The 119463-nt window shown below is 43.2% G+C and overlaps 15 protein-coding genes across 24 annotated transcripts; 10 read left to right on the top strand and 5 right to left on the bottom strand.

Annotated features, from left to right (window-relative positions):
- Nucleotides 1–9549: 9549 nt before the first annotated feature.
- Nucleotides 9550–14672, top strand: LOC112887695 (general transcription and DNA repair factor IIH helicase subunit XPD). The gene is made up of 11 exons (XM_025953947.1): nucleotides 9550–10503; nucleotides 10642–10724; nucleotides 10823–11226; nucleotides 11311–11504; nucleotides 11724–11904; nucleotides 12601–12725; nucleotides 12896–12985; nucleotides 13192–13270; nucleotides 13381–13457; nucleotides 13959–14067; nucleotides 14418–14672. Exons 1-11 carry the CDS (start codon nucleotides 9680–9682, stop codon nucleotides 14526–14528), a joined length of 2277 nt encoding a protein of 758 aa, XP_025809732.1. The 5' UTR covers nucleotides 9550–9679; the 3' UTR covers nucleotides 14529–14672.
- Nucleotides 14673–20401: 5729 nt separating this feature from the next.
- LOC112885806 (serine/threonine-protein phosphatase BSL1 homolog) lies at nucleotides 20402–28681 on the bottom strand. The gene is made up of 21 exons (XM_025951452.1): nucleotides 28468–28681; nucleotides 28298–28358; nucleotides 27839–27917; nucleotides 27681–27760; nucleotides 27475–27569; nucleotides 26683–26782; nucleotides 26046–26115; nucleotides 25268–25369; nucleotides 24946–25027; nucleotides 24699–24866; nucleotides 23998–24157; nucleotides 23665–23890; nucleotides 23201–23371; nucleotides 22894–23132; nucleotides 22484–22568; nucleotides 22299–22397; nucleotides 22022–22221; nucleotides 21865–21940; nucleotides 21557–21692; nucleotides 21344–21480; nucleotides 20402–21127 (listed from the first exon to the last, which is right to left on the bottom strand). Exons 1-21 carry the CDS (start codon nucleotides 28679–28681, stop codon nucleotides 21044–21046), a joined length of 2664 nt encoding a protein of 887 aa, XP_025807237.1. The 3' UTR covers nucleotides 20402–21043.
- Nucleotides 28682–32373: 3692 nt separating this feature from the next.
- Nucleotides 32374–41433, top strand: LOC112884975 (probable ATP-dependent DNA helicase CHR12). The gene is made up of 12 exons (XM_025950631.1): nucleotides 32374–32898; nucleotides 34050–34185; nucleotides 35374–35438; nucleotides 35999–36193; nucleotides 36283–36432; nucleotides 36749–37138; nucleotides 37876–38135; nucleotides 38236–38460; nucleotides 39260–39461; nucleotides 39664–39817; nucleotides 40075–40674; nucleotides 40760–41433. Exons 1-12 carry the CDS (start codon nucleotides 32596–32598, stop codon nucleotides 41431–41433), a joined length of 3354 nt encoding a protein of 1117 aa, XP_025806416.1. The 5' UTR covers nucleotides 32374–32595.
- A 1214-nt stretch (nucleotides 41434–42647) lies between these two features.
- LOC112887408 (ribosome biogenesis protein NOP53) lies at nucleotides 42648–48203 on the top strand. 2 transcript variants are annotated; one of them, XM_025953571.1, is made up of 11 exons: nucleotides 42648–42983; nucleotides 43444–43622; nucleotides 43704–43775; nucleotides 43964–44044; nucleotides 44225–44335; nucleotides 44934–45019; nucleotides 45674–45793; nucleotides 45880–46002; nucleotides 46250–46316; nucleotides 46385–46461; nucleotides 47642–48203. In XM_025953571.1, the coding sequence occupies exons 1-11, from the start codon at nucleotides 42770–42772 to the stop codon at nucleotides 47712–47714; spliced, it is 1203 nt and encodes a 400-aa protein (XP_025809356.1). In that variant the 5' UTR covers nucleotides 42648–42769; the 3' UTR covers nucleotides 47715–48203. The 2 variants fall into 2 exon arrangements, with proteins under 2 accessions (XP_025809356.1, XP_025809357.1); XM_025953572.1 differs by lacking the exon at nucleotides 47642–48203 and adding an exon at nucleotides 46910–47267 and having other exon boundaries at nucleotides 42651–42983.
- On the bottom strand, nucleotides 47451–53626 carry LOC112887406 (LEC14B homolog). 2 transcript variants are annotated; one of them, XM_025953569.1, is made up of 10 exons: nucleotides 53501–53626; nucleotides 52786–53296; nucleotides 52574–52693; nucleotides 51389–51466; nucleotides 51071–51247; nucleotides 50068–50145; nucleotides 49529–49701; nucleotides 49293–49448; nucleotides 48252–48312; nucleotides 47451–47902 (listed from the first exon to the last, which is right to left on the bottom strand). In XM_025953569.1, the coding sequence occupies exons 2-10, from the start codon at nucleotides 53140–53142 to the stop codon at nucleotides 47684–47686; spliced, it is 1419 nt and encodes a 472-aa protein (XP_025809354.1). In that variant the 5' UTR covers nucleotides 53143–53296; nucleotides 53501–53626; the 3' UTR covers nucleotides 47451–47683. The 2 variants fall into 2 exon arrangements, with proteins under 2 accessions (XP_025809354.1, XP_025809355.1); XM_025953570.1 differs by lacking the exon at nucleotides 53501–53626 and having other exon boundaries at nucleotides 47658–47902; nucleotides 52574–52688; nucleotides 52786–52915.
- Nucleotides 53627–53949: 323 nt separating this feature from the next.
- Nucleotides 53950–57978, top strand: LOC112887409 (glutathionyl-hydroquinone reductase YqjG-like). 2 transcript variants are annotated; one of them, XM_025953573.1, is made up of 7 exons: nucleotides 53950–54103; nucleotides 54212–54424; nucleotides 54512–54688; nucleotides 54783–55007; nucleotides 55101–55229; nucleotides 56280–56494; nucleotides 57703–57978. In XM_025953573.1, the coding sequence occupies exons 2-7, from the start codon at nucleotides 54212–54214 to the stop codon at nucleotides 57926–57928; spliced, it is 1185 nt and encodes a 394-aa protein (XP_025809358.1). In that variant the 5' UTR covers nucleotides 53950–54103; the 3' UTR covers nucleotides 57929–57978. The 2 variants fall into 2 exon arrangements, with proteins under 2 accessions (XP_025809358.1, XP_025809359.1); XM_025953574.1 differs by lacking the exon at nucleotides 57703–57978 and adding an exon at nucleotides 56608–57048.
- On the top strand, nucleotides 57950–64054 carry LOC112887405 (putative membrane-bound O-acyltransferase C24H6.01c). 3 transcript variants are annotated; one of them, XM_025953565.1, is made up of 19 exons: nucleotides 57950–58052; nucleotides 58135–58190; nucleotides 58282–58463; nucleotides 58541–58589; nucleotides 59054–59157; nucleotides 59259–59323; nucleotides 59966–60036; nucleotides 60380–60439; nucleotides 60972–61085; nucleotides 61178–61302; nucleotides 61402–61453; nucleotides 61824–61886; nucleotides 62070–62179; nucleotides 62403–62495; nucleotides 62590–62671; nucleotides 63042–63119; nucleotides 63405–63480; nucleotides 63582–63631; nucleotides 63710–64054. In XM_025953565.1, exons 1-19 carry the CDS (start codon nucleotides 57950–57952, stop codon nucleotides 63749–63751), a joined length of 1575 nt encoding a protein of 524 aa, XP_025809350.1. In that variant the 3' UTR covers nucleotides 63752–64054. The 3 variants fall into 3 exon arrangements, with proteins under 3 accessions (XP_025809350.1, XP_025809353.1, XP_025809352.1); XM_025953568.1 differs by having other exon boundaries at nucleotides 57972–58052; nucleotides 58269–58463; nucleotides 63710–63818; XM_025953567.1 differs by having other exon boundaries at nucleotides 57980–58052; nucleotides 58135–58194; nucleotides 63710–63818.
- A 2295-nt stretch (nucleotides 64055–66349) lies between these two features.
- LOC112885102 (transcription factor SRM1-like) lies at nucleotides 66350–67534 on the top strand. Its single transcript, XM_025950775.1, has 3 exons — nucleotides 66350–66636; nucleotides 66748–66798; nucleotides 67042–67534. Exons 1-3 carry the CDS (start codon nucleotides 66350–66352, stop codon nucleotides 67532–67534), a joined length of 831 nt encoding a protein of 276 aa, XP_025806560.1.
- Nucleotides 67535–69679: 2145 nt separating this feature from the next.
- On the top strand, nucleotides 69680–70371 carry LOC112883957 (salt stress-induced protein-like). The gene is made up of 2 exons (XM_025949232.1): nucleotides 69680–69889; nucleotides 70063–70371. The coding sequence occupies exons 1-2, from the start codon at nucleotides 69680–69682 to the stop codon at nucleotides 70303–70305; spliced, it is 453 nt and encodes a 150-aa protein (XP_025805017.1). The 3' UTR covers nucleotides 70306–70371.
- Nucleotides 70372–75750: 5379 nt separating this feature from the next.
- Nucleotides 75751–76625, top strand: LOC112885101 (myb-like protein I). The gene is made up of 2 exons (XM_025950774.1): nucleotides 75751–75983; nucleotides 76241–76625. Exons 1-2 carry the CDS (start codon nucleotides 75751–75753, stop codon nucleotides 76623–76625), a joined length of 618 nt encoding a protein of 205 aa, XP_025806559.1.
- Nucleotides 76626–79339: 2714 nt separating this feature from the next.
- LOC112885100 lies at nucleotides 79340–81328 on the top strand. The gene is made up of 2 exons (XM_025950773.1): nucleotides 79340–79458; nucleotides 80851–81328. The coding sequence occupies exons 1-2, from the start codon at nucleotides 79340–79342 to the stop codon at nucleotides 81326–81328; spliced, it is 597 nt and encodes a 198-aa protein (XP_025806558.1).
- Nucleotides 81329–83595: 2267 nt separating this feature from the next.
- LOC112884820 (mitogen-activated protein kinase 14) lies at nucleotides 83596–90162 on the bottom strand. Of its 4 annotated transcripts, none has more exons than XM_025950407.1 (11): nucleotides 89912–90161; nucleotides 89759–89820; nucleotides 88239–88647; nucleotides 86931–87058; nucleotides 86783–86842; nucleotides 85980–86129; nucleotides 85740–85895; nucleotides 85426–85637; nucleotides 84920–85021; nucleotides 84663–84814; nucleotides 83596–84418 (listed from the first exon to the last, which is right to left on the bottom strand). In XM_025950407.1, the coding sequence occupies exons 2-11, from the start codon at nucleotides 89780–89782 to the stop codon at nucleotides 84138–84140; spliced, it is 1674 nt and encodes a 557-aa protein (XP_025806192.1). In that variant the 5' UTR covers nucleotides 89783–89820; nucleotides 89912–90161; the 3' UTR covers nucleotides 83596–84137. The 4 variants fall into 4 exon arrangements, with proteins under 4 accessions (XP_025806192.1, XP_025806194.1, XP_025806195.1 ...); XM_025950409.1 differs by having other exon boundaries at nucleotides 89759–89794; XM_025950410.1 differs by lacking the exon at nucleotides 89759–89820 and having other exon boundaries at nucleotides 89912–90162.
- A 1810-nt stretch (nucleotides 90163–91972) lies between these two features.
- Nucleotides 91973–94602, bottom strand: LOC112886712 (DNA replication complex GINS protein SLD5). The gene is made up of 6 exons (XM_025952688.1): nucleotides 94289–94602; nucleotides 94075–94197; nucleotides 93899–93981; nucleotides 93681–93790; nucleotides 92493–92568; nucleotides 91973–92413 (listed from the first exon to the last, which is right to left on the bottom strand). The coding sequence occupies exons 1-6, from the start codon at nucleotides 94454–94456 to the stop codon at nucleotides 92314–92316; spliced, it is 660 nt and encodes a 219-aa protein (XP_025808473.1). The 5' UTR covers nucleotides 94457–94602; the 3' UTR covers nucleotides 91973–92313.
- Nucleotides 94603–96281: 1679 nt separating this feature from the next.
- Nucleotides 96282–100300, top strand: LOC112884931. The gene is made up of 5 exons (XM_025950579.1): nucleotides 96282–96479; nucleotides 96625–96829; nucleotides 97337–97787; nucleotides 98733–98807; nucleotides 99507–100300. The coding sequence occupies exons 1-5, from the start codon at nucleotides 96414–96416 to the stop codon at nucleotides 100003–100005; spliced, it is 1296 nt and encodes a 431-aa protein (XP_025806364.1). The 5' UTR covers nucleotides 96282–96413; the 3' UTR covers nucleotides 100006–100300.
- Nucleotides 100301–100501: 201 nt separating this feature from the next.
- On the bottom strand, nucleotides 100502–104678 carry LOC112884932 (putative uncharacterized protein DDB_G0277003). Of its 2 annotated transcripts, none has more exons than XM_025950580.1 (10): nucleotides 104468–104678; nucleotides 103867–103936; nucleotides 103592–103723; nucleotides 103447–103510; nucleotides 103275–103353; nucleotides 103100–103184; nucleotides 102542–102598; nucleotides 102169–102285; nucleotides 101952–102022; nucleotides 100502–100976 (listed from the first exon to the last, which is right to left on the bottom strand). In XM_025950580.1, exons 1-10 carry the CDS (start codon nucleotides 104566–104568, stop codon nucleotides 100655–100657), a joined length of 1098 nt encoding a protein of 365 aa, XP_025806365.1. In that variant the 5' UTR covers nucleotides 104569–104678; the 3' UTR covers nucleotides 100502–100654. The 2 variants fall into 2 exon arrangements, with proteins under 2 accessions (XP_025806365.1, XP_025806366.1); XM_025950581.1 differs by having other exon boundaries at nucleotides 103867–104127; nucleotides 104468–104606.
- Between the last annotated feature and the right edge of the window lie 14785 nt (nucleotides 104679–119463).

The following is a 119463-nucleotide window of genomic DNA, read 5'->3' as shown; positions in this document are numbered from 1 at the left end:
GATGATGGAGGAGCGGAAGCATTTAATACCTTGGTCCCTTGAGCCATAAGGCAAATGGGAAATTCATCATCACTTTCGGAGTAGTTGTTGAAGAGTCTTTGAGTTGGTGTAGGGGCTTGAATAGCAAGAGTTGCTATTTCTTCTTTGTCGGAGTCATCACTTGACTCCCAACCTTCACCAACATGGGCATTACCATGTTTATTCTTGTATTCCTTGCTCTTCTCCTTGTACTTCTTCTCTTTATCATTGTACTTGTCCTTTGATTTATTGTCCTCCTTGTCATTTTTCTTGTGAGGACAATCGACGATGTAGTGACCTTTCTCGCCGCACTCATAACATCTTCTTTGGTGAACCGGCTTCTTGTCACCTCTTCTCTTCATGAATTTCTTGAAGTTCTTCACCATCATGGCAGTCTCTTCGTCGGTGCTATCATTGTCACTTGAGTCTTCCTTCTTCTTAGACTTTGAGGTCTTCTCTTTTGACTCATTCTTCTTGCTTGGTTCGTCCTTTATAGCAATTGCTTTGACTTCACTTTGTTCAATAGACTTGGACACATCCAAGTTGTTCATCTCATGGAATTGCAACTTGTTGAACAACTCCATAGGTAGCATATGCTTAAACTTTCTTTTGTCTCTAATCATGGTTGCAAGCATTGGATTCTTGGGAGCATATGCTCTAAGCATTTTCTTGGTAACTTTGTGCTCATCCCAATCCTTACTACCAAGCATCCTTATCTCGGTCACAAGAAGCTTCAAGCGATCATGCATTTCTTTAAGACTTTCATCCTTCTTCATGACAAAGGATTCAAGTTCCCCTTGAAGAACATCCATCTTTCCTTCCTTGACCACATCCGTTCCTTCATGAGACAATTGAAGTGTATCCCAAATGTCCTTTGCAATTTCAAGCCCTCTTATCTTGTTGTACTCATATGAGCTTAGGGAGCTTCGAAGAACCATCACGGCTTGAGCATTTCGGAAAAAGTCATGTTCTTGCTCTTTTGTGTGAGGGGGCTTAGCGTTAATGTCCACACCTACAACCATAATAGTCCAAAGAGAGGGATGAAGACCATATAAGTACATTTTCATATCATCACTCCAACGAGCATAGTCACTCCTATCAAAGTGAGGAACTTTTCCTATTGGAACTGACGTAAAAGAAAGGTTAGCGGGATCAAGAGTTCTATGAGAGGAAGAAGTCTCATATGAACGAGACACCGCATGAAGTCCTGCAAGAATTTCTTTCTCCTTCAACTTCTTCTTGAGAAGCTTTTTGCTTTCTTCTCGGCTTGTTCGGCAATCTTCTTTCTTATCTTTTCACTTCGTTTTTTCTTCTTCTCCGCTTCCTCCAAGCTCTCATCAACATCGCTTATAGCAAAGTCCTCATCATCATCTGAGCATGATTCCACTACCACATGTTCTTTCTCGGAGGATGCACCAATACTGGAGTTATCACCGATCCCGGCCATAGTGTGTTTCCCTTAGCGGTTAAGCCTTAATCAAGGGATTAGGCTATGATACCAATTGAAAGGACCAACACTAGGCCTAGAGGGGGGGTGAATAGGCCTTGTTCAAATTTTCCTGAAAAACTTGATAGAAAAACGTCAGCGGCCGGATGATCTGGCACAACGTCGGATCTTCCGGGGGTCGGATGATTCGGCCTATGGTCGGATCTTCCAGCCAGGAGAAAATGACCAACAACTAAATTCAAAATATAATTAACTTTTGATAATTCCCTTTGAATACAAAGTTGATAAAAGGTATTACAAAGCCTATGCAGGTATCCAATGTAAGAGATCTACACCTATCTAGTAGATCGGGTCAAAACAAGCTCAAGAACGATATGAACAACAATAAGTAAATGGAGACACAAGATTTAATCCGAAGTTCACTCCACAAAGGAGCTACGTCTCCATTGAGATGCTCACAAAGAGCCGGGCTGTCACTAGCCCCAAGTCTCTCACAATCAACTACAAAGGAGGATTGAGTTACTTACTATTGATCTCACAAAGAGATGGGTAATACAAACTTCCGAGAGCTCAAACCACAAAGGAATGGGAGCTTACCGGCACCTCTAACCATCTAGGAGCAATGCTCCAAGAGTAACAAACGCAAATCGACGAATCAAAGGATGCTTCGAGTGCTTCTTGAGATGAACAAGTAAAAGCCCACGAAGAGCTCTCTTCCCACACCCCAAACCTCACTTCCTCTCAATCCCTAGGTGAATCTTTGCAAGAATCAAGCTCTTGGATGGAGGAGAGAGTTGAAATCAATGCTATGGAGGGGTGTTAGGTCATGGGAAGCAGCAGCCACGAATGAGGGGGGTGAGAGGGTATAAATACCCCACCCTCCTCAAGTGACCGTTATGTGTAAACTGAGGGGTACCAGATCATCCGGCCTATAGCCGGATCATCCGACCCAGCACCGACTTTAAGCACGAAAAGCTCTCCAGAATTCCCAGGACCGGATCATCCGGCAAGGGGGTCGGATCATCCGGCCAGCAACAGAGGGTTCCAGGTGTATAGGCCGGATCATCCGACCCAGGGCAGAGGGGATCAGCCAGGCATGCCGGATCATCCGGCCTGGGGCAGAGGTTATAGGTTGGCAGGCCGGATCATCCGGTCTAGGGCCGGATCATCCGACCCAGATGAACTTGGAAGGAAGGTTTTCTCAAAAGAGGTATTTCATCTCAAATTTGAAGCATTTTGACAACCTAGATCAATCGACAGCATCCCCCTTTATAGTACGGTGGTCCTATACTCAAATTCAAAATGAAAATATTTTGAAGTAAATCACCAGTGAACTCCACCACCATACATATTCAAATTGGGGACCTTCTTTTCATCTTCTTCTCAAATCTTTTCATTTTATTCCTGCACACAACTTCATCAAAGCATCATATCCCAAATTGTGATCGTCAAGAATCACCAAAATCAATTAGGGGCCTAGATGCACTTTCAGCTCCCCGCACCTCGTCGTCTCTTCGGGCCGGGGTGGCGCCCACACTTTGCTTGTGGCGGCGCTCCGGCTCCGATTCTTTCCCTTTCCCTTTCCCAGCGGGGGTCGGACCTCCGTGGCTGGACCCGCCGGGAGCCTCGTTGGGGCATTGCTGGCGGTCGGGCGAGGTGCCGGGGATATGGATCCCACGATTGGGGTCACCTCCTACCTGCCGGACCTCCAGGCCACCCTCGTTGAGGGTCAGCATCGACGCCAGGACTGCCGACCGCATCGCCTGGTCCACGCACAGGGCCTTGACCCCTCTCGGGGAGGACCAGTGACTCCAGGGAGAACGCCTCGCCGGTCATCGCTCGGATCGAGGCCTCCAGCTCCGCCCTGGTCAAATCGGTGCCGGGCCCACGCACGATCCTGCAGCAGTCGTTTGGCCTCGTGTACATGCAGGCCATCCTGGGCCGCTGCTGCAGGGGGACGATGCGGCACCTCAGGAAGTCGCACAGCACCATCAAGGACGTCAGGCCACCCTTCGCCAGATTCTTGACCCGGTTCAGGACCGGGTCGATCTCCGCCGGCAACGACGGTTTGGCCTTCCAGGTGCTCCGGTCGCTAAGTGGCCCTTCCGTCGGGAGCTCCAGGCAGTCGTTGGCGTCGGTCGCGGCGATGACCCAGCCGTCACGCCAGTCCTCCCACTTGGCACTGGAGAAGGCGCTAATGTAGGAGCTGGTCGACCCTTGCCGGAGCTGGAAGTAGTAGGCGTCGATCTCGCGCTTGCTCCTCCCTAACCTGACCAGGGCGTAGAAGTGCCTGAAGATGGTGGTGCAGGGACGGACCCCCACGAACATCTCCATGAAGTGGGCGAAGACCGCCACAAGGAGGACGGAGTGGGAGGTAAGGTGCTGAAGCTGAAGGCCGAACTCCTCCAGGAGCAGGAGGAAGAAGGAGGAGATCGGCGGCACCAACCCGCACATGGCGTACAAGTTGAAGAGGACGAACTCCTCCGTGGCCAGGTTGTTGAGGGGGATTTTGCCGGCCCGGATCCTCCCGACGAGCTCCGGTGTGGTCGATCCTAGAAGGCGGCGCACCGAGTCGAGCTGGATCTCGCGCTGGAAGCGGTGGGGATGACGAAGAGAAGACATCGCGATGGTCGCTACGATTACGGGGGGTGGATTGCAAGGGAGCAGGAAGGAGAAGAAATGCCGAGCGCAAGAAAGCAGATCACAAATGTGCGAGCGGAGACGAAGGGGCGCTGCAGCGTCTGTTGAAGGCAAGAGCGAAAAGGTAGCCGATCTCTGCGGTGCCTGCCTTTTAAGTAAAGCTGCTCGCCCTCTCGAACTCCGCAGCGACAGAGGAGAAGCCGAACGGTTGCCTACACCAGGCCTCCTCCTCTCACACTCTATGACCGGTGGGCCCAGGCCCGCCAGTCAATATAGTGGCCACTGAAGGTGGGGGGAAAAGGCGGAATCCGAACCGCTAGAGCCGCAGGGCGGGCTCAAATAAGAAAAGAATCTGGACCGTCTGGCGCGCGGAGCACGGGCGGAGGCCGGGTCCCTCGGGGATCCCGCCAAGGGGGAAAGCTCCTACTTGCCCCTTCTCGACAGGCGCAAACCGTCCACCCGACGCAACGCTGGGATATGGCCGCACCTGCGGGTTCGTTCCTCACCCGAGGTAGGCCCGGGGGCCTCTGTGGGTACATACGGACAGGGGGTACCTCCTGCTAGGGTGTCCAACCAGATGGGCACAAGGTTATCCGTGACCTCGCTCTTGTCCTATGGGTGACGGGGCATACATCCCGGGCCTGACAGCTGGGATCATGGTCACCGGACCAACCCCCCCCCCCCCCCCCCCCCCCCCCGTGCTCATATAGGTCTGGCGCCTCCACGTGCCCACGAGGACAGGGCGCTCGGGAATAGCCTCCACAGGCCCGGACCCCCCAGGGGGTCCGGTGCCACAATATGTGGGGGCCAGACCCCTCTGGGCCTGTCCATCTGGACCGGCCTCGGGGGCCCGGACCTCCCATTCCCCCGGGAAGGGGTCCCGCGCCGCCACGTGCCGCCTCAAGCTGCCAGGGAGGCGGCTGCAGAGCCAACCCTGCCACGTGTCTGTGGCAGAAGACCTCTCGTGGGGCGCCAGCCCAGCTACCGCATTAAATGCGGGTAGGTGGGCTGCGCGTGCCCAAGATAGGGCATGGCCTGCCAACTGACACACGGGGTAAGTATGCTGACACCACGGTAAGTCCGTCTGTTTCCAAGGCGGCGCGTCATATCATCGCGCACTGTGCGCGGGCAAGCGGCGTACAGTCAACTCACGGCGCCGCGCACGTGGGTAATGATGGTCTGCTACCGGAGAGCCGAGGTGTGCACTGCTACAGTATGCGCGGAGGCGACGGCGCAGCGGGTCAGCGCAGCTCTTTCGCCTGTCAGAAGGGTTGTAGCCCAACATTGACAGCACGTCTTCCTCTATGCGTAGTCACTGACAGCAGGTACTGTGCCGGTAAGGTGGCACATGACTGATTCCTGGCTGTAGATACGCACATCAACTTCCCGATCGAGAGGACTACAGAGAGGAGCTGGAGAGGAAGATCTCCATATCTCTCATATTACAGGCTTCTGTAGGCCGGGCCCACCTATCGGGGCCACGCACAGTGTATGCACTCCCCTTGGTCTATAAAAGGGAGAGTGCACTCGTTAGAACAAAAGCTCTAGCTCATACACAAGGTTCCAAGTTCCATGCTTTTCACAAGCAATCCAACACTCAAGTGGACGTAGGGTATTACGCTCCGGCGGCCCGAACCACTCTAAATCCTCCACTGATCAAGCGCTCCTAAGTCTCCCCCAAACTCTTCCTAACTAGGATTAGGCGGGTGCATTCCGCCACCCGGCTGGAGATTTCCTCCGACAGTATGCATGACAAACCGGCCGTGAGCTTAGCTTGGGTGTGCAAGACAAAACTGGGAGCTTGGTTCTCATATTCTTGTTGCAGAGCCACTTGTGAACTGTTAGCATTTTGTAGCAAGGGGATCTATTGGCTTGTAGCCTATGAATGCTTATTGCCGCAGCGCACAGATTTATGAACTAAGTTTAGCTAAGCCATCCTTTTCTTGTATGATGTTCTGGACACACTTGTTAAGTGGTTCTATACAATCACCGTGGTGCTTGGACCCTTGCATAAGATTAAAATATATATATATATATGGTAACTCCGTATTGAATTGGGTTGAATACCAAATCAGTCATGATATTGAAATGGACCACAATTTCAATTCTAGATTACACGAAATTAGCTTTTGGAATCTTATGAACCAAGCCAATTCAATTTTAATTTCCATTTGGAAGACAAAGGGTGGAATTGAAATTTTTCCAGTGACAAAGAGGAGATGGGAATGCCGGCCGGGGGGAAGAAAGAGCAGCCGCCGCCGTAAGGGGCCGGACCCGCACCGCCGCCGCTGTCGGGAGGGGCCCCGACGCGCGTGCTGGGCCTGTGCAGTTGCCACATGCGTGCCAACCCATGCCATCGCTGGGAAGGGAATGAGGGAGGAAGGGGCCAGCGGGTAGGGTGATGCAGCCTCAGGGAGGGAGGGAGGGAACCGGCGTGTGGGGAGAAGGTTCGGTCTCGTGCGACCAATTCAGTGCAAAACCGAGAGGTTAGGCTCGGTGAGGAGAATACCGATTGGTATCGGGGTAAGATTTCAATTCCGAATTCCAATCCTCCCAAATAACTGTAATTAAGGTTAGCAAATGCTAATTCCAGAATCTAAAGCTGAATATCTATCTCCAAACGGGGGAGTTTGATGTTTTAAACTCGGCACTTTTTTTTACTGTCAACCTCTTCTACAATTATTGCGAGCACCGGCGTGGTTGGGGGGGCGGGGGGTTTCTCTGATGAGGTTACCATGACGAGGGCAGGATACACTGCGGACCTCCAGCGGATGAGGTCGGATGAACACTTGTAGAGTTGTAGTGGAGAAACAGGGCAAGAGGGGCAGATCGAGACTTAAAAAAAAAGGGTTTTAAAAAAATAAAATTCGGAAAAGGGGTGCCGGTTGGGAAAAATTCGAAAAATGGGTACCTCCCGCCCATTGATCGGGCGGGAAGCGTGGGGCTGGGGACCTCCTGCCCATCCAACGGGCGGGAGGTACCCCGAGGGCCTCTTCGCGAATAAGAAACTTTTCTTATTCGCGAAGAGATCCCCGCGAGGGCGTCCCGCCCATCCAACGGGCGGGAGGTAGTGCCGAGGGGCATCCCGCCCGTTGGGCGAGCGGGAGGTCCACCACCCCTCCCCCCCCCCCCCCCCGCGCTATATAAGCCCCCACCTGCCCCTAAATTTCTATTTTATTCAGCAAAAACCAGGAAAAAAAGAAAGGGAGGAGAGGAAGAGAGAAGAGGAAGCGGCGAAGCCCTGTTCACACGTCGATTTGGAGGTATATTCTCATTCTAGTCGTATAATTACTTGAAAATAACTATAATCTAGGAAATATTTCTTAGGGTAGTTATGTTTTGAATAGTTTTTAGTATTTTCAATTGTTTTTAGTATAATTTATATTCTGAATAGTTTAGAATCTGGAAAATATAATCTGGAAATCGCTGAAACTTAGGGTCATTGTGTATTAATATGTAGTATAACTAGTTTATTAATGATTGACAGATATGTCTTCCGAGAAGGGTATTTTTAGTATATATTACGGAGAAGGAAATGTGATTTATGGGCCGAATAGGGTAGATTTATGTCCTTTGCCAACAGATACTGCACAGGATGAAGCAGAGGCTTTGTGTCCTTTGCCAACAGATACTGCACATACTCGCAGAAGGTCCGGGTCAGTGGTGAAAACCTTTTCTAAATGGATTGAGAATGAACCGAAGGAGAAGTGGGCGTTGCTTTACGATACCGATGGTGCAAGGTACAACATAATGACCACCAACTTCGCCGAGGTTTACAATTGGGTGCTGCGAGGTGTTCGTGGGCTTCCACTGGTTGCAATTGTGGAATTCATCGTCTGCGGGTGTACCGATTACTTTAAGGATCGGTTCACTAAAAATCAGGCATACATGCAAGATCCTGACAGATATTTTAGGAGATTGATGATAAAATATATGACTAAGAAGGCAGCTAGCGCCCAGCTACATCACGTACAACAATGTGGTACACAGGAGCTCAAGTTTGAGGTAGCTCCCAAAGACAGAGCACGACGTGGCATGAGACGTCAAACTCCTGTAAAGGAGTGCATCCTCAAATTTGATGGAACTTGTTGTTGCTCATGCATGAGGCCAAAGTTGCTGCACATATACCTTGTTCTCATGTAATGGCTACTTGTGCGGATATTCGACATCCTGTCGATATATATGTTTCCCATTACTTCAGAAAGGAGACAATTGCCAGCACCTGAAAATATGAGATCTATGGGTTCCGTATGGTTGGATCGTTCACTGAGATAGCGAATCTTGTGATATATATTCCAGATCCGAGAACAGCTCGGGTTAAGAGAGGGCACCGTAAGACATGGTGTATTCGTAATGACATGGATGAGTCAGAGCTCCGTCCGAGGATACAACGCTGCAGTGCATGTAATCAGAGTGGACACACGTATAAACGTTGTCCAAACAATGATGCTGGGCCCAATTCTGCTGAAGCTGGCCCTACAGGTGATGCTACAGATGGAAGACCTCCGGTTGCATCAAGGAGTGGGAGACGTCGCCGATCGAGTGCTACTACGATATCAGGCATCGTTTAGTTGTAATTTTATTTGAACATTGTTTACTCATGTGTAATATTTGCCGCGTTGAGTTTGTATCAGACTTGGATGTGTATTTGTAATTTTAATAGACCATTATGTGTATTTGTAATATTTGCCGCATTGACTTTTAACAGATCATTATGTGTGTTTGTAATTATAACTGTGACTTGGCATTTATATATTTAAACTTGTTTGTTATCATACTATTTTATTTTTAATAGCTTTATGTATCGTACTATCGTAATATTTGGATTCTACGTTGCAAAACGTTATCGCTTAACCATCTTCATATGAGTTTTAGATACCGTAATCTTCTTCGTAAAATTGAACTAAATTTTTTTACGTATACAAAAAGTATGGCGAATAAATCTTATATTTGAAAAAAGTATGAATTTTAAATAGTTTGTAAAATATAAATTCCAATAAAAAATAATAAAAAAATAAGTAGGTGGGCACCTCCCGCCCGTTGGGCGGGCGGGACGCCTCCCGCCCACTGGCCGGGCGGGATGCCTCAGGGGCCTCTTCGTGAATAAGAAACTTTTCTTATTCACGAAGAGGCCCTCGGGAGGGGCCTGGAAATAGTTTTGGAACCTCCCGCCCGCTGGATGGGCGGGAGGTCCCCGGCCCCACGCCTCCCGCCCGATCAACGGACGGGAGGTAACCATTTTTCGAATTTTTCCCAGCCCTCCTTTTTAAAATTTTATTTTTTTAAGCCCTTTTTTTTAAAAAAAAAAACTCGGCAGATCGAGGCTGCCCAGGCCCACAACAAGAGAAGAATACCAGGAGAAGGTATTGCAGTCGGCCCGGCCCAAGCATCTACTTATCACGAAGCCCACCGTATCTTCGCCTCCCTCGGCTCGTCTCCACACACCCGGCCCGCGGGCATTCCACCACCATCCCGTGCTCTCCTCCCCGCGGCGGCGGCGTGGGCACCGGCTCCGGCTACTCCTATCCTCCCAATCCCTGCTGCCCGCGCGCTCGCCCTCTCCTCGCCGCCACGATGCGGTTTGACCTGGATGGCATGCCGGTGCACTTCCCGTACGCCGCGATCTACCCGGAGCAGCACGCGTACATGGGGGAGCTCAAGCGCGCCCTCGACGCGCGGGGGCACGCGCTGCTCGAGATGCCCACGGGCACCGGCAAGACGGCGGCGCTGATCTCCCTCATCACCTCCTACTCCCTCGCCAACCCGTCCCGCCCGCTCCGCCTCATCTACTGCACGCGCACCGTGCACGAGATGGAGAAGACCCTCGCCGAGCTCCGCCTCCTCTTCGGCCACCTGCCCCCTGCCGCCTCCCGCTCCCTCCTCGCACTCGGCCTCTCCTCCCGCAAGAACCTCTGCGTCCACCCGCAGGCGTCCGCCGCCGCTGCCCGGGACTCCGTCGACACCGCGTGCCGCCGCCTCACGGCATCCTGGGTCCGCGAGAAGGCTGCGTCCGACCCGGAGTCCACGCCGCTGTGCGAGTTCTACGAGACGTTCGACCGCGCCGCCGCCGGCGGAGACCTCGCCTCCCTCATGCCGCCCGGGGTGTACACCCTCGCTGACCTTCGCGCGCTGGGTAGGCAGCGGCGGGTCTGCCCCTACTTCCTCGCCAGGCAGATGGTCAAGTACGCCAATGTTGTGGTGTATAGCTACCAGTACCTGCTCGATCCCAAGGTGGCCAGCATTGTGTCAAGGGAGATGCAGAAGGAGTGCGTCATCGTGTTCGATGAGGCTCACAACATCGACAATGTCTGCATCGAGGCACTCAGTGTCAGCATCCGCAAGCAGACGCTAGAAGGTGCTGAGCGGAATCTGCGGCGTATCTCACAAGAGATTGACAGGTACTATTCTCAATTGTTGGAGAAGCTTCAGTTCAGCCAATAGTAGTTACTGAACAATAGATACTGTGTCTTCAAAAGGATCCAACTTTGTGATGGGTAATTGAAGCTTGCTTGCTAACTGCTATATTTGGTAGGAAGGTTCAAGGCCACTGATGCCAATAGGCTTCGTGCTGAGTACAACAGACTGGTGGATGGGCTGGCACAGAGGGGGAATCTACCAAGTGAGTATTCCTTCTTCTCACTGCTATTCCTGCATTTAACACTGTCAGTTGTGGCCATCTACAGATAACTCACACTATATATGCTTCTTGTGATAAAGTATCGGATGCTTGGCTTGCCAATCCGGCTCTGCCTGATGACATTCTGAAGGAAGCTGTTCCTGGAAACATAAGGAGGGCTGAGCATTTCCTTGCTGTATTGCGGCGGCTTGTGAGGTTCCTTGATGGACGGCTGGAAACAGAAAACGTTGAGAATGAAATGCCTGTTTCCTTTGTTGCATCAATCCATTCCCAGGCTGGAATCGACCAGAAAATGCTCAGGTTTTGTTATGACCGGCTACACTCCCTAATGATGACATTAGAGATAACCGATACAGATGAGTTCATGCACATTCAGACCATCTGCGACTTTGCCACATTGATTGGAACTTACACACGAGGCTTTTCCATAATAATAGAACCATATGATGAAAGAATGCCTGACATTCGTGATCCTGTGATTCAGGTATCCATCCTAATCTTCGTGATCATAATGCCATTGTAACCACACTGCTTCATTAATGTGCTAATGAGTTTGTATGTGTTGCAGCTGAGCTGCCATGATGCTTCACTCGCAATAAGACCTGTTTTTGATCGCTTTGAAACAGTGGTGATCACTTCTGGAACTCTCAGCCCAATTGATCTTTATCCTCGTCTCTTGAATTTTAATCCTGTTATAAGCAGAAGTTTCACAATGTCCTTAACAAGGGATTGTATTTGTCCCATGGTCTTGACTCGAGGAAGGTATGAATTGGTCCCACTTGAACTTCATAGTTCATATATCAGAATGTTATGTAGCATGTCTGATTGTTTATATGCTAGTATTGTCAGCATTTTCCAACTTTTGTAAATGATACTTTTCATTTCTGAGAATCATATGACGCTTATAGGACCCCTTCAGTTGTTTCTAAAATTTCATTTTACTAAACCTCTGTGTGAACTTTAATCATTACATCATTTCAGTGATCAGCTACCTGTGAGTACAAAGTTTGATATGCGTAGTGATCCTGGTGTGGTGAGGAATTATGGCCGCCTCTTGCTGGAAATGGCTTCTGCTGTTCCAGATGGTATAGTTTGCTTTTTTGTCAGTTACTCCTATATGGATGGTATTGTCAACAGCTGGCACGAAATGGGAATTCTGCAGGTTATTTCTTTCACCTGACATTATTCTTTTATAGAGTTGCTACAATTCAGATAAAAAGTGTACTATAGCTAACTGGCAATGACCCTAATTGTATAACCATATGCAGTTCTGCAAGTTTATGAATTGACTATCTCGCAGTTCCTCTAGAACACCATCAATTATAGTAAAATATCTTATGGTTATAAGCATCTGATGCCATATTTCCAAAACATGTTTGGATTTTCCATGCAACTATGTATTGATACAAGAGTTGAGTCAACCGTTGACCTGGGTTCATATTAAGACCTAAGTATTTGGCCTGTATAGCACTCATATAGACACCATCTAATTATTTACTGCACCAGCAATGTGCATATGGAACTGGATATTGTTGCTTTAGGTATTACCTTTGGTGCTAGATATTTAATATGTAGAATATCTTAACATATGTGCAACTTTGTATCTAAAAAAGATATACTAGTCACTTGTGTTACATCTTGTTATCCACAAAGATATGGTAGTCATTTGTTTTATAACTTATAAGGGATGACATGAAATTATATAGCTTCCACATGGTGTATTTCTCAATGGCATCTCAATTCCTTTACTTTTTTTATTTTATTCTCAAGGATGATTTTACAATTTCCTATTTTATCCCAGTTAAGATATATGTGTGAGAGTTCCCAAGAACTAAAACCTGTTGTTACAATGTCGCAGGACATCATGCAACATAAATTAGTATTCATCGAAACTCCAGATGTTGTTGAGACAACTTTGGCTCTTGATAACTACAGAAAGGCGTGCGACTGTGGAAGAGGTGCTGTTTTCTTCTCTGTTGCCAGGTTGGTTCGCACTGTATTAATTTCCAATCAGAAAAATCTTCAAAATTCGCTGTTTGTTCATGTTTAATATCAGTTCGGTGACTATATAAGAGGTGACAGAGATAAAAAAAATGTTATCACCACCATTTTAGGCTATAGATGCACTCTTGCTAAAACTTTATTCAATGCAGGGGCAAAGTTGCTGAAGGTATCGATTTTGACCGACACTATGGCAGACTTGTTATCATGTTTGGTGTTCCTTTCCAGTACACACTTAGCCGGTGAGTTTTGTTACATCTAATTTCAGTCTTCTGTACCCCTTGATTTTGGTGCCAAGCTACCATCAGTTCATGCCTACAAGTGGTTTAGATGCATGTGCACACTTTCAAAATGTTAACAGAACTCAACATTGTCGCTATGTTGCAATCTGTGGTAGCTTTTATCATTTCATAGCAATTGCCTTCGTTTGTCTTTATATGATTTGCAGGATATTGCTTGCTAGATTGGAGTACCTAAGAGAGACTTTTCAGATAAAAGAGGGCGACTTCCTGACGTTTGATGCTTTGGTAATAGCATTGTTTCTGTCAGTACCACGAGCACCTTTTGATTGGCACCTTTTATTTTTTTTATTTTTGTAACAAAATTTCTTGAAATTTTGAAATCTCGGTAATGTTAGAGGCAAGCGGCCCAATGTGTTGGCCGTGTGATTCGCTCTAAAGCAGACTATGGGATGATGATATTTGCTGACAAGAGGTACTTGATTACTGCCTTGACGTTTATAGTTGCTTTATGTTGATGAACTGGCAGCAATCTTGTGGTATCAGTTATGCACCGAATTATCAATTTACATGTTGATAAAAATGGTTTCCCATTTTCTTGCATTTGAACATGTAGTGGTCCAGTCGAAACGGTCCATTTTGGTTCAAAATTCTTTACTAAAATGTCAACAAAATGGTAGCATCCTTGGGAAGCATATGATGCATGAAGGTGGAGTTTCCAACTAAGAATTGTACATTTGATCATTGTGTTTTTGTAAACAATTTTACTTAATAATCATTGGTTAGTTAAATACTTGGGTCCTATGGAATTTTTGGCGACTAATAAGTGCATGTCTGGTCTGAGGTCCATCAAAATTGCATCTATACTTCCATGACACATGCTCTGCCCAATTCCCTGCATTATTAATCACCTGGATATAGTAATGGTTTATGTGAAATTTCACGTTTGCTAATTCCATGGTATTTTTACTTACAGGTACAGTCGACATGATAAACGGTCTAAATTGCCTGGGTGGATACTGTCACACTTGCATGATGCTCACCTAAACCTGAGCACTGATATGGCTCTGCATATAGCTCGGGAGGTATGTTTTTGGCTCTGGTTTCCATGACTGGTGCTTTGAAGCTTGAATTGCATCGGGCAATTGTAAATTAGAAGTTTTAAAGAACAAATTAGCCGGTAAAGATATGTTATTGCCAATGGCGCACTCCAGAAACTAGACTGCATGTGCACTTACTTGATTCCTTTCTCCCCTACACATGAAATTTTCATAAAGTAACTTCCGTGGTTCTCACATGCTTGAATGTAACATGTCAGACTTGCATCACCTTGCTAGCATTGTGGGGTGTCTCTTTTCCCTTGCGTCGACAAAATCTGGTCTGTTGCTTGTCACATTTAGTTTCTAGTGATCCTACAACACTTGCTCTGCAACAGTTTCTCCGGAGGATGGCACAGCCATACGACAAGACGGGGAGCGGCGGGAAGAAGACGCTCCTGACCGAGGAGGACCTGCAGAATATGGCAGAGGACGCCATGGAGATGTGAAACCATGGATGATGGTTGATGGATGAGAGCCGAGAGGGTTATATGTGGTAGATAACTTACCTGAAGCCACTGTTGTACAAAAATTTTGTAGCCAAAAATCTTTTTGTGGTTGATAGCTTAATTGAAGTACGGATTCAAACGTCACGACGCATGCTACTAATTACTATTACTTGAGTTCACATGGATTTGGTCGTTCAAACAACACCAAGACAGAATGATAGAGCTCGCTGCACCATGATTCCTTACAGTAAAATGCGAGGAGCGCATGGTGGATTGTTCCAAAAGAGCGCCGGTCGTTAGACCACAACGAGGTGGCGGCGTCGTTTCCGACTTGAACTGATGTGATGGCTGGGCATAGCGAAATTAGCTTGACGATAACTGAAAGGTTGGTATTGTTGGAATGAATTTAAGCAGAAATTTTGCAGCTCGGGGATCCTTCTTTTCGGCAAATCTTGTGAGAGATCCTAGTGCGATTCTGAGATTGGATTCAGAATCGGTAGGGAATACGTAAGCACCAAGAGGCAAGAGGTGCGAGAAAGAAAGGGGAGGCACGGTGGCGGACATTGCCCACTGCCATTGGCCACCGAGCGTCCATTGGCGCCCCCGAAATGGATTTAAGTTTCCAATCGATTCACACAGGATTTCAGTTGCACCGCCCACTCGTATCAACCAGTAGCAACGGGCGTCGGCGGTCATGGTGCACTGCAGGGAAGGGCGGAAGGCCGAGGCGCCTGGATGCTGCCGCGGCGGCCGAACCGCGCGGAGGAGGTAGGTAGGACCGCGAGCGGATCGCGACGGGATTCCGGTGGCAGCGGAGAGGCAGGTGGGATCCGGAGGGTAGCGTGGTATTCATCCCGACGGTGCGGACGGAGGGCGGCGGCGGCGCGCGGGCTCATCGGCTTCTCCGGCGACGGCGAGGGATATTTGCACAAGACCCCCTGGTTTGTAAATCCCGGGATTGGCTATTGTTATGAAACCCCCTGTTTTGGATCTCGCGATCCGATCTAGGGGTCTGGATGTAAAAGTTTGGATCGTAGTTTTCCAGAAAAAACCTGGTTTGGATCGCGATTATTAATCGCGATCCAAACTGAGGGTCCGTTTGTGAAATATCTGAATGTATATTTGCACAAAGCGCCCTGCTCCGGTCGGCTCCGCCTCGGGCGCCTCCGGCACCGACGGCTGCCGCCGCCGCCATCACCATTGAGATTCCGTTCCAACCGGAAGCGCAAGGTCGGCTCAGGTCCCGCCCTACCACGAGAGCTCCTCTCCTCCGCTCTGAGGCCGCGCAGGCATCGAAGACGCACGCTTGCGCTCACGCGGCCGGGGATGACGGCCTCGTCTCTTAGAAAACGGCAGCCTACAGTTACAGTGGCCATCGCTCTCCGCTTGTTCGAGTCGCGCGATTCCGATTCCGAGGCCGCGGTGGTGGCTGCTAGTTCTCCCATGGGAATGGGAGGCGAAACAGAGCATTCCTCGTGTGCGGCGAGAAATTTTGAGTTAAAACATGATCTCTTGGTATGCAGGGTCGTGAATTCCAAGCAGTTTTCTCCGTAAAGAAAAATAAACCTAAATTGAAGTTCCAATTCCTGCCTATAGCAGCCGAAACAGAGGGTATTTAGTAAGGCGTTGTTCATACCAATATACCATCACAGCGGACCACTGTCACATCGTGAGATCAAGCCATTGTTCAAGCTGATGAACATGCCCCACCTCTTGAAATGCGGCTTGCTCTGAAGCCGCTGTCATGGAGGCCAAGCAAAGTTGGAGGTTCCTGGCGAGGGGATGTATCAACAGAAGACCAATGGCTCTATTGGTAGGACCATCGTGTGTAGTAGTAGTTCCTGAAAGTGATTGCATGACTTCAGATGTTGAAAAGACTTCAGCACGAGCAAACCATATTGATATGTCAAGTGCAGTGTCTAAGGCTTGGTGACTGTCAAATGGCAACCAGGGTAGATTTAGCGGTTCATAGCTTGGATGTAGACAGCTGGATCAAAGACAAATGCAGAGTCACTAGGGAATAGCTTGTTCAGCATCTCTAAAGAAGGATAAGAGGTATCTATGTCCAGATGCAGGCCAGGATGATTTCTGACAGCGCATATCTTGTTATCAGCCTGCAAAAGTTCTTCAATTGAAATGCATCCTGACCCTACCGTCAGATGCAAATTCTGCATGTTAGGTAATTCCTGAATTTGATGCACAGATGCATAGCTATCCAATGGCTTTCTTTACGAACGTGCCTGAACATGTATTTCTATCCAATGGCTTCTTTATAGGACTTTTGCTTGACCACTTCACTTCAGTGAATTTGAGTGCTTTGTAGTTGTAGTCACGCTGTTGCTCTTCAGACTTCAGGTTGACAATGGCTAAGTAAAGGCTCCAGTGTGAACTTTGTTTCAAACACGGCAAGCAACTCCAGGTAATCAGAAATCCTGATATCAAGCTGAAACTCATTAACATCATTTCTCTGACCCAACCACTTGCCAACTGCTCTTCCAAATCTTCCCACATATATGGCTCAAGAACAACCTTAACATGCTGATATATGAGCCGAGTCCCTCTGAGAGCTCTAGAAAAACAGTCAACATGCCTATTTTTCATTAGTTGAGCTAAGATCTGAAGGAAAAATGATGTTCCTGCCCCAATGCACAAAATGACAAAACCATGAACCTCTTGCATAATCCCACTTGGTTCATGAAGACTTCTTACACCTGAGACATGGATGATGTTCCTCAAATGCCTTGCAGACATCGTGATCAGTCTCATGGTTAAGGAAAACCCATGCTTGCTCGTTCATATCACTGTCAATGCCACGCATACTAGCCCGATTGAAGGTGAATGAAACTGATGATAAGCATAGGTACTTGCAGAGCAAAATGGCCCAGCAGAGAAACAAGCGGCAACAAGCCCTTCATTTGTGCCCCGAAACGAATCTCGCTCAATTCCTCACGGGCTGTGCAGCCTGTGCTGCTGCTTCTCTTCTCCGCGAAATGGATTTCATTCCCTAGTCGATTCAGTTTCACCGCCACGGTCTCAGGACAAGGTATATCATCTATCTGTCAGTAGCAACGGCAATGGCGGAAGGCCAAGGTGCCTAGATTCCGCCGCCGCGGCCGAACCGCGCGGAGGAGCTAGGACCGTGAGCGCAGCGCGAGGAAAGCCGCAGGCAGCGGATAGGCAGGTGGGATCCGGAGACTAGCGCGGTATTCATCGCGGCGGTGCGAGCGGAGCTTGCCGGTGACAGCGGGCTCGTCGGCTTCTCCGGCGCCGGCCCAGGATATTTGCAGAACACCCCCTGATTTGGATCGCGACTACTAATCGCGATCCGGATTAGGGGTCATTTTGTAAATTTTGGGATTAGTAATTTTCACTTCACCCCCTAATTCGGATCGCGATCAATAATCGTGATCCAAACCAGGGATTCAGTTGTAAAAACCGGATAACATATTTTCACATAACCCCTTGGTTTGGAACGCGATCATTAATCGCGATCCAAACTGGGGGTCCTTTTGTAAATTATCCAAATGTATATTTTCATAAAACACTCTGGACCGGTCGGCTCCGCCTCCGGCCTCGACGGCGGCGGCGGCCGCCGCCACCGCCGTAACCGTCCGCCCTAGGTTCCGTTCCAGCCGAAGCGTAGGGTCCCATCCTTGGCTCATGCCCTGCCCTACAACAAGAGCTCCACTCGTCTGCTCTGGTCCGCACAGGCATTGAAGCCGCACCCGCTTGAGCTTACGCGCCGGGCATGGCAGCCTCATCTCCTCCAAGAAAACGGCAGCCTACGCGACCATCACTCTCTTTTTGTTGGAGGCGCGCGATTTACCGTGGTGATGGCTGCTAGTTCTGCAATGAGTGGCGAGACGGAGCTTTCCCCATGTGAGGCGAGAAATTTTTAGCTAAAACTTGGATTTTTTTTTCTATGCAAGGTTGTGAATTCCATGTACAATCGAGCGATTTTCTCCGTAAAGAATAAGAAACAGTCCAGATCTCTCGGTTTTGACAACCAGCTCCAATTCCTGTAATTAGCAGCCGAATGGTGCCTTGTTGATGGCCTACGGTATTTACATGGCATTCAGGGGCATTGTTCGTGCTATCACGGCGGATCAGCATCTCCGTGATGCTCTGAAGTCTGAACCCACTTATGTCGTACGTTGTCCCATCGTGATATCAAGGCATTGTTCAAGCTGATGAACAGCCCCAACTCTTGAAATGAGGCTTGCCCTCGAGCCACTGCCATGGAGGCCAAGCAAAGTTGGAGATTGTTGGCGAGGGGATGTATTTTTTTTTTAGGGTCAACGGGAGGGTAGAGAATCCCCTACCTGAATATATTGAAGGGCTACTTGCTAGCCAAAAGCTTACATCTTAGAGTTTTAAGCAAAATGAAAAAAAGGGTTCTGGATTCAGCAACTAGGTGTAACTGGTCTATCTGTTACTTGCAAGTGATGACTCAAGATCAATGGTTCTATTGCTAGCACCATCATGTGTGTGTAGTAGTTCCAGAAAGTGATTGCATGACTTCAGTAGTTGGAAAGACTTCAGCACGAGCGAGCAAACCATATTGATATGTCGAGTGCAGTGTTTTTCTGACTGTCAAATGGCAACCAGGGTAGTTTGGCTGTTCATCAGCTTGGATGCACACAGCTGGATACCCGCCAGGATCAAAGACAAATGCAGAGCCACTAAACAATACTTTGTTCAGTATCTCTGAAGAAGAGATGATATCTATGTCCTTACAACCTTGTTACAGAGGCCTGGTCGGCATCTATTCACCCTGGCTCACCAGTTCGAGGATTGGTAACTTGTTAACGTTCTTGTTTTCCTTTCGCCGCATCTTTCAGGAGGGTGCCGGCTGGGTCCAATTTGTTCACCCCTCTTTACCTGTAATGCCTTTCGACTTGTTTTGAGATACTTCGCCCTTCACGTCTGTGCAGCTTTCTGTTCCAGGCACCTCTTACTATTTCAGACATACTCCGTAACAGCTGTGTTTTGATGCGCGATTTGCTATATACTGTTTCGGTGTTCCAGCAAGAGTCTTTATCTGGTACTGGTAGTGTATAAACTGTATTCATGACCTGAATTTCCATACTGCTGGCGAAACTTCGGAGGCCGACACGTAGTAGTAGCCATGCTGCGAGATAGCACAGAGCTGTTGCAGAGGTGAATCGAAGGGGACAACTGAGTGGAGAATCTGAATCTCTGAAATGCGGCTTCAGTGTGATGCTCTCGGGTTTTGATCCCCAGGAAGGCAAATGTGAAGCGTATTTGGTCGTGTTTTGTTTTCAGCATTCTAGCACGGATGATCAGTTTGTGCACGCAACTCAGCCTACGTCCAATGAAATGAATTCTGCTTGCCATCTACAATTGTTCTTGCTCCTTTGGCTCCTCTCCGATTTGTCCATGTTCGCCGCTTTCCGAGCGTAATCAACTAATCATGCTATCTGAAGCACTTGCGCCGTTCGCAGGGTGTGCAGAATTAACAGCCTGTTAGAGTACGTTATAGGGCAAGCCGCCTAACAAAAGCTGGAATAGTTCAGTTGGCCAGAGCGTGTGGCTGTCAACCACAAGGTCGGAGGTGTTCCGAGCCCTCCTTCTAGCGATTTATTTTTTTTACTTCTTGTTTGCTCTTTTCATGAACTTTTTTATTTTCTTTTTTTAAACATGAATATTTTCTCCTTGTTTCCTTTTCCATGAACATTTTTCTTTTTATTTCCTTTTTACATGAACATTCTGAGAGGAGATTTGAAGATAATAGTGTTATCTTTTGTTCGTTTTGGTCTCTGGATGGAAAATCAAGTCCGTCCCCAACACGCACTCGCGCTCCCACACCGTGCACAGAGGCGAAATCACCAGTTCAGCACCTTTCATCTGGGTCACTCCAAGCAGTCACTGAATTTGAGCACAACTTAATTAGTTTATTACATTGACACCTATGTAAATTCAATCATTAAATTACAACATTCATGCTCCTCAGAGAGCAGATGAAGAGCCTCAAATCCCAGGCCAATCTAAACTCAGAATCTGATAAGTTGTATAGCTGTTGCGTTTAAACAGCGCCCTGACACTGGGCATGGTATACAAACACATTGAAAAAGCCTTCTTATACTCTGCAATAACAACAATCTAGCCATGTACACTACAATTACAGGTGAGCTATTACAGCAAACTACATCAGACTTGATTATTATCCATCATATCACTATCACATTCTTCCCATCCAAACAATGTAGTACAGAGAGACCGATTCAGGTTGGGAAGCATATAATGTCACTTGCTGATCTGAACTGTTATTATGTAGCTTCCCAATGAGGAGATCAAATCATGGTACCACATCAACTACAGTTAACACCGATGCATCACAATGGACTATCAGGAAACTTTTCACAATTGTATTCATGATGTCCTGTTGATTGGTTGATTGTTCTTCTGGAGTATACCATATGTACCTTGAAACTGCCAACAAATTTCTGATTACAAACAACAGATCCAGAAGCTTGAGGTGGCTCTGTCATGTATCATATGTAAGCGAGAGAATTCCTGTCGCCAGCAGCTTGTGGCCGCCCTCTGGTTGGAGTAGGTGGCCGCTGAATGTTAAGTTCCTACAGAAAATCAGAATTCCAAGTCTATTGTAAGTCAACCTATTATTAGACCCAACCCGCAACAGAAGACAAGAATAGCTCATGACGATTTATACAGTGCCAGGACAGGAATGTAGAGCCTAGTGTTGTTGGTAAAAATATTCTTACTGGCAATCATGTCAATCCTCATATTCCCTCACAAAATATGAAGTAAAGGAGAAATGGATTAATCCTGACCTGCATCCATGTGGCATCCCCACGTTCAGGGGAGGACTCAGGTGAATTAACAGGCGGTGGAAGTGGATGAATTAACTTTGGTACAACAACTAAGCCCCTGCCAACCACAAGTATGGCCCCGGCATTGTTCGCAGTACCTGTTGCAGTAAAGATTTCAGAAAAAAGATACATGCTTTTAAAATGGAGCAAGGTGCAAGAATGCAAGATACATACCACAGTAATTAGTTGCTGAAAACAAAGTGATCAATTGCCCATGAGCAAAACGCTCAAACCCATCCATAACACACTCGTGGGCTCTTATGATCAATTGCAATTTGTTTCGCTTACAGAACTCTGTTACTCGATCAGGCTGAAAATTTAACAGGAAACAAGTTTGATCAACAGAGCCAGCGATAAGATTGATTGTTTAAAAAAGAAGAGCCAACATAATATTTAATCTGGAATGGCAAGCACTTGATAAAGTAATAAGAAAAGGCAAACATCAGGAATTCTACAGCAACAGAATAATCATGAAGTCATACCCCAAATGTCACTAAGCCAGGTCCTCGTGCATTTGGTCTCAAACCCTCAACGCTATCATTTTCTGTAGGATCAGACCTGCACTTACACAAGAAAAAAGTGTTCGTAGTCGTGCTATAGATAAATGTGAAGAACACCATAAAAAGGGCCACCAAGTACCATAGGAGGTCCATGAGGATAATGGACCCAACATCCATTGTAATAGGCCTTTCAAGTTTCTCAATTTGCTCCACGGTGTTTATTGACCTTCCAATGCCACCATGCATGCAAATTATTTTCTTTTCTATCATGGCAGCAAGTGGGAGATAATTGAACAGTTGATTGAATCTTGTCCAAGCCCATATCCCGTCACTTTCACCCTACATCAAAGGGTTCATTCAACTAATGCATCCAATATTTTCATTCAAATAAATACACGTAGCACCGTTATGCCTACCATTCTCTCAATGCATTCAAGACGGAAGCCAAAAAGAGCGTTGATGTCAGCAGCTTCATGATTTCCCCTGATTAAGTGCACATTTTCCGGGTACTCAATCTGCAATGTTTCTCAAAAGATCAGAACTAAATTTTATACATAACGGTTCCAGCAATGGCAAAGACATTTCAGGAATCGGTACTAACTTTAAGAGCAAGAAGCAAAGTTATTGTTTCCAAGCTGTGCTGGCCTCGGTCAACATAGTCTCCCAAGAAGAGATAATCAATGTACCTAACAAGGCAAATTTATTACATAAGAAAAGGACAAGTTACATGGCAGAACACGGCCACAATATACAACACAAAGCCTTTTAGTCCCAAGGAAGTAAAGGACTTAGGGTAGGCTAGGAAACCCAACATGAGCCACCAATAAAAAAGGAAAAGAAAGAGACAGAGAAAATGTAAATATACAAGGCCTCAATAATAGTGATAATATTAACGGATGACCAGAAGCCCACACTGTTCAATACAAAAACAAAGATAGTGCGCAGAAAAATCATAGTTCACTAGCTTCGAATGTACGTTCAAAAGGGATATGAACTTCAGGTGCTACTTACGTTATGTCACCAGCAGTTGATGGGAAACCATATTCATCGAAAAGGCGCATTAGGTCGCCAAACTGCCCATGAAGATCACCAAATACTTTAATTGGTGCTTTTAATTGTAAAACAGTTGGCTCTTGCATAAAAATCTGCTCAGCAGCATAGCATAGCTCGCCAACTTCGTAAGAGTCAAGGAAAAAGGTTCTATCAGCAGGAGCTCTCCAATTCCTTGGCTTAAGTAAGAACGAAATAATCTGCAACAAAAGAGAGTATGAACACATAGTTCCCCCCATACTTGAGAGAAATCAAAATCAGTATATACCTTCTTATGCAAACCTTGTGGCGATCGTTGTCTATTTAATGCTCTCCTGCCTGGATAAGATTGGTCATTGCTTGAAGGGTGCATTCGTCTGCTTTCATTCTCAAATTGATCGAGTGAAAGCTGTCTGACCAAGCATCCTAAATCTCCTACTGCTTCTTTAGCAACTACAACCTTCAAAAACGAAGATCAGGAGTTCAGGGTCACCAAATTGTATTGACCAGAAATTAAGAAAGCAAAAAGCTTATATGAAGAAAACAACTGTATTTGCAAGGAAATCATACAGAAACCTTTGGGTAAAACAGTCAAGCATGAATGGAATCTCATTCAAATATTGCTAAAGCCTAGAAAATTGCAGAGGACTATTATATTAGACTGAATTAGTTCCTAATTGGGTAATTGGCTATTATAATTGAACACATTTGTATTGGCAAAGTTGTGGAAAGAATTTTCATCAGAATACGTACTGCTCTAGAATGTAGTTTCACATCAGGTTCTAGGGAGCCCCCATCATCAAAATCTTCAGGCATTGGCGAAGTTTCACTCAGTGGGGACTCAGATCCTATTCCCTCTGAAAGACTGTCTTCTGAAGATGCTGCAGATGCTTCCTTAGCAGCTCGCCATACAGCGCTTACAGCTTCAGCTTCCGCAGTTGAGGCCTCTATCAACATGTCAATTGACTTTTTGTCCGTGCTGAAATCAGTGTGAACTCACTTAGCTTTCACAAAGTCAAAAACACGAAACCTCTACAAGCACCAAAGATGTGAGTCAGAAACTTAAAACCAGAATCTGCGTCTTGCCTGTTATTTGAAGATTGTTGAACAGATGAATCCGAGTAATAATTATGATTTCTATTTGGAGATTCCCCCCGTGGGACTCTATCAGCATTGTACATAGATGAAGTGAGTTCTGATTGGAAAGGTGCATTCTCAGCAACAAGGAAATCATCAAGGAGGATATCTGTCAGAGAATAATGTTATTAGATTTGAGAGGCACAAAGTTGATGGTAAATTGACCATCACATCAAAAGTTGCATTAGGGATGATCTAGACTTGGTCACTGAAACCTAACAGCACAATTGATTGAAACAACAAGCAGATCAATTACTCATCTGCTCAACCATTTGCTAATAAAATATCAGTGGCTTGCTAAACATAGGAGGTCCTATGATTACCTGATATCAGATATTCAGAAGTTTGCTACAATAATGCTGCAGTAATTTAAATGAAATCTGGCAGGTGCTGTAAGAATCTACCATACTACGAATCTAAGCATCCAAATACTTGTTGGCTGGCTACACTAAGTCACTAAACACAACAAAGTGACAAACCACTCCATTGAAAAACAAACATCAGTACGCTAACTCCATCTTCTGATAACAAAAGGAAAAGGAAACTACAGATCAGACACAATTTCCATGGTGTCAATAGAAAAAGTTCCTCTGAATTTCCGATGAACCAATACAAAACAAGGCAGAGCACAACCAAAAATGGCTAGTTACCTCCCCTCAGTCCACCATAAATGTATATCTGAGTACCGACAGAGGCAGCTGCATGACGACATCGACGAAGTAGATCCGAAGAAGCATCATGCTCATTAGATGATTTTGAAGTGCGAGAGGTCACAATGCCATTTCTATCCAACCAAACTCCAGCAGCGGTGTCGAGGACTTCAGAAAGTGAGGTTTAGTCAGACCAAGAGATAAATAGATATATATGGAGGTAGAAGGAGCAAAAGCATAAGCTCACCAGCTATTGCGCCCTCTCCTTCAATAGCTCTCCCTCCTCTAAGGACACCTCCAGTAACATGCAACCGAGCACCAACAAAAACCTAGAGCTTAAGACGATCAGAAGCAAAGCATACTAACATGCCAGAATTAAGTGGAGCAAGAAGGAAGGAATCATTGTCAAGAACAAATAAATACACTTTTGAAATGAACAGGTTCTATCAGGATAAAATTCTCCAGATCAGCTGGGCATGGATTGTCATATACAAAACAAGTTATTGAGCTTGCACTTTTTTTAACAAAAAAGCTTGCACATATGATATAGGTAATAAGTAATAACTTACAGCTGCATGCTGATATCTTGGAGATGGAGATACCCCTGGAGCAAGAGTCCACTCCCACTGGCCATTGGTATGCATCAGTAGTCCATAAGCATCAGAAAGTGGCTGCAAATGCATTGCAATTATCATCAAATAAATCTCAACAGATTTTTTTTTTTGAATGAAAAATGAAGGAAGTAGCTAATTTGATTAACAAGGTAAAGCCTTCTTAACCCAAGCGTGAATCCACTGCATTGATGTGCTACCGCGTCCCATTTGAACAGCATGAACAGCATAGACTACACCTAAACCATCATGCACTAGAAAACTCACTGCAGGCCAAGTTCCACGACAAGCAGCGCAAAACCATTGTTTTACTCACAATTATTTTCCATTAAAAGAGCAATGATGGCGATGTAATTTAGCAATTGAACTACCTTGCAATGGTATTTCTCTAATTTCAATTCGTTGGCATGTAACTCAGCAAATTTTGCATTCAGTTTCCAAGTGCTTTCCCATCCAAACTCCAATGATATACCATTACAACAGAAGACTTTACAACTAATGTAATTTGAAAATATGCAGGAAAACTACTGAAGGGATAATTCCTTTTTTTATCATATAAAAGCATTGCGTAAGCCTTTGTTGGGGATCTTCGTTTTTACTGTATAAACATATAACCTTCTCAGGTCAGCAGAGGCTGAGGTAAATATTGGCAGTTAATATCATAACAAATAAAATAGCCTAAATAAGTAAATAACACAATCTTGCAGAAACAGTAACAAAAGAACAAGGAACGTACCGTTCCAGAAGTATCCCTTCCACCACAAAGTAAAAGCATGCCATCGGAACGTGAACTGGCAGTAGCATACCTGTAGTGATTTAGAAGCAGCTAAAAGTAAGACATTGCATACTTTTTTAGAATTCAATGCAGACATAATGCCTAAAAGGGTAAGACACTGAGTGCCAACTTAACGTCACATTTACAGCATAGAACAATCATCTATTGCACTGAGCATATGATCCATAGCAATTATTTAGTGCAGATATGACTTTCCTCAACAAGTACCATACAATTCTTTTAGAACGAAATAAGTATCACACTGCCCACATATACAATTTTCTTTCCTTCCCTTTTTTTACTAGGAGAGGATTCATCTATAATGTTAGAAGTACAGAAAATATTCAACAATCTCCAAAAGGTAGGGGCTGGAAGGTAGATAAGTTTGCACAGGTTAAAGTATAAAATCTGCAATAAGCCAATAACTTGTCCGGTGCAATCTAACTCTACCAATCATTTAACATTTTGGATGGATAGACTCAAAAGATGTGGCAAAAATGTCAACAAACATTCTAAGAAGAATTCAAAGGAGATAATATGCATAACAAAGAACATGGAGATCATCATCCATCTCCCTGAAGTACATGGATCAACTTACATTCTTGCTGAAGGTCTATCGCCCTCAGGGTTAAGTTTCTGCCACCTATATGGTTTCTGTGCCGTATCCAAAGCCCAAGCATCTGATAAGACCCGCTTTCCTGCACAAGATGTGACATGGATCAGAAAATTATATAAAAAACGCTGACCTCGAGACCTAGAAGCAAGAAATAAGCATTTTAGGATTGTTCAGGATTTCAGGCTACATGATAAGTAAAACAGATAACAGAGTAACACTGCTAAGCTGAATTATAAATTTAAAATCATGAGTAGCAAGTAGATCATAGTTTTATTACTGGCAACCAGAATACAGAAATATCATGTATCTATTTTTTAAGCACCTTCATCCAAAAACATATTACTTAACGTTTCTTGATTTTTTTCGATTTCAACCATACATTAGTGAAATTTCCATAGCTAATTTTACATTCTTAGTGCAATTTTGTTCAAAACTGTTGTTATATTGGGAAAATGATGCATGTATTCACATACCCTGGAGAGCAGTAACTGACCAACAGAGCTTAACGCTACAAAAGAGCATTGCTTGAGATTGGTTGTCTTAGTTTACAACACCAGATCTTTTGAAGTATTTTCAACAATAATATGGAAAATGTTGTAGTTCCGCAATATTACTCTACTTATCTCTTAATGCAATCCAGAAAAAGACGTATTGGAAAAGGAAAGTTAAAATGAGTTACTAATCAAATAAAAGGGCCTTAGGAAAATATTAAGTGTAATGCGTCATAATTATTGCAGAAATATAGTTAAGGGTGATTTGCATGAAAGAGCTAACCATCATTTCCCGAAACGGTGACAAGATAACGTTGAGCTACCAAATCCATGCAATGACCATAGCGAGGACCAGGACCAGCCCCCTGAACCACAACCCTGCAGTGAGTGCCAGAAATGGAAAAATTAGACCGCAATCCGACAAAAAAGCAAAAAAGGAAAGCACATAGAAAAACAAGCAAAATATAGTATATTTGGCTTTAACCTAACCTGTGCCATTTAAACTTGTCGTTTGTGAGGTCAAGGACATAGAGATCATCCGTCGAATGCCCTGCTGGTCCAATGCCACCCTGTACCAACACTGCATCAGTCACACTTGAACTAAGTTGGCGCCAAAACGGAACTCGAAGACCCCAAGTTTCTTATACCTGGAAAACAACCATGGTGCCCACAGCGGCTGCAGAATGTGCGGCCCTAGGTGATGGAGGTTCTCCAGCGGGATGCAACCTGCAGAATGTAGAATTTAACCAAAGTATTTGAATCCATTTCATCCATTTCAAAAAGAAAATTATGTTAAGCAAAATAATAACATGTTGGTGGTTGCAACTGGGCTGCATTCCAGACAACCAAGCAATAACAAGCACCAAACATGGATGCAAAGCATACAATTCTATGCAATCGCGAGCAGGATCGAAAATAGCATGGAGATTTCACTGCACTTAACACAAAAACTAATGCATTATTGTCAGAACCCGTACATACATACAGAACCTACGAAACTGTCCACCAGGAAGCTCCGAACTAGGAGTAGAACTCGAAATTGAGCTGAATTTCCGCCTTCTATGAAACAAGAAGCATAAATTCTAACACGCAGCAGCCGCGCGTACCTTGTCCACCTCCGCTTATCCACATCGTACGAGTGCACCGAGTTCGTCACCCCCGCGAGTCCTTCAGTTACAGTCCCAAACAGCGCCGCCATCAGATCACACGCACAAGACCAGCACAACCAGAATTTGAAACTCAAAGCTTAGCTGATGCGAGGAAGGGAGCACCGAACTGATGCCGGGGAGGCCCGAGGACGCGCCGGCCTCGATGGCGGTGGCGCCGCCGAAGAGGATGAGCCGCGGGCCGTGGCCCTTGGTGGGCGCGATGGCGGTGAGCGAGTGGCCGCACCTGAAGCCCGGGGCGTCCTCCCCCACGCCATCCCAGCCCTCCACCTCCCTGTACGCCGGCGCTGGCACCACCCACGCGCCCTTCCCCGCCGTCCCCATCCGCTCCTCCTCCCACCAAAACCCTAGCTCCTCCCCGCGCTAAACCCTAAGCCCAAGCCTCCGCCACCGCCGCCGCAGCAGCAGCAGCCGCGTGGGATCCGAGGGAGAGCGAGCAGGGACAGGGAGGAGAGAGAGGGGGGCCAGCGCAGGCAGTGGAATTCGGAATTGGACGGGGGAGACGACGGCCGCGGGGGGGACAGAGCAGAGTAGGATGGGAAACGCGGCGGGGCCCAGGTGGCAGTGGCAGGGGGTTAATATGGTGGGTCCCGGGTGTCGGGGGCGCGCGGGTAAGCGCGGCTGTGGGTGTCGGGAGTCAATGGGGTTGGCTGTCATCGACAGCTCAGGAGTTGGGGGAGGAGTACGTCGGAGCGGAGTAAATGGCGGGCGCGGCCGCCGCCGTGTGGGAACTGGGGCGTGGGCCCCGCTGGGCCGGCTTCGGCCTTCACTGGCTGCCGGCTTTGATAGGCGCAGTTCCAAACTTCCAGAAGAGGTTTCGTTTTCCTTATTTTATTTCTCTCTTTCGATTTCGATCCACACGGCTTTCCCGTTTTAAAGAAAAGGGAAAAAATATAAATTACTCCTCTCAGTTAAAGCCAAAGTCTGGATAACCATCTAAACTATACGTTTCGATCCACACGGCTTTGATTCAAATTACCCACTAATACAATTTGTGTTTTTTATTTCTCCATGCATAGGTGGAATTTTAAGTTGAAATTTTACAACATGATAGTGCACATTATAAATATGTTAGAAAAAATACATCATAATTTTTGTCATTATTTTGATAGGTTAGGACATTAATAATAAATTAATCATTGGAGTTCGAATTATATGAAAAATAACAATGAAAAAATTATAATAATTTTTCAAATATGCATTGTGATGTCCACTACTACCCTGCAAAATTAAAATTAAAATTCAACTTGTATATGGAGAAAAAAAGATAAATTGTATTATGGGGTAAAATAAACTAAATAGCATAGTTTAGGGGTAAATTTAACCAAGTTATAGTTTAGGGGGTCATTCAGATTTTGGCTATACTCGAGAGTAAATTGAACTTTTTCCTAAAGAAAACACATTGCGTCGTACTCTTCAAAACCTCATATGATAGTCATCTTATGACACTGTTGTTGTTATTGACCCATTATTGCTCGTCGACAATTCATTATGAATTTTCCGTAACAACAAGATGAACAAGTGATTTGAATTTCAAGAAAGGTCGCAAGATTAGGAGAAACTTCCACACAAATGCATGAAAAAAGAGCTCTCATAGGCATCGCTCCTATATGGGATGGTAATTCAAAGTTCATTTCGTTCATTAGTACAAGTTTGAGGCATGTTTTAAGTCTCGCCATTAGCGCATCACACAAAAAGAAAGCCATACAATTTATATCATCCGATGAGACACCACCCATTATCTTGACCATTAATATATTAGGCATGAAAAAGCACTCATTTACCTCAAAAGGTTTCTCCAATCATGATGACATTTGATACTTCCTTTTCATGCTCTCATGCAACACTAGCATACCTAAAAAAGATCCAGTGTCACACTCATCGACTACCAGAGGTTGCTTTTGATCTCTAATGTGCGCCAGCTATCTCCACTTTTCTGGCCTTGTGGACAAGGCAATCACTTTCTCGATCTTCCATTGCCCACAGCTCTATCACGCACACAAAAAAAGGTGGAAATTTAAAATGATGATAATCCTATAAACTCCAATGTCGAACTATTCGTGCTTCTGTGTTTTCTTTTTACATTTGATTTTGGTATCTGGGGTTTACAATTGTTTTCGTTATAAACAAGCTTCTTGGAAGTCAGAACGGTTATTGAGATCAAAACGCATAGCTACTAGGCCTAATGTAGACTTAAACATGCTGGTATGTTTTGAATTCCGTAGACCAAAACGGTCGAGCAAATTAGTCACTTTTTGTCTAATTTGAAAGTTTGTCGACTAATTAAACCGTTCCACTCAATTTCATTGGTCTTCTTTTATAAGAAAATGGCAGAGATTTAATTGTTGCAGCCAAGAGAAGGTTAGTAAGAAATGGCACTAAAAATAAGAGTACGAATCCCGTCAAGAAGAATGGAATTGTGAAAATTAGCCAAGACAATCACCGTCACGGGATAGAGGTTGGCTTCTCATTCATCAAAAGTTAAACATTACATCTACATGTGGACGTTTAACGTTGATGCTCAAACAAAGTTTTTAGCTTTGTGACGGTTCATTCCTCGGTTGGCAATGTCAAGTATTCATCACGGGTCCACCGGAGGGGGTATCTAAATGGTATGGGAGCCTTCTTAAAGTGAGGAGAAGGTAGATGTATACACGTATCGGTCTTGGTAGGATCATCTGGGTAGGAACTAGGTTCGTGGCCGGGTGTTGCTACGGGCAAAACAAATATCAATCTCATAATACCATGGAAAGGACCTCAATGAGATAATGTATAAAGAAAATGAATATATTTCGAAGAATGTACTTTGTACTTGGCGTGAGATCATTCAAACAGCTGATTTAAAATGTAATATCAACTAAACTTATCATGATTCTAAACTGACAATCAATAGGAAGACCAACATAATTAGCAATGCACTCCTTAAACAACAGCCTTTTATAACTGATAATCAATTATTCAGTTCCAAAGATAGAAAAATATACAGATATCACACATAATATTTGAATCATTTAGGCATCAATTATCGTGTTTTATAGGCAATGCTAAGTCACCACCGTATCATCTTACTTATAAAACCAACATAATGAACCAAGCCACTTAGGTATGCCTGGTAAATGTAAGAATATTCAACCTTTGCTTAACAATATATGAAAACTTAAAAATTAGCGTGAATCTGCAAAAGCCAACTATATTATACAAGAATGGCTGGTGGGGGAAGGGAACGGTGATCGTGGGGGCAGGGGGGAGACGTGCCTTTTTTGAACCGATCGGGAGGGGCGACGTACGAGGGAGTATGACTAACTAAAAAAATCTTACTTAGCCTCTTTTTAGTAGCAGAGATAGTCCTAGGAGGTCGCAAGTTTGGGCCTCTATGCAAGTGCCTTTTCGGTGTGGAGCACATCATTGATGCTGGATGGATTCTCAATTCTCATGACGTGTTTGTGCAAACAATGCCAAATGAGAGGAGTGGCCCTATAGGGCTAGGATTAGGGGTTGAGCATGACAACCTTGATGTCTTTTTTTTTAAAAAAAAGTCGTTGACAACCTTGATGCTGATAGAAACATGCATAAGCGGCGAATTCCATAATGCTTGAAAAGTTTTATTTTAGAGTTATCCTTATGCATGTACTCCTCCCGTCCAAGATCCGAGAATCGAACATTTCTTAAATATGATTTGTATTTTTACTTGCAACTTGATTCGGCCATGAGAAAGTCATAGATTGCATATTTCTAAATTATAAATGCATTTTTGAAGCTGAAGTTGGTCACTATTCTTGATTAATTTTGCATAAACCAAGCAAAATGCATTTAGAATTTAAAAATATGCCAAGCCCTCTCTTGCAGGCTGAGTACGGTCAAGTTCATATACAGGCTGGCCTGCTCGGCCCAGGGCCCAGGCCCACCCCATACAACACCAACGCACACCAACCGCGAAATCGGATCCCACCCGCCCACGCCCAGCCCGATCCAATATATACACCCCGAGCCCGAACGCAGTTAAAAAAAGAAAAAAACCACCAAAATTCCCCATCCGCTGCCCAGCCATCCGCACGGCGCCCGCCTCCCCCCCGATCGATCGAAGCTTCGGCTTCCCCTGACACAGGCCGGCGCGAAAACACCCCATCAAACCCCGCTCAAAACCCAGCAGACCGTTGCCGCGCGCCGATTCGAACCCGCCGGGGGAGGAGCCGGCGCCGTCTCGCCCCGCGGAGGCGTCGCGGGGCGAAACCCTAGCGATGGCGGCGTCCGTGGACGCGGCGGTGGCGGTGGCGCCACCCGCGTCGTCCTCCGCCGTAGACGAGGCCGGGGGCGCGGTGGAGCAGGCCAGGACGCTCATCGGCGCGCTCAACCTGCTCTCCCGTAACCTCCCGCTTCCCCCCGACGTCCTGCGCGCCGTCTCGTCCATCTACCACGACGGGGGTGCCGGTGACGGGGAGGGGGAGGTGGGGGAGGCGGAGAAGGAAGGGGATGAGGAGATGGCGGCTGCGGATGCCGCGGAGGAGGGCTGCGCGGAGGGCGCCGATGACGGTGCTGCCGAGGTGCGTTCCGGTGGTTCTTCGGTTTGTACGGCGATTTCCCCTCTGGCGAGTGCTCCCGGGACTGCGTGTTGGATTCGTGCCGAGGTGTTGGGGGCCTGCTTGTTACGAGATTCGCTTAGGGTCTGTGGAATTCGACGTGATTTAGCTTGACTTTCGCTAGTCTTCCTAGATTGGAGCGTGCTTCCTGCTGGGGATTATGGGCTGCACTTGCAGTGATGTTTTTGCGTGCAATTGGCTGTTTCCCTTTGAGTATTATAATGCTTTCATGGTTTGTGTTGTGGCCAGATGTCTCTGTTGGGTGCAGTACTGGTATTCATTAGGTGAAAATGTGAAATAGTTTGTCAGGACATATTTGCTTGTTTATGCTGGAGCGAACAAAGCTGCTGATAGATTTGGCTGTTTTGAACCCAGATGGGATGACTATGTTGGATAATTATGAGTACGATTGAGCATTTAAATTTTCCTGTTGAAATTCTACTGACCTCTGATGCTCTGTTAGGATCAGCAATGTATTGCTTGCTCCAGAAAATACAGAATTTTTCTAGAGCCTTTGTCATATATTTAATTTTTCTTCTTTGCTAAGATGATATGGTTTGTTTTGTGTATGCATGCTAAAGTAAGCGCGATATGTGATTTTTTGTTCTCTTGGGTGGTGTGATACGTACTCAAGCAGGGCAGGTTTCTCTTTCATTTTTTCCCCTTTTGGCACAGATTTATGAAATGCATAAATTACACAACTGTATGCAAACTGAGTGGCTAGGGTGTGATTTGTAATGACCCTATGCTTTCGATGAAGTTTGTCTAGGGCTGTTTGTTGAGTGCATTAAGCACTGGTTTGCCTTGGTAATTTGGTTTGATTCATCCAGTTTCCAGCAGAGCAAAATTTTGTGTGATAAAAAAAATATTCTTTGAAATTTGACTATCCACTGAAACAATTATAAAAGTTTCTTATCTTTGTTATGTGTTGAGGTGCTTGCTAATAATATACTGTTTGTGATTTAGTTGTAAATCATTATATTGTTATCATGATAATTTGGTGAAGTGCTCATTTCTTTACCTCCTTTTGATTTTGTTTGTTGTGAAGTACTTGCTATTTAGCTGTTGAATGATCTTCTCTTATTTTTTGACTGAGTAAAGCTGTTACCTTACAGGGTGCTACCTTGATTGAAGAGCTTGAAGATGCGATATTTAAGAATCAAAGAATGCCCGTATCCTACTCAGAATTGGCTGCTCTGAAGGAAGGACGGTTCAATGCATCCATCCAGCATCGGCTAGCTGAACTCGAAGGTCTTCTTAGAGGGACTCATTTTTTGTACTTCATTTGCTGACTGGTTCCTTGGTTTGCATTGTTTTGAACAAGTTTTTGATTTTTCCCTTCCCGGTTTAGTTTTCATGGTCTTACAAATCTGGTTGTGTTGACTGGATAATTTTGTGGGTCAAAAAGCATGTAAGCATTCCCAAACCTGATCTGCAAATGTACCACTCCCAAAGCCTTAATTACTATTTAGCACTCATTTCATCCCCATTTTTGCGCTGTGTAGCACTCCATCATCTCCAGTAAACTCCTTGTTTGTCTCCAATGATAGCGGAGGCGGCCATCTCTGGCCACTGATGATCATGTGCCTGCAGTCCACCTCATCACGGTCACCGCCAAATCCCTTCCAGTTCTGAGCAGCATAAATAAGACAGGGATAGCAAGAACACGCTTATGGCGGGGGCCTTGAGTGTCAGGCAGGGAGGGAGGTAGGTAGAGAGGGAGGGAGGGAGGGAGGGAGGGAGTTGACGGCAACTAACAGTAGGAGAGTCCATGTATGATCTGAACCGTCCATGTTATCTGATGGAACAATGGTAGATGAGGGAGGGAGTTGATGGCAGCTAACTGTAGAAGAATCCAACTAACGGTAAGAGAATCTGTATGATCTGAGCCATCCATGTTCAATCTAATGGATCAGACAGGAGTCCAGGACATAACCTAGTGCTAAAGAAGTAATAAGTGCTTGGGGAGTGGAATCTCTGCAAAACAATTCGCGCGGAGTTTTATACAGGCAATTTGGCCATTTATGTTTCTGGCCTCCTGTGTCAACTGCACCTCTAGTCTTATGGATGTCTTTGGTCTGGCATTGGTCCCAGGCCTTCTTTCGGTTATTTAACCTGTCCTGATCTGAGCCCAGGCTTTCTTTTGGCTCTACTGCGCAGTTTGATTTATGGTGGAAATATTTAATGCGGAATTGAAAGGTGGAAAAAGCAGCAAATTTGGAATGACTTTTTTGTGTTTGATTGTGCAACAGATTCACTTGTTACCGAATGTTGAGCATTCGCCAGATATAGTTTGCATGTGCTTGCATTTAATTTCCTGGCAGCTGCCACTAGAGCTTCGTTACTGCTTGACTTATTTAAAGAGTTGCTTAGTTGTTTGATCATTGTTATTTTTACCCGTTACAGCATCATCACTTATTTCTTTTTTTTTTGTGCCAGGGTTACCTTCTACTAGGGGTGAAGACTTGCAAATGAAGTGTTTGCTTGAATTGTACGGGCTAAAGGTAACCGTCTTATCTAGAAGACTAGAAGCATAGGCTACTTCGCTGTCCTTACTCTCTCCTCGGTGGTTGCTCATTTGATATGGTTTCCTTTTAGCCTCTTTGTGCAGATATTGGTTACCACTGTGCTTCCATTATTCATTTTCTATCATACAATTTTATAATATAATTAATATTGCATGTTCATAGATTTTTCCTGCATACATACAAAATCCTTGATTAGATGTTCTACGGTCCAAATTGCTGGCTTCTTAAAGGCGACATGTCCCAGCACTTAAGTATTGCTGAGATGTGTGTGTGTGTGTGTGTGCGTTGCTAATTGCGATGGATTTGTGGTCAAGATAGCATAGAGTGCGAAATTACGATATATGTTATATGTAGGGGCAGCACAAATTGTACAAAAGCTTGTCCAGCAGCGGTTGAGATATTAGCTATTATCTATTTGTTACACACCATATCTATTTGAAACTACCACATATGACTTTCATGTGTCTATATTTAGAAGTATAGTCAGCAGTGATTTGTCGTAGCAATCCTTGCTGATTGTTCATATACTTGTGCAGTTGTTAGACTTACAGAAGAAAGTGCGGTCCGATATCAGCGCAGAATATTGGCTACACAAGAAATGTGCATATCCTGAAAGGCAACTGTTTGACTGGGGGATGATGCGGATACGATATCCTTTTGCCATGTATGGGATAGGAGATAGCTTTTTAATGGATGCTGATGATGTTCACCGCAAAAAGAGATTCACAGAGGTTTGTGTCATATATCTTCTGATAATTAGGTTTGCTAGTTTATATACAGCTCAAATCATGATTACAATGTTGGTACTTTCAAACTTTAGAGGATGTCAAGACTCGAAGAGGAAGAAAAAATTCAGGCAGATATAAGGAAGAGGAAGTTTTTTACAGAAATTCTCAATGCTTCTAGGGAACACCAGGTGCAATTAGCAACTACATTCAAACAAAGAAAGCAGCGGAATGATGGAGTTCAGGTATGATTTAGGACCCTATCTGTTCATCCATCTGAAATGGTGGCAGAGTAAACTATGATTGCATTTCAACAATATTTTTATGCTCCTTGAGATTACGAAAGGTGAAGATTTTGATGCAACATATATTCCAATTTGGAGAAGAGAAGTGAAGTATTTAGAAAATAGTGCACTGTTTTTTTTTCTATTTGTTAGCACATGATTGCATTTCCTTTCAGAGTAAATGCCATTACTATTTTGTAATATGATTTTATCCTAGAGATACTCATGTTCTAGATGTGCAATAGCACTTAAGAGCCCTTTTACTTGCTAAATGTAGGCATGGCATGTTCGGGCACGTCAACGTATCTCACGGCAGGAGAAAAATAGATTGAATCTTCTGAAAATCGGTGATCAGGAAGCATATATGAGGATGGTTGAGGAGAGCAAGAATGAACGCCTGAAAATGCTCCTTGACAAAACAAATGAACTTCTTGAAGGAATTGGGAAAGCTGTACAGCGACAAAAAGATGCGGAGCACGTTAGTCAGCCAGAAGGAAATGAAGTACCAAAAGAGTCCGAATCTGATTCACAAATCTCAGACATCAAGAATGAATCACCTGAGGAGTCTCCTTCAGATGATGATGCAGAACTTCCTGGTTCTGCAGATGAAAATAAATTCAATGCAGGGCGTAGACTTGATTTTACTGTCCATTCAATTGAAGAGAAGGTAGAACAAAGTTTCACTATCCATTTATTGAACTTTTTCTGTGCCATGCTGGGTGTATTGGCACCCAAAGTTTACGATGCACGCAGATTTATTGATCATCATATTCATAGCCATAATTATTAAGAAAAAAAAAAACTCGACCAGGGGGAGAGACGTCCCCCTGATTTTCATCTTAAGAAGCTTGTGCTGTGACTCGAACCCAGGCTGGCTCAGCGAATCGCTTCTCTGGCGTGTTCGGCTGACCAGTTGCACCGTGAGAGTGTTGGCCATAATTATTAAACAACTTATGTGTTCGCTGGCAATGTACTTAATTTGGATCTTAAATGATGGTAGGTACTGTTATTTTGGGAAAATAGCAAGGGAGAGCATTGCTACTAGTAGTAGATAATGCGCGGATTTAAATAAATTATACGGGGAACTATTACCTCCTTATTCAATCTCTTGTAATTGTGGTATATTATATGGGGGACTAATATTTTTGTTTTGCATTAAATGATTTTGACTGTTTCTTTCTAGTTGTAAAACTAATATAATACTTTCAAAGGTATAAAAATAAAAAACGACAATTGCTAATTGATTCCAGATATGTTTTTCATTGGAATTCAGACTAATGTTGTGGCTAATCTTGTATTCGTTAATTTGACATCGTCCTTTTATTTTGCAAACCCATAGTACAATATGTGATTCTGGGTAATTCTAGTAAATCTAATGTTTCTCTCTGTTCTTTGCATTTACAGGTAACAGAACAACCATCAGCTCTCGAAGGTGGGGAATTAAGGCCATATCAACTAGAGGGTCTCCAATGGATGCTTTCTTTATTTAACAACAATTTGAATGGGATTCTGGCTGATGAAATGGGTCTGGGAAAGACAATTCAGACCATAGCTTTGATTGCTTATCTGTTGGAAAAGAAAGAGGTCCCAGGGCCACACTTAATAATTGCTCCAAAAGCAGTATTACCAAATTGGTCGAATGAATTCAAAACTTGGGCTCCCAGGTATTGTTTCATTGGAGTCTGTATCATCAAAATTCGTGATGCATTTTCCATTCTACTTTGTATCAAAGCCACCCTAATGCAACATGCTTGTCTGTTGCAGCATTGCGACAATTCTGTATGATGGTCGTCCAGATGAGCGGAGGGCTCTAAGGGATAAGAATTTTGATGTACATGGACTGCAATTTAATGTTTTGCTCACGCATTATGATTTGATACTGAAAGATAAGAAGTTCCTAAAGAAGGTTCACTGGCATTATTTGATAGTTGATGAAGGACATCGTCTGAAAAACCATGAATGTGCTCTTGCTCGCACACTAGTTTCCGGGTAAAATCTTTATTCATAATTTTGCTACTGTGTAGCTTTGGTTGACATGTGCCACTCAATTATTATCTGGGGATGGCTCTGGTTACCTGTAATGTCTTTTTGATCGTTGACACATTGGCCTATAAACCACTTGACATACCAGCCACTGAAAATGTGAAGAACTTCAAATTTCATATTTAGTGCCAGGTCTCGTAACCTTGCGATAACAATCATTAAACTAGTTTTCTCAGCCAGTTACACATAACTTTTTCTCATATGTCGTCATAATGGGTCTGCACCTTGTATCATTTCACAGATGGATCTCAAACATCTTGTCTTTGTGGTTTATCACATAGGCATACCTTCTGCCTTTCCTGAAGAAGGCGGTAGCTGAGTGAATAAGTCATTGTATTGATTGGATAGTGTTTAGAGCCAGCTTATAATTGATTAAATTGTTGGTCCAAAAAATGGCTAAATGGCTAAATTGATTAAATTGTTATGATACTTTATGTAAATGCAATGATTTTATCACTAGCTTTATTGCTAATCATTAAATTAGTTTGGTACTATACGAAATTTACCAAATATAACTTACAAAGTTTTTGTAGTAGTAGATTGAGACACCTGCTTTCCATCATATTTGAGTACCATTTTCTTTCCATGGATAGTTGCCTACTTCCATTTTGCCATTCATGTGTCAACCTTGTTCATTATTTAGTGATGGCCATTGACCTATTTGTTTTTTTCGTAATGATAGTAAATTAATTTATCTGGACCTTTTGAAAATTATGCTTACATATTGCTGATACTTTATTTACAGCTATCAGATCCGCCGCAGGCTACTTTTAACTGGCACTCCAATCCAAAACAGCCTACAAGAACTGTGGTCTTTGCTAAACTTTATTCTGCCCAATATTTTTAATTCATCCCAGAATTTTGAGGAATGGTTCAATGCACCATTTGCATGTGATGTCAGCCTTAATGACGAGGAACAACTACTAATCATACATCGTTTACATCAAGTGAGTAGTGCTGCCCCCTATTCATTCCCTCCAGTCATTCAGTTCTTTTAACTCCATACATGTTGCCACGTGATCCTCCACTTGCATCATCATCTTTTTGGTCAAGATCTGGTGAGGTGGCAGCACATAAAGTGTGTGAAAAATTAAATTGATATTGGGGGAACATTTAAATTTATTCATTGCATCCTTTGTTTTTACCCAGGTTTTGCGTCCATTTTTGCTGAGGAGGAAGAAAGATGAAGTGGAAAAATATCTCCCTGTGAAAACACAAGTAATTCTCAAGTGTGACATGTCTGCTTGGCAAAAAGCATACTACGAACAAGTCACAAGCAGGGAAAGGGTTGCGCTAGGATCTGGTATGCCCTTGTACTACTAATCCTTCCCCCCATGAAAATATATTTCTGAGCGAAATAAGATTTTTAATTTTTCACCTGATCTTGATGGAGCAGTGCATAAAGCAATTATAACGCTGGTGCAAATTTGGATATGTCTGTGTTGCTAGTTGATTTAGTACATAATCTTCATGTTGTATCACACTTGCAGTTCCATTTTAATTTTCCATGTGTTTTGCGTGAGTAATGTGCTCATTACTTGTTCATGCTCATGCGTGCAGGGCTCAGATCAAAGGCTCTGCAAAATCTGTCAATGCAGCTTAGGAAGTGTTGCAACCATCCTTACCTATTTGTAGAGCATTATAACATGTATCAGCGGGAGGAAATTGTTAGAGCATCAGGAAAGTTTGAATTGCTTGATCGTCTACTTCCGAAACTGCAGAGAGCTGGCCATAGGGTTCTGCTTTTCTCTCAGATGACAAAACTGCTTGACGTTTTAGAAGTGTATTTGCAAATGTACAATTTCAAGTACATGAGGCTTGATGGATCCACGAAGACTGAAGAACGAGGAAGGTTACTGGCAGATTTTAATAAGAAGGATTCAGAATATTTCATGTTCCTCCTCAGCACACGTGCCGGAGGCCTTGGATTAAACTTGCAGACTGCAGACACTGTCATTATCTTTGATAGTGACTGGAACCCTCAAATGGACCAGCAGGCTGAAGACCGTGCCCATCGTATTGGACAAAAGAATGAAGTGCGTGTATTTGTTCTTGTTAGTGTTGGTTCAATTGAAGAAGAGATCTTGGACCGCGCAAAACAGAAGATGGGTATTGATGCAAAAGTTATCCAGGCTGGCCTGTTTAACACAACTTCCACTGGTGAGTTTGAACACTCCAGTTCCTTTCTTCATGTAAACATTGTATTGTAATTTATGATATATTTTCATGTTCATTCCCACTACAGCACAGGACAGGCGAGCATTGTTGCAGGAGATCCTCAGGAGAGGCACAAGTTCACTGGGAACTGATATCCCCAGTGAGCGTGAGATAAATCGTTTGGCTGCTCGAAATGATGAAGAGTTCTGGTTGTTCGAGAAGATGGATGAGGAAAGGAGGCAAAGAGAAAACTACAAATCTAGACTTATGGACGGAAATGAGGTTCCAGATTGGGTGTTTGCCAATAATGAAACCACAACCAAGAGGACCGTGGCAGATGAATTCCAGAATATTTCAGTTGGTTCAAAGAGGCGAAGGAAGGAGGTTGTCTATTCAGACTCTTTTGGTGATCAGTGGATGAAATCTGATGAAGGATTTGAGGATATTCCAAAGATTACTCCAAGAGCGAAGAGGACCTCTATTTTACCTGACATACCAGAAGTGGATTTTAGTGAAAGGAGGAAGAGGCCTAGATCTCTGGAGAACAGCGCAGATGGTGCAAGCAACCCGTCGTGGACACCTGACAAAGGAAGGGCTGGAGTGTCATCATACAGCAAAGAGGAGACTGAAGATGATGGGGAAGATGAAGTCATCACCAGTGGTTTACAGAAGGGAAACAGTTTCACATGGAAGACCCTTGGAAGAAAAAGGTCAAGCCACTTCAATTCGTCGTCGGACTCAAAAGGGCGTCCGTCGTTCTAATGCCCTTGATGGGTTTGTCTGATTAACTCCATTGAGAATGGAACATCCCTGTAGACTAGATAGCAGGGTTACGTTCTAGAAGTACCATCAGGCTTCTGAAGTCTAGGATTAGTACTATACTGTATGAACATGTTGGCAAGAATTTGTAACTCCGTCAAACTTAAATTTCGTTATTTTTTAAACTTAAAGTGCGGGTTACGATTATGGATATACACGTGGTGGTTCTTTCCTTAATTCTATTATCGTGCCTACATTTTTTTTTGTTATCAAACTTTGGGAAACGCTTATCCAGGTTCTACTGGTGCACATGATGTACAAAGCCGTCTATGCCTTTCCATGGTTATTTTAGAAGCAATTTAGATTGGCCACACGAATGCATGATAACCTGAGGCAGTTTAATCTTTTACGGCCACTTTAATTTTAACTTACTGCTACCTTTTTATTAGAATATAGTTATTATTATACCTAACATGTATGATATACTTCGTTACAAGAGAAATTTACACCTGCAGTTTTCATTTTTTTCAAATTATATATTTCAAAACTATTAATGGCTACAGTTCAAATGTTTGACCAAATTTAGTAATCAAGTACAAATATTTGTGCACGGAAGGAGTAATACGACATTAGAAATTTATGGTCAAATCTGTGTTTGCTTTGAATATCCAAGCGCCAAAAGGAGCTCTCTTCAAAAAAGTTATGTCATCATCTACTCCCTCCGTAAAAAAAATGCAACTCTTGCTTTCCAAGAAGTTCAAATAATTTCAAGTTTGACCAAATTTATATTAAATAGTATTAATATTTATATTACAAAATAAATATAATTATATATTACGAAATAAGTATTATTATATTAATCGTGTAATATATTTTAATACTAAATTTATTTGGAGACATAAATGTTAGTATTTTTTATGAATCTGATCAAACTGAAATTATTTGACTTCTCAGGAAGTGAGAGTTGCATTTCTTTGTGGACGGAGGAAGTACTTAAAATGAGTGTAAATGGTTTTTTAAAACATAAAAAACCAACAAAACTTCTTAAAACCCAAGAAAACTTGAGTGCTTATGGATACAATTTTCAGTTTTTTTCTCTCTTAGGGATGCAATTCTGTTGCTCTGCCGCCTCTGCGGATGGAACATTTGCACCGACCCATCGTCAATGGATAAATGGGCCCCCAACATTTAGGCCCACCTGCCAGTGACCCCGCCGAGACCAGCAGAAACCCTAGCTCCCCACCAGAACTCCCTCATCTCCCCAAACCTCCCCCGCCCTCCTCTACCGGCGGCTTCCTTTCCCTCCACAGCGTGCGAGTGAACGAGAGCGGCGGCGGCGATGGGGAAAGCGTCGAAGGGATCGCGGAAGGGGAAGAAGGCGTGGCGCGCCAACATCAGCACTGATGACATCGACGACTTCTTCGAGAAGCAGACGCACGACGCCCACGCCGGCGCCGGCGCCATCCCCTCGCTCCCCTCTGATTCCCTTTTCTACGTCGACAAGCCCGCCGCCTCCAATTCGGCAGCCAGCGCCACCGACACAACAATCAAAGGTCACCCCGTCCCCTTACGCCGCCACTGACTTCTCCTCCCGTTCGGTTTCAGGTTCAGGATTATCGTGTTAATTTCTGATGGAGAGCTAAATTTCTTTTGGGATGCAACACCGTTAAAGTTTGCTTGCTAAAAAAACAGTGTAACGCACCGGAATAATTCATGACGTCGGATTTTAAATCGCTCAGTAGATGTTTACGATATGATGACTTGCCAATCTTCAAATTTGAGACCCGCGTGTGTAATACTTAATAACCAGGCCCCTTTAATCTTCATGACCAGGTGGTTCATATCAGTAATGGGATTGATACAATAGCTTAGGATTGGAGTTTAAAGCATATCTACTTGATTACATGTGTCTAAAGTTAGCGTTATTTGCTGTTTCTGTTGCCACATGTGTAACTTAGTGCTTTTCCTGCTAATGCATTCCTGGCATAGCTGAAATTTGATTACTGCTTTCAGATATTCCTGCCAAAAGGAAGATCGAGAAGAAGAGAGAGAAGGTTCTTTACCATGAGAGTTTGTTGAAGCGGAACCCATTTGTACAGCCAATCCCATCTTCTGTGGTGAGCAAGAAGGATAAGAAGAAGGCAAAGAAGAAGGAATTGCAGGAGACACATGGAGAGAAAAGTGTCCCCATGGTATTGACCATTTGAAATGAGTGTGACTTGTTTTCTGTTTTTCTGTCCAGCTTGCTAATGGTGGGATTGTCTTTTCCACAGGAAGATGATTCTGCTGAAAAGAACCTTGACATATGGGCTGGGGATGGTAATGGAGATACCAAGGCCAAAAAGGTGATGAAAGGCTCCTTAATGCCCACTAATGTTTGCATCTGAAAGCATGTGAAATTGCATGTGCAAACTATATGATGTTTTATTATGCATACAGAAATCTGTTTTTGGAATGCTGAACTTGGTGGCTTCAGCACATTTTTTGTGGCCCAACTAAGTGTTTGTTTTTCTATTTGTATTTCTACTTACAGAGGTCTACTACATCAGTGATTCCTGCTGTTGAAGTTGAGGCCCCAGGATGCTCATTTAATCCTCCATTCGAAGCACATCAAGTATGTGTTATATTTTTTTTGTGAAATTGCAGATGCCTTTTCAATGTATCCTATTCCTCAGTAGTTTCTAATTCCCAGTTGATATTTTTTACAATGGTGACAGTATAAGAGGACCCTCCACCTTTTACTTAAAGTGATGAAAAGTAATTTGTCTCATGCAGTTTATGTTGGTATTTGTAGGATGCTCTTGCTCAAGCAGTTGCGGATGAAAGGCACAAAATGCTCATGAAAGAGTTGGGGCCCACACCTGTACCACTCATAGTTCCTGGTGAAGCTATAACTGAAGAAGATGTAAGTTCTATAGTTGAGGCTTATGCAGCTTCGTTATGATATGTTGCAATTTAGTCATTGCCCTATCCTAATAGAGGCCCCCTATCCATTCTTTTAACTGCACATGTATTATGATTGGATCTGTTGCTTTTTTAAATTGATATGCAGCAATCCATATTTATATAAATATTTAAAGAGAGACCTTAAGGAGTGGAATATCGCTAAGGAATTAGCTATGGATAGGAGCGCTTGGAGATTAGCAATTAACGTACCTGAACCGTGACCTTTGTTACTTTTTGTTTAACCCCTAACTCTTCCTTTGGCTTGTGCGCTTTTTGTGTTTCTTATTCTTGTTTTCTGTGGGTTTCATCTCTAGCCTATCCCAACTTGCTTGGGACAAAAGGCTAAGTTGTTGTTGTTGTTGTTGTTGTTGTTGTTGATTCACCAGGGTCAAAAAAGCACGTCTATTTGGCATGTAAATGTGTAAGGTCTTCACCTTCAGGGTGCTTCTGTTGCTAGTCTTTTGAAAGGCAACTGATATTACATCTCATTAATTGCCCGCTTTATATACTTCCTCTGCATAGTGTTTTACCATTACAACCTTTTGTGTGGCTTGCAGAAATTCTTTCTTGATGCTGATGATGGAGATGAAGATGTCGCAGACGATGATGGAGATCAGGATGCTGATACTTCGGTTGGACAAAGGTTAGACCTGACAATGTATAGTACTTATTTAACAACTAAGTGTTGTTTTGGAATTTTGATATTGATAGATGAAAATGCTGCACACAAGACATCTTGGAACACCGGTTACATTTTAATATGTTTACCAAAAGCTTGTAAAGTTGTAATACTATGAAAATCCTTTTCCTGACAAATCAGCTCAAATCATCATGATGTTTGAAATTATTTGTAGTGTGACTGTGGACATAGCATAAAGTATTACTTATTTGGACTAATGATTATTGTAAAAAGTTAATATCAGTTTTCTTTTGCGTACTTTTTATATATTCTGCAAAGTGAATTATTATATTAGAATATTGGAGATGTTACATATTATACCTCGATTCCTGCCATTTAAAGCTAACAAAGCAAGGCATGCACTTTTGCTAATTAACTAAATTATACTAGAAATGATGTTTAAAGTTTCTGAAAATGACCATGAAGGCCACATGCCTTTATTTTGGAATCAGATCTGGGAGGGATCATCTGTTTCCTGGATAAACATTCTGTCATAATTATTTAAATTTCAAAAAGATATTTCATGATGAAATATATTGGACTCATGTTTATTGTTATTCTGATTTGTGTTTGAAGATATTAATGCGTTTTCAATTTTTTTGATTTATTCTTTATCAGGAAGAACAAAACAAAAAAAGTCACAAGAGTAGAAATGAACAAAAGAGCTCGTCGTAAGGAGAGGTTAAGAGCAGAGGCAGAAGCAAAGAAAATGGAAAATATTTCAAAAGAAATAGATAGGTAGTTTTTATGTTCTCAGGTTGTGAACCTTCATACGATGATTTTTTTTAGCAAAAGCGCACATATTTTATCATTACTTTTTGCAGCTTGCCAAATATAATTGATGAGATAGCTAAAGAGGATGAGGAAAAGGAAAAGAGGCGCATACGGCGAACTGTGGTTAAACAGGAGAGGCTTAAATCAGGCCCACCTCGTCTGGGCAGACACAAGTACAATTCTAGATTAACTGATTATTTTGCCTTTAGTTATGCTAGTGATTCTTATATTTTCTTTTCACGCAATTTATGATGAAAGTGGATATGGTATTCTAGGATGCTTTGCAAATCACTAATGTATTTATGTCGTACATTTAATGGCGTGACAGTAGATTACGGGGCACATTAAGGCATTATCCTTAGTCCATGTGATGGTTTTTTAGTTTTCTGATTAATAATCACAAAACTCCAAATATAACAGATTTGAACCAGCTCCTGTTCAAGTTCTATTGACTGAAGAGATTAGTGGCTCTCTTAGAAAGCTAAAGGTAACAACCACTTCTTGTTTTATTGTTTCTCGATTAGTATGCAGTAGTTAACAACAAAGTTCGTGTAGGGGTGTTGTAATCTCACGAGGGATCGCTACAAGAGCATTGAGAAGCGTGGAATACTTGCACCAAGCAAGAGAATAAGGTTTGCCTTGTTTTCCCTCCAAAAGAGTTGTTTTCAAACTCGCTTTCAGCACGTGTGCATTTCTTTCATATTGTCTTTTTTATAATACTCCACTGCTGCATACTTATATTTGTGTACGTCCTGCATGGCCACAGATTATTCTAGTGATGTCTTGCCTGTGGTTTGAAATAATATGCTTTGTGCACTTACCACTTAGGCAATCTAGCAATCGATTTTAGCTATCCTAATAGATTGATGTTCACATTACTTTGCAGTCAAATAGTATCGCTGCCACTGATTTCAAGGGACATGTCTTATGGCTTTGAAAATCTAGTCTATCGTACTAAGTCTTTCTTTTCTTGTTAAGTTTTGCTCAGATCACTTGATGTTCAACCTCGGTAGAACACTCTGGTTAATAAGATACGTAATTTTGCAAGATACCAGCGCTAACAAACCCATTCATGTGCAGCAAACGTCGGTAGGGAATCAAGGTCCAATATGATAGATGATAAGGCAATCTTAACCTTGTTTTCTCCTACAATATCGAGGGGAACGCACTGCTGATGGATTGAAGAGGCTTACAAGATTGGTGCTGATAAAAGACTTGTAGATCCTGATATAAGTGAAGAGCCTGTTACCGCATTCTTATTTCCTTTTACATGTTCAGTGTCTACTAGGCAGGCAATCTTTAGCCCTAGCAATGTTTTGTGACCCTGTGAGGCAAAATTTTGCAATTGATCTTTGGAGTTGTTAATGCTTAGCACATGCAACGTTGTGTAAGAGCATATTTGTATCAGTTCTGTTCTAGTAGATGGTAGCGATTGCTATACTATTGCCATAAACGCAAATGTCATGATTCGGAAATGGCCAAGCTGAGGTTAATTATAAACTTAAATAAATAACGCTTGGATGCATGGGAATTTACCAAACAATCTTCACAATCCTATTCCAGGATTTTTTTTTTTACCTTTAAGATCGTACCATTCCTTTCCTATGAAAGGCACCACGCCTTTACCAAGACAACATTATTGCACATTTTCTTTCCCATGAAGGGCCCCATGTATTTACCAAGCTGACATTATTGCACGACTATACTTGTCAAACGGCACTGTACAGTGTACACATTACCCAGTTGAGATCTGAATCTGAAACTACAAAGCAAACTCCATGTTCACCGCCATTTGGTCTACGCTCTGTGCAGGAAGACATCATCTTGCTTCCCAACTCTCAGCACCAAGCTTCTCTACATCATGAAGGGATCGCCGTATGGCTGAAAGTAAGGGCTTGCCCTCTGCTCATCGGCGACAAGCATTGAAGGGTCATCGTCATCGCCTGAGGCCTCCCACCGGGCAACATAACCGTCCCAGGAGGAGGTGATGAGGGTTGGGTAGCACGGATGCCAGGTGCAGTCTCTGATGACTGAGCTATGCCATGAAAGCCTCTCAACGGTCTTCCCGCTTACCTGCACGAATATTAGGTTCATAGCAAGCACTGAGAAACATTCTTTGTGCTGAAAGATCAAATGCATTGATGTATATTGGATCTGCAGCTACAACTGTTTGGGCAGAACTAAGTTTATCTGTCATCTGAGATTTTAGACCACAACATTCTGTATTGTTGCCAACCAAGGAGCCCTAAAACAAACATTTAGTGACTACATTCTAGTCGTGTGTAGGGTCACAATTGCATCAGGGAACTAGATTCTAAGTCATGCTCTTACTGTTAGCATTTGATACTCGACAGTTAACACAATGCTGATGTAACTGGATACCCAAATACTATACTTCAAGGAGAAGATGGATGCAACATACCACATCATAAATATGTACAGACTTGTCACTGGATCCTGTGTATATGTACCTCTGGCCCGTGCTGAAATGAAAAACACAATAATGGAAGAAAGAAATGAATATAGAGTTTGCAATGTTAGTACATGCCACTTATGCTAATTGAAAAGCATTAGGGAAATTAAGAACATGCTTTACCTTTTCTTATTTACGGAAACCAAATAATAATAATAAGTAAAATACTACGCAACTACAGACTACAGAAACCAAGCTTGCTACAAACCAACAGATGGCTGGACCAAATAATTAGATACGTCAAACATGTTTTTCACATTACCGTCTAAAAAAATTCTATGTGAACTAAGACATTTCTAACAACAAATTATGTTAACATATAATATTACCATTTTATTAAGTTATTTCCGAACTTCGGTTTACCTTGTTTCCCTCTTTACATGCTATTCCACATAAGCAAGGTATATTATCATCCACATGCTGGAGTTTTAAATCATAAACACAAGTTGTATACACAATGTCTAGAGAAAACCCAGCCGAATGACCTGAACAAGTTCACCCAGTGTTATAGCTTATAATTGCACATCATGAACTTACATACTGTTGAAATTCAATTTTTGTAATAAATGTGCTTCCAAAAATCTGATAATTTTGTTCGGAACATGCCAAGTTGACCTTATATCATTGGTAATAAGGTGCAAATGCAATATTAAATTACTGAACTTTCATGGGGAAAGAGGAGCCACCACCAGAAGTGGTGTTTGTTGATCCGTCCAACTCTTGCACATAAGGGAAGAGACAAACTCAGCTTATCACTGGTTTGTGTTTTTGGAAGTGTGATATCAATCTGAGTACTCTACTAGTATCCAGATTATCATTACGTCAATAGTCCAAAAGGATAATATGGTAGATCTAAGATCCCACAATCCAGACTCACTCGATGGTCAACTTTCCACTAACAAATGCAACCTTTTTAAAGCAATTACAGGAAAATTTCAATACGATGGCAACAACATCAACAATAAAAATAATCTCCTGTTCCCTCCTGACCTGTGCATAGGGGAGAAGTAGCAACGGATAAGTGTTTGCAGAACTGAATGACCTCTGTATGTGGCCAAAGACTGATCGTTTGGATGCTTAAAATGATGTGCTTCTGATGGGAATGGCATCCACCTATAGTCCCAGTCCACTATTCTCACCGGGCGACTGTGAAAATAACGGTACCAAATTAAAACGTTAGAACTTAGTCAGCATTAAATAACAAAGGCTATAAAGCAAGACCCTACACTCTCACGACAGAAGACATTTTCCTGATGTCCCAAAGTTTTATTCTCTGATCCTTGCAATTGGAGATGAAATACCGCCCATCACCACGGCTATCAATAAATGTAACTCCATCTAAGTGACCTGTCAAAATACCTGCTGATTTTTCCCCAGCAAGGCAACGCCTGTCCCACACCTGAGGGTTATAATTCACAAAATATTCTCAGCGAAGGTAAAACTCTATACATGGATGATTAATGATGAATACATGAAGGGATCCTTGGTTCCTCACAAACGAACATAAAGGGATGGTCTAACAGGAACTTTACTGAATTTACTTTTGCTGTAGTTTCTCATCATTACTTTCTAAAATCTAGATGTTAAATACTCCATCTTCCATTTTAAAGTATTAAAACTTGCTTGTTTGCTTCAAGAAGTTTCAAAGACGTACCATAAAGCAATGTGTTAGCTATAACCTATTCAGGTCTATTAGATAAAACAGACAATCCTAATGAAGCAAGAATAAGGACACAAAAAGGAAAACCATCCAAACAATACTAACCTTACAGAGACTATCATCACTTCCAGAGTACAGCACATTGCCGCTTTCATCAGCGAAGGTAACAGCATTGACATCAGCCTTACAGAAACAACAGAGAAGAAAATGGGATCACAAAAAATATTTTCTTCCTTTGGCTTGTGCCCTTTTTGTGTTTCTGATTCTTGTTTTCTGTGGGTTTCATCTCTAGCCTACCCCAACTTGCTTGGGACAAAAGGCTAAGTTGTTGTTGTTGTTGTAAGCATCTAGAACAGATAAAAATATTTATGTGCTTCTGGACATTCCAAATCTATGGTACCAAATTGTATAATGAATTTGTCCTAGCCAACTCAAGTATAGTTATGGCAGTTTCATCATCAATCAATATGAACCTTTTACTTCTCCATTTTTACAAATACCAACCGCACCATGATATTTGACAAAGCTGCCTTGTAGGAAATCTATTGAATGATTAAGCTGATGGTACAATGGACTATAGAGGATTTGGCATGCTCACCTCTGGTCTACTTTAAATCTACTCCACTTGAAACTAGTGTTGTTTCACTTTCTCCTATTATATTTCCGTCTGAAAGTGTGCCATCACTCTTGCATAAGGTACTAACATTCTATGATATAATGGGAGTACTTCCAATTGAATCCATGAAATTCTCGAGCCACTAGACACTTCTGTTGTAATATGGATAATGATCTGGTTGTTATGGTAAGTTAGGATTAGTTTCCATCTCTATCTCCAGGATTGCTTGATATCCAAGCCACCAAGTACTCTATATAAACAGGCCATGGCCCACGAGGCTCAATACAGACCATCCACAGTTCACAGTATATTCATATTCTCACATCTGTATTCTACGATGGTGCAACACAATAAAGTAGCTGTTTATATTGGCAATTTATGCATGGTTGCTAAAATTAAACACAAACAACTATTTTTTCCCCCTATCATACATGTAAAACAAACACAACAAAGTAAATCAAACTAGATAGGGTTACTCAGATGGTTCCATACAGTATGAGCACGGATGCGAACTGACACTTTATTTGCTGCAAGGTCATAAACATATATTGATCTTTCATTGTTCCCAATAACAACTTCTTTACCATCTTTTGAGAATTTAACAGAAAATATTCCAAAGTCTTCATCATCATGTTCATCGCCGGTGAAAGCCAATCCCTCATGAATTTCCTGCAGAAAAAAGAGAAGGATATAAACAGGGATTACAAGCACATCAGTGATGTTTTACGAATTCACCACGAGCATGAAGCTAAAAGTTTTTAATAGGTAACAACAAATTGAAAAGTTTGGGGATAGACGGATAGGGCATACATTAACATTAGCATGTGATTCCTTTCCAGAACTCTGCACATTCACAATGTGAACAATAGGCGACAAACTTGCATAGGCCTGCGAATTGATCAAATCCGCTTGATGAAAAAATAGGCATATCACTGAACATGAAATGCAACTTGGTAAAGTTAACAACACAGCTACCAGAAAAAAGTAACAAGTGCATATAACAATTGATTCAAAATTAAATTTTAAAATGGTAAACTTAAATAACAGTAACACGCCATGAGCAACTAAATTGCAGTCCTCATGGGTGCCTATTTTCTTAGCAACACAAAATCACCTAATTATTTTTTTTCTCGAATATCATTACATTAAACAAGAATAAATACAAAAGTAGTTCAAACGCATATTCCTTGCAACAGAAGTGCCAAGAACAAAAATCATCGTTTATTTGGTATTGTTTTTTTAAGTAACAAAACTTGATGTCCAGTAAGTGCCAGAAACAAATTGCTTCATTTATTTTAAACATGTGCACATAAAGACTACTTAGCAGCAAGCTTCACACCCTCCACGTTTTAAAATTCAAGTTATATAAATAAAATCTTCCTGGACCTGGTGAAGATCCTTAAGAAATGGACTAACTGTTGGCATAGCACATCACACCAATCGTAAATTGGCCCTCATCAGAAAGCATATGATATTGAGGATGTAGTGAATTTTGAAGAAGGAATACATACCAGGGACAAATAACCATTGACAGATCTAGAATGTAAGTTTAAAAGAAGAAAGAAAATGGAGCAATATTCAGATACACAAGTAGTCTACTATTAAGACATTTGTTTGTGATACAGGCATCCAGCTGATATGGCCATCCCAGATACACTGAACACATTGCAAGTTTGAGATCCAACTCACAGTATAAACAGATACCATTATGGATAAAATTTGTGAAAGGATGAAGCTCTGTAGTTTTGACACCAAAGTTATGCTACAGGAAAAGTAGCAGATAAAATTATTCCTTAAAATAAGGCCTGGAGAATTTAATCATGGAAAAGGACAAGATGTTGCATCAAAAGTACGTAGGTAGTAACTTGATTACTTGATACAGTATCTTCTATAAATCATGGTCTGACTGATGAAACACATCACAAAATTCCCCAAACACAGCAGTAAAAGGTCCAGGATCCAGTCTAAAAGGAATTCGATGATCAAGATACTTACAAGGAATTGTTGATCAGGTGAAAGAGCAATATCTGAAACTGTCCACTGCAGACTTCTGCAGCTTATATCCTTATGAATCCTCCACCCTCTATCGGCATTGTAAACTCTGATGCGGCTTCCCTTATCACCACAATTTTGCACAAAGAATCGTGAGGCACTAGAAAACTTTTGTATGCTCACATTATCTATCATAACCACAAAAATTCACCTACCCGAAACCCAGCGACGAGCAACGACCCATCAGCAGAGAACTGCGAGACGTAGGCCTCGCTATCCACTTCGTCGACGCCCCACGGCCCTTTCGTGGGGATGTGCCTGCTGCCAACATAGGCGCGATCGGCCGGCGAGAACCCGGCGCCGCCCGTGCGGCCAGACTCCCTCGCCGACACGAGCCCGAAAGTCGAGAAGGGCCTCCTCCGGCGGGCGGAAGCCGCACCGCGAGTCCGGTGACAGGGCTCCGACCTGGCCCTAGTGATGTGGAACACCTCGTTGGCCATGGCGAACCGGTCCAACTCGCGGTCCGCCTTCCGGGACGCCTCCCCGCGAGCACCCCGCTGTACTCCTCGCATCCCCGCTACAGCTGATGCTGCTTTGAACCAGCCGAAAATCTAGCTAACAAAGAGCCGAATTTTCCCGGAGCTTGATGGAATTCGCGGTGGCAATTACTCTCTGTGACAACAGGGAGTCCAGAGAACAGAGCAATTCATGTAAATCATGCGAATCCTGCATTGAATTGTAGGAAAAGAACAAAGGATTAGGCGGTGTTCTTGAAGCTGGCACAGCGAATGGTTTTCTTGTCCCCTGAACACACAACAAAAGAAAAAAAAATTCTAGAAACTCCAGAAACTGGCAGCAGATTTTAGTTTGCTCGTTATCAGATTACACTTGCGGAGAAAGGAATCGAGGCAAGGATTCCTGGAACCTTACCGGGAGCTGGGATTCCGCGGAGGCCGCGTCCGCTGGCGCTGGGAAGTGAGAACAGGGGGTAGCGGGTTAGAACTAGAATTTAGAAATGGTATTTGTATCCTCGCAGGCAGAAAAAAAAGGAAATGATATCGACTAAAGTTCCTGAACTAGAAATAGTGACTGAACAGAGGGGTGTTTCCGTAAAACCGCGCCCGTCCCCCGTGCTCACTGGCCTGCGGGCCCCACGGGGCTTCAGCGTTGTGCTCGTGCGGCCGGAGGCGCAGTCGCGTGACGGGAGGCCTGGGGCGGCCGTGCGGGGCACCACACACCAACACGTGGCGCGTGCCGTGATGTCACCCGGTGAACTGGGCCCGGGCCTCGCGCGAGTCGGATGGTTCATTTGAACTTGCCTGGGTGCATCTTGGGCTTGGGCCTCGTATAGATGGGCCATGCCCGAAAACGGGATGATGCGAATAGTGTTTGAGCTGTAGGATCCGTCGATGCTGACGCAGCGGAGTGACAGTGCCGACGGCCGTAGGCACTAGGCAGAGCACACGACTCCCCAGTCGCCGCTCCTCCACCTCCGCCGCCTGGACGCTCTCCACCACCTTCGTCGACGTCGAGGTGCGTGATCTTCGCAACCAGCCAGCTCGCTATCTCTTGGATTTAGATCCGTACGCGCGCGCGCGCGATGCTCAGTGCTCTGCTCTCTTGGTCGTTGGCGTGCGTCAGATGGCGCGGTCGGCGCACGACGAGGTCACCGACTCCGGGGCCTTCGACCCGTCGCCGTCCACCTTCCGGAGCTTCGTGTCCAGGGACAGCTCTGCCCGCTTCCCCGCCGCGCCGGGGAGGTACCACCTCTACGTCTCCTACTCCTGCCCCTGGGCATGCAGGTGCCTCGCCTACCTGAAGCTCAAGGGCCTCGACCACGCCATCGGCTTCACCGTGAGAAATCTTAGCTCGCTTCTCAGCCCATGTGGGGGGAATGAATCCATCGATTGATTCTTCTCTCTCTGTGCGTGGATACTGTAGTCGGTGAAGCCCATCTTTGAGAGGACCAAGGAGACCGACGACCATATGGGGTGGGTGTTTCCTGCCACCGGAGACGAGGAGCCCGGCGCCGAGCCCGATCCTTTCAACGGAGCCAAGAGCATCAGGGAGCTCTACGAGATCGCCAGCGGAAATTACGCCGGGAAACCAAGTGTCCCTGTGAGTCTCTAAGAACCCGGGGCGTCAGAGATACTCTTCCTCTTCTTATTTCCTGCTAAACAATTGGATCGATCTCCTTGTGTTTGTGTTGCAGGTTCTGTGGGACAAACAGCTCAAGACCATCGTGAACAACGAGAGCTCAGAGATCATCCGAATGCTCAACACCGAGTTCAACGAGTTCGCGGAGAATCCTGCCCTGGATCTCTACCCTGCTCATCTACAGGCCTGCATAGATGAGATCAATGAGTTGGTATACGAAGCTATAAACATTGGCGTGTACAAATGTGGCTTTGCAAAGCAACAGGGGCCATACGATGAGGTAAATTGGTTCATGGTTTCTTGGAAGCAGGCTTGTTCAAATAGGATATGTTTCCTATGTTTGACCAGCGTTTCTTTCGTTCCAAATTTGCAGGCTGTCACGAAATTATTTGAGGCTCTGGATAAATGTGAGGGTATTCTAAGCAAGCAACGGTTTCTATGCGGCGATCAACTTACAGAGGCAGATGTTCGCTTGTTTACAACTCTTATAAGATTTGATGAGGTCGGTCCTACAAATTTCTTCTTAGAAGAAAAACTACATGTATATTTTATCACTTCTAAAGTATATTTTGCTATCATAGCAGTGTTGTGCGTGTTCTTATCAGGGGTGTATCCAGGCCCTTTTTGTGGTGTCCTGTGACACCAATAGATTTTGGTAATCTCCATTGAAACATATGCTTATTAGTGCTTAAATGATTAGCATGGTACAATGGAGATGACATCAATGGTTATTTCTCCTAGATCCGCCCCTGGTTCTTATGTATATGCCACTTGCTGACCAGAATCATAGCATTAAACTAATGAACATGGAATTCTGCTATGAATCTAGCCATAATAACTCGCAACTCCATGGGAAGTTGATTTATTCTCAACTTTGTTCTTTTTTCTGAGGTCGTTGCTTCGTGTGTTTCATAGATTTCCATCCAGTTAATTAGAAACGCAAGAGGTGTCTCGTTGAAAGCATTTATGTTACATCTGGTTGAGTTCAGTTTCTGGGTGCATCCAATTTATGTTCATGCTCTCTTAACCTCTTTTAACAAGAGATAGAGATTTCTATCCAAGTATCAGAAATATGGGACTACTACTGGAGCGATTAATACTCATCCTCTGCAACTTTACTAGTCTCACCCAGTTGCTCCCCCCACCCCCTCCCCAGTTTTAGATCTTTCTTGTGATGATTCTATGATAGCAGTTATCATAAATGTTTATCTAATGTTCTCAAAGAGTCAGAGCACCAAATGAGTGAGATGCAGTTGTCGCCCTTTAAGCAATTGCAAAAAACTGTGCGCAAATAAGGGGTTTAACAATACTAGTACCATTTTAAGGTGGGCACATGCTGGGTTTTCTCTATCATCTTTTTATTTCCTTATGTATACAAAGGTGGTATTTTTTATGCAGCCGAATAATTGTGGAGTATAATACTATAATTTCAATCTGCACCTATTCTTTTTGGTTTTCATTAGAACTTTAAACTTTTGGTTTGTAATTTTCAAATATTTCCTTACAATACAGATTAACTAGTTATGAGTACTGAGTCTTCCCCCCCCTACAGGTTTACTCTGTTTACTTCAAATGCAACAAGAAGCTCATCAGGGAATACCCAAATCTGTTCAATTACACCAAGGACGTATACCAAATTCCTGGCATTAGCAGCACGGTTAACATGGGGCACATACGAAAGAGCTACTATGGAGGCTACTCACCCATAAATCCATACGGGATTATCCCTGCGGGCCCAAACATCGATTATAATGCTCCACACGACAGGTAGAAGTTTAACACCTAGCAGATTTTCTTGGTTGCCTTCTGTATATGCCATGCTTATTGTTGTGATATTGAGGATCTATTCTGCTTGGTCATTGCTAATCTGCATGTGGCAGATGTGGCTAGCAATAGTGATTCTATGGCAGTGTGGTATGTTCAGGGCCCGTTTGGGGGGCTTCGGCCGGCTCTGGCTCCTCCTAGCTCTGTGTGAGGGAGGAGAAGGAGAAGGAGAAAGGAGAGAGAAAACCGGGCTTCGATGAACAGTGCTTTGCTAGGGGGAGCCGCAGCCTTCCCAAACGGGCTCACGTCAAGTTTCTTGCATAAATCATAATATATAGTCCATCTCCTTTTAAATACGACGTTCGGAACAGGATAATAAAGCAGCTGACAGCCTCACTTTTATGTACTACTATTCTTTTAACTTTTTTTGTGAGCGTTTCTATACTATTCTGAGTGGACCGTTTATATAATCCTTTATTTCTTTTCTATATCCACTTCATAATTGTAAGATACTAAGAATGAGTAAACTGTACCAGCAATCCTTGGTACTTTTGTCCTGCGGTATTTATCCAGGCGGCGGCGTTGATTCAGGACGGCTCCTTAGGTGCTGTTTGGATCCAATGGTAAAAGGGTAAATGGTAAAATTTTTGCTCCTGTTACATCAGATGTTTGGACGCTAATTAGAAGTATTAAATATAGTTTAATTAAAAAACTAATTACATAGATGAGGACTAAATGACGAGACGAATTTATTAAGCCTAATTAATCCATAATTAACAAAATTACGGTAGCATTTGCTCTTTTACACTTTGGGATGTTTGGATCCAAAAGTGCAAAAAAAAATGCAAAAGAGCAAAAAGTTTTGCACTTCCTCTCTCTCTTTCCATTGAATCCGAACACGCCCTTACTACCATCTCGTCTTCCTCCTCGCTCATGTGATCCCCCCTCCCCCACCCACCCACCCGGACGGCTCTTGTGGATCCCATCCTTTCTCATTCTCCATCCAAATGACTCTTATGTTCGGAATATACTAGTGTGATTAATAGTATGATTAATTTTGTAATGGAACATGTCTTGGGCTGGCCCCTGTGACTTAGACCGGGCCTGCTTGTCAGGCAGTCAACGGCCAACAGGAGTACTGCTACGAAAGCGGATTGTAGGAGTACGTCTTGAATCCTTGGCTGATGAGAGGCTGTTCTGTTCCGACGCAGATCCAACGGCCAGCAGCTCTCCTCCCCTCTCAGCCTCGCCGCGGCCGCCGGCTCCGCCACCGTCCGCCTCCGTTCAGCCCCGGATCTCGGCCGCCTCGCTGCCTCTGCTCCCGGCCACAGCCGCGCATCCCCCGCCGCATCCATCGGTGAGCGGGGCCTTTCCTCTGCTGGTGTTTCCCCCCTGCCGCTCGCTGACCCCATTTCCCAGACGCGGCTAGCGAGGTGAGAGGTTTGAGGTTGGGCGGAGATGGGCGGCGTGCCCTGGAAGCGGGTGGAGCTCGTCGCGCTCGTTCTTTACGCGCTGGGCTTCTACCTCGTCGTGATCCGGAGGTCGCTTCGCCTCTCGCACGGTACGTTGGTGGCACCCAGTTCACGTCATCTCTCCGCAATTGCCGCTCTTCTCACAGGCTCACAGCTGCTTCGTGGTTGTAGATTACTCCGGGAGGCTCTACGGACTACGCGCGGGATCACTTGCCGGTCATCTGAATGTGGGTAAAATTTCGCCTGTTTTTGTCAGTCACGTGCCTTACCTGAACATTGAGGAGCCGCCCGTTTAATTTCCTTAGTCGTCTGTTGCAGGACCTGTCTGATGCACAATGGAGAAACTTCCGTGGGAACCTGCCGATTCTGACTGTTGTAATGGGGGCATTTCTGATTGTGGTCAATACATTGCGATATTGCCATGGCTTGAAGGGCCAAGGGACTGCTTTGTTATGGCTTATACTCTCCTTGAGCTATCTATATTATCTTCATGGCGCTTGGTATGCAACTCACAATGCCATGTTGTTTTGCCTCTTCATTATTTTTTAATTTTCTAACTTGTTTGTCTTCATGGCAGTGTTGTGTTCATTCTTTTAATTTCATTGATTAATTACTCCATAGTGAAGGTCAGTGCTTCCATGTTCCCTCGCAGCTGTTTTAGCTTGGAACTGTCTTGCTCTTTGTCCTTATGTTGTTTGTGTGTATACAAATAATATGGCAAATAAACATAAATGGAAGAATCTGGTCTCAGGAGCAATGAAATAATCACTTAGTGTTTTGTTTTGGAGTTTATGAACCTGTTTTGGAGAATGTATTAGTTCTGAACATTGCGTCAAAAGCATGAAATTACTCCAGGTATTGATACACATAATATTGAGTATGTTAAAGTCAAGAAAGAGAAGGAACATGCAACAGATTAAAGAAATAAGCCATCTTGCTATGTGATTGTCACCAACAAATAAGTGACATCACCAGCTAAAACCAAATTGACAGCTGTAGAGTGACTAGATAATGGATTTTCACTTTTCCTGTTGGAATTTTTATGAATGTCTGTTTCATTCTTTGTTGACCATAGCTCTATATCTTGCAGCTATTTGCTCATTATAAGTATTGCACAAGCCTCATTTGGAGCTTCAACTTATCTGTTCTTATTCTTAACCGAGTTTATGAAGGCTATTCGTTCTCATCATTTGGGTTAGATTCTTTTTGCTGCTGCACTGCATCTTGAAGTTTCTCTTATTAAGATGTCTTTTCTTATTCGTTTTTATGGGATTTTAACTTTTGTATCTATACAGGGAAAATCTGGCTTTTCTAGACAACTATCGGGGTACATTTCGATGGCACATATGCTTCAATTTTGGTATGTTTTACCTTATGTTATCTCATTTATTTATTGAAATCATGTATAAATTGTGTGCTGTTGCATATTGAAGCTTATTGTTGCTCCTCAAATTGGTTTCTCTTCGAATCCTGGGCAAGTCATCGAAAGGCTTATATTTAAAGAATTTATTGTTGTTTCTGAAACCTAAAAGAAGACTAGTGTCTTCACTTCTTTTCTAAAGATATGTTCCTAGTGTTGCTGGTCCACAAATTATCAACTGTGGATAATTATTATCCCAGTTGATATAAACATGTTCCCATTATATCAAAACCCCATTGCTGCATTAAAACTTTAAAACCACTGAGTTAATAAACTGAAGTTACTGAACGGTTTGAGGTACTCTCTTTTGTCAGTCATTGACCACTATTTCATTTTGGCTGATGCTGTGAGGTCAGATGCCATTGAACTGGACTACCTCATTTTGTCAATTATCTTGCAACATGTCCAATTATTTCAAGTTGCATCAGGCTTGATCCAATTATCACACAACTTTATTTGTATTTATTTCATCACAAACATTGCACCAATTTTATACCTTTTGTCATTGCTTGTATTTTATATATCAAGTTTTTGTAGGTTTCTTGGTTCAAATTTTTTATACCCTTCTAATTGTCCATGCAGTTGTGTTACGAATGATTAGTTTTGGATGTGATTACTGCTGGACAATTCATTCTTCTCACTTTGATCACAAGGTACTATGTTCCCTAATGATGTTTTTTTTTTGCACATGTTAGTTTTGTAGCATGAGATCTTCAATGTTTGAAAAGTCAGTCTGTCTAGTTGACATGCTTGTTTGATTGGAGTGTATTCTGATCATCTGATCACATCGGTATACAAGTCAGCTTTCAAAACAATGTTTGGAATTGGTACTATTTTCTAAATAGGTGTCACACATAGTTCTCATGGATTTCAAGAACTCTATTTTATTTTTAACTATACCTTTGATGTACTCACATGTGTTGATTTGCCAACTTTCGTATACACAGAATACTGGTTTGATACTTTAGTATAGTAACATGAGTACTCTTGGTACAGAAACATATGCAAAGATGCCAGGTTTGTTATTCTGGGAAGACATGCTACTTTGCTTTACAGGTATTTCATTTTTCCAACTTTTCTTGTAATAGTTGAATGTGGTAAGGTCGTACATGATAGACCCAATTAGTTTTAGACATGTAAGAGGTTGGTTTTAGTTTCATGAGAACTATATTTTGACATGGAAAATCAAAACTTGTATTTGTATCTAGATGGGCTAGGTCTTTTTTTTTTTTTGGTATGTGCTGAATAACTGGTGTAGAGATTTGCGTGGGGCAAGGAATTAAGCCTTCCATGAGAGGATAAGTGAAGGAAGTCTTACTAAGGAATGACTAGTGTTTTGCTGACACCAGGTTGACCTGTGGGTGAATTCATTATAGACCTTGTAGGTTTTTCGAGAAAAATATAGATCTTCTAGGTTGTCGACTGTAAAGTAGGCCTTAGCATTTTTTTATTCGTTTCCAGTATGGTATATCATTATACCATTGTTGAATTTTAGCGGTTGCAACTATTTGGCTTAAGTAATTCCTTTAGAAGCTGAATTATATTTATTTATTCTTTTTATCCGGTGATAAAGTCTTGCTCTTGGCAGGAGAGAGGGCTCAATGTTGACAGATACACATTCCTCATGTATTTATGCTACTTGACATATGCTCCACTCTACATTGCTGGTCCTATTGTTGGATACAATGCATTTGCTGCTCAGGTTGGTTTTTTCTCTAGGTATTTTTTTTATTGAAGCTGATTTTTTATTAAGTCTTCATGTACTAACCTGTTTTTGATGTAGCGATCTTGCAGTTAGAAGTACCTCAGAAAAATTATTCATTTACACAAATATCTTGGTATGGTCTGAGGTGGATCTTAAATTTCCTTCTTATGGAAGGCATGACACACTTTTTCCACTACAATTCCTTTGTAGTAAGGTACTTGTTTGTCCTCATATTATATGGCTAACTCTTTATTCCTTTCTAACGTTAATACTATATTCTGAAATTTGAATTGATTGAATATTCTGATGACAGCCGATTATGGCAGAATTTATCCCCATTTGAGGTCTTCATCATCAGTTATGGGGTAAGATTATATTGCACATTCTCACAAAAAGGATTGCATTGTATGGTACATATTATATTTCCTGTAAACGTGCTCAAGGCTTCTAGGTTGTCACTTGCGGAACTTTATCCCTCTTTAGTCAGGGTGCAGCAGTTGATATTTTCCATTGTTCCCTTTAGATTTTATTAATTGATTGCCCGCATGCCCGCATAAAAGTTTTTTTTTGCACCACCTATCCCGAAATTGCATTTTTGTTTTATAGTTATTTGGGTAGGTTTTGTGTCCTACTTTAAATTTCTGTCTCTGCTCTTAGCTAATATATTGTGGCTTATTGACTTCGTTCTTATGGTTGATAATCAATCTCATTGACTTCTCAAACTTTCCAATACAGGTGTTAAACTTTATGTGGTTGAAATTCTTTCTTATTTGGCGCTACTTCCGGTTTTGGTCACTGGTAATTCAATATTTAAATTTTGTATCAGCACACGCTTTAATGTAGTGTATTGTATGTTTTATCTTGTCTTGGACAATCATTTTATATAATAGAGAGCATCAGTATGAACACAACTTTGTTCTGATCTCAGCATCTGTTTCATATATTCAAGAATATGTTTTAAAGCTAAGCACTTCATTGCAGGTTGGGGGAGTCGAGACACCTGAAAACATGCCTAGGTGTATAAATAATTGCCATGATCTGGAGAGTTTCTGGAAGAGCTGGCATGCTTCTTTTAACAGATGGTTGGTCAGGTCTGGTTTAAATCTCTTCTATGCTACCACACGTCTTGCTTGTTTTCTTTGCCACCTTTGATTTTATGCATATGGAAGCTGCAGCAATTTCTTGATATAGTGTTGCATCCATTTACATCATTTTTTTGTATCCCATACAGGAAACCTGCATATAGAGTTGGTACATGTCTATACTAAGTTACATCTGTCTTGCTTTCTTTGACCAGCCACATGACTATTGCAGGTACTTATACATTCCTCTTGGTGGCTCTCGAAGAAAGCTACTGAGTATCTGGGTGATATTCACGTTTGTAGCAGTGTGGCATGACCTGGAATGGTAGCTTCTTCAAAACCCTACAATCAACGGCCTTGCTTACTTGTTCCAGATCCATTGTGATGACTTGGATTCTTCTATTTGATTGTCTAAACAGGAAACTTGTTTCATGGGCATGGTTAACTTGCTTATTTTTCGTTCCAGAGATATTGGTCAAATCTCTGTCCAACAAATTTCAGGTATAGTTTTTCAGACAGCTGTGGTTCAGTAGATTTGCTGCGTTGGAAGCTTATCTGCTTTTCTTAGAAGTTAATAGAATCTGGTTTCAAAAGGTTGCAGAACAGCTATGGCAAGACACTAAATTTACTTAAAACCTATCAAATTGTCTTTATTTGAGAAACTTAATCCAATTTGTGAATTTGAGTTAAGGAAGGCATATTAATTGAGGATCCAAATAACTCCATGCCAATTTGATGTAAAGAAAAGATTGAAGATATCTGCAGGAATGAAGTTTCTAAGATGCTTAAATATTTTGGCATTCTTGCAAGATGCTTCATGGTAATTTAACAAGGCCACCATCTAATATGCATTTAAAATATTTATTGGCAGGCAAGTAGCTCCCTTGGGATGCTTGTTCACCGAGAATTTAAAGCGATTGCCGGTGCTATGACCATCAGCTGTCTTATGGTATGTTCTATATATATTTCTGAATGCACTGCTAAAGAATGCAGTTATTTTCTCCTGATAATGGATCGGTAAAAGTATCAATGATATTGAACAATTGATATCCAAGAAAAGTACTAAGAGACTACATGAAACCATTTGTCTAGCTATATTCAACGGAAAATTCAGATGGTCTTGAATGTGCCATGATCATTTGCTCAATTGTGGACATAAAGGAATTTCAACGGTACATTAGATTGGTCATTCATAAGTTGTGAATGCTATTTCTGAGATGTTTCATTCACACAGGTGGCAAACCTTGTCGGTTACGTCGTGGGACCATCCGGGATTAAAGTTTTGATCTCAAAAATGGCTGGGAAGGAAGGTGAGTTGCGAAACCACACCCATCACGTGTGACGGATTTTATTCAGTCAGGCATAAATGGTCTGATGTTATCTATAGCTAATACATGTTCTCATTTTGCAGCCTTGCCTGCCCTTGCTTTCATATTTACTACATTCTATGTGGGCGTTAAGGTGATTGATTGTTTGCTATACAATTTCGCTCAACTTTTGTGCTCTTCTTCTCATAGCTGGTGACATTGTGCCCTGCAGCTGATGTTCCATATACGCGAAGCTAGCAGCAGCCAGGGGTGATGGAGCTGGAGATCATGTATCCAGTTTTGACTCACATGTAGGACACACTCAAGGAAACTATTCTTTGTTTTCCTTTTCCTTTTTATTTGTTGTATTTGCTCTAGACACATCACGCATTCGAGAGGCAATTTAGTTCTTGTGATTTTGCTTTAGAATAGAGGCAAGGGCTTACTGATTAGCCTGCTGGCAACTTGCATATGCCAAGTTCTGATTATGATTTCTGTTTGAAAATATATTCACGGTGTGACCCGCTTGGATGATTTGTGAATTTGGTAATGAATGTGTTGTTAAACCAACTCAAAACGAACGTTCCGTGGCTGGAACTTGTGTTGGAACTTGGGTGGAATGTACTTGACAGTAAAAATATAAGCTAGAGCTGGAACCAAGTTTCAATTTGGTTCCAGATTCTGAAATGTTGCTTTGGTGCGTGGCATGGAGATATTCATACATCATGTGATCAGTTCCTGATCATTATGTAGTAGCAACACACTAACATTTGGTTGTATCATGTGATTAATAGGCCTTGCAGACATGAAACCTCGTTACCAAGGAGCCAAGGATGGAGTCAACTGATAGTAGCCAGTCAAGACATGGTTTCGTACCATCCCGTGTGCTAGAGAAGTGACTGATTTGCCCTATTATTTCTTGGATTATCTAGAATAACCTCTCAAGAAAAGAGGTCCAAAACCATCAAGCAGGAATATCACGAAACGTTAACATTATGTGAAGACCTTTTAGAAGAAACCCGAAAGCATTATACAAAGAAGTTTTAAGAAAACTTATTTGAAAATATTATTTAAAGTTCTCCAAAAGTACTTTCTAGAAATCTCCTCAAAAGTTCTCCTTAAAATATATACTAATTGGAAAGTTTACATCAAAAGCTATATTTAAGGATTCTTAGAAAAAAGGTATCCCAAATTGTAGCCTAAAAGTTTTTCCAAAATAGCTTTGAAAAAGTTTCTAAAAATGGAATGCTACATTGAAGAAAAGTAACAAAAAGAAAGCCTAGGACAAGCACGGAGATAGCATGAGGGAACTTTGTCGCTTCTGGCCACAGATCACGTTCCACCGCTTGTTCTCTAAAAGGAAAACCGGAAAAGGCCAGTCTAGGATAAAAGAATTATTTTGTTTCTCATATCCCGACACAGGTTATTCGTTCTATTAAAAGGAAAGTATAAAAAGGCTGAATCTAGTATGAGAGAATCCTGTCGCTTCTGGTCAGGGGTCGTACTCCTAAAAGAAAAGTTGGAAAAGGTCCAAGCTATTTGAGAGAATTTTGTCATTCTGATTGGAGATCATGCTTTGCCGCTCATTCTGTGAAAAGGCACGTGCTAGCGCAGGGGACTAATTAAAGATCAGTTAGCTCGTTTTCCCAAAGTCTAAAGCTAGTTGGAGGGATCGAGCTTTATTGCTTCCAGTCGAAGATTATCCACCACATAGAATTAACTATTGAGAAACAAGAATACCAACACCTTCTGGCAAGAATTATATTTACACAATAAATATAACACTCTTAACAACCGATTATCAGAAGCTGACACTCAAGCTCATAGTATACATGTACATGAGACAAATGAATAAGTGTCATATCAGAGGCGGTATGCATATATTAGATTACAAAGATATATATATATATATATATATATATATATATATATCATGTGATTAATAAACCTTGTAGATATGAAACCTCATCACCAAGGATAGAGTTAACTGATAGTAGGCAATCCATACATGGTTTTCTACCATCCTGTGTGCTAGAGAACAAGCCGATTTATTTGTGCCGTTACTAAGGATCACCTAGAACAACCTCTCAAGAGAGAGAATAACAAAACCATCAAATAGAAATATCTGGACCATAGTATATATAGTTCTAACTACCCATATTATGAAAAGATAATTTACTTCACCCTCAAACTACATAATATAAATAAGACAAAACTAATAAGTGTCAAATCACAAGAAAAGATTTGCACATATATATAGATTTGAATAGTGCATGATCATTTATGTAGCATCAACAATTAAACTAACAATACTTTCTATTAGAAAGAGATATATATCATATGGTTGTACATGCATATTCAAATAGCCAAACCAGTTTTTGCTATCCTATGTGCTCAAGTACGTTGGCAAGTGGTGGTATATAATCCATGTACATCCATATATTTAACCTTGCAGATAGACATGCATCCACATGACTCTAGAAACAAAATTGGCTAGACTGCACTTTTTTAAAATATTTATGTAAGTAATACTACTTACATATACGTATCCATTACGGCCTGCGAGAGTAGTCTTTGTGGTGCCAAGTTTATAATATGCATGTGTGTTATCACACGTGTGAGAGATGTGCTAGATATATACAATATCTTTGATATATGAATATGCATGATTTGATATCTTCAACTTATCATTAAAAAATTATTGTCTGACTATTAAAGTTACTCATACAATTAATTGAGAGCAGCACAAATAGATTCACTATAAGGCCTATAAATACATGGCCTTATGCTTGCCATTCTCCCCATTCCAACAGCCCTATTCATAGTTCTTACTATCAATTATTCTGCAGTGGGCACACAACCTCCGGAACCTATGGACCCCAAGTTCAATGGTGAATGGAGTGCCTCTGAGATCGGGATGGTCAAATCACTCATTGCTAGCCACAATACTAGCAACAACTATACCAATGACATAAACAAGAAACACAATGACATTGTGAATCAACTCCAGGCATGGTTTCCCTTAAAAGAGAAATGTCAGGTAATTAAATTATATGTTGAGCTCGTGGTGGAGATGATGCAGTCAGGACAGAGTGGATACCAATCTATGGTGGCAATCAACAGCCTTGTGAACGACAACTATGGAATTCCAGTAGAGGATCCAACCATGGACAACATGAACATAAAAATGCCGCTTGCCTCTCTAATAGGTAAGAAACCTGAGGCCACAAGAATGGTGGAGGAAGCACCTCAGAGGCAAGTAATCATTCCTCAGCAAGAGAGGCGGCAAAAGGGGAGGTTTTGGACCAAACATGAGCACAGGTTAATATTTTTTTAATATAAGTTGATGCTCACTCACACATATTATTTTAATTATTTTTTAAAATTCATGGCACATTTTTTTGTGAATTAGAACAATTATTAAGCATGTGGTGTGGGGGTATAGGTTATGATCAAGTGCTAAGATCTGATTTTTGTTTTCACCGATCTGGAGATTATGATGAGATAGATCTAAATTATTATATAACTGGTTTAACCTAACCTCACCTATATTTGTTGCTACAGGCAATTCCTTCGTGGTCTGTGCGTGTATGGCCGCGGTGATTGGAAGAACATCTCCAGGCACTTTGTCACCACCAGGACACCGGTGCAGGTCTCCAGCCATGCGCAGAAGTACTTTCGTAGGCTGGAGCGCACCAACGAAAAACAACGCTACAGTATTAATGATATTGGCCTCTATGATGATGAACCTCAGGCCCTGAATAACTCTTCCAGTTGGGAGCCACTCACCTTTGCTGGTGCGAATAATCCAAATGTCTATGGATCCAGCAGCGAGCTTCCCACCATGAACAACCTTGCACATGTTTGGTCATCACCCTTCCTGTATAGTGACGGCCAAGCAAGCAGCAGCCAGGCAACCACTTGGACTGGCCAGCAGATGGGGGCTAGTTCTTCTACAACTCTAGAACCAGAGGGGGCTGGAAGTCAGATGGCCTGGATTGGTGATCAGCAGGGAGATTTTATTCATGAGCAGTGGATGGACATCGATGATATGTAGTAGTGAGTAGTTGTTATCTATGGTTATGCAGGTTAAGTGTTGTTGGCTTGCTACTGTCCTATACAAGGTATCAATAATTCATTGCGATATGCACAATGCAGTGAACGAGTATCCGATGTTTTCCGAATATATGTATGACAGTTTGTGTTAGTTATGTTGTGTTTTCTCATCATGTATGTCGTTCATATATCGACCATGTCTGTATCAATACTATAACTAATATATTTACTGTTATATAATCTTATGTATTTTCATTCCTGGACATGTTATTTTTTCTGATCTGTGTATGTTTGGCTGTAAGGCATGCTTGATTAATTCATGAGAGGGCTACATTACCAAAGAAACCAACAAAGATGAGAACTACAAGATCATAACGTCACTAACATATGTTTTACTCCTAATTGCTACTTCAATTATTTCCAGTTGGGGATCACAGTTTGAAATGTGTTTCTCTTCTGTTCCTGAGTTGTGTGTGCATCTAAAAGAATGTGATGAATAAACGCCGTCGCGGTGAATGTGTAGAGCTAGGATTTGTCCTCGATCAGAGTTCAGATGAGGACAGTGGGGCTTCATCAGTTGACAACGATAGATGCTGCATGTGGAACTACTGGGCGAAACTAAAGCCAGCAGCAACTGCCGCTCCAAGCTAATACTCCTCCAACAGCGGCGTGGCGGCTGGGCTGCCATGGCTGATGGTGGGAGAAAGCAGTAGAGAGTTGAGGGATCGGCAGCAGGCGGTCGGCGGTAAGAGCACGCTCTACTACCAGTTCACCGGGAACGAGGTGGGAGCCGTCGAGGTTGTTGAGCCCTTCAATCGCGAGTCAATCCGTTACACTCCTGACAGCATGTTTAGCTAATTATCCTTTTGCGTGTCACTGGAGGATCGGAGGTGGAAGCAAATTGTACAATATTTTTTATCTGATGCACAAAAAATCGAAGAATAACTCCTGACGAAGGGACTCTAGCGTGAAACGGAGCAAATAATAGTGTAGAGGGAGTTCCTGTTTGGCTACATAGATCAAAGCTTCCGTGTAGCTGATATGAATTTGTTGTTGGCGTCTGAGAGGCTTCCTTATAGAGACTATTCGCTGCAAAAAGGTCCGTTCGTTCCAAATAAAACTCCCCCTAATACGGCCCTAGATATGGATGGTGTGCTTGTAAACGTGTGATCTGGTTTGGTCCAACTTCTCTGATTGAGAGGCGCCGGGTCTGACTTATATTGGATGTTCTTCAGTCCATCCGAGAGTGAGTCTCCATTTCGCCCAACCCAAGATGTTTCCCCTTTCTGCTCCATCTCCAGTTTTGACACGCACGTAGGACACATCACACATTCGAGGGGGGCAAGCAGCTCCTGTAAGCGTTGATATGTAATTTTGCTTTAGATTAGAGTGCTTGCCTGCTGAGTGGCAACTTGCATATATACGTCAAGTTCTGATCGTGATTTCTGTTTGAAAATATATTGGCGATGTGTCTCATCACTTGGATGATTTGTGAATTTGGAAATGAATGTGTTGTTAAACCAACTTGAAACGAATGTTCTGTAGCAGGAACTTTAGCAGGAACTCGGGTGGAATGGACTTGACAACGGTAAAAGTATAAGCTAGAGCTGGAAACACGTTCGAATTTTGTTCCAGATCGATTCCGAAAGGTTGCTTTGGTGCGTGGCATGGAATTCTTGTAGACTCAAAAAGCCACGGATCTGTACACATTCTGGCGAAGGCACTCGCCATCTTCGAAGGAGTATCTCCTTTTGCTCTTCGTCTTCTTCTTGTAGTATGTGTAGACTGTAGAATCTGTTGACCTGACCCTTTGGCATTCGTGCACAACATTTACAGCACCGCCTTGAGTTCACATGAACCAACCATAGGAAGGAAGCCTTGCGAGTTCCAAGTTCCAACACGAGGCCTCAACGGATCAGTGACCTGGAGCGTCGAAACGCCAAAGGCCGGCCGACGAAGGAGATCAGGAGCTCCACTTAGGCTTATATAGCGCTCTCGATCGTGCTCGTCGGACGATCAAGGCACCACACCCCACGGTCGTCTGGTCCTGCACAAAGCACAGAACAGATCGAGGAGTTGAGCACCTGTCTCATCGAACTCTCGATCGGTCACCTCTCGCCTTAGCTTGCAGCGCGCGGCAGCGAATATGGAGGGGCTCGTCAAGATCGGGCCGTGGGGCGGCAGCGGCGGCGACCCGCGGGACATCGTCGCCTCCGGTGTCGCGCCACACCGCCTCGAGAGCGTCGTCATCCTATGCCAGGAAGCCGTCGACGCCATCTCCTTCACCTACGCCGGCGTCGATGGGGCGCCGCGCAAGGCGGGGCCGTGGGGCGGCTCCGGCGGCCAGAAGCACAAGGTACGTATCACTACAGTTCTTCATCAAGCCATGTCACGACGTATTACGCATCTTGCAGTTCTTCAGTTCAAAAAACACGCTATGCGTTGCTCATCCACACGCTTCATGTCTGAGATTGAAATTTCCTCCTGATGAGCAAGTATTTTTTTTCTTTCTTTCTTGGTGGCAAGCAGGTCATGTTCGGCGCGACGGAGGTGGTCAAGGAGGTCTCCGGGACGTACGGTCCGTTCCGCGACTACGACGGCATCGTCAGGTCGCTCACGTTCGTCACCAACCTCGGCAAGCACGGGCCGTTCGGCCAGCCGGGGGAGGGCACGCCCTTCAGCATCCCAGTGCAGTACGGCGGCCGCGTCGTCGGGTTCTTCGCGAGGTCCGGTTGGCTGGTGGATGCTGTCGGTGTCTACGTGCACCCGTAACGATCGACTAGTGGCATAGTGACAAACCATTACCTAGCCTCCAGGGAAAAGCCTTCGAAGCCGAGTTGCTACCTCGATCATTTTGATTTCCAGTTGGGGATAATATTAGTCTGTAACGTGATTCTCTCTGGTTCGGTTGTTCCTGAATTGTGCATCTGAAAGACTGAAAGAACCTGACGGATGAACGCTGTCGCAGGGAATGTGTAGAGCTAGCTAGGTTTCATCCTCGATCAGACGGCCGCATGTCAAACGCTGGCATCAGAAACTTCGTGCTCGTACGGAGACCGGTGATCTCAACCCGCCTCCAGGAGCCTTGGCATCAGAAGCGTTCTCGACCGGTCTTTGGGAGCCTTGGTCATGAAAGCATCGTGCCCGTACCGAAGCCGGCCTTGTGCGCGTAGGCGAGGGGCTGGTCATGACCTCGACCTGACTTCAGGAGCCTTAGCTCCGGAAGGTTTGTGTGCATGCTGGGAGCGAGTGATCTCAGCCGCCTTTGGGAGCCTTGGCTCTGGAAGCGTCATGTGCACGAGGGGTGCCGGTGACCTCGGCCTGTATTCGGGAACCTTGGCTCCGGAAGCGTTGTGCCTAAGGGTCCTTTGATTCCGATTCCCGCAACCGATTTGCGTCCAAGAAATCATATTCGCAACCAAAGGGGTGGGGGACGGCCGACGCGATTCCGAGAAATCTGCTGATTCCCGCAGTTCATTTCCAAATCGGTCGCAACCTCAGATTTTCACCGCTTCTTCCCTATATTTACCCGCCTGCCATTGGTTACCAACATACCGCTTCCTTCTTTTTCTTTTTCCTCCGACCGCGCGTGCTCATAGAAGAAGACAGGGCTCGGGCGGCGCGCCGGCCCCTCCATGACCTGCCTCCGGTGCCTCCACCCCCAGCCTTCGGTGCCTCCACGGCAGGCCGGGCTCCTGTCCAGCGCCGCTCTTGCTCCTGCCTCCTGCCCCCACTCTGAAGCACGGCGCGCGATGGAGGCTGCAGGTCACAGCCGACCAAAGTTCACGGAGCTCACTCGTCCAGTCGTCCCTCAGCAGTCCTGCTCCCTCAGTCCCTCTGCTCCCTGTACTGAAGGTCAAGCTTCTCTGTAGGAGTGGTTACAGGTTGGGGATGCGAGCAAAACATGGCTTCGGATCCACGAGCAGTACCTCTCAGTTCCATCGGGTGAAAGAAGCATTTGGAAGAAGATAAGGATTTGAGGAAGAAGATAAGGCCCCTTTGTGTGACGAGTGGGCCCTATAGATGAAAATGTTAAAGAAAAAAGAAAAGAATGGAAAAGGATGTATAGAGCTGGATTTTAGAACACATGGTTGTAATATTTAGAATTTAATTATTTAATGTATGTTCAAATTTATTTAAATTCTAGTTCAAATATATTTTTTATTTATTATATGAGATCATTTTCTATTTCTATAAGCTATATTTATATAGAACATCAAAAGAAATGATTTTTTCTCAAAACCGCCATCTATACGTTTATCTGATCAGTTTACATATAAACAGCGTCTTAGGGGCATAAGTGATATTTCTTACATAAATTCACAGCTGACAGCTGTTTTTAGCCAAACAGCTTTCAGCTTTCCTACAGCTGTCAACTCACAGCAGCTTTCCCAAAGCTCACAGCAGAAATCAGATTTTCAGGAATCCACGGCTGAACCAAACACTCCCTAAGTGAGGGGCTGGTGACCTCGATTTCAAGTGCCCAGTGATCTTGATTCGTCTACCGGAGCCTTGGCCTCGGAAGTGTCATGCGTCACTATAATAAAAAAAACATTTGTAGGACATCCTATTTTTTCTTGGAGGCACGTCAAAAGGTAACCCGCTTCTATAAATGGAGCGTGGTTACTGTAGCATCCGGTCCGCCTCTAGAAAAGTATGTTTAGGGACGGATAACGCCATCACCTGCCCCTGCAAATGGGCATGAAGGGTGGATGATGCCATCATCCGACCCTAAAAATAGTATTTCTAGTAGTAGGTGATGCCACCACCCGTCTCAAAAAATGGTAGCATTTCTAGGAGCGGGTGATGGCATCATCCGTCCCTAAAATTGCATTTTTAGGGGCAGTGATGGCATGACCCACCCCTAAAAATGATTCCACATAAAAAATTATAATTTTTTTATATGATCTCAGATGAAGTCAAACTTTATATCAAAATTATAGAAAATGATGAGATCTAAAAATTTATAGTTGATAAATTTTTTATTTAATATCATTTAATGGTCTAAAAAATTATTACAAATCTACATATGGCTATGACTATACAGTATCTCATACAACTCAAGTCATACTTTGAGGTTTCAACAATCTTATCCTTTATATACACTGAAATATACTTAACATATTTTTCTTTCTATAGTTCACAACAACCATTGTGTAGAAGTTTTACTTTTACTTTTTAATTTGTTTTGCTATATGAAAAGATTTAAATGAATTTTTTAGAATAAAATTGAAAAATAATTTTAGGGACGGGTGGTGGCATCACCCGCCCCTAGAAACGGATTTCTAGGGATTTACGATGGTGTCACCCGCTCTTACAAATTAATTTCAGAGTTAATATAAAAGAATAGCATACCCTATAGAGTCACAAGTGACTGTGTAGTGTGGTGGAGAGTAAGGTATACGCGAGGCTTGAGGCATGCAGTTCGAATCCTAGGTAATGGAAGTGTGCATATTTTGTCATAAAAATTTTAACTCGATAGTACAGGGGCTTGTGGTGGCTGGTTGGCTGCAATATTTTTTTCTTTTTTATTTTGCTATTTTCAGTTTTTTATTTTTTATTTTCTGGAAATCGATTTCTTGGTCCTACAAATTATTTTTAGGGACGGGCGCGTTATTCGCACCTAAAAATCGTATTTTTACCTACGAGAACTAGGGGCGGATATCGTACCCGTCTCTAAAATTATATTTTTACCCCCTCTAAAAACCATTTTTTAGTAGTGCATGTACAGGGAGTCACGGACCTCAACCGAGCCATAAAGCCTTTATATGAGTAAACTCGGTAGTACAGGGGTTTGTGGGGGTGGTTGGTTGGCTACAATATTTTTTTATTTTTCTATTTTCAGTATTTTTATTTTTTTTATTTTCTAGAAATCGATTTCTAGGCTCTACTTCAGGAGCGGGTGCGTTACTCGTCCTTAAAAATTATATTTTTATCTGTGAAAATTAGAGACAGATACCGTACCCGCCCCTAAAAATATATTTTTACCTGCTTCTAAAAATCCTTTCTGTAGTAGTGCGTGTACAGGGAGTCACGGATCTAGACCTAGCCATGAAGCCTTTACATGAGTAATGCATGTTAATGCATAAATAAACAAGTACTCTAGCGCATTGTGCCGGTGCATCCCAAAAGCCCAAGATAGATCAAATGCACATAGTAAACATGCATGTGTAAATAAACTTGAGCTGTTTATGATAAGTTTTCCGTAGTTAGGGGTTGACCCATTTAGCACTATTCAATTCGGCAGCCATATTGAAGAGTTCTTAAAAAAATTGTAGCAAAACAGTTATCCGAAATGCTCTTGAAAAGTTAATAAAAATGGAATGGTGCATTGGAGAAAAGTGACAAAAAAGAAGGACAGAAAAAAGTCGCAGCTAGCATGAGGGAACTTTGTCACTTTGGCCACAAATCATGCGCCACCGCTTGTGCCCCTAAAAGAAAAATCGAAAAAGGCTGGATCTAGGATAAAACAATTATGTTGCTTCTCATGTGCTGATGCCATCGTTCGTGCTACTAAAAGGGAAGTAAAACAAAGGCTAAAGCTAGCATGAGGGAATAATCTTGCCGCTTCTTGTTAGGAATCGTACTCCAAAAAAAAGTTGGAAAAAGTCTGGAGGCTCGGAGCTACCATGAGAGAATTTTGTAAATTACGCCCCAGTTCCAAATATAGCTCAGTTCTATTCGCACGTTGAGTAAAACACGCACTCGCACCAACCCCGCTTACGCTTTCGTCCTCACTTCGCGTAAAAGGGTTAACCCGGGGGTTGAAATGCACTTGGCACTTGGGTTTATATGTTGGTGAGACTCACCCTCAACTAGCAAGGTGGGACAATTCCCCACACATGTCATGCCACTCACACTTGGGCCACTGGTGGGCTCAAATTCATCCTTGTTGGGCCGGGATGTCACAATTTTTCAGAATTCATTTTCCTAATAGTCCAAAGCTAGTTGGATGGAGTTTTGTCGCTTCTGACCGAAGATCATCCGCCACCTAAAATTAACTGTTGAGAAATAAGAATACCAACACCTTCTTTTTATATTATAAATATATACAGTTTTAACTACTCATTATCAGAAGCTGGTATTTACTCTCAGTCTCATAGTATACATGTACATGAGACATAAGTGCCATGTCACAGAGGAGATTTGCATACATGATCTGATTAGTTCTCAATCATTTATGGATTAGCAAAACACCAACATCATGTGATTAATAAGCCTTATAGTTATGTAACCTCATTTCTAAGGATAGAGTCAACTGATAGTAGCCAACCCAGATATGGTTTTTTACCATCCAGTGTACGTGCTCGAGAACTGGCTGATTTCTGCCATTATTTCTAGGATTACCAAGAACAACCTCTCAAGAAGAGAGAGAATAACAAAACCATCAAATAGAAATACCTGGACCATAGTATATATAGTTCTAACTACCCATATTATGAAAAATTAATTAACTTCACTCTAAAGCTACATATTATGAATAAGACAAAACTAATAAGTGCCATATCACATGAAAATATTTGCATATGTATATAGATTTGAATATAGTGCATGATCATTTATGTAAGCATCAACAAATAAACTAACAATACTTTCTTTTAGAAAGAGATTTATATCATGTGGCTAAACATTTTAGTCGTGAAACTGCACCACTAAAGATTGATTCAACAACCCAAACCAGTTTTTGCAAATCCTGTGTGCTCAATTATGGTGGCAACTAGTGGTTATCCATTTAGATCCATATATTGACCTTGCAGATGGACATTCATCCACGTGTCCCTAGACACAAAACTGGCTAGATACAATATCATTGAGATATGATGCATGGATCGATATCTTTATCTTATCATTAAAAATATTTTTTCTTACTATCAAATTTACTCATACAATTAATTGAGGCTAGCACAAGTAGATTCACCACAAGGCCTATAAATGCCCGTCCTATGGTTGCCATTCTCCCCATTGCAATAGCCCTATTAATAGTTCTTTGTAGTAGGTACTCAATCCTCGCAACCTATGGACCCCAAGTTCAATGGTGAGTGGAGTACCTTCGAGATCAGTACGGTGAAATCACTAATTGCTAGTCATAATGCCAACAACGACTAGGCCAATGACACAAACCAGAAACAAAATAACATTGTGAATCAACTCCAGGCATGGTTTCCCATGAAAGAGAAACATCAGGAAATTAAATTGTATGTTGAGCTCGTGGTGGAGATGACGATGCTGAGAAACCAATCTATGGTGGCAATCAACAACCTTGTGAATGACAACTATGGAATTCCAATGGAGGATCCAACCATGGACAACGTGGATATGTCACTTGCCTCTCTGACATATAAGAAACCGGAGGCCATAAGGGTGGTGGAGGAAGCGCCTCAGCAACAAGTAATCATTCCTCAGCAAGAGAGGCGGCACAAGAGATTGTTTTGGATCACAGAAGAGCACATGTTAATAATTTCTAGATATAAATTTATCCTTGCACATACATTATTTTCAATTTTTTAAAAATTCATGACACATATTTTTTGTGGACTAGAACACTTATTAAGAATGTGGTGCGGGGTATTTATTACGATCAGATGCAGAGATCTGATTATTGTTTTCACTTATCTTAAAATTATGATGAGATAGATATAAATTATTATTAGATATAATTTTTTGTCTATCATGTTCATCCTAACCTCCTCAATATTTTTGACTACAGGCAGTTCCTCCGTGGTTTGCACATGTATGGCCGCGGTGACTGGAAGAACATCTCTAGGCACTTCGTCACCACTAAGACGCCGGTGCAAGTCTCCGACCATGCGCAGAAGTACTTCCATAGGATAGAGCGCACCACCGAAAAGCAATGCTACAGTATTAATGATATCGGCCTCAATGATGCTAAATCTTGGGTGCATAACAACTCTACCAGCCGGGAGGCGCTCGCCTTTGCCGGTGGTACATATAATCCAAATGGTCATGGACCCAGCAGCGAGCTTGCCACCATGAATAACTTTGCACAGGCTTGGTCACCCTTCCTGTATAGTGCTGGCCAGGCGAGCAGCAGCCAGCCAACCTCTTGGATTGGCCAACAGATGGGGGGCTAGTTCTTCTGCAGCTCTAACACTAGAGGGGGCTGGAAGCCAGATGGACTGGACTGGCGATCAGCAGGGAGATTTTCTTCCTGAGCAGTCAATGGACATAGATAACATGTACTAGTGACTAGTTTTTATCTATGGTTCAGTTTCCTAAGATATATGGCGACCTGGCTCGCTCCTTGAAGATGATATATGAAGGGTTAAATTTCGCTAGTACTTTTCTATACAGGGGTATGAATGATTCATTGCGATACACAATGCAATGAGAAAGTTGGAACTCAGAAATGTGCAGTTTACAAAAATGGATTTATATTCAGAAAGTGTACATTTCTTTGCAGCTCCTAGATTCACAAAACTAACAACATTCTGCACCTGACGTGTAGATTATTAACAGCTAGTAGCTCTCCAGTTCGTCTTTAGATCTGAAGGGGTTGAAGAACAAGTTCATGAACCACTTCAAGTCAAGAAAAATTCTTCACGGGGACCCAATTGTTGCCAGTGAGTATGGCGAATCTTATGCATCAGATTTCGTAGTGATTGGTTTTTCATAAAAAAAGATTTCGTAATGATTTAATAGAGAGAAGAACTGGAAATCCAGCAACTTTGAGTACAGTTTTGCAGTCATGACTAGACTGGATAACTAAAACACAGTATTATTTCAAAATCACTTTGTTCCTTCAACTAAACACCTGGGGATGCAAGTTATATTTATTTTAGATCATTAGATCGACCTAAAATTTTGATAAAATGAATTAGGATGGCATTATGCGTAATTAATTTAGGAGGAGAAATGAACTAGGATGGCATGTCATCATATTTATCTGGTTGACCCATACAAAATACCGTTGGGTACCCACTTGCTTTCCTAAAACACCTATTAATTAAAGATGCGGCTAAGTATGACCGCAGAGTGCAGACCAAGTGAAACTATTCTAGTTGCAATTCAAATAGAAAATATTATATATCTTGAAAAACCAATGTAACATCCAGCAGGACCAAACTTTATTACGAAAGAAACTACATCGATGGCGAATTCGACAACGGAAATTACAAAAAAGAAAGGTACCTAAACTCGCATCCTAAAAATAAAGAAAACTAGAAAACGATGAGCAACGTAGCAAAAGGCAATTCATCATATATGGCACTCCAATTAGGCATGTCGAATTGTCACTGCTATAAAAACGATTTGCAGTGACGTCCTATTCTTTTCTAGGGGTGGCTCAAAAGATAATCCGTTTCTACAAATGGAGCGGAGTTAATGTAGCAATTCACCCACGCTGGAAATGCATTTTTAGGGGCGGGTGATGGCGTCATCCGTCCCTGGAAATGACCACCATTTTTAGGGACGGGTGACACCATCACCCGCCCCTAGAAATGCATTTCTAGAGGCGGGTGGTGGCGTTACCCGTCTAAAAATGCATTTCTAGAAGCGGGTGATAGCATGACATTTTTATATGATCTCGGATGAAGTCAAACTTTATATCAAAATTGTAGAGATTGACGAGACCTACAATTTGTATTTGATAACTTTTCCATTTAAGATCATTTAATAGTCCAAAAAATTATTATAAGTTGTCTAATAGCTATGACTGTACAGTATCTCGTACAACTCAAGTCATACTTTGAGGTTTCCACAATTTTAACCTTTATATATACTGAAATATACTTGGGATATTTTTTCTATCTACAGTTCACAGTTTTATTTTTTTATTTGTTTTGTTATATGTAAAGATTTAAATAAATTTTTGGAATAAAGTAGAAAAATATTTTTAGGGGCGGGTGACGCCATCACCCGCCCCTAAAATCAATTTCAGAGTTCATATAAAAGAATAGCATACCTAATAGAGTCACAAGTGACTGTGTAGTATGATGAAGAGGAAGGAACGCACGAGGCTTGAGGTACGTGATTCGAACCCCGAATAATGCAAGTGTGCATATTTCATCAAAAAAATTGTACCTCGATAGTACAGGGGGCTTGTGGTGGTGGCTGGTTGGCTGCAATATTTTTTTTATTTTGCTGTTTCGATTTTTTTCTAGAAATTAATTTGTAGGGGCGGGTCACGCCATGATCCGTCCTTAAAATAGTATTTCTAGCTGCAAGAAGTAGGGACGAGTACGGCACCCGTCCCTAAAATCCTTTCTTAGTAGTGTGTGCTACCGGGTCGTCGTGCATTTGTAATATTTCTTCTCTAGGTAACATCCAAAATTGCAGACGCAGTGGTTCCATGAAATCTTTTGAAGGGCCGTGCAATTCTTCAGTCCTCTCCATACATGTCTATGACATGCAGAAAGTTCTCGCTGGTTACAATTGATTCACAAACTAAGCAACTGCCACTCAGCCCATGTTCATTGCCGATGAGAAGAACACATTTCAAAACCCCAATCTGACTGCCGGTAGTTGGGAAGCGAGCAAGGAGCACGTAGGCCAGAGCCGGACTGTTTATCTTAGCATCGTTCGGGTTTCGATCGAAACGCATACGCATCCTTGAATAATCAGGAAGACTCGCCGATGCTGCAACACTGAAACCTATAGAGGTCGCAAGGCAAAGCGGGGTAAGTGATAGGTATACCAGTTGTACTTGATGGCTAAGCTGAAATTACCCATTTGTTCGCGTGAAACAATTTTTTGGGTCTTAGGTATGAAGGACGACCATGACGAGGTCTTGCTCGCTGACGCCGTTTCGTCGGACTGAGAGGGAGGCACCACGGGCACTAGGCTGCCGATGGCCAACATGGAGCGCCTCAAGTTTGTTGGCTTCAAGTCCTCATTCCGAACGCCCGGGTTTGAAAACTACGTCGCTGGGGCAGAGCTAAGGCTTGTCATCAGGGTCCGCCGCCGACCGTGATGAATTTTGAAGAAATCAGTGACAAATTACTGTATCTATTTCTTAATGGTTTATTATGAGCCGTCCTCTTATGCATAATACGTATCTGATGCTCTTTTGGCCTGGCTTCGCCCCTGCTACATCGAGCCCATGAGCACGTACATCTGTCGCTACCATGGTTACCACAATGCTGATGGCTATGGTGACTACGTTGCGAACCCTAGCTTATCCTCCCTCAGCGGTGGCGGCCATCATGGCCCCACGTACATTGGCCATGATTTTATGAGAAGATATGCAGTACTACTACTACTATCTAATGTGGATGGTCCCTCCCAACATGTAGAATATGATGATGTGGGAAGATCGTTCGGCATGCGCTGACGCCTACCGGCCGGCATGGCAATGGTTATATATACTGGACACATGTGACCACTCTACTAGCGGTTGCATCATGCATTGTTATCCAGTGTATTTTGAACATTTTATTAGAAAGAGATACATATATCATGTGGTTAAACATTTTAGTCGTAAAACTCACTAACGATGGATTCATCTCTAGCCAAACACGTTCTTGCAGTCCAATGGTGGTAAATGGTGTTATATCTATGTATATTGTATATCCACATATTTGACCCTGTAGACAGACATGCAGTCACGTGTCCATAGACACAAAAATGGCTAGGCTACAGTGGTGTGAGTATATATGTAAGTAATACTGCTTACATGTACGTGTCCATTGTGGCCTGCGAGAGAGCAGTCTTTGTGCTGCCAAGTATACAATATGCATGTGCTGCCAAGATATGTGCTTGAACTATATATATCTTTAAGATATGAATATACATGACTTGATATCTTTAATTGTTTATTATAAAAAAAATTGTTGTCTGAGTATCAAAGTCATTCATACAATTAATTGGGGACTCAACAAATAGATACACTACAAGGCCTATAAATACCGGCCTTATGGTTGCCATTCTCCCCCATTCAAACAGCTCTACCATAGTTCTTACTATCAATTGTTGTGTAGTGAACATTCCCAACAGCCCCTTTGAGGATGGTGGAGGAACCGTCTCAGAGGCAAAGGCAAGTAATCATTCCTCAGCAAGAGAGGCTGCACAGGAGGTTACTTTGGACCACAGAAGAGCACAGGTTAATAATTTTTATATATATGTTTATCCTCATGCTCACACATTATTTTTCAACTTTTAAAAAAATTCATGGCACATATTTTTTTGGATTAGAACACTTATAAAGAATGTGGTGCAGGGTACTGATTATGATTGGGTGCAGAGATCTAATTTTTGTTTTCATTGGCCTTGAGATTATGATGAAATAGATATAAATTATTACTAGTTATAAATATTTATCTAATTGGTTACTCCTAACCTCCCTAGTATTTCTCACTATAGGCAGTTCCTCCGTGGTTTGCATATGTACGGCCGCGGCGACTGGAAAAATATCTCTAGGCACTTCGTCACCACTAAGACGCCAGTGCAGGTCTCCAGCCATACGCAGAAGTACTTCCGCAGGGTAGAGCGCACCACCGAGAAGCAACGCTGCAGTATTAATGATGTTGGCCTCTATGATGCTGAACCTTTAGCACGGAGCAACTCTTTCAGCTTGGAGGCGCTCGCCTTTGTTGGTGGTGCAAATAAGCAAAACGGCTATGGATCCGGCAGCCAGCTTGCCACCATGAACAACCTTGCACAGATTTGGTCACCCTTCTCGTACATGACTGACCAGGCGAGCAATAGCCAGGCGACCACTTGGATTGTCCAGCAGACGGGGTTTAGTTCTTCTGCAACTCTAGCACCAGAGGGGCCTAAAATCCAGATGGCCTGGATTGGTGATCAGCCAGGAGATTTTCTTCCTGAGCAGAAGATGTAGTAGTAAATGGTTTTCATCTATGGTTTAGTTTCCTAAGATGCATGGCGACCTAGCTCGCTCGTTGATCACAATATATGCAGGTTAAGTGGTATTGACCTAGTATTGTCCTATACAAGATATCAATAATTCATTGCGACGTACAATGCAATGAACTAGTATCGATGTGTTCCTAATATATGTATGATAGTTCATGTTGATTATATTATGGTTTCTCATCATGTAAGTCGTTCATATATTGACAATGTCTATGTAAACATTACAACTACCAATTTGCTGTTATACAGTTATGTATTTTTTATTGTTGGACGTGTTATGTTCTTCTGAACTGGGTATATTTTGCTATAAGACATGTTTAATTAATTCATGAGAGGGCTACATTACCAAAGAAATGAACAAAGATGAGAAGTACAAGACAATAACTTCAATGACATGTGTTTTATGCCGTAAGCCATTACTAGGAAATGTGTTTATGTAGGATACACTAATTAGGTCCTAAATTTGTTTCAATCCATGCCTGGATATAAGATTCAGAATTATTTAAGAATATGCCTAAATATATTCTATTGTAATTAACTTTTCTTATATAATTGTGCTTAGACAGGACTTAGGGCTATTATTCTGCTGGTATCTGAACCTACATAAATCTTCGTGTCCTTTTATATGACCAAATATCCCTATTTTTACATAATCATTGACCGCAACTATCTTCATGAGCCTCTTGGCTTCGAGGTAAGGGTCGTCCACCAGGGAATTAGGGTTTGTTTGGTTGGGGAGCCAACTTGGATGGAACGGCTCCATTCCAATTTCTAAGAACGGAACCGTTTTGTTCTACGTTTGGCAAGCAGAACGGAGCCACTCCATTTTTTGTTTGGTTGGAGAGTGCAGTAGAGCAGAGCCATTCCATCCCGTGCTTGGTTGGAGAACCATTCCGCTCAATCTGGCAGGGGGGGGGTGGAATCGCCGGCGGGCGCCAGCGCCTGGGCTCTGTTCCCGCCCGCGCCTGGGCATCGGGCATCCTCCTCCGGGGCGGGCGGGCGGCCTCCAGCGGGCGCTGCATCCTCGGTGGGGGCGGGGGGACGGGGGGGGGGGGGGGAGGGGGTGGAGCTGCCGGCGGGCTCTGTTCCGCCCGCGCCTGGGCACCGGGCATCCTCCTCCGGGGCGGGCGCTGCATCCTCGGGGGGGGGGGGTGGAATCCTGCGCTCTGTTCCGCCCGCGCTTGGGCATCCTGCCGCGGGGGGGGGGGGGGGGGGGGCATCCTCCGGCGGCAGCGCCCCGCAGGGGGGGTGGGGGGTGGGGGGGGGGCGGGGCGGACGCAGGAACGGGAGCGCTCGCGTCCGGCCGATTTGGGCGAGCGGTCCCATTTCGCATCTCGCAGGAATATTCCCATCTTGAGCCACTCCGCTCCTAGCCAGTTGCAACCAAACACGCGGAAAAGGGGAGCGGAGCGGCTCCGTTCCGATCCGCTCCCCAACCAAACACACGGTTACTTTCTGCCCAACTGCGTGTAGGTCTTAGTTGCAATCCAATCCGCCAACCCTTTCTAGATGCACCAGGTGTAACTACAGCCTCTATGGAAAGTTGAGGAAAGTTGTTTCCAGTTCCAGCTCCCTTCATCAAAGCGGGTGAATATCGTTATTCGGCCAACCTCTCGCATATAATCTATGTATACGCTAATATTTAAAGAGTGCAGTACAAAAAAATGTAAATCTGTACTTTTTCTAAAAAATGCACTTACAAGAAAACGTATGTGCCCTTCTTGGCATATTGGAACGCCCGGGAAAAACTCGCAAGAAGAAAATATCAAAAATATTCATTGACTAGGCATACTTAGACCATACCTATATACAATTGCAAAATCCATTGTCAAAAGTTAACTTCTCTCAGGTTATGCGTTGCATGCAACAATAAAATACAACAGTAAAAGAGTGATCACATAGTACTGAATTTTAAATTATAGTTGTACTAAAATTATGCTGCGGTCGCCTTGTGAAACGACCACCTTATTGCCACTCCACGTCAAAAAAAGATCTTACATAGAATTAATTCTGCATTTGTATATGCCCTGAGCTAGAGCTTGCAAGAGACCATCTCTCAACCAGGCTTCGTGAGCTAACAAGCACAAGCAGCTTTCACGAGGGCAAGAACCCCTAGTCAAAATAATTCTGAAGGCAGGTTCCACACTTCCACTATATCACATATCCTCCAATCAAACAGGCATGTAACCTTCACATAATAGGATTTTTCACGTTATTATAAGCGTAAAAAAATTGTCGATATTACAGTTAATTAATAAATTAAAATATAATGGTCACACTCTGATGTTAGAACTCAGAAACGTGCAGATTACAATGACATGATATTAAGAAAGTGTACATAGTTGCAGTTCATGGCTCCGATCCACAAATGAACATTCTGCACCTGACGTGTACATGATTAACAGCAACTACTAGCTTTTCAGTTTGGCTCCAGAGCTACCAGGTTGAAGTTCATGAACAGCTTCAATCTCGAACTCTGCAGCCAGGTCCATCTGCTGGCAGTGAGTTTCCACCATACATCAGTCTGACAAATCTTTACCAGATTTTAGTGATTGAACGGCGACAAGTTGAAACCCAGGAACTTCAAGTACAAAGAATCCGGAATTTAGAGGATCTTTGAGTTTTACGATCTTTCAGAATTTAGGCATCAGGACAAAGAATACAAATCTGTACAGGACTACATTTCTGAATTTGTCAGAATGATGTAGCACTTAGCATAAGTAACTGATGCTGATAGCATGTCAGGAAATAGTTTGCTGGTGCACAGCGGAAATCTACCAGTGGCCACCACGACCATCCACGGTAGCAGGTAACTTGTTTGCTGCATATGGCTTTGGCTGTCCAGCTTGGTTCACGTCCATCCTTTCTGCATCACCTGTCTCGCTCTTGCAGGTCTGATTTCTTCTAGGGTATGAGCTTCCAGAAGGGATATTGTTTGGGGCAATTGCTGGGTGCCTAGCGACCCTTCGTTGGTCATACTGTTCAGTAGCAGATGCTGTACCGGGGTTGTACTGCAGCACTGAACCAACTGCTTTACCAGGTCTCGTGGCAGCACCTGTAAGATGTAAGAGATAAGTAGAGATAGTACTTAGTTACCAGTTAAACAGATGCAGGTAAAGTAGATAGGAACATGGGATATTAAACCAGAAACATGCAACATAACTGATATTTATTATATGGATGCATGTTTTTCAGTAAATCAAACAGAAGTATTTGTGTAACTAGATTGAGGTACAGTAACAACATATTTGTTTTATACAGTTAACCACCGTGTCCTCTTTGGAGTTGCAGGTGTTTACCATGAGGAACATGGAGTGGAAATTTATTTGCAGCAACTGAAGCAGAATGTTGCTGTGTCTTTTGTGTATTTTCTCTGATTAAACACTTGGAAAGATCCTCCGTGATGTTGGCTGTGCTTTGTTGTCGGTTATCCGAATAGACAACAGAAGGCCTATTATAATACACGAGATAGTCAGGAACAAGATATTCCGTCATGGCTAAAACTGTGGTCAGTTAATTTGAGACAGAATCACAGGAAGAAAGATTGATATCTTACCGTGGCAATGAGTTATGTTGCCTCTCAGGTGGGGTTCCTGTAGAACCCTTGGCATAATGTTCCTCAAGAAACGCGAACTGCTTTTTAAAATGATCTACTGCACTGAAAACATACAGAGCAACTCATTTCAGTTCTACGAAAAATTTAGTCTCAATTTATTTAGTGACTGGCCAGTTATGCTAATCAAAATTAATTCTTGTTCAACTAAACAAGGAAACACTACTCAATACCAATCTAACAAAACCATTTAAATCATGCTTCATATATCACTAATCAATATTAATAGAGCAGAAAAAATGACAAGACATGTTATCATGCAAAAAAAAAATTGTATTATTTGATTCACAAACCTAGGCACGTAATCAAGCAAGAACTATAAACAAACAAACATATAGAGTAGCCAGGTTACTAACAATAGAATCACAAACTTATCTCAAGAACTAAATTAGGAACATTTCAGTCAAAAGATTGTAAAGAATGAAAGTAGCCTTTGCATAGGTACACACCTTGGGTACATGAAACCACTTGACTCAGTTCCCTCAAGAAATTCTCTCAACATCTTTGGATGATACTCAAGAATCTCTCTATATATGAGTTCCCTTATGTCATCCTTTGTAACTCTCCGCCTCTCAAACTCAAATTCAAGCTTTGTGACAGCCTGTGCAGAAGGTTCTCTATCCACATTGGCTATATTCTTGAAATAAGGATCAGCAAGAGCCTGCAATGTGTATGAGACATTAGTTGGCACTTCAGGTTACTAGCATCAAAAGTTGATAACACTCTATAATACAGTACTAAAAATTGTGTTCAGTAAAATCACCTCTTCAGCACTTGGCCTGTCTTTTGGCTCAAAAGCTAGCATTCGCTCCAGCAAATTTAGTGCAAGTGGATCTGCATTTGGGAACTTCTGTGTGAACGGTACAGGCTTTTTCCGCCTCATACTGCTCAAGTAGCGCCTAGCCTTCTCATTTCGAATCTAAAACGTGATTACATGTAGCTAGAAGCATTAGACAATATTTGTTAAAATGTAATGAACATTTTGATGCCAAACTGTACCTACCCTAGATATTGCTTCTGGAGAAGGTGTTCCCAGGAGATCTGTAATTATATCGAGTTGATGTACCACATTTTTCCCAGGGAAAAGAGGTTTTCCAGTTAATAGTTCTGCAAATATACAGCCAATACTCCATATATCTATCGCTGGTGTATACTGCAAAAAACAAAGTTTCAACAATGCTCCATATACTGCACAAACTATATCTATCACTAACAATGAATTTTTTGTTTCTCTTTTCTAGGAAATATTTGTATTGCAAAGTGGTTGCACAAGGTGTTTATGTTCCAAGTTAAACTGTGGTGAATTAATATGTTGAACTTAAACATCCTAGGCATGAGGAGATTCTATTTTTTTTATTCCTGTGACTGTTTAATCATGACGTTCATCAAACTCAACTATTGTTTCAGCCAAGTAGAGTTTTATCTTGCAGTCATGTAATGAAATAAATAGGTACCATGAGCACAGCTGGGTAGTCCTTGCAGTAATCACATTGAACAGTCTATGATCCAAAGCAAGTGTAGCAGACTCAATAACTATAAATCGTGCAAGAACTTGCCTTTAGTTGTCAGACTAGCACTCATTGACACAAAACTAATTACGTCCCTAAATATAAAGCTACTATAATTGAACTACTAAGGAAATGACATGAATGTTTGTTTCCTGATCCAGAACTGCAGCATTATTGGAAAGTAATTACTAATCACATTAAATTAGATTATACGAATAAAAAAGAGCAAAATAGATAATGAATACTTTTGCTGGTATCATGGTTGACATCAAATCAAACGCATGTTTAGAAGACCAACCTTGGAGAAAAAAGATCCACACAGCTCAGGTGCTCGGTACCACCTAGTTGCAACATAATCCTAAAAAAAGAGTAAAAAAATTAACTGATGCTAGAAAACTAGAATAGCCACAAGAATTGAACAGCATATTGGAGAAAAGATGGTATACCGTCCAAAAGATGGCAGTTGGAGTATCATTGAAAGCTACTCTGGCCAGGCCGAAGTCGCATATTTTGAGCTTGCAATCAGCATTTGCCAGAATATTTTTTGGTTTCAGATCTCGATGAAATACATTTGCTGCAATAAGCTATTGAAAGATGCATCAGTCATATCAGGCATGTTAGTGACTTACATAAGAATCACAAAAAAAGAAATACAAAGCACCTAATCAAGACCAAAAACATTAATGTTTATCAAAGGCAAAACTATTGAAAGTTGCATCAGTCATATCATGCATGTTTATAATTTCCCCTATAACTTACTGTTTAACCCTTACTTCCATATTTGTATTTTCAGCCTTCTTCTATACCAAAAACATTGCTATGTGTTTGCTCAAATAGAATTGACCATTTCATTAAATACAAAATAATTTGATATATAATTGTCACTAGATATATCATAGATGACAACCAGCCTTCCTATCAGTAAAGAAAAATATTCATATCTTTTAGCATATAAGGCGAGTTGCAAAAAATATTATTGATCACAAACATGTCCTTCATGATCATCGTAAAATGCAGAGCTATCTCTTACACATACAGCAGATTCACAGAAACAGTGTCGCTAATATTTATACTTTTAAGAATAAAAGACAAGTTGCAAAAAATATTCTTGATCACAAACATATTTTTCATGGCCATCGCCATCGTAAAATGCAGAACTATCTCTCACACATACAGCAGAATCACAAAAACAGTGTGGCTATGAAGAGCAAAGAATCTTATCTAGGCAGTAAGCAGTCGACCTTTATACTTTACTACTTTAGTATGCCAAGACAAGCAAAACAATGTTAATTTCTGAATTGACAGGTAGGCAGGGTGAGATAATGAAGCAGCAAATGCTTAGTTTCATACAACCTACACCATAGCTTGATTTGCACCAAATCAGATGCAAAGTCCCATTTCATCATTTACTTAAGATTCAGAAAATCCACAGCAAGAACTGTGCATGGGATACTTCACTACCACAAAGAAAGATCTGCCATTAAGAAAGTCGACAGATTGCTAAATGAATGGTTTTGATGTGTATCAAACTAATCCACAATCTCACGTTTCTCATGAGCAAATAGTTTTTACGTTTCAATTTTTCACACAGTTTATACTAGTGTAACAGCTACTAGCACACAGTTTGGATTGTTGTCTAGTGACATCTGCACCACTCCAGTGGTTATACATTGCCCATAGTAAATATGGAACTCCAAACAGCAAGCTACTGGCTATTAGACTATTAAAAAAACAAATGCATGTGAATCAATTACCTGTATGTATGTATTTCAATCCTCGAAGCAACTGATACAAGAAAAACTGATAGTGCTCTGGGGTCAAGTCATCATTAGCCTTTATAACTTGGTGCAAATCAGACTCCATGAGTTCAAAAACTACATATATATCCCTGAATTCTCTCCTTGACGGAGGAAGTAGAATATGTTTTATTTCCACAATATCTGGATGTCGCAGTAGTCTAAGCAACTTGATCTCACGGAGTATCCTTGTCGCATCAGACACATGCTCGAAGATGTCATTTATCTTCTTTATAGCAACCTTTTCGCCAGTATGGGTGTCCAGGGCAGAGCAAACCACACCGTAGCTCCCTTTCCCTATGACCTCTTCTATCTTGTACCTGCTGCCCTCACCATATTCCGTGAAAAAATCCATTTCTGAAGGTGCCTGCATCGCCAAAATAGTAAATGACTCAGGCTGTGGACAATGTGATGCTTAGAAGCTTTTTAATATGACAGCGATGACAACTGGTGATGCTAAAAAAGAGAGGCTAAGAATCAACATTTCGTGGGTGCCAAAGAGCATTTTGCTTTCAAGGAATTAATTTAATTATCCCCAGATCAGAAAAGGAAAAATGGCTACTCTTTTTTGATAATTCACCAGGGGTTTCCACTCATACCGGCAGAGCCAGGAATGGAGCGCGCCAATACATGGTCAGGGCACAGACCTAGAGGCTAGAGATGCAAAGCTAGGGGCGAGAGGAGAGCACACCAGGGTACAACCAAGACATAACAAAGGAGTAAGGGAGATACAACTCGCGAATAAATCAAAGACAAAGCCATGGCTTCGACGTCGAGCAGCACCGCCCTTGTGCTATCTAGGGCTCGCGCGCCTGACGAGCCTGTGACGGCGCGCACCGAGAGGGCCGGCAGATCTGGTGCAGTGGGGGCTGCGCCCACCGACGACATGCCCGCGGCGGCGCTCAGCCGAGGCCGCGCGCACCGGCGTTGGACCCCCAGCAGCTTGTCGCCGGCCCGTGGACCCAAGCAGCCTGCGGCCGTGAGGGCCGACGCCGCAGGCCTCTACGGTGGAGCCGCAACAGATCCTGCCACCATGCGCACAGATCCAGCCACCGCGCACCTAGATTGGACAGGGGAGAGAGATAGAAGGGATCTTGGAGGAGGAGGGTGGGGGCTACGAGGAGAGGGAGAGGTGAGTAGCGGACTCGCAGGGGTGAGCAACTTAGCACCACCTGCCGGCCGCCGCCGCTGTGGCCACTGTGGCCGCCGTGGCCGACGGGCAGCCGCCGCGCGCGGTCTGTGGGGAGGAGCGAAGTTCCGCGACTGGGCAGGTCGCCCTCGAGTCGGCTCGTCGCGAGGGAGACCAAAACGGCTACATCAGGCGCTAAACATCATGGAGAATTATATGCAAAACTGGTGCAATCACTAAAACATCCGAAAATCACAGCAAGGACACAGCTTGAAACAAAAATCAAACAAAAGCACCAAGATTTCGAGCCGCCAAAACCACGGAATCAAATCAGACAGAAGACCCCGACCTTCTTCTTCAGGTCGTGCTGCATCCTCTCAGCAATCTGCAAGAACCACCCAAGCGGTAGATCTTTGGCCAAGGGGGGCAGGAAAGGTCGGATCTTGTAAGCCAGATACAGCAAGAAGGGGGGCGACAAAGGCCGGGGAGGAAAGGAGCTCACTGCTCAGTGCCCCTAGGCGCACAAAAGGGGGGCGAGGTGGCGACAGCGCAGACCTCCCTGTCCCGGAGCTCGGAGCTGAAAGGAGCCGAGCCGACAAGGGACGGATCACCCAACCAACGAACACAGCTGTGATTAAGCAGAGCTCGAGGCCGCCCACATGGGAAGGGGAGGGAGAGAGAGGGAGAGAGGGAGAGGGGAAGCAGGATGGTGGTAGCTGAGGAGTCAAGTGAGAGAGACCTCCGACACCAGTGGCCCCTGGCTTCCCAATTATATCGGGGCTTCAGCTGCCACGGGCTGTTTTCCTACGGGCTTCGCTGCTTCTTTTCTCCCTTCGCATTTTCGCCAGGGATTCGCTTGGCTGGTGTGATCCTGAGGAGTCTGAGGTTGAGGCAGCAAGGCCCCCGCCGCCCCCGATGGCGAAAGGATCGGGGGCACATGGAGCCACCTGCAACTGTCGCCGTCGAGCGCAGTTGGAGCGCAGGCCGCGCCGATTTTTACGAGTTTTTAGGAGGCGAGTAAACTAATTCTGGACGGCGCGTTGGGCCTTCGTTGTGGACGGTGATCTTCCCTCGTAAAGCTGGGCGCTTTTTTTTGTGCAGGCTGTGAGTGAGCGAGCGCTTTGGATAAGTCAGGCTTTGTCGATTGGTGAACCTCGTTGTGTTGGAAGGATTTGGAGCTATTCTGGTTTGTGTTTATTACCGAACTCAAGTAGTAGTTAACTAGTGTTTGTCATCACCCAAATGTGTGACCATTGGTCTTATATTTCTGCCGAGAAAAAACAGGTCCTCTAGCGAGGTATTGAGTTGAAGAATTAGATGACTTGAGGTAAACCATGGACAGTGTCAGATGGAAACTTTCTGCTACATCATGATGAGTAAGGAGGTTGAAGAGTGAAACTTTGTCATTTTTAGCAAAGGAGAATAACTGAGGGAAAGATAACTTGAGGAAGCCATGATCCCAGATATCCTCCAAAAGAGAACAGCCAAGCAAACCGTTGGGATTGAATGGTACATCTGTTTTTGATGGAAAGATACAGATACCTAACAACACCACCCAAGTTAGCAAAAACAACTCAAGCATGACCACAAGAGGCATCTACCTCAATTATCTTCCTATTTCCTCCACTCCATGCTGGCCATGGGAATCTGGTGAAAGATTTATGGGCACAGAAGAATTGGGTACGGTTATAGTATGAGAAGTAGAAGGGTTGTTGCATTCAAGCTTATCCGGATGATAAGTTATGCCATCCTTCAATCCCACAACTGATGATGATCATGCAAGCAATGGCCTCTTCATGTGTGACCAGATGAATTTGTCCGATCACATCAATGCAAAGTGGTCCGTGCGGACTACTAACAGCTACTTCCACGCTACCAATTGGCACAAATTGACGCGCAGAGGTTACACATATGTTATGGCAAGGCAACCAACTTTTTTTAAAAAAATTACACAGTACAATTCAGAGCAAGCCAACAAACTTAGCGAAATGGAGGTAGTAGCTTTGTACGAGACACACATGTGAGGAGGTGTAAGTATGGTCATATTCATACCTCAAGTGAGTGTGCCTTCAATGTACCTTTCAAAAATCAAAACCAGAATTTTTTTTCTCGAATACGCGAGAGAGCTGCGCATCATTGCATTAAGCAGACAAAGCCAGAATTCAGCTGCAACTCTATTTTTGTTACGGCGACGCAGAGACAGATAATTTCTCAGACGAGTCAGAGACAGTTTTCTGAAGATGGCTATGGGCATACTCCCAGCCTCTTCATGTGTAATCAGGGGAATCTGTTGGATTGCATCAGGCATGATTGCAGATGGCGACCATGTGTACTGCTAACAACTACTTCCACTGTTTCACGCTACCACCGATTGACAAACCTGACATGAAAATGGCGAACTATAGGACTGATGACACATTACGGTCTGACATGGGAAACAGATTTAAGCCATTAAGGCCACACGCTTTCTTTGGTTGTTTCATTTGCTGTAGTAAGATCTCAAAAGGCAAACTGTACTGTGCAAATGTCCTTTCCTCAAGCACCTAACTGCTTGAAACTGAGGTGAACAGAACAAATTTCTTCAGCATCAACAAACATGGAGTACATGTGGAGCCATCCAGACAACGTTAAATGGGGGGACTACATGATCCTGGTTTCATTAGTAAATGCAGTAAAGAAAAAGATGGACCTTTGGCCACATGCCCATGCCACATTGACGGTATTTATCAGTTCAGGTTATCTTTGAGATGGTGACTAGGCAATTCTCGTTCCCTTCATCCCTTGATTCCCCCCTTTCCAGAAATTCAGAAGAATCTTAGGCTAAAGCGTTCATCGTATGCTCTAAGCCTTAGCTTTTACATCTCCGATGCTCACACTCTTGCAGGCATGGACTTGTTATTCACATCAGATAAGGTCGATCCGGCCACCCTCGACAAGGCCCTTGATGGACTTGTACCGAAGAACATATAAGTCGTCTGCCACCAAGTCCACAACCTCCTCTCCACTGCATGGAAATAAGCATCACAGGTAAGCAAAGTGTGTAAAGGCGCAAAGCAAGAATTGAAGTGTGCCTGGGCACTTACATGTCATCTAGCTGGAAGGCTCCAACATCACTCTTAGTCTTGCAGAAGACAAAGGTGTCAAGCTGAGGCTCTGGCACTGTACAAGGCAATTGAGAACCGAATCAGATGGTCCCTAATGGTCTATCACATAGACATGCCTAAAAGCACATCTGTTCGACATCTTAAGCAATAAGAAATCAAAAGCCTTTGCTTTTTCAGAAATAGGAAAGATGCTTTCTTTACTCTTGAACCTTGCCTGAAAGTGAAGCAAAAGGCTTCTTCTAGAATAAGTGAAGCTAAGTTCCTGCTGAAGCTCTGTGTTGGTTGTTTGTGACTGCAGATAGGTTATTTCTCCTTTTGTGAAGTTGTTAATTATTAACCCAATGCTTTTTCAAAAATAATCCGTAACCAAATGCACAGAAGTTCATTAGAGGATTTTCATCATGCAACAAGCCAACAGCTTTATAGCTAATAATCTTTGGATGCAATGGGGACACATGAGAACCTAGTTATTACGCTAGAAATATGCACTATGACATTGGTGCCCGGTTGAGTCGGCTATCGCATGCTCTATGGACACCTTAGACTAATGCAAATTACCATTTTGTGGCAGCACCACAAACTTTTAGTTCATTTCATTCCATTAGACTACTAAAATCAAAGATTATGATGCATCCAAGTTTGGTAAATCCAATAGAAATGTGTTTCTATGCAGTGATCTACATAATCAAGCATCACTTATGCATCAACAGAAGAGGATAATAAGCACACTGCTTGAAAAGCAAATTTTAACCTGATTTGGGGCAATACAGTCTAAAATTCTAATAGTAAACAAAATTGTCATGTTTCATGGCAACCTGGTGGGAGCCTATTCATAATTTGATCACGAAAGTCTAAAGATGTGGTATGGAACCAGTACCATCACATGAGGAGTGCATGAGGCATCCTTATACCAGATCTGCTTATCAATTCGATAACTAATTTTTGTTATGTAGGAACTGATCTTTTGAGTACAACTAATGATCAGATTCCCTGAAGATACATTGTACCAACTTTGTACTGAAATGAAATGGTGAGACTTTCTACCTACTATTCACATCCAGCAGCCTATGCAAATAGGTAATGACTGAAAGCAGCAAACAACAAAAGCAGTACAGCACCAAAACAGGAACTACAAAATTTGGTAGATCAAGTGAAGGGTATATATACCCATGTCATCCTCAGTGCTCGATAAGGACTGCCTGGTAACCGAGTCATAGCCGTACGGAAGCTTCGACAGCACCGACTGCTCGAGATGCTTCTCCATGATCTCAGCGCAACTTGCGACAGATCAAACACAGTAAGGTCGTGCCCATCAGAACCATCTAGTCTCACAAGGTAGCACAGAAAATTGGGGCAGATGCCACAGTCGCATACTCAGAAGATACCTCTTGGCAAACCGGCGCTCCTGCGGCGAGAGCCGGCTGCGGAGGTCGTCAGACCTGGAGATGTGCATCGTGTACTTCTCGATCTGTACCCAGCAACGCAATCAGATTGGCAACAATTCGGTAATTAAAATTGGCCCCGTTTCAGCGAACAGAGATCAGGTTTTGACGCGACCGACCTTCTGCAGGCGGAGGCGGAGGTAGGAGCGCAGGAGGAAGAGCGTGCGGTCGAGATCCATCTGGTAGAGCGAGACTACTAGGTCGTCGACGCCGGTGTCGGCGAAGTCGTCCAGCGTCTCCTCCTGGCGGCATCACGAGAGCGAATCCGCATCAGAGCCTGAGGAAGCAGCAGAGCGAGAGGAGGGGCGGCAAGGAAAGCAGCTGAAGACGCACGAGGAGCTGGATCTGCTCGCGGACGCGGGACACGAGTGGCGTGTCGAAGCGGAGGATCTCCGGCGCGGCCTTCTCGTTGCGCCAGGCCCGCCTCAGCAGCTCCACGTCCGTGGTCGCCGCCTCGGCCGCGGACGCCGCCGCGGACTCGTCGTCGTCCCAGGAAGACATCTTCCCCTCCTGCCCCTCTCGCTACCAGCTCGTGAGGGGAGAGAGCCGACTACTCGGCGGCGGCGGGGCGCGCCGCTGGAGAACTGCGCGGTTTCTGGCGGGAATTTGGGGCGCGTGGGCGGGGAAACCGCGTGAAACTGGCGAGACCTGGCTGCTTTGGGGAATCTATATGAACACAGCAGGCCAAGATGGGCTAGATTGGTATTGCTATTGGGCTTTAATGGGCCTGCTAATCTCTTTTTTCTGCAATAAAAGCGTGCTGCTATATATAGGCCGGTACACCCCGCCGCACAGCAGTTGAGCCCGATCAAACTCTCATGTGCTGGCCCCACCCCAGGCATGCTCAAGATCAGCTAAAAAGAAAAAGCTGGGCCTGTTTGGTATCCTGCCTAAGGTGCCACAGTTTGCCTAACTTTTCTGCCTAAAGTTAGCTCTTCAATTTGGACGACTAAGGTTAGGCAAGTTGTGGCGCCTTAGGCAGGATACCAAACAGGCCCTAAGTTCAACCCGCTCGCGCTGTCCACCCCCAGTAACTGTCACAATCTAGCCCCTGTGGCTCGCAGCTTGTTTCATGATCTCCGTCGTCTGATGCATGCCATGACTGGCTGTCGAATTAGTACGCGCTTGGTCGGATGCGTTTGGTTGCAATCCTATGTGGTTGGATCCAATTTGTATGGAAATATTTCCATCATATGCAGGTTGGATTGGTCCCTTCAAAACGAAGGAACTATTCAGACCTACTTGAACAGCGTCTTACTTCGTCTCATAAGGCAGGCGGAGCACGGGCGAGCGGCACGCTTGCGCAGGCGTGGGCAGGAGGAGGAGCAGCTCCGGCGCACGACCTGGGCAGCGGCGGTGGCCGAGCGCGGCGGGAGCCCGCGGCGGGCGTAGGCCGGCGTAGGGGTAGCAACGGGCGGAGGCGGGAGCAGGGGCAGCGGCGGGCGGAGGCGGGAGCGAGAGCAGGAGCAGCAGCAACGGAGAGTGGAGGCGCGGTCGTGGGCGAAGGCTGGGTGCGGGAGGAGATGATGCAGGCACGGGGGCGAGCGGGCCGAGATGGGGAAAGGAGACAAGGTATAGAGGAAAAAAATTAAAAATAACATAGGATGATACGTGGGGTTCATATTTTATTGCTGCTAATAGCGTGAAATAGATATCTATTCCATCTCTATAAATTTCTCCAATCAAATAAAAAATTAGATTAAATCCATCCCTCTGACCAAACACACTACGTGGGTTGAATCTAAATTAAACCCAACTAAAAACTAGGGATGAATTCAACGCATCTCCAAACCTCCAAACCAAACACACGCTCAGCTCGCAAAGCGCCCGATTCCTCTCGAATGGCCATCCAAAGCCATCGTTTTCGTCACGGCTGGCTACCGCCGGAGGCGCTTTGCAATTCAACAAAACAGCCCACAGAGAGGGGGGAGGTCAGGAAAAGTTATCAGACATCTGATTTGCAACGTGTGGCCGAGATGGATTGATCACCATAGCCGTGGTAGGAACTCGGAAGGAGTAAACGGCCGACCAGGGGGCCAGACGACGACGAGGGCCCGTGCCCAGCCACAGGCCAGCCGAGCCCGGCAAAAATATCACCCGCCGGGTGTGGTCCACGGCGGCCGCAGCCACGCGGGCCACCCAGTGGGCCCCGCGCTGCCGCGTGTGCTCTGACGACGACTTTTTCCCGTCGCGGCCTCCAGTTCGCGAATCTTCCTCGCGCACCACAGGGAGAGAGAACGAGCCGCGCCGCCCAGCCAAAATCCACCGCGATTCCCCACGCCACGGCCGGGCAAAATCCTGACGCCCCCGTCGTTCCACGCCGCCCCGGCGTCGCCGCCTCCACCCGTTCGCCCCGGTAAACGCCCGCTTTTATCCTCCCTACACCCCGCAGCGCGCCCGCTGCCCCGTCGCACCCCTCCTATCTCCTGTCGCCCCGCTGCTCGCGAGCAGAGCAGGGATGGTGGGGGACTTGTCCCTCCTCGCCGTCACCGCCGCCTCCCCCGTCGTCCTCCCGCCGTCCAAGGTACGCGGCCCTGCTCCCGAGCTCTCCCCCCCCCCTCCCGCGCGTAATTGGGCAATTGGCCTCAGGTCAGGCTGAATTGCGCCGGCCCGTGGCCTGATCGGTTCGCCGCGGCGTGCGGTGTCTCACGTGCGGATGTGCGCTGCAGGACCTCCATGGCGTGCTGCCGTTCCAGGGGAAGAGGCCGCAGGACGCCGCCGCGCAGCTCTGCGCGCCGCTGCAGCATCCGCAGCACCACCTCGAGGGGCTGCCCGTGCAGATGATGGTGCCTGGCGGTCATCAGGGCCAGGCCCTGCCTGCCGCCTACCAGGCCTTCGCCATGCCCGACGCGGCCACGCTCATCGACGTGCAAGGTTCGTTTGTGGGTTCCGGTTCGCATGGCTCATTTTGCCTCTAGCGGCTGCTGCTATTTGTCTCCGGTGTCCTGTCAATGTGTTCTTGCTCTCTACTACTGTGCACAGTTTAATGTTCTGTTACAGGCAGACACATACAGATATGTGAGCCTGGGTCTTTGAATAAAACACTGCACTTCTCTACGCAAAGCAACTGAAAACTTGAAACAAAAAAGGTCATTGCTTGCTCATTCATACAAATAGAACAATAACATGCATGAGCCTTAGCTAGATATTGACTTACTAATCGATGAATCTTCTTCACCTTGCACAGAGAAGGGTTCTAGTACAGTTGTTATTCATGCTATGCCATGCTTGACCTTGACAACTGAGTTTCAGAAAAATGCTATGGAGGCAATTTCCGCTTGATTCTTTGTTACACTAGTACCGAGTAGCGTGTTTAAAATGATCTTGCAGCCTCTTATGATGCTCATCATCTCACGTCTCATGTGAATGTCTTTGTAACAGATTCTCACCCAGATTCAGTTCGACTAAGCCTTGGGATTGCAGAGCAATGTGCAAGGCAAGAGAAAATCCTCAAGTTTCTGATGTCAGGGGCTGACGTGAAAGAACTTGATGAATCCTTGCTAGCTGAATTCACCGGACAACAGATTCTAGCAATCAACTTGGGAAGTCAACCATATATACCGGATGATAAGTTAACTATCTGTGAGTTTGGGTTGGATTTGGATGAGCCCCAACAGTATCTTCCAGAGAAACAACTTCTCATCCCTGATCCTCTTATGGACTTTGTTCAGTCCCATGGCTCTGCTCTTACCATCGATCAAAATGGCCGGATCCTATTCGCTGGCCATGGAGATGAGATGAGAGATTTATTATCACTTCTTCTAGAGTTCAACATGTCTAAACGTGAAACAAGTGGCTGCAAGACTGCATTTCTAGTTCCATACTTTGGGAGGTAATATTGCGAAGCATCATTACTGAATGTTTATCTCTGAACTGCTATTAAGAATTTATCTAATGTTGTGAGCGTTCATAATGTTGTGAGTGTTCTTGGTGACTTTGCTTCTGATTGGTGTCAAGAATTTCCCCCCTTTTTTCTGGCAATAATTTTTTTTCCTTTTCTGTCAAAGATATTTTGTGAGAACTATTAACTTGCTACAGCTTGCTCATTAATTATGTCAGGAATCAGGATAGCAAGATGCGGTATTCTAAATTTTCCTTTGTCATCTGCACATGGGTTAATATGATGCATAATATATCCATTATGCTCTAATAAGCTCATGGATAATTAGTATAGAACTAAATATTCCTGCATCAATTAACACGCCAGAAGCATGGACAGTAACAATACATAACTAGGCAGTAAGAAGCGCATGAAATATGTTAGTCTCTTTGTTGGACCAAGGATAAAGGCCCCCACCCCTCCCACTATAACACTTGGGTTTTATGGTCGGGTTGGCTAGGTGGGGCGTTCTAACTTGGTACCAGAGCCGAGGTCCTGGGTTCGATCCCTCCCGGCCACGCATTTCCGCTGCGCGATTTCCCCTGCGTCTCTCGTGTGCTGAGACCTGCTGCGGGCTACGCCGGACTCGCACGCCGTAGGGGAATGTTGGACCAAGGATAAAGGCCCCCACCCCTCCCACTATAACACCTGGGTTTTATGGTCGGGTTGGCTAGGTGGGGCGTTCTAACTCTCTTAAAATTACCCTTCAACCTGTATGATGCAATTCCTGGACCTGTCAATGATCTGTTTGTAAGTTACAAACTAATATTCATTGTTTTGGTTGTTATATTTAAATTTTATGGTTCATTTCTGTACTATTACTGTACCCTCCTTTACTATTACTACTACGTTTTCAGTTGTGCCATTTACATGACATGCATATTTTTGCATATGCAGGAAAAGGCGTTCTCGGGCTAACAGCCAAGTATCCAATCCAAATTTAGCAAGCACGGCGGCCGATGTTTCAAAAAGGTACTGCATTCTTTTTGCCCCCTCTTTCCAGATCTTTTTTTTTTTCCTCTCTTCAGTTATATGCGACTAGATATTGCTGCTTCTAAATATTGGTAGTTCTGACATATTTCATGCTGTTTTCTTGTTTCACTTGTTTTATTTTAAAAGTCTAAATTCTCTGTACATGTTTTTATATGCTGCTTGGCAGCACAGTATAGATCCTAGAGAGTAACTTCTGATTCTAATGATGTGACCTTATCATTTGCAGCATATAGTAGATACAAAGAGTATCAGGCATATATGCTGCATGTTACAAGAGGATATTAAAATTAAGCAACTTCCTATGAAAATTGGCACTCACCAAAGCAGGGTCCTGTTGTTATTTGAACATTTTTTAAGAGGTTATAGAATTAACCAAGTGTTCTAAAGTTTATTCATCTTTATCTACTACCATTTTACTAGCTAGTATTTTTTTGTTTCATGCATTAACTAGTATGGTCGGTATGCCAGTACCATGTGAGATACATTGTTTTAGGGCTAACCAATTGCATGGAAGACCAACCATTTAACCTTAAATCTGTAATGTGCAAAATGAATTCTTAAATTTACATACAGGAACTTTTGAACATTTAGCTTTATGCTCTGGTACAATTATTTCTGTCTGCACCTTTTTAGACAATAGCAAGATATTAATATGCCTTTTTTGAAAAAAAAATGCAGCGCTGAGGTGAAGTCAAAATCTTCATCAAAGAAGAAACAGAGGGGGAAAAACATCAAAGAACGTGAACTGTATCAGAGAAACTATATACATGCTAGCGAAGCATTTCTATCCATCTTACTGGACAAGGACAAAAGCAGCTCAACAATTCTCTCACTGAAAAAAGCTGGTCCTGAGATCACCGAACTTTTGACACAGTGTTCTATTGGCATTGCTGGAACTGGCTTGGCTATTCTTCTGTCAGTTATGTGCAAGATGGCTACCGGCATGAGGACTCCTTTTGCTTCTGCTCGACTGTTAAGCACCAGTGTTGGATTTGGGCTCTTTTGGCTCTCCTGGGCAGTCAATGGTTTACGTGACACCATTGCCAGCATTTTCAGAAGCCCAAGTAACATGAATATCGAGGAGGATGAGGTCGCAGTGAGAATACAAAAAAGCATGAACGAGATTCTCTTCAGAGCCATAACTCTCTTGGCTATAACTGCATTGAAGTTTGCATGAGCAGTTACCTTTGTTAGTTTTCCCCCACCCAACCATGATACACAATCACCTTTTTGGCTCAGAGTACTGCTTCTGTAGGACTAAATTCATCCTCCTTTTCAGTTCAGGAGTAGTGCTTCTGTAGGGTTAAGTTCCAACTGTCCAAGTCATGATTCTAGTTTCTCATTGATCCTGTAGAAAGTAAGCCAAGTTGTAAATTGTACAGAATTTTGCGGGGAGCTTGGTGTATATGAAAGATGAATTTTTCTTATCTCTGTGAGCAATGAATAATTAATGCCAGAACATATTCATATTCTATCAAGCAGTTGTGTCCTAACTGCTGCATTTCTTTTTTCTATTAGCAGTTGTTTTGATGCCTGGTAGGATCTAACGTTGTTTTGAAATTCAACAATGAATTCCATTGTGCAGCATAATTCATAGGCAAAAAACAACTGCACTATTCCATTTCCTTCGATAGTATGGACTCTCAGAAACGAACACTGATAATTCATAGGCAAAAAACAACTGCACTATTCCATTTCCTTCGATAGTATGGACTCTCAGAAACGAACACTGAGGAAGCATTTGAAATGTAAACGACATGTTTGATCCCTTACAATGAGAGTTGAGATGATGAAACTTAAAGAATACAAGTTTTTTCTTATCAATTCTATGACAATGAAGTAATTTTAAGAAGTTGCACACTTGATCTATCATATGATAGCATATAGGGGAGAAGATTTGAAGGAGCCGCACTGCTGGCAATATTTATAGCAGACAACTTGGCGTCAGCAGCTGCTTTGGCAAAGCAGTTGAAAGTCTCTGCATTTCGAACAACTGTCGCAACATACGCGACGGGACCCTCTGTTTGAAATTCATCACCAGATTTTCCATTGTTTTCCCCTTGTCTTCTGTCTCGCCTTAACAGCATTGAGAGTACTCGAACGAGGTGCGGCACGCAGACTGGATCGTACATAATATCTGCCCCAAGACTGGGAAAAGAGAACGTTAGATGAAAGGAAGGCAGCACGAACAGCAGTGAAGCGTTCTGTTACCCACTTTACAAGATAATTTTTATCAGACTAAACAGGCTACTGCAGTTCACAATGTATGCCTCCCTCTCGCAGGAGTTCACAATGTATGTCCTCCCTTCGGAAGGAGTGAATACCAGTAACTCCGCAACACAAGATTTGTATGAGTTCAACAGGTACAAAACCAGTGAAGGGACAACAAACACTGTTTAGGGGTAAACAAGTTTATGGAATCTTCACCTAATAATAGGAAAAATAAAGAGATAGAAACTGAGCTAAGAATAAACAACAACCAAAACATACCCAACTAAAATATGTTTCTCCCTAATGCTGGAAAGGAAGGAATGCCCTTTTAAGTTATTTAGTTCATTCCTTTCTATTGATGTTAAATACTATTAAACATATTATAAACTTGTCTAGTATTGATCACAAATTTAGTTATCACTATAACAGTTGTTCATTGAAATTAGATGATAACATTTTGCAGGTGTCCTAGGGGAAGGCAAAGGCGATATAAACATCTTAATGCAATAAAAACAACCTAACTACAGCACCAAGTCCCCACACAAAAGCCCCTGATAAATTCTGATTGGCACTACTAATGAATTGTACAGTGCGAATCACTAATTATTTTCAGGTGTAAAACTGATCAGAAATATTGTTAGAATTTCATATCATAACGAAATAGTTTAATGGAAGCATCACTTTTGATCACAACTTTTACAAGATGCCTCTTCAGATATATGATCTCAACAGCTATTTTTTTACCATATTACCATTACTAAGTACCTTAACAAGACTATTGTGTATCAGGGGCTATATGAAAAACTGCAGATCTAATTTCAGATGAATATCCTGGTTCCCAGTTCCCATGATTATGATTGTGTGTATAAACTGGTACAATGAAATATTACAAAAATATGTTTCTATACTCACACTATGTCTGGCTGGTAGCCCCATAAATCACTTTCAGACACATGTTCCCAAGAAAGATATTTGCACTCTACCTGCATGCCACAATGCATTGTCATTAAGCTAATAATGCATTTATTAAATGCTTAACGAGAGCCATCTAATTGAACTGGTGCACGTAAACTTATGTAAGAAAAGATCTGCACACATTACTCTGAATTATGCAAGGAAACTAACTAACCTTATTCTTACTTTCTTTTAACACTTCAGAATGTTCCTGTTCAATGCATAAGTTATTCAATTCCATATTTTCCTTCATGTTTGTGAGTGTAGATGTATCACCATCAGTAAGAATAACCTGCATATTACACAATTCTACATGAAATATTTAATTTAAAACTAATCTTTGATTTCTAAAAACTTATGAACATAGTTGAACTGAACAATTCATGCTTAATCTCATTTTAGCTCCACGCAGACACTCAAAATTGAACAATTAAAATTACATATGCATCCCCACTTTACCAATTTAGGAAATAATGCATGATTCACTTTCTGACCCATAGATGATATGATATTTATTATTTTTAATAGAGAGTAGCATTATTACATACCTTAGAGGCACCGACATAGTTAAGACAAATACCCACCAAACCGACACCAGAACCTAGCTGCTTATCATGCAAATATTAGAGCAATATTGCCATTTAAGAAATCATGAGAATACTCCTCAAATGCAAAGAAAAATAGCAACAGAACTACCTATCTGATTGTGTGTAGAAAAACATTTAGGTAACTTTGCACATGGTTCGTACTACTACAAAAGTATGAAAGGAATAAAAGATTAGTTTCACGAGGATGCATCTTGCTTAACACATGTTTATAAATAAAGGATTATATGGTGGTGCAAACAGCATATAATGGAACCTATAAAAACACTAATACTCCTATTAGGGCCTGTTCGGCAGAGCTCCCACACCAGCTCCTATTAAGTTGCTAATCATAGCATGGTTTACCATAAATAAGGATTGAATAAACTTGCATTATTCTTTGATAGAACGTAATTATTTGAAAGGGTATCTATGCAAGACCTGAACATATTTATGTAAATTTCCTTGCATGAGTTTATACGATTAATGTATCTCACTTCAATAGTAAATTAATCACTTTACCTCAAAGCAACACTTTGTGGAGAAAATTTCAGGGTATGAAAGAATAAACTCTGACAAGAATAGACTTGATGGCCAAAGAGAGCACCTGAAAAGCCACGGTACCAATCAATAACAATGAAAGTAGCCTGATAGAATATCTGGAGACAGAAATCTGAAGTGTCTAATGACATCATACCCTGTATCACCTTCAAGCATATTAGAAGAACATGATAGTCGAGCAACAACACTTATTAGCCTTGAGGAAACATTATCATCTACATATGTAAATAAGGTTATTATTATAGATCATTATAATTAATTTTATACATTTCTCAAAGAAAAGTAAAGAGTTGGAATTGGTAACTCACTTGTAGAAGAAAGAAAAGATATCTCTTTATAGATATGATCAGTCTTATTTAACAATGAATCTTTCTGCACACAACATGAACTATCTGAGTATAGTGTCAATGGTTATCAATTATTGGAACATAATACAAAATAAAATCTACATACTGCTTTGGACAACATACGCTGAGCAAATTCCTCATAGAGTCCATCAATCACAGTGCTCGATGATAATTCAACCTCAGATATAATCCTTTTAAAAATAGTTGTTGTATAAGTAAAGTTTTGGCGTCCGTCTACCTGTATCAATAATGGGAAACTTTTATAACAACACTATATTAGTTTTTTTCTCAAATAAATTATGTGTTGCTTCTCTTATACAAAACATATATCTTTGCTGTGTTGGTTGAGTAAATTTTACAAGACAAGAAGAAAATAATTACATTAGTGCCAGTGCAATTCTCCAAAAGAAAATTTTGGACATGTGGTGTGATAGAACCTCCCCCAGCTTTTCTGCAAACCAAATAAAACACTTGCATAAATATGTATCAACATATAATTTTTGAGAGGAAAAAAGAAACACAAAACTATTTCTCCTTTGAACTTGAAGCGTATTCATGGCTTGCATGGCATTTTTATGGCCAACAAATCAGTCCGCTGCAAGTCACTCAAACGTTGTTGTGGGATTTGAATCTGTACCAAATCTGTCAAGATGCGTAGTAGATTATAAAGTCAAACATGGCTAGCATTGGAAGCCGATTACGAACCAAACTAGCCATCTGCATGACCTGCAGGTCAACTAGATTCCCACTACCACTAGCATATCTTTAGCTGCAGATCCACCAAGTCTGCTCTGAACAGCGACGAAAAAGCAGTCTCAGAGCACCAATACTAGCACTGCAGACATCCTTGGCAGACTGAACCAAAAGGCTGTACCAGTCGGCTGTCACTATTTCCCGAACCACGAATCAATCGGGAGAGGGAGCCGCAGAGCGGGAGACCTCTGGGTGCCGTTGCGATTTTGACGGCAACGGTGGCGCGTACCTGGCGAGTGCGAGGACGCAGGCGGGAGGCTCCCCGGCGAGGAACGCGAGCTTCAGGTGCAGCAGCTGCTCGGCAGCGTCCTGCGCCGCCGCGCCAGCCATCGGCGACTGGATGGGCTTCTGGTGCCTAGTGGCCTACTCGAGATGTGCGCGCGCACGGAAGGAGAACGCGAAACGGCGAAAGCGGCGGCGGCGGCTTTGCGAAGGATGGGCCGACAGGGTAACAGAGGCGTCAAGTTCCGACAGGGCAACGGAAGGCGACACGAAGACGCTGTACGGACCGGGCCGTCCTCCTACTCATGCGGTGAGATTGGGCCGATTTGTAAGGAGTACTCCCAGGAGTGCAATTCTACTTTCATGTCCTTATTTATTTATTATATATAATTAGTTTTGGCATGCAGATCAAATCGGACAATTTAATTTGGCAGGCAGTTTAGATTTAATCTCTATAATTGTATTTTTATGAAATTTCTTAAACGTAGGATTACACTTTTTACGGGATGAAAAGAGTACACCTACATCATGATTTTGGCCTTTTTTTTTTCCGAAAATACGGTAGACCACCACTACTGACAGACCAACGTCTCGTCGTCGATAATCTGGTCCGTGTACGGAGACATCGCATAAGGTATTGAAAGTCATTCTGTTGCACAGGTTAAAAGAAATAAATCTGAATTTGTTTTCTTGTGATAAAATGTTCTTTTACTTCTTCCGGCTGGAGCATTTTGTTTTAGAACATAACAATGGTTCCTTCTTTCTGTAAGAATTTTCCTTTCCAACTTGGAAAAAAATTCTTCTAATTTTTCATCAGGAAAAAAAATCTCCCTAATAATAAAAATATATTTAATAAGAAAATAATTGTTCGGATATCACTCAGTGTGTTTGATAAGACGACTTCCGGCCATTAGCCTATGTGATCTATAACCTTCCCCAGATCTCACGCTCATGGTGAACCTGTTTTAATGTTCAATTTCAATATGCGAAGAGAGAATGATACTCAAAATTTAGATGCATATATTTCAATTGCAAGTAATACCTAAACGCGGAATGGAAATCGGGTACCAATACCGTAGCCTTTTGTCGGGAGATCGGCATTCAGGATTCAGCTGGTACACCGCCCCACAACAATACCTGAAATACGCTCACATTTCTGATTTCTTCCGAGAGGAAGGAATCAATCCAAACCCGGCACATTCTCCTACATAGCCGATGATTCTGCATTTCCAGCCACTCGATCGATCCGTCCTTCAATTTCTGTCACTCTGACACTAGTACAATATGGCTCTACACAAGCGGTAGCCTTTTTCCATCACAAGCGGCTAGGTTAGAGAACCGCTTGAGATGTGCCAGGCCATTCAAACCGCTTGTGATGTTTAAGTATAACAAGCGGTCCGAAATTAAAAAGCGCATGTGATATCCGCGTCAACATCACAGGCGGTTTATAAGACAACCCGCTTGTGACTTTATTACCATCACAGGCGGTTTTTAACCTGACCGGCTGTGATATAATTTTGAAATCACAAACGGTCAGCAATACAAAACGCTTGTAATGCGGGACATGTGTCACAAGCGGTTTTAGAATCTTAACCGCTTGTGATGTATTCATATCTCAAGCGGTCTGTAACAGGGAACGCTTGTGATGCTGGATACGTATCACAAGCGGTCAAGCTAAATAGGACCGCTTGTATGTGAATACCAAACCGAGTAAAATTGCATAGACAGAGGCTCTTCGTCCAGAATCACAGAATGAAATATACTCAAGTCCAATATAGATCAATACAGAATCACAGAATCGATATTCTTTCAAGTCCAATATAGATAAATACAGAATCACAGAAGGGAAATTTCTATAATCTACAAGTAACAAATTAATATGTAACACTATAATGAGCTCCAACAAATGAAGTTTCTAGCTGAGACCTCTCCTGGGCATTGCTGCACATATAGGCAAAACAAATCAGTTAACCGTGACCTTTAGCATCAACATGAGCATTTATATTGTTAGTAGAAAACCACCATATATATATATGTGAATGAATTTAAATAGCACACATAGAGAACTTGAGAGATTTTAAATTCATTGGTAACCACAATACATAGTCGATCGGACACATGACAAATACAATTTGATTCATACAATTTTTCATGAACTACCATTTTTCCGCATGTATGGTTTCAAGTTCTTATCAATTTTCTTTTCCACACGCTTGATTCTCTCAGGACCATTAAAGACGGACATCTCTTCATACTTATTGTATTCCTCATCTCCGTCTCCCACATTCTCAACTCCAACAATTTTTTGCTTTCCAGAAATAACTACATGGCACTTCTCATTTGATGGATCGAGTACATAGAACACTTGTGCAACACATTCGGCGAGAACCCACGGGTCATCTTTATATCCTACTTTCTTTTTAAGTCTACCAGTGTGAGTCCGTAGTTGTCCACTGTCACCCCCCCGGGATGTTGTACCCATTGGCACCTAAATAAGGGTATTTTCAAGCTCGGACCATAATCAAGTTCCCATATTTCCTCTATGAATCCAAAATATGTGGTTTTCTGTCCCTGTAGGTCAAAAGCATCAATACGAACACCGCTATTTTGCACAACACTTTTCATGTCTTTTGATTTAGTTTGGAATGTGTACCCATTAATGTCATATGCTTGCCATGATGTCACTAAACACGATGGTCCAGAAGCTAAATTCCTCATTGTTTTCTCTTCCAAAGAGTCTCCGGATGGGATGTTTTTGTCCATTAACCATTCGCTAAAATGATGTTTGTGCTCCCTCATGATCCAGTCCTCTGTGCGGTTCTGATTTTCTTTACGAAGCTCATCTAGGTGTTCCTCAATGTAAGGCTCGGCTATCGCGAGATGTTGTAGTACACTACCATGAGCACAATGTACTATCTTGTAATCCTCGACGCGGAAAGTTTTCCTGCCCATTCTCCCTCTCCCACATAGTTTGCCCTCATGTTTAGGTACAGGCACACCTATCATTGTTCCATCTCTGATGTAATCTATACAGCTCTCAATCACTTCTTCTGTAGTGTATCCCTCCATGATTGAACCCTCTGGGTGAGCGCGATTTCGCACATAACCTTTTAACACTGCCAAGTACCGCTCCAACTGAAACATATGATGTAAATAAAGTGGCCCTAATATTTTTATCTGATCCACGAGATGTATGATAAGGTGTACTTGCATATCAAAAAATGATGGAGGAAAACACATTTCAAGCTTGCACATAGTCTCGATGATGTATGCCTTCAGATAGTCCAAGTCTTCTAAAGCTATTACTTTTTGTGACACTGCATTGAAAAAGTAACACAAACGTGTGATGACAACTTTGACATGCTCTGTTTCGAGGGCTCTTACCGCAATTGGGAGGAACACCGTCATCATCATATGGCAGTCATGAGAGTTGTAACCAAATAGAGACAAGTCCTTCATCCTAACTAGTTTGCTGATATTGGATGAGAAACCTGTGGGCACTTTGATCCCACGCAAACATTTGCAAATTTTTGTTTTCTCCTCAACTGTCAAGTTGTAGCTAGCTGGGGGAAGGTAAGGCTTCCCTTTGCCACTATCCACTGGATGAAGTTCCGATCTGATTTGAAGATCTACTAGGTCCTGGCGTGACTTAAGTCCATCCTTTGTCTTACTCGGCATGCCTAGTAAGGTTTCAATGATGCTATCAAAAACATTTTTTGTTACATGCATCAAATCAATGCTGTGGCAAATTTCCATATCCTTCCAGTATGGGAGGTACTTGAAAAAAATCGATTGCTTCTTGAAAGTTGTGTCAGTTGAATGGTCAGTTCTCTTTCTCTTTTCTCCTTTGTTTTTTTCCCCTTTCCGAATACAACCTGAATGTTTTTTACAATTTCAAAAATGAGTTTCCCGCTATAAGGCTTTGGTGCACCTTCACTTTCCAGTTCATTGTTAAATTCCTCTTTCATCTTTCGGTACTTATGCTGCTTCATCAAGAACCGTCTGTGTCCCATGAACACCAACTTCTTGGATGATTTAAGGTATAAGGAAGCAGTTCCCTCCACGCACACTACACAACCATTCTTTCCTTTGGTCTTTTGCCCTGAAAGTGTGGCGCCCCCGGGAGAATCATGGATGGTAACAAATATAATTGCTCTTAGGTTGAAATACTCCTGGCGATACTCATCCCATATTCGAACTCCTTCATTCCAGAGCTTCGCCATATCTTCCATAAGAGGTTCCAGGAACACATCAATATCAACACCAGCTGCTTTCGGACCTTGAATAAGAATAGTCAACATAATGTACTTCCTTTTGTGACACAACCATGACGGAAGGTTGTACATCGTCAGAGTCACGGGCCAGGTGCTATGTATACTTCTTTTTTCACCAAATGGATTCATTCCGTCTGTACCCAAAGCAAATCTTACATTTCTGATTTCTTTGGCAAACTCAGGATACAAATGATCAAAAGTTTTCCACTGTGATGCATCGGCAGGGTGTCGAATCTGTTTGTTATTCTGCTTGCAACTTTCAGCATGCCAGCGCATAAGCTCAGCCTCCCTAGGGTTCGAGAACAAACGCTTCAAGCGATCAATTACTGGAAGATACCACATCACCAAAGCTGGGATCTTTGACCTCCTTTTGCCATCCATGTCATCAAAAGTGTCATCATCAATTTCAGGTCCGATAGCGGCTTTCTTGTTTCTATTTATCTTTGCGATTTTGTTCACACACTCTTGATTGTAGCTCTTCTTGTATCGACTAACATTGCAAACTGGGCATCTTGTTGCGTTCTCAAACTCGCCACGATACAGAATACAATGGTTCGGACATGCATGAATTTTTTGCACACCCAGAGCTACGGGAGATATAAGCTTCTTCGCTTTATAAGTGCTGGTTGGTAATTTGTTGGGTTTTGGTAGGAGTTGGGACAGAAATTTTAAAAGATCTGTGAAGCTAGTATCAGACCATCCGGCGCTAGCCTTCAACTTAAGAAGTTCAAGAACTGTACGCAGTGTAGTAAACTCTTTGTCACAGCCCTTTGATTCATCATATAAAGGTTCTTTTGAGGCACTTTCCAGACCCTCCAATTTAGGTAGATCTTTCTTCTGTGATCCCATAGAACTCAACATTTCTGGATCCATATGGCGCAACATGTCTTCGCAATCAAATTCTACAAAATCTTGATTGGCATCCACAGAATCCACTTTACCATCCTTTTTAGCTAACATTCCCACAGCACTTTCGTCATTACCAAGCACTTCACACGGATCCAGCTCACCATGTTCTGTCCATATCGTGTAATTGTTTTTGAACCCTCTTTTGAGCAGATGTGATTGGATTGCTCCTGTATCTCTCCAAGCTACCTTATTATCACAATCGATGCATGGGCACAATATCTCCTTACTTTTTCGCATATTCGCGTGCTTGTTGGCCGCTTCAATAAAGCTTCTGACATTTCGAATGTACGACGGATGTGGTCTTGGCACATTGTACATCCAACCTCGGTCCATTGCCTGTCCCTATATTGATTAACGTAAATTGAATTCAAGACCATATGACGATAGGTACATGACAGTGAAACAAGATCATATCGATAGGTACATGACAGAAGTCTGAATCTTCAAAATTCTATGCCATGAACTACAAAAACCCCTAATTAATTGAATTCGATCACTAAATCATGAACGAATGTGCATAAACTAAAGCAACAGACAAATTTGATGAGGATACCTTGCGGCTTGGGGTCGGTTCATCAGCTCGTGGACGCGCGGCGCTCTGCTCGGGGACAGCAGCTTGTACACGGCACGACGCTCGGGGACGGCGGCAGCTCCTGGACGGCGCGACGCTCTGGGATGGCGGCAGCTCGTGGACGTACGGCGTGGCACTCTGGGCCGGCGGCGGCAGCTCGTGGACGCGAATCGGCGCTCGGGGCCCGCGGCGCCAGCCCGTAGATGGCGCGACGCTCGGGGACGGCGGCAGCTCCTGGACGGCGCGACGCTCTGGGACGGCGGCAGCTCGTGGACGTTCGGCGTGGCGCTCTGGGCCGGCGGCGGCAGCTCGTGGACACGAATCGGCGCTCGGGGCCCGCGGCGCCAGCCCGTGGACGGCGCGACGCTCGGGGACAGCGGCGCTCGTGGACGGCGCGGCGCTCGGGGCCGCGGCGCTCGTGGAACGGCGGCGGCAGCTCGTCCCACGTCGCGGCGTTCGGGGCAGGGACGGCGGCAGCTCGCCAACGGCAGCCTTGGCGGCGCTGTTAGGCAACGGTAGAAACTCGAAAGGGTTCCTCTGCAACTCGATTCCAACCAGTTCATAATGTACACACACCACAAGCGGATATAAACCAAAATCCGCTTGAGATACACGGAAACCGCTTGTGATGCAGAACTTCACAAGCGCTTTTTCCTTGAAGACCGCCTGTGATGCAGAACATCACAAGCGCTTTTTCCTTCACGACCGCTTGTGACGTGGAACATCTCAAGCGCTTTTTCCTTCCCGACCGCTTGTGAAACAGCTTGCGATACGCTTTTCCTTCCCAAGCGCTTTTTCCTTCCAGTCCGCTTGGGATAACTTTTTTCAATTTTTGGTCTTATGAAATTTCGTTTCAGAATAATCTGTGTGTGAACGTTGGATAAATCTTTTGGTACAATTTCTACATATCATATAGTGCATGAGTGTCGCTGCATAGAGTTTTCATGAATTTTCGAGTTTGGTAACTATTTAATTGTATTTAAATGAATTTCTACATGCTTCTTGAGAGTAATTCGAACTTGAACTAAGAGTACAAACAATATGTCTCAAAAAAATTCCTGAAAAATATATATTGTTTGATGTGTTATAGTATTGACTAATTTCCAGAAAATGATCCAAAATTTAATTGTTTGTTAACTAAAAATGGTACCTTTGCTCTGTGTGATGGCAACAAATAAATCTAATAATATGGATTTTTTGTCCAAAAAATCTATAACTTGACATGGCATCATACTTTAGGTTACTGAACTCCTAGAAAAAAATCACTTGATTTCGACAACTTTAGAAACACACTTGTTCATAGGATCACAAGTAAGAGTCACAAGGTTAATATAAAGTGAACTAAATCAATGATCCTATGAACAAGTGTGTTTCCAAAGTTGTCAAAATCAAGTGATTTTTTTTCTAGGAGTTCAGTAACCTAAAGTATGATGCCATGTCAAGTTATAGATTTTTTGGACAAAAGATCCATATTATAAGATTTATTTGTTGCCATCACACAGAGCAAAGGTACCTTTTTTAGTTAACAAACAATTAAATTTTGGATCATTTTCTGGAAATTAGTCAATACTATAACACATCAAACAATATATATTTTTCAGGAATTTTTTGAGACATATTGTTTGTACTCTTAGTTCAAGTTCGAATTACTCTCAAGAAGCATGTAGAAATTCATTTAAATACAATTAAATAGTTACCGAACTCGAAAATTCATGAAAACTCTATGCAGCGACACTCATGCACTATATGATATGTAGAAATTGTACCAAAAGATTTATCCAACGTTCACACACAGATTATTCTGAAACGAAATTTCATAAGACCAAAAATTGAAAAAAGTTATCCCAAGCGGACTGGAAGGAAAAAGCGCTTGGGAAGGAAAAGCGTATCGCAAGCTGTTTCACAAGCGGTCGGGAAGGAAAAAGCGCTTGAGATGTTCCACGGCACAAGCGGTCGTGAAGGAAAAAGCGCTTGTGATGTTCTGCATCACAGGCGGTCTTCAAGGAAAAAGCGCTTGTGAACAGATGGATGCCTATGTGTCCCACGCAGGCGCGCCCCAAACAAAATTTTCATCTCCCTCCCGGAGGCGCGCCGCCAGACAAAATTTTCATCGCCCGCCTACCGCGCCAGCCGTGTCCTTCCCCGCCGCCATCCCCTTGCCGGCCGGAGGGCCGCGCCATCCTCGAGCCGAGCGGAGCGCCGCCGTCCCCGAGTGGAGCGCCGCCGTCCCCGAGGGGAGCGGCGCCGTCCCCGAGCGGAGTGCCGCCGTGCCCTAGCGGAGGCCCGCCGTCCCCGAGCGGAGGGGCGCCGTCCCCGAGCGGAGCGCCGCTCGGGGGCGGAGCGGCGCCGTCCCCGAGCGGAGCGCCGCCGTGCCCTAGCGGAGGGCCACCGTCCCCGAGCGGAGGGGCGCCGTCCCCGAGCGGAGTGCCGCCGTGCCCAAGCGGAGGGCCGCCGTCCCCGAGCGGAGTGCCGCCGTCCCCGAGCGGAGTGCCGCCGTCCCCGAGCGGAGTGCCGCCGTCCGCCGTCCGCGAGTGGAGCACCGCCGTCCCCGAGCCCAGTGCAGCCACGGTTGTACCTGTTCCTGGGCCTTCTCGTAGTTGATTCTCTGCCTCACAGTTCACATATACGTACATCAATTGTTCTTCCTAGATGCTGCTCTAGTGCACTGGCCTTTACAGAATACAGTTGTTGTTCCTAGATGATAACAATACATGAACTGCCTCTTATGTTAACCTCTATTTGTTAGCATGAACTGCCTCTTATGTTCTGAGATAGCATGTATTCTTGCTCTGAATTGCATTGATTCATCCTTTTCAGTTACATAGAATTAGCTTAAATTTTTCTACTGATGTGCAGTGCTTGTATTTGTTACTAGGATGGATGATATGGACTTGACCGGTGTCTGTAACAAATCTAATGAAGACGCGACCAGACTCCATTGGCAGACATCAAGCAGTTCCAGTGAAGGCAGCGGGGAGGAGGATAGTCCTAGTGATGACAATCCTTCAACACCCATACCTCCGAGACAGAGAAAAACTTCAGATGAGCTTGATGCTGACTATATTCCCAACGAAGAGGAGGTAAATAGAAATCAGCCTGATAACTTAAATTATGTAGCATCTAAAATATGTCCATATATTAAAGGCCATCAATTGTTTGAATATATAGGTCTCAAATGAAGAGAAAAAAGAGGAGGCATGCTCTACGGGAAACACAGAGGAAGCTCCGGTGGCTGAATCATCTGTTTCACAGAAGCGGAAACGAGGGCCACGAGGTCCCAATCAGCTGAAGGCCGGTGCAGTCATGTACATAACAAAGCTCAATGCAGAGGGGTTTCCTGAAGAACCACTTGATGTGGTTACAAAGTTCCGAAATGCCTGTGGGGCTATTGTCAGAGATATAGTGCCGATCACACTTAAGAAGTGGAAGGATTTGGATGAGGACACCCGCAATAGGCTATGGGCTAAGATGTCAGAGTCATTCAGGGTCCCGAAAGGCACGGAGGATGCAGTAAGGAAGTCGATGCTCTCTGCTATGGCCAGGAGGTTTCGTGGGTGGAAGGTTGAGATGAATAGGGATTTTGTTAAGAAGAACAGGGTTCCTCCGCCGAAGAAAATGGGGAAAATCACACAAGCTCAGTGGGAGGAATTTGTTCGTCAGAAGACCGAACCGAAGGCCAAAGAGCTGAGCGAAACTAATTCTCAGAGAGCAAAGAAGAACAAACACCCCCATCGCCTCGGGTCAACCGGATATCTCCCTAAAGCAATGGAGTGGAACAGGATAATTGAGGAAGCTATGGCCAATGGCACTTTGGACCCATTATTAAAAGATATCGATGAGCGAGCTCTTCGTTGGATCTTAGCTCGTGCAGGTTTGACTAATGAGGGCAAACTGTTGCATCCAGAATTGGTTGGTGAAGTTGCAGAAAAAGTTCAAGAATATGCAGAAAAGAGAAAGAAGGGCGAGTTTAAGCCTCGGAGGGAGAATGACATACTAACTGCAGCACTTGGCACTCCTGAACACACTGGACGGGCTCGGGGAATCTCTTCTAAGATTTCCTGGAGAGAGGCATTTCCAGAGTATGCATCGTCATACAGGAAACATGAGAAGGCGAAAAGGACCCTTGAAGAGGCTATTGATGAAAGGGTACAGAAGGCTATTAGTGAAGCAATGAAGAGAATGAAGGAAACAGGATGTGTACCGAGTGAACAGCATCCAGGCCCCATGAGTCCACCTCTAGTCCCTAGCAGTGTAGGATCTGTGCAAAGCTTGGGATCGGGCACCAAGTTCCCTGTAGACTTCATTGTTGAGGACACGCCTTGCCGTCTTCATATTCCAATCAATCGATCTGGGACAAAAACAAAACAGGCTGCTATTGGTGTGGTAAAACCAGGACTGCTTTGCTGCAATGATAGTCCTGTTCCGCCATTCTATGCTGTGGTCCAAGTTCTAGAGATCACAGATAGTGGTTGTGAAGATTGGGAGATAGACTATCCAGTTGAGGGGATCATGACTTTGCAGCAAGCAGTGAATAAGTTGGTCCTTTGGCATCGACGCGACATTAAGTTGGGTGATGAGCTGATCTCAAGCCCCCTATCGCGTCATAAGTCACCAACACCAACTTCAACACCCATGCAACAGAAAGATAGTTCAATCCCCATGGTGCAGGAAAGTATAGCACCGGCCTCCCACAAAACTAGTGAAACAGTCATATCACCTCTGAAGAAGGCAGTTGAGGAGGGGGATGTGGACAGAATTGTTCCTCAGAATGTTGATGCTGACATTAGAAAGGAAGCAAAGGTTGACACCAATGTTGCAGGGCCAAGTACTTCAAAGAAAATTCATCAACAAATAGCCACTGACAATGTCAAGAAACCGGCAGAAGTTGTGACACGCTACTTGGAAAGGTTGAAGAGAGTTATGACAGATCAGTCAAAAGCAGAATCAGCATCTTGTGGAGTACGCACACGGTCCCAATTAAAAGACAAGCTCGAGGTATGGGAAGAAGATGGAATGATTCATACTCGAGATTCATTACGTCTTAAAGTCGATATCCCGATATACAAGAAGGAGGATGTTCCTCCTAAATTTGAGAATGGGAGGCCGTTCTTGACAACGGTGCAACTTTCTAAGTTGTCGGCTGCAGAGATTACAATGCATGAGTGGTACATGGTGGCTAGCAACAAACACAAACTCGAGGGCTTCTCATATGTTGTGCCAGATGATGCATTTTGGAGCAAAGATAATGTAGATGCTGTGCGGTATTTATTCTTTGACGATCTGTGGTCGTTGTACCATCGAAAAAGGATGGAAACCAACTACTTAACCCTCTTTTGCTTGTAAGTACCTCTAAACTTTAATGTCTGTTAGTTTTGTACAGCACAGATTCTAACAATTATTGCTTCTTACATGTAGGATGCAGTACATAGATGGTAAGAAGAAACAACTTCAGACAGGGTTTCTTGATCCATTGATGATATCCCAAGCTCGCTACAAAGAAGTTGTTCGGAGACATGGAGAAGAATACAAAGACCTTGATGATGATGAATTTGAGAGAGCAGTCAAAAAGAATCAAAGAAAAAAAAAGAGGCTAATGGCAGCATACATCGGGCGAGCCATGTACAATCATGTACAACATGGCAAGGAGTTAATAATAGCTCCGCACCACTTTAAGTAAGTTCTCCACATGGTTTTGAACTACAAATTATGGCAATCGTGATCTTAACATGTGTTTTCGTATATGTATATGTAGTGACCACTACATTTGTATCAAGATCTTTCCAAAGAGTGGTACAGCCATGGTCTTCGACTCGCTGAGAATGCAAAAGGATGCATATAATGACTTCTTGAAGATTTTAGAGAAGTATGACTATTTTACACTTGTACTTACAACTTAGCAAATGTATTGTCTTAATCTCACAATGGTATTCTTATATGCAACGCATACCGTTTTTATTACAAAGATCTTGGCGGCGAGCATCCAGAGGACAAGCCTAATTTGTCAATATCATTATGTTCAACCAGTCAGAAACAACCTCCTGGTACTGTCCTGTGCGGTTATTATGTATGTGAATGGAGTCGTGTCAACCGTGAGGATGTAAGTTCCCTATCATTGTCTATGTTTCAATTTTTTTATTGCAGCCCATGACATTACTATTACAAAGCACCTTTCGCTTTCATTCCAGGTTTCTAAATCCAACATCAAGGATGAATCGCAAGGAAGAGATATGGCTACTGTCGGCGTGGCTAAGGTTGTAAGAGACTTGCTTTCCTTTTTGCACCGTGAAGTTCTTCCCCCAAATGGACTACTCTTCAATGAAAAGGGAAAGTTGTCTGATCTCCCAGAATTGTACAATCTAGCTCACAGTGTTAGACCTTGAATTTGTTTAGCTTATGTCATGTGTGGCCTGTTCTTCAATGTTGATGTATGGACTTGAACTTGAGCTGCTGTAAATTATGGTTTGGTGATAATACTACTGTTGTCGTTCTGTGAATGTGATCTGTGATTTGTATGAATCTGTATATCTATTTGCTGTATGAATCTGGATATGATTTATGAATGCAAATTGAATTTGGATATGAATCTGGACATATTAAACCGCTTGTGATGTGTTAGATCACAAGCGTCTGGGCTTGCAAACCGCTTGTGATATGTATTTATCACAAGCGGTTGGGCTTAAAACCGCTTGTGATATGTTCCTATCACAAGCGGATTGGCTTACAAACAGCCTGTGATATGAATTTATCACAAGCGGCTCAGCTCAAAACCGCTTGTGATATGTTCCTATCACAAGCGGATTGGCTTATAAACAGCCTGTGATATGTTCGTACCACAAGCGGTTTTTCTTCCAACCCGCCTGTGATGTCTCTGAAACACAAGCTCAGTGTTTGTTTCTCACAAGCGGTCCATTTAGACCAAACCGCCTGTGATGTTGGCCTATCACAAGCGGTTTGTTTGGAAGAAACCGCCTGTGATGTTGGCCTATCACAAGCGGTTTGTTTGGTAAAAACCGCCTGTGATGTGTGTCTATCTCAAGCGGTTTTGATCGACCGCCTGAGATGTTGTTTTACATCACAAGCGGAGCGTCTCAAGCGGTTCCTGAAAGAGCTTGTGTAGAGGCTAACCGGACCGCTTGCGTAGAGCTTTATTGTAGTAGTGTGAAAAACCAAACTCTATTGGACTTCTCATCACCAGCTTCGTGCCTAAGCTTGCACGTTTTCTGCAACCATGTCTATCTAGCTTTACGTGCTGACTTGGTTATTTGAAGTGTTGAACGGATGCATGACTACATGCCGTCCTTGTTACGTCACGGTAGTCTACTCCGCTTTAACCATCTACAGGCAGCATCTGCCAACCTGAACCTGTGTTCACATGATCGATCGTTGGAAAGAGTCGCACAACGACCGATCAAGCAACAGTAGGCTGCATCATCACAAAGCAGCTGCTGGAGCCTATAAATAACACGGTCGCGGATCACCCATCTCCATATCTCGCAGTTTTCGAGTGCGCCATCGTCGATTGATCGCGATCAGAAGGGTGAGAAGAAGAATAGTGGAGTAATTAATAATCTGCCCAAGATGTGGCGAGGTGCCAACAACAATGTTGCGGCGCGTGTGGTCGTGGACGGCGAGGTCCATGTCGAGAGGTGGAGAAGATCGAGGTGGTCGTGGACGGAGTAACGCCACCACCGACAACAACGGCGGCGATCGTCCTGCCTCCGCGCGGCCCTCCGGCCACCGCCGCCAGCGGAAAGGCGGCGGTGCCTGACGTGAACGAGCTGGCGGAGGAATTCATCCGGAGGAACAGGGCGGCGTTCCAGGGAGGGACTGTCGACGATCACGGCCAAAAGATCATGTAAATAAACGTTTGATCGGACATGCATCTATGCGTATGTGTGTAGGCATAACTTGGTGTTTCATTGCCTGTCCTGAATCGGGTGTGATCGTCCGTGCATTCTGCAGTCTGTATAAACTATTAGATACCGTTGTGTTTTGTGTCAATAGCCTGATCGGCCGATCCGAATCTGGGGACAAGTTCGCTGTCGTGTACTTCAACTTATCAGTTGAGTGTGGGTCTCTAACTGGCATGCAAATTTTGTTTTCTTAAAGGAAAAGATGCTCTATGATATGATATCTGTGAATGTAGATTTGTAAAATGCTCATTTTATGTTACTGTCAACAAATTGAAGAAGGAAAAGAACCCAGTTTGGTGTACCTTTACTGCAGGACCAACATCCACTCAATATAATGGTCAGCCAAGACTGCACCTATGAGCAACTTCATTGCAAACTTCGTGCTATTGTAAACACGCTTCACTAAAAGCGGATGCACATAAACCGCACCTCTTTTGAGTGTGTAACTAGCATGAAAGTTCTGTTTTCTTCAATGAGAGGTGGCCTTACAAAATACCTTGCGAATGTACTAGCTAGTAGTTTGCCGTTGCATAAAAAAGTGTAGACTTGTAACATGCTTACTTTATGATATGTGTTACAATAAATTGGCGCAATAACTTCCACGCCCCATCAAGACTTCATAATCTCTAAGTTTATCTTAAAAAGGCTGAGCTGGAAATGCTTTCATCACAATGCCGCCAGTTTATGGCAAAGATGACACCCCATCAAGTAGGGTTCTAGAATCAATCCCAAGTTGCTGGTTTCAAGTATAAATAAGTTCTTGAATCTAAGACAATAAAGCTCATTGATATTTTATTACAAAGTTCGATATTTCGAGTTTAAGTGCTATGTGCACAAGTTTGTCTCATTGGAGTTTCCAGCAATTAATCTAGAAAAACTACCACACGAATAAATAGTACTATGGAAAAACAAACATGACATTCAGCATCATCACCAAATACATAATTGAGGAGCAATCATATATACATATATATATATGGAGTATTTGCCAGGAAATTATCATCATTATGCAGCTGGTTCCAGTAGTAGTATTCCCCCCGGATGCTTCCGGCCGCAATGTCTGAAAGCCTGAAACACACCGGAGACACTCCCCCCAAGAGGAAGGCATCGATTCAAAGAGTGTCTAAACAGCAAACATGCATTTCCTAGTTCAACATAGACAGCATTTTGATCTGTCAATCAGCAACCAAACTCTCCCGGACTTTGCAGCGCTCTCATATCTTTATTACGTGTATGGACTGGTTGACATAGGCGGGCATGCACAGTAGCTATTAGTCTTTACTCCACTTTAAGAATCTAGTGGCTACTCCATGTTCACATCAGAAAGAGTTGCGAT

This window comes from Panicum hallii, chromosome 3 (genome assembly GCF_002211085.1).
Source record: "Panicum hallii strain FIL2 chromosome 3, PHallii_v3.1, whole genome shotgun sequence".
Taxonomy (NCBI): domain Eukaryota; kingdom Viridiplantae; phylum Streptophyta; class Magnoliopsida; order Poales; family Poaceae; genus Panicum; species Panicum hallii.
The sequence above is the reverse complement of the archived record's forward strand: the minus strand, read 5'-3'. Positions and strand labels throughout refer to the sequence as shown.

Bases quoted from the DNA above. Each gene is read 5' to 3' on its own strand.
- LOC112884975 (XM_025950631.1), top strand. From the start codon at position 32,596: ATGGCGGCGTCCGTGGACGCGGCGGTGGCGGTGGCGCCACCCGCGTCG. The intron at 32,899-34,049 runs GTGCGTTCCGGT...GTTACCTTACAG, and splicing joins CCGATGACGGTGCTGCCGAG to GGTGCTACCTTGATTGAAGA. The intron at 36,194-36,282 runs GTTTGTGTCATA...TTCAAACTTTAG, and splicing joins GCAAAAAGAGATTCACAGAG to AGGATGTCAAGACTCGAAGA.
- LOC112883957 (XM_025949232.1), top strand. From the start codon at position 69,680: ATGGAGGGGCTCGTCAAGATCGGGCCGTGGGGCGGCAGCGGCGGCGAC. The intron at 69,890-70,062 runs GTACGTATCACT...GGTGGCAAGCAG, and splicing joins CCGGCGGCCAGAAGCACAAG to GTCATGTTCGGCGCGACGGA.
- LOC112887405 (XM_025953565.1), top strand. From the start codon at position 57,950: ATGGGCGGCGTGCCCTGGAAGCGGGTGGAGCTCGTCGCGCTCGTTCTT. The intron at 58,191-58,281 runs GTGGGTAAAATT...CGTCTGTTGCAG, and splicing joins CACTTGCCGGTCATCTGAAT to GACCTGTCTGATGCACAATG. The intron at 63,481-63,581 runs GTGAGTTGCGAA...CTCATTTTGCAG, and splicing joins AAAAATGGCTGGGAAGGAAG to CCTTGCCTGCCCTTGCTTTC.
- LOC112887406 (XM_025953569.1), bottom strand. From the start codon at position 53,142: ATGCGAGGAGTACAGCGGGGTGCTCGCGGGGAGGCGTCCCGGAAGGCG. The intron at 52,694-52,785 runs GTAGGTGAATTT...TGTGGTGATAAG, and splicing joins TGCTCGTCGCTGGGTTTCGG to GGAAGCCGCATCAGAGTTTA. The intron at 49,449-49,528 runs GTAGGGTCTTGC...TTATTTTCACAG, and splicing joins ATGTCTTCTGTCGTGAGAGT to TCGCCCGGTGAGAATAGTGG.
- LOC112884932 (XM_025950580.1), bottom strand. From the start codon at position 104,568: ATGGCTGGCGCGGCGGCGCAGGACGCTGCCGAGCAGCTGCTGCACCTG. The intron at 103,354-103,446 runs GTGAGTTACCAA...TTACATATGTAG, and splicing joins ATCTTTTCTTTCTTCTACAA to ATGATAATGTTTCCTCAAGG. The intron at 102,286-102,541 runs GTATGTAATAAT...TGTAATATGCAG, and splicing joins ACTATGTCGGTGCCTCTAAG to GTTATTCTTACTGATGGTGA.
- LOC112885806 (XM_025951452.1), bottom strand. From the start codon at position 28,681: ATGGGGACGGCGGGGAAGGGCGCGTGGGTGGTGCCAGCGCCGGCGTAC. The intron at 26,116-26,682 runs GTAAGTTGATCC...AAATCACTACAG, and splicing joins GATAGACCTTCAGCAAGAAT to GTATGCTACTGCCAGTTCAC. The intron at 23,891-23,997 runs GCAAGACGCAGA...CACTGATTTCAG, and splicing joins CAACAATCTTCAAATAACAG to CACGGACAAAAAGTCAATTG.
- LOC112887408 (XM_025953571.1), top strand. From the start codon at position 42,770: ATGGGGAAAGCGTCGAAGGGATCGCGGAAGGGGAAGAAGGCGTGGCGC. The intron at 44,336-44,933 runs GTAAGTTCTATA...TGTGGCTTGCAG, and splicing joins AAGCTATAACTGAAGAAGAT to AAATTCTTTCTTGATGCTGA. The intron at 46,462-47,641 runs GTTTGCCTTGTT...CGCTCTGTGCAG, and splicing joins GCACCAAGCAAGAGAATAAG to GAAGACATCATCTTGCTTCC.
- LOC112885100 (XM_025950773.1), top strand. From the start codon at position 79,340: ATGGCCAACATGGAGCGCCTCAAGTTTGTTGGCTTCAAGTCCTCATTC. The intron at 79,459-80,850 runs GTGATGAATTTT...TTCTCACTATAG, and splicing joins ATCAGGGTCCGCCGCCGACC to GCAGTTCCTCCGTGGTTTGC.
- LOC112887409 (XM_025953573.1), top strand. From the start codon at position 54,212: ATGGCGCGGTCGGCGCACGACGAGGTCACCGACTCCGGGGCCTTCGAC. The intron at 54,425-54,511 runs GTGAGAAATCTT...TGGATACTGTAG, and splicing joins ACCACGCCATCGGCTTCACC to TCGGTGAAGCCCATCTTTGA. The intron at 56,495-57,702 runs GTAGAAGTTTAA...GTTCCGACGCAG, and splicing joins TATAATGCTCCACACGACAG to ATCCAACGGCCAGCAGCTCT.
- LOC112884931 (XM_025950579.1), top strand. From the start codon at position 96,414: ATGGTGGGGGACTTGTCCCTCCTCGCCGTCACCGCCGCCTCCCCCGTC. The intron at 96,480-96,624 runs GTACGCGGCCCT...TGTGCGCTGCAG, and splicing joins TCGTCCTCCCGCCGTCCAAG to GACCTCCATGGCGTGCTGCC. The intron at 98,808-99,506 runs GTACTGCATTCT...AAAAAAATGCAG, and splicing joins GCGGCCGATGTTTCAAAAAG to CGCTGAGGTGAAGTCAAAAT.
- LOC112885101 (XM_025950774.1), top strand. From the start codon at position 75,751: ATGACGATGCTGAGAAACCAATCTATGGTGGCAATCAACAACCTTGTG. The intron at 75,984-76,240 runs GTTAATAATTTC...TTTTGACTACAG, and splicing joins TGGATCACAGAAGAGCACAT to GCAGTTCCTCCGTGGTTTGC.
- LOC112886712 (XM_025952688.1), bottom strand. From the start codon at position 94,456: ATGTCTTCCTGGGACGACGACGAGTCCGCGGCGGCGTCCGCGGCCGAG. The intron at 93,982-94,074 runs GTCGGTCGCGTC...TGCTGGGTACAG, and splicing joins TCCGCCTCCGCCTGCAGAAG to ATCGAGAAGTACACGATGCA. The intron at 93,791-93,898 runs GTATCTTCTGAG...ATCTGTCGCAAG, and splicing joins GAGCGCCGGTTTGCCAAGAG to TTGCGCTGAGATCATGGAGA.
- LOC112884820 (XM_025950406.1), bottom strand. From the start codon at position 89,782: ATGCAGCACGACCTGAAGAAGAAG. The intron at 87,059-88,238 runs GTAATTGATTCA...AGCTTATTGCAG, and splicing joins ATTGAAATACATACATACAG to CAAATGTATTTCATCGAGAT. The intron at 86,843-86,930 runs GTATACCATCTT...CTCTTTTTTTAG, and splicing joins CAACTGCCATCTTTTGGACG to GATTATGTTGCAACTAGGTG.
- LOC112887695 (XM_025953947.1), top strand. From the start codon at position 9,680: ATGCGGTTTGACCTGGATGGCATGCCGGTGCACTTCCCGTACGCCGCG. The intron at 11,905-12,600 runs GTTATTTCTTTC...ACAATGTCGCAG, and splicing joins ACGAAATGGGAATTCTGCAG to GACATCATGCAACATAAATT. The intron at 14,068-14,417 runs GTATGTTTTTGG...GCTCTGCAACAG, and splicing joins CTCTGCATATAGCTCGGGAG to TTTCTCCGGAGGATGGCACA.
- LOC112885102 (XM_025950775.1), top strand. From the start codon at position 66,350: ATGGACCCCAAGTTCAATGGTGAATGGAGTGCCTCTGAGATCGGGATG. The intron at 66,637-66,747 runs TCCAACCATGGA...AGTAATCATTCC, and splicing joins TATGGAATTCCAGTAGAGGA to TCAGCAAGAGAGGCGGCAAA. The intron at 66,799-67,041 runs GTTAATATTTTT...TTGTTGCTACAG, and splicing joins TGGACCAAACATGAGCACAG to GCAATTCCTTCGTGGTCTGT.